Source organism: Rissa tridactyla, chromosome 1 (assembly GCF_028500815.1).
Source record: "Rissa tridactyla isolate bRisTri1 chromosome 1, bRisTri1.patW.cur.20221130, whole genome shotgun sequence".
NCBI classification, from domain to species: Eukaryota; Metazoa; Chordata; class Aves; order Charadriiformes; family Laridae; genus Rissa; species Rissa tridactyla.
Window position 1 is genome coordinate 161,500,318 of NC_071466.1, and position 140,178 is coordinate 161,640,495.

The window sequence follows — 140,178 nt, forward strand, 5'->3', positions numbered from 1 at the left end:
GTTGGCACGGGAACAAATGGATGCAAGCTAGCCATGAATACATTTAGGCTGGTAATCAGGAGGTGGTTTCTAACCATCAGAAGAAGGAGATTCTGGAACAGCCTCACAGTAAGGCTGTGGTGGGGATGAGACTTAATTGCTTTTAAGACAAAGATCAATCAGTTTACAATAGGGATTGAATGACAGTGGGCCTGCAACAGCAGGGAACAGCACTTCATGACCCAGACCACCTTATATAGTCCCGTGGCTCTGAAAGCATTGCAAATTACCTGCTGTGTAAATGGCTGCAACGTATAAAATGTCCTGCAACACCAATTTCCCTGAACACACACCACTCTGCAGCGCATGCAAGTGTAAAAGGCACATTTTGTTATTCCTCACCCAGTGCTAACACCAGTGCATATTCTTATTGCCTTTGCCATGCCTCCAAACTTTGGGAGTCTGGAGCCCTTTCCACTCGTCACCTCTTGCCCATATTTTTGCAGCACACCATAATCATGAGGCTGGCATTAGCCTAGCTGGCACCCCAGGAGTTTTGGAGGCAGCACTGTCCAGTTGCCAGCCTCTGCAAACTCCACTGCTGCTTTGCGGCTATTCAGGGAACAGTGAAGTCTTCTGCTCTTCACAAAAGTTCTGATCTCCACCTTCTACATCTGTAGCCAGAAGCAGAAGCAATATGCAGTCTTGGTCCACAGAAACAGCCATGACCCATCTACATTATTTAAAGAGAAATTTTAGCAATATAATAATTTCTGCTACCCAGTGCAGGACAGATGCTGAAGCAGTGGTTCTGTCATAAACACAAAACTGCAGGAATGAAGCAGCCCAGAGTTACAAGCATTTTTGTACAGGTGAAGGATCATGCCACCCTGTTTAAAAAGAGAGGAGCATGTCAGCCTGGCCTGTACAGAAGAGGGCTATAATGGAGAGGGTCAAGGTATGAAAGGAGGAAATAAAATAAGTTACCATATCCAAGGAAAATGTAAAATGAGAATACAGATAGGGCTGAGTGCCTGATGTTTTATGGGACGAGGGTTGTGAGGAATTATGGTCAGCAGAGACCAGCAAGGTCCCCAGAGAGCAAGCACGGAGGGAGAGCTCAGCACTGAAAGCAGTGGCATAGACCTAGTATGGCTCTATGAAACTCAGATTAAATCAATTCTGCCTCCCTGGCAGGTGGTGAGGAAGAGGTGATCAAAATCAGTGAAGAGACGTAAATCTTACGCTGACTGATTGTCTGCACTTAGCCTTTCTTCTATGCATATCACCCTGGTACCATCCCTTTCCCTTTGCCTAACCACATCCAGCAGCACCGTCTTCCTCTCTGGACCCCACTAATCCTGCTGTAACGTGTGGTACTGCCTCCCCACCGGACAGATGAAGACATTGTCCTCCCACCTCACCTTACCTCTCTCAGCATGCAAATACAGAGGGTGCAGCGCCAGGAGCAGGGGGAGAAGGTGTGTCCCCACTGTGACAGACACTGTGGCTCTGGGGAACATTCAGGCTGTTGTACTGACAATACAGATGAATGCGCACACCCTTGCGGCTTCATTAATGGCTATATTCCCAGATGAAGAGGCAAGAAAATGAACACATCCTAAAAAAAAAAAAAAAAAAACCCAAACAAAGACAAATGGGAAGTAATTTAAGTAAATCCCCAGCACTGAAACAATGCACATAACAAATCTTGTGAAGTTTTGCTTATCTAAGGAAGCAAGTCCTTGTATTCAAAAAGGACTCACTAGCCTCGTTTACAAATAAGACTAAGGAAATTCTGTGGCTGAGGTAATTGGCATGCAAGGTCCATTTCACCTAAAGTCCACTGTAACATCGTGGTCACTTCCTCCATATTCATAGCCTTTTGAAATATATTTATTTTTCATAGAACCTACCTAAATGTAAAAAGCCATACTTCCTTTTTAAGGGCAGCTTGGTATCTAGTAACGTACAAGTGTTGCAGTGTGCACAGAGGAGAGTAGCACTGCGTGTGCAAAACGAAGCAGGCTTTCCATGGATAGGGGGGGATCAGAGGTTTTCACCCAGGTCCCATTCTCGTTAATGCCAAATTATCTTGGCATCTAGGAAAAAATTATGGGAAAGTGGGGCAGGAGTGAAAAGAGATCTGTGAATTGCAAACTATGACAGGGAGAACTGATAATTGTTCATACAGCTCTGAGTGCTGTGTTTAATTCTGTACATGACTTGTCTGTGGGCTCATGCTCATGCCACTATTCATTCCTCTTACCCTCTTTGCACTTGAGACCCCACTGAACTAAAAAACAATGTAACAAGTAAAAAAAGTATTAAAAAACAATGAAGCAAAAAGAGGGCTACTAAATCTAGAAACTTGCACCTTAGTGCAGGCCAGAGAAAACAGGCAGACAAGGATGGGTAGTGGATATAATGTGGGGAAAGCAAGACCGTATTGGATGGCTTCATGGGCGGTAAGCCTTTAGCACGCAACTAATCTTGCATTAAGCATAAGAAAGTATACACGCGTCCTAAAACATTCTGCACTGGAAAAGCATTTCTTACAATACTTATCTCACTGTCAAGAAGACACCTGAGGCAACATATCATGCACCCTTTTGCAGTTTCTACCCCTGGCATGTAGGCAAAAGAATGCAAGAAAGTCGGAATAAGCAATATTCTCACAATAGTCTGAGACGGACTGAAGCTACAATTCAGGTCTTAAAAACTATGGGGACAGTTTGATTTTCTGATTCCCCTGCTACGACCTCGTATATTCAAGAGTATGCAAAGAAACAATTCTGTCAGGTGTTAAGGATTTGAAGGGGTTGTGACTCTTAAATTTACTATCAGTATCCTGACATTTTCCCCACCTGACCTGTATAATCTAGGTGTACACTCTAAAGGGAGCCCTGGATTTTCTAGAAAAGGGAAAGGCGAAGCTGCTTGAAAGCACCCAATAAATGCCAGGGATTTGTGCTGGCTGATTCCCTTTATTAGCTCTGAAGAATGGGAATGACTGAAATGAGCTTTTCTGAGCATTTCTGCACTGATGAAAAGTGCGGTAGGAGAGACTACATGTTGTTGTTACTATTACAATTATTATTATTATTATTATTATGATTGTCCTGTGGGAGGAAAGGAACATGAATAGATATCACCAGGGGAAGTCTGAATGATTGGTGCTTCAGTGGCTTTATGTGCAAGTACCATGCTACAGCTCATTTTTGCAAATTCACCTGCAAATTCATTCTCTCGCCTCCACACCCAATCACTGACACAATCTAATACCTACGAACCATCCAGCACTAAAACATTAAACTGCAGGGGAGCTTGAATCCTTTCTCATTCTAGGGTGCAGAATATTAAACATACCATCCCTCCACATTTACTAGCTATCATTATCAAATTCTTGCCATCATCAAATACCAGGCTAATTTAGGCTTTCAATTTTCAAAGCAATCTGTATCCCTGTTCCTTCAGGCTGCACCTAGCCTCTCCCAACCATGCAAATGGCTTATTCTGACTGGCTCGCATTCTGCCTCCACCTGACCCATAGGCCAAGTGCTCCCAGGAGTTAATTGGTGTTTCTATAGTCTCTAACACAAGCAAGAAAGCTGAAGACTATAAAATCCTTGTGACAGGAGCCGTGTTTTTGTTGTACTGTGCAATGCCAAATGGGGTATGGATCCATCACTGAGACCCCTAGAAACATCATCAATAATTGGAGGTGAGGAGCAAGTCGCAGTGGGTTCAACTCCAGCAAGGTGCTGGTCATAAATTTGCAGAGGCACTTGTCCACCTGGGTAACTCCTCCCTGGGTTATGGGTTGGAGGGCAGAGTGATTTTAGAGAGAGTTTCACCAGCTGCAGACATGCATGTGTACATGCGTGACAACATCTTCACAGGCCTTGTGCTCAGCCTAAGGGCTGGTGGGTTTTTACTCTGATGCATTACAACTGCTGCACTTGCAGACATTGATCTGTGCATAGAGGCTGTACCCCTTCACTTTGGATCATACTGTACTTTCACACAGCATAACCAGCATAGGCCTCTATCCTCTTCTAATTCCTCTAAGCCCTACTGTATCACAAATAATTATTGTCACCATTATGTACTTGTTAGGACACAAAAGCATCAGCAGGACCAGAAGGCAGATGTGTATGTGCTGGGGAACCAGGATGTCAGTGATGGGCCAGGTTTCACCTCAGGCATGGCTGGGAACTGTAGTCTGCAGACAGCATGTGACTCTGAGCAGCCTCTGACAAAGAGTCATGTGAGTGTCTGCCGGCATCTAAATAAAAAGAAGACTCCTTCATCAGTGGAGATGATGGGATTTAAGGTAAGAGTTAAATGAGGTTTGTTGAACAGGGACCTCCTGAGTGGTCGGAGTGAAGGCAGGCTAATCTGGTGGGAAAAAGACTTGTCTTTTCTGACTAGGCTGTTTCTTGAGCTTTTTTACCTCTCTCTTGAATCCTCTGCAGTAATGAATGAGCCCTTTAGAAGATGCTGGGAGTAATTTGCCTTTCTCTTGCCTGCCACCTTGGGACAGTTGATTGGAAAGGGTGTGAGGGTTGCACGATGCATTCACAGCCGGTAGCCGAGTGTGCTGCTCAGATATGCTTGTCGGTTCTGGCTGGTCCTGACTCCACCTGTGTGCAGTACATCTACTCAATTCTTCCAGCAATCAGATGGGCTTACAGGAGATCTGCCTGTTCATGTGCACGCACAACTAATCTCATGAAAGTGCTGGCTCTGTAACTGCTTAATAACAGGATTCCACCCTTTCCCATTGACCCGTCGTGACAGGCACAAGCAGCCAACAACTACAAGCCCAGCCAGCTCAGAAATTAGTCTCTTAAAGAAAGGGACAATGACAGAGAGGAAGCTGTGCCGCGACAGTGCAGCACTCGCAGGCTCAGAGGGGCGGTTGTGCTGAAGGCAGGGGGAAGGTGGGCACACACTCTACGCCAGGTGCTGAGGGGCAGAGCCGGGGCCAAGCGCAGGCCCGCTGCCTGCAGCCCACTCGTGTCTCCCACACCTCTGAGGGGGCACACGGCACCCAGGGAACCACGCTGGGCTTCCTGGGGGCTCGGTGGGCGGCCCAGCCCCCAGTGCAAGCAGTAGCGCGTTACAGCCCCTCGCTGGCCCCGGTCCTGCCCCGGGCACTTGCACCAGCGGGGCACCGGGTGGGCGACGGCGGGTAGGCCCCAGACCAGGCCCCGGGGCCGAGCTGCTGGGCAGGCCCCGGCGCATGATATTCCCAACTCCACGCGGGATAGCAGTGGCGTGCTGTGGCGGGGAAGGCTAAATGCGTGGCGGCTGCCGCCCCAAGGCCCTGCCGCCCGGTGCGGGGTGGCGGCTCTGCTCAGTCCCCGGGCAACGGTGCTGCCCGCCCGCCCAGGCCATCGATGCGCTCGGCAATCCCGCACCCCGCCTTCTCCCCCGCCCCGCGGGTGCCACGTTGGATGCGCTCGGCGCTCGTCTAGCTGCCCCTGCTCGCGGCGCCGGGCGGGTGTCCCTTGTCCCCCTCTCCAAGATGGCGGCCGCGGGCTTCGGCGGCGCGGCGGGAAGCGGCGGCGCGGAGTGAGGCGGCCGCGGCACCTCCCCGTTCTGCGGCTGCGGCTCGGTGGGCCCTGTCGCCGCTGGGTGGCCCCGCCACCGGGGGTACGCTCGAGCCTGCAGCAGGGGCGGAGCCGCGGGCTTGGAGTGAGGCCGGAGCCCGCTCGGGTGAGAGGGCACGCGGGCGGCAGCGGGGCGGCCGAAGGCGCTTCAAACGGAGGTGGCGGGCGGGCGGTGGTGGGGCCCCAAGTCCTGAGGGTGTTGACGCGCATGCGCGGGGCTGGGCCGCGGGGTGCCCTGGGGGGCGCGAGAGGGGCCCGACCTGACCTGACCTCGGGTCCGTGTCTGAGGAGGAGCCGGTGCCGACGTTTGGCCCCTCCGCCGCGCTCGGAAGGCCCTCCCGCCCCCTCCGGTCCCGCCAGGTCGCTGGAAATGGGGCAAGGGAGCCTGGCTTGAGCCGCCGCCGCCCCTCGGCTTTCACCCGCCGCGGTCTGTCGCCAGTGGGGTGTGCAGCCTCCCGTGGGGGACCGGAGAACCACGGAGGTCCCTGTGGAGGCCGGGGTGGGGGCTGCAGAAGAGCAGCGCTTGGGCTTGGTCCCGCAAGCGTGTGCGTTAAGGAACGGGAGGCGCGGAGGGAGAGCTTCTCCCCTGAACTTGTGCGATTACTGCTGAAACCGAAGAATTTGAAGCAGGGGAACCTAATTAGGATTTACAGGATGAGACCAGTTAAGGATGTGTTTTGTATCTGCAGGGTTAGAGGTCTAGGTTTTAAGCCCCTTTGGGTGTTATCTACCAACCTTTATACCTGCTAAGCACATAAAATTAAATAAGAGACTAAAAGGTATATGTATAGCTATAAAGAAATCTTAGTTTCTCCAAGTCATCTGTTCATGAATGACTGTCTTCAGCTTTGTTTTGCTGAGCAGTGTCTAGCTTAGGCCCTTGTCCTCTTGAGCACAGTGCTTTAGTATCATGTGTGTTCCCACTGAAGTCCATATGACAGCTCAATATCATGAAATGTTGACAAGATCTGGTTCAAGATTGTGAGCCCACAAGTGGCAAGATGCTCTTTTCTCTTGCAAAGTGCAGCGCTCTATTGCCTATACATATGCAGTGGTCTTGTGTGTATACATAAATTCTGCCTACAAATTGCTGTGCCTGCTATCAACAGTGTATAGTAGTCAGAATACTGGCTTAAAGCATTTTGTGGCAGACAGTTTCCCAAAACCTGAAGAAATAACATGTATTCTTGTGAATTTAAACAGAAACATCTCCTGTGTACCTGCAAACTTGATTTAGTTGGACCTTTGTTGTTTCACTTAAGTTACCACTATAGGATGCATATGTTGTACATTCTCAGCCTCAGCCAATTATTTATAAAATCAAGGTATGTGCAGGGATGTACAAGCACAAGTTCCCTGCTCCCAAGGCACTCAAATGTAACTTCAGTGTGGCAAGATTACTGTGACAGCTAGAATGAACAAGCTGCATGGTCTTTGTCGTTGAATGCTTACACATGTGTGCACATACACACAAACATACAAAATCAGTTAGGTGCAATTGGTTTAGTTGCTTATGAGCAGAGGGTTGATCTTTTAATGTTAAGCTGGTTACTGACTGAAGAAGAAAAGCTGATTACTCTGAGAGAACCAGAATGCAGCTATTCCATAAGGGCTCAGTCCTGCCCTATACCAGTAACTGTGGAACAGAATGACTCAGTCAGAGGAAGCCCGAAACTGGGGGCTGGCAGGGGTTGGGGTGCTACAGAAGGCCTAGTGAAAAGGAGTTCTTTCTTGCATTCCCTCTCCCAGGCTGGGCATTCAGAATGGCTGCAGTGGTAGTGTTGGGAAACGCATCAGAAGGATGCACACCTTCACTACAAAATGTGCAATCCTTTAGTTAAAAAGATTTGAAATTATTCTTTTGTAGTGCAATGATTTCTGCCTGATTCCTTCTTTTTCCTTCACTTCATCTGAGATTCAAGGGTTTGAAATCTCTCTTTAAACATCCCGATCTTTGCTACAGTGGCTCCTGACAAAAAATGGCTTTGACACAAGCTTGGGTGCGGTTTTGTGTGTTATGAAAATCAAACTTATCTGTCTTCTCACCCGCTTTCTATTTTTGTAAATAAATTGCTTCAGCAATTTGGAGATTTTACAAGGGAAGAGGTGGTCCTTTATATCTTTAAAATAATAGAAGAACAACTTCCAATTTAATTTAAAAAAAATATTCTGTCGAGGCTGAAGAGTGAGCGTGAACCAACCAGAAGGTAGACTGCTTTCCTTTCCCACTGTCTTCCAGAGAATCTTCACTTGGTTCAGAGGAAGTATCCCATTTTACATCGTGATTCTTCTTTATGGGAGGGTTATTTTCATTCTCTGTTTCTCAGACCTTTTCCTGTAGATGGGAACGGGGGAAGGAGCCCAGACGTGGCAACACATTCTCAGGCTCCTGCAGGACCACCATGGCTTATGATGACTCCAAGAAGAAAGAAGGTATGACTGCTTCATAATCTCAGAGGGAGTTGCCAAAAAAAAAAAAAAAAAAAAAGGGTACCCTCTGCAGCCTTTGCCAGGCCATGCAGTCAGAGTGGGAAAGGAAGCTAGTGTGCTGTGGAGCCCTTAAATTTAACCTGGCCAAGTTGCTGGAGGATCCCAAGCCCTTGACTTCCATGTGTAAAGTACTGGGATTAGAATTTGAGAGAAACGGGTGGTATTTCCTAACATAAACACCTTGATTGGTAACTCTGCCACTGCAGCCTTTCTTCTCCCTGCCAGGTCAATGGAATGGGAAACCAGGGGTGAGGTTATATTTAGTCATGGTAACGTTTCTAGGCCCAGTTGTCTTTAGGAAGAAATAAATATACAAGGGTTAGAAATGAGATCTTGAGTGATTGTATTACAGCATTAGAGCACTGAGCCCCATCACTGTGATTGGAGAGTACAGATTGTTATTTTTTATGCCCCTGTGCTTGTTGGGTTTTGTGCATCACTCTGTGCCAGTGTCCACTGTTGTCTTGTTTTGTGCATAGTCCGCATTTCTGTCATTCCTTAATGAGGTATTTCATTTCTTCCTTTTTCCCATTTCACATAAATCTTAGAGTTCCTAGAGAGTGACCGAAGTGTTGATGACGTGGGGCTGGCAACTGGCAGGATACAGCGAGAGAAAAAGCGCTCTTACAAGGATCTGCTGCAAGAGGAAGACGAGATAGCAACTCAGGTCAGGAAGCCCTCAGAGAAAAGGTGGAAGGTATAAGGATATGTGTAAAGCTAGTGATGGAATTGGATCAATGGGTTTCTTGCTCTTTTTTATATAGAAATGCATGTAGAAGACAGCAAGAGCAGCTAATCGTGTCCTATACTGTTCAGTAACTTTCCTGGGGAAAAGGAGGGGGTCGGTCCCAACTGCAACTGATTCTGATTTTTCTGGCCTCAGAAAATAGGGTAGTAGGATGCTGTCATAGTCTTGATGTAGAACCTTGCACGTCATAAGATAGCATGAATAACTTTTTACGCACACACTCAAAGGGAAAAAAAAGATTTTTGGAATTTATGGTTGTATAAATAGCCAGCAAAGGATGAATATAATGTTAACTGATGCACTGTTGTCTTCCTGATTCTGCAGACAGCCCGAAACGATAGCTCTTGAGAGGTATGAACTTGCCCTATTCACCTCTTTGGGGCCTTAACTCTGAAATCACATAGTGACAACTTAAGTTTCTTTAAAGCTTTCCTCTTTGAGCTAAAATTTCTGCTGTTAGCTCAAAGGTGAATCTTGTGATTATTATTTTTTTTTAATCTGGAAAAGAAGTTCTAGTTTAAAATGAAAATCTTCTATCGTGCAGATGGGATTCTGTAGAGGAGCTTCATTTTCAGACCATAAATTGGTCAAGAGACAAATAATAATTAGATGACATGACATATTAAGGACAATTTTTTCGCCCATCATTTTAATTGTCACCTCTCTGTACCTCCTTTCACTTCTTTTATCTTTTTCAGCATATTAAACATGAACTGCTCACCTTCATTTTCAAGGCTTGACAGCCTATGTATGCATGCTTAGTTATTTCTTAGCTTTATTAAGAGGTAGATGTCTGTCTTTTACAAACTCATCAGCTGATCTCCAAGTGCTGGCTTTCATTGCCCATTTCTTAACACTTTCAAATGTGCTTTTTCAAGTTTTCTTGTGTATTGCTCCTCTCACTTGGGGGGAGCTCCCTGTAGAGATCTGTCTTTCAATTTCCTTGTAGCCCTGTTGTGCTGCAGTGCCTACAGAAAGCTTGATGCCAGTTAGGTGGCTGATGTGCTGAAACCAATCCTGACTAATACCATCTTTTGTGTTATCCCACCTATCTGTACCATGCTTTTTGTCTCTTACCTTAAACCTACACTGTGGGCTCTTGGGGACAAAGTATGTTTCCTTTGCTTGTTTCAGCACCTAGAATAACTATCCTGGTTCATACCTAGAGTTCCTTGATGTTACACTAATACAAATAACTCTTGATATCTCCTACAAATTATTATCTATGTCAGTAGCCTATGTGAATCTCATATTATTTCCTTCTTGTTTGTCAGCAATGTTTTTCTTCTTATTCTAGGACAGTGAGCTTTTTCCGGGGACAGAACCTCACAAAAAGAAGAGAAAGCACTCCTCCGATGAGTTCTGCTACAGAGGTGAGATAATAATCAAGCAGGTCAGGGGCCCAGCAGATCATGACTTTGATGAAACGATGCTGTTAAACCAGTGTCATCAAGCTTTGTGGTTAGCACTTTATAGAGGGAGAGTACATCAACCTGTCTTAGGACATGTAATAACAAACCTGACACTGATCAGCACCAGACAGCAGAAGATTAGAGAATGATATTTTCAGAGTCTAGTTTAACAAGTTGCCATCGTTGAGGGTAGAGATCTTCCACCCCCTTGTCATTGACAAGTTGTAGTTTTCTAATCTATGCCTTCCCTTCTGGCATTTGCATTTCTTTTTTCCCTATTGCATTACAAACTGTAATTTTACTTGCAGATAGTATTACTTTCTCTGAAATTCTAAAAATAGAATGCATCAGGTTGAAAAATAAATGTTTTGGGGTTCAGTTTAAATATAGAAACATTATTCTCACAATTAGTAAGCAGGCCAGAAATTGACAATTCTGTTCATAAAAGCTTAACAGGTTTAAGATTTATTTCTGGCCCAATGAAAAGGGAAAGCTAAGCTGAAATTTCATCAAAATCTATTTTCAGAATGAAGAAGCTTGTGTTTTCAGTTCGTTGGTCTCACGTTGGCTAAAATTGTCACAAAAAACTTGTAATTTCAGGCTCAGTAAGATACATTTCCGTCAAAATGTGTTATTTCACAATAGGTTACAGAGTTTGACAAAACTTCAAGAGCTTTCCTACTCTGTCTTCCTGCCTTAAATTGTTTGATCAGCTCAGGTGTTACCAGTAAGGCTGTGCTGAGCTGGCTACAAGCTTCACAGATCTTCTGTCTAATCCAGGTTGTAAATCTGTTAGCTGTAATCATAAATCTTACGGGATTCCCACTTCACTTCTTTGGGCTAATGTAATTCCGTCTTTAATGGGATCACCTTGATGTACATTTATCTTGATCTTTTTCAGGTGTTTCGCCTTTGGATCTACCATCAAAGAAGAAGAAAAAAGCAGTTTCTAGCCCATCCTCAGCTGATACAACCATGGATTTACTCAAGGCTATCACCTCACCTTTGGCCACAAGCTCAAAGTCTTCAAAGAAGATGTCTGAAAAATCATCTCACTCTTCCTCAGGCCATTCCGAAAGCAAAAAGGAGCACCACAAGAAGAAGCTGAGTGGGAGCAGTGGGGAGCACTCGGTGGATGATGGCAGCTTCCACAAATCTAAAAAAATGAAACCTCTCTATGTCAACACAGAGACACTTACTCTTCGTGAACCTGATGGCTTGAAGATGAAGCTCATTCTTTCACCGAAAGAGAAAAGTAGTGCGGCAGATGATGATTCTTTCTCCTACTCTTCAGCACCAGCAGCTGCAAAGAAATCTTCAAAGAAATCAGCTCGAGATGAGCAAGGCTCATTCCTGCTGGGTCATGAACTACAGAGCTTCCTGAAGTCATCCCGGAAGAAGCACAAACCACCTTCAGACTCGCATCCACCTTCTGAGAGTTTTGGTGCTGACTCCTCCCTTTTTTCAGAGAGCCATGGGAGCGAGTATGAAATTTCAGGTATGGATGCACCACCAGAATCTGGTTCCTCTTCTGGTGGGGAGTTGGAGGCTGGAGAGCTAGTGATAGATGACTCCTACCGGGAAATCAAGAAGAAGAAGAAGTCAAAAAAAAGTAAGAAGAAGAAAGACAAGGAGAAACACAGAGAGAAGAAGCACTCTAAGTCTAAAAAGAGTTCTGGGCACGCTCCCGTGACAGTAGCGGAAGTAACAGTGTCACCACCACCTCCTCCCAGTACCCCCTATGTTCTTCCTCCACCTCCTTCTGCTGTTTTTCACTCAGATGGTCAAGGTGAGAAGAGGAGGAAAAAAGAAGACAAGGAGAAGGACAAAGCTGAGAAATGGGAAAAGGAAAGAGAAAAGGAAAAGGAAAGAGAAAGAGAAAAGGAAAAGGAAAGAGAAAGAGAAAAGGAAAGAGAAAAGGAAAGAGAAAGAGAAAAGGAAAGAGAAAGAGAAAAAGAAAAAGAAAAAGAAAAGGAAAGAGAAAGAGAAAAGGAAAGAGAAAAAGAAAAAGAAAAGGAAAGAGAAAGAGAAAAGGAAAGAGAAAGAGAAAGAGAAAAGGAAAGAGAAAGAGAAAAAGTAAGGAAAAACTGGAGGGAAAATAGAAATTGGGTGATGGGTAATGGTGAATTAGGCACTCCATTACAAAGGCATGTTAAATTGAAACAGAAAGATAACTAATACCAGGATCGATGGTTTCCCTGAAGCATGTTTGGAAAAATGTGTCAGCCACTGTGATTTCTGTTTGTAGCAGAAGGAATATATATCATTCTGGTTTTGTGGCACATGCAATCTTTAGCTGATAGAGGTTCTTTGAAAAGATTATACTTAATTTGCTTGATACAGGTTATATACCAAGCACAACTGCATCATTTTCTAAGGTAACCAGTTCTAGCTATCACCAGACGGACTTTTGGACTAGTGATCTGGTCCATCATTCCAGTGTCTGTAAAAAGGAATCAAGCTCTAACCTGAAAAGTGAAGATATTTACTCATTTACTCATTTCAAATGAAATTCTAATTCTTACAGCCAGTTTTGTCCTGTACTCATAAATTCAGTTTTCCATGGTTAATGTATAAAAATATGAATAGGAGAAATTGTTGCTAGCATATGAATGAGTTTACAGGTGATGTAACTGTTGCTGTGTAAGTATATAAATGGGGAAAAGCAGTTTCTGTGTGTTCAGATAGATAAGAGTGGGTTTGTGTTAGGAAATGGACAGACGTAGCCCAAACTTGTTCAGCCATTATTCTGTTCTATTGGGTAAGTTTTCTCCAATCATAGCACGGCAACTGTTTATGCCTCTGCTGTCAATGTATTTATACTGTCTGTTTTCCTGCCAATTTGAAGTGTTTTGTAAGGATGCAAGGAGTGGAACAAAACATTATGATGAGGACTCAATTGTTTTGACAGATCTATAATAGGTACTGTCAATGCTATGACAGATAACTTTTTAAAAAATATTTTAAGTTTTAAAACTGAAATATATAACAGAGGTGTATGTTGATCCTGGATTTAGAATAGCAGGTTGTTGTAACTTACGAATGAAATGTATTGATAGAGTTATTGCAAGATAAGCCTTATACTAAGACTGGTTCGGGCTGGTTCCTGTGTTTTCATAAACGCTAAATTCAGCCAGAACATGTAAAATACTGTTTTTTAGGTTCCTGATCTAAGCACTACATCTTTCTTTAAGTCTTCAATAAATGCCAAATTCTTATTACATTCGAGTAGGTCTCATCGTAATTACAAATCTTTGTTTCCTTTTCTTCTTCTGACTAGCCAAAGAAGAAAAACATGTCTGCCTATCAAGTGTTCTGTAAGGAATATCGTACAACTATTGTGTCTGAGCACCCTGGAATAGGTGAGAGTACTCTGACCTTCTCTTCACTTGATTATACACCAGTTGGATTAATTATCAGAACACATTGTCTCCGTTTCACACCAACCGCTTAATTTTGACAGAATGCAAAGAATCTGCCAATTTTCTTTGAGTAAGAGGTGGCAAAGGGGACAAGAGTAGATTTCACGATTTGATTTCATTGCCTTTTAACCAAGCTGTGAATCTGGATAAAGAAATTGTTAGCTCTTTCTTTCTTTACTTAAAGAGTTGCCTTCATTGTGTCACTTTCCTGTATGTACATGTGTGACTTCGTATTTCCAGTATCAGCTTTTTTCATTTTTAACAGTACTGGGAATGCATACTGGCAGTCATTTTCAGGACAGCGTGGAGAGTTCCAGTTGTGGAATGGGTTGCTTCCGAAATGTGTATGCATGGGACAGTAGATTTCCCATGTTGTCTGCATGATTTTATGGTTTCATTTGTTGTAAACATTTGTTTTAAACATTTTTCTTCTTTCCTTCTGCCAGATTTTGGAGAACTAAGTAAAAAACTGGCAGAAGTGTGGAAACAGCTACCTGAGAAGGATAAACTGGTGAGTGTGTGTGAGATTTTTTTATAAAATGATTTCTGTAAACGAGGTGCTTAGGTCAGAGCATGCTGGCAGCATTGCCACCATACCTTGAAAAATGCTACCTATGTCCCCAAAGTACGTAAAGGTGGAAAGTATGGAAGCCTTGCCCTTGCGATCATAAAAGCATCTGTTTTCTTCTCATGGTATTGCTTCACCAGTTAGCTATGTAATATCATTCTGCCTCCAGGTCCTGGCATCAGGTAACAGAATTACCTAATGTTATGAATCTCTCTTTTCATACCATGGTAACTGCAGATCTGGAAACAGAAAGCTCAGTATCTCCAACACAAGCAGAATAAAGCAGAGGCCACCACTGTGAAGAGAAAGGCATCGTCTTCAGACGGTGCACCAAAAATAAAAGGTAATTGTTGCACTTTATTTGCTCTGGTCTTTTTCTTGGTCAGGAAAGGTAGTGTTGCCTGTGGAACAAAGAACAAAGGTCCTTTCCTGCTTCACACCCTACCTGCTTTCTCACAAGGCTCAAAATCTATATCATCTTATAACTCAAAAAATTTTTTTCTGTGAGAGCAAGAATGATATCGGCATTTTTCAAGATTTCATTGTCTAATTCGTAGAATGGTATTGTTTTATCAGTTTAGGGATTGAAATGTAAAATAAGAAGAGGCAGAAGGGAAGTTCTAGTGGGATTAGTTTGCTGCCAGAGGAAAAAGGGTTAGTTTTGGCTTGGCATCTCTGTTTACCAAATCTCCCAAATTGCATTCAGCTGAGGTAGATGCTTTGGACACATAGAAGGAAACTTTTTACTCCAGAAACCACAGGACCAGGCCCACATAACTAATTAAGCATCCCATGTGTTTGAGATATGAACTTTACAAGAATGAAAGAAGAGAATATGGAGTTGTAATTTGTACGTTTCCAGCTTCTCCAACAGGAGTGATTTCCCCTCATAAGAAATCCCCTACCAGCACTGTGGTGGTGTCTTCCTCACCAGCCAAACTCCCCGAGACAGATCCTATTGATGTAGCTGCACACTTGCAGTTGCTGGGTGAATCTCTGAGCCTCATTGGACACAGACTGCAGGAAACAGAGGTGAGTCTGTAACCAGCGATGTCACAGTGATGTCATGTAATCTGCACACAGGATTGGGGGGGTTTACTTTTTTATTTTACTTAAAAGTTTAACCAATGCTTTTCTGTTAGGAGGAGAAATTAGAGACGGCATGTTGTGTTTCTTTGATGCATTGCTCTTTGTTTTCAGTGAAATAAAAAGCTTTGTTTGTCAGTAAACAGTAGGCATCAAAGAAAGACAGTTCCTTTGCAGCTCTAGGTCCTAGAAGGCGATTCTAAGTTCAGCAAACTCTTCAGTCTTTTCTTACTGTATGTTCACCTTGGATCTGGTACTTCCTTGCTGTCTTTGCCAGTATCTGGTTCAGTTTCTGTCTCAAGCCTTCTTAGAAAACCATCAGTCTTTACCAAGATGTTTTTTGCATATCCTGTTGTTTTCTGGCAGTATCATATTGCCAGTGGTTTCGATAGGGGCTACTATTGTTTCAGTTTACCCGGTAATATAGAAGATATCATATTTTAATGGTTTCCTACTGTTAAACGGTAGTGATTCTATGCATGCACACACAGGCACGCACACACAGGCATGCACTTTCAGAACTCAGCCCAGCCTGTAAGGAGAACACGTCTTTGGCTCAAATAGTATCATCAAATTTTATGGCTAGCGTGATCATCTCATCCCACTATACTTGCTTGTTTTATCAGCAGTAAAATAGATGTTCTTGCATTTTGTTTCTGGTGTGGATGATTGAGGTCATTCTTCAGAAGAACAACCAGAGTAAAATCTCCCCTTTACAGAAATGCACACAAACAGATTCCATTTCCTGAAAGTATATCAATATCTAAAGCATTTGTTACAGACTTAGCATTTCTTTAGACTTCAATAATAAAACAACTTTTGTCTTTAGGACTCTCGCAGTTAACAAAATAGATGGGACAAAATGCCAAAGAAATTACATTACAAAAAATTGTGGAATTGTTTTATGCAACTGACAACTTTCTGACCTTTTCTGTTGTTCCCTACTTTTTTCCTACACCAGTATGTTGCCTACTGAATTCTTACATTTTTTGAGTCAGCAGTCTCTTGAAAGCTCATGGCATAGTTTTGTTACTGTGTTAATAATGAAAGTCACTAGAGGAGCTCAAGAGTGAAGATACTGTATCTGCATGAGAATCAATACAGTTGTGAAAGAACCGTAATTTCTGCTACTCATCCCTATCCAATTTTTTCTTTCCTTACTTCCAGGGAATGGTGGCTGTTTCAGGAAGTTTGTCAGTACTTCTAGATTCAATCATCTGTGCTTTGGGCCCGTTAGCGTGTCTGACCACGCAACTGCCCGAGCTGAATGGCTGCCCTAAGCACGTTTTGGTGAGTTCCTTGTGGTTGTTTCCGTTCTAGCACTGTTAATTTCAGTAGAGTCCAGCTAGAGTTTTTTGGTGAATCAATCTTATGATGTGATTATAATTCCAGTGCAATAAGAAAATGGTCTTGCTCATACACTTTTATAGAGAAATATGTCTTGAAATTCTTTCAGATGCTACTGTTGTACTGTGCAACTTTTTTTTTCCCAGAGGCAACTGACCTAATATTTATAGCATTGATTGCAGTTCTAGTGACTGAATCAGTCTATCTGAATCAATGCGCCTGTACACATATCTGTATTTTTGAAAGTTCAAATTTTCCCTAAAAATAAAAAGCACCTTGTAGCTGCCCTCTATCACACAATCTGTTTTTCCTTTAGTAGCATAAAAAATAACTTGTGATCTCAGGATTCCTAATGTGATTGAGTAGAGGCTTTTACACATGCCTGTAACCTTCTTCAAGGAAAGAAAAATAGTCTCTGTTTTAAGGAACTGCATAACTACAGGTTCTTTTACAGTTTGAGCTACGCTTAATATTGAGCCCTGATTTAGCAGCAGCTTGTGGAGTCCATGTAGCACGATGTGGACATAGATGAAGATCAGGAGTCATACCTCCAACAGGAGACATGAATAAAGCAGCAGAGAGGAGCAGAAACGCAAAATAAATCTGTAGTCCACAAAAATTAAGAGATTAAAACCAAATCTGGCAGAGAGAAATGGCATGTTATATCAGGGCAGCCCAAACATTGATTCATTCTGAGAATGGGCTATTGACAACAACAACAAAGTTGACAGTTTAGGCTGTGAGCTCCCACAAACTGGCTGCCTGCACAAAAGCTGAGTCAGCGGGGTGTTCCCATCCTAAGCCATGGAAAAACATCCTATGCTTTTTTTCCTTCTTGCTTGCCAAGTGCATTCAGAGCAATGACACCACATGACTCATGGTACATCTATTGTAAACTTGATCAACTTATTGTTGTAAGGGGCAGTGGAGCTTTTGGTGGATTAAGGCACTTAGTCTTCACTTCTGAAAACTGGTATTCAGACTTGATAATAAATGAATTGTTCTGATTTTTACCATCAGATACATAACAACAGTGGTATTTTAAGACGGATAAAATTGTCAGTGATCGTGTTGCATGTAGGGTGCAATTTAGCTATTCAGTCAGTAGGTGGCATTGATAGATACTAGAATCGCAACTGGTGCAGCTCCAGCTTCTCTGTCTTCAGCAACTAAAAGGTGGTTTTCCTAAGGCCTTCTTCAGCCGTCCAGCCACAGGCTTGAGCTTACTGAAATACTGCATTTGAAGAATATACAGATATTCTGCTGGGTCTTGTTTTCTGATGTGCACGAGAAGGACTGTTACTCTCAGAATTGTATCACGTTTTGCAAGGAAAACTGGAGGGCACTTTTTCCACATCTGATACCCTGTTAGTGGGTGAATTTGGGGGTTTTTCTTTTACTTTTACATTATAGAATTTCATCAAGGACTTATGAGTGTAAAGTCAAGTAGTATTTTTTTTTTATATGCTACAACTTTGATTGCCTTGCTCAAGTCCTTCATCACTAGTGTTTCCTGTGGTTGATGTGATATGGTCGATGTGGCTTGTTTCAAATTCAGAGATAGAGTATGGGGTTTGTAAGGAGGAGGTCACTTAAGGAAAGCCTCAAGCATTTTCATTTTTTCCAGGTAATTACAAATACTGAGGCTACCTTTATGTTTAGTTAACTTACATTTCCAAAAATGTGAAAATAAGCCTAGCAGTGGTCATGATGGCTAGGCAGATTTGGTTGTCTTATCATATGATAACTTGTAAGACAAGTGAACGTGCTTAGTACGCTCGTCTGTGTCATTTTTTAAGGATTTTGAGTCGTTACCTGACACTAAAAAATACTGAATTTCTTTTCCCAGTCAAACACACTAGACAACATCGCCTACATCATGCCTGGACTTTGATGGGAAAGGATCCTGGGATGTACTCAGCCTCTGCATAACTGACTTGTGTACATACGCACTACACCGGCACTCCCAAAGGGCTCTGTGTGTAGGGTTTTAAAGTTTTGTATCTGTATAGTATATACATAGGATTGTAACTATTTGACTTCTATTTTATGAAAAGTTGTGAAGTTAAGCTGAGAAAACCCTTTTGTGTCAGTGGGTGAAATGTCCGCCAATCTGAAAGTATTTTGTATGAAGAATTCAGAAAGCTTTTGAGATACTCGCCTTAAATTCAGATCATCTAGTGGGGGAAGCAGCCAGAGAATGAACTTACTGATATAAAGAAAAAAATGTCACCATGAGAGGGGTCATTGAAACAGGTGGCCCAGAGAGGTTGTTGACTCTCTGTCCTTGATGATATTCAAAAACTGAATGAGCAGCCTGCTGTAGTTCGACTTTCTTTAAACAGGGGGATGGACCAGATGACCTCCTGATATCCCTTCTAGCCTAAAGTATTCTGATATTCTATGGGCAGGTAGAGATGATAATATATTTTGGACCAAGGAGTAGAACTGAACTTTTCACCAGCCCTGTGTCTAACTGCTTTTCAGTTTAAAATGTAGTGCTTGAGAGGGAAGCTGGAAAGCTGATCAAAGATACAGAGCTCTTCCAACCCTCCCCCACCTTCAGTCAGTAATAACTGAAAGTTGTCAGCATCGTCTGGCTGGTCTGGTAGCTGGCATTTGAAGTAAAATGGGAAATGGCAATGAATTTCATCTTTTCTTGTGGACTTGCACCCAAATTGTCATTAGCACGATATATCAACCAACTGCATTGGCTTGAGAAAATGAACCTCCTGTTGATTTTTCCAGAGCACCGTCAGGCTGTTTTGATGGAGAAGAGCGTGGAAGCAGATGGGAAAAACTGGGATTGCTTCCGCCCATCTTGGACCCATTTAGTGAACGGGTTTCTGAGATCGCTTATCCCCCATCCCTTTCAGCAGCGGTATTGAAAGAGCCATGGTGCTGCTGTGAGGCAGTGACTAATGACTGGTTGGAAGCAGTTACGGCTGAGTAAGGCACACGTGGGTTGATTGGACCGATTCCCCTTCCTTCCAGCCACGTACTTGGTGTTTGGTTTTTTGCTCCTCTGGAAGAGGAGCCGCAGGAGAGCACTTGATTCTCATATAGGCTTTTGTGTGTCTGTATGTACGTGTACGTGGTGTTCATATCATATGTATTTAACTTTTACTAGTATCTGTAACAGATTTTAATTTATCCTGTATATTTCTGTGTGTGTATATATATATATATACATAATTTAAAAGCAAAAATCCCTCCCTCCACCAACAGCGCGTGGAAAATATGAATCAAGTTTGCCTCACCCCAATTCCTGCAGGAATGCGTAGTAGTAAGCATTGGCATCGCATGGGGAAACACCAGGAAGATTTTTAACTGTTTGTAGAAACAGGCTACCTTGTGAAGGTAGGTAAAACAACTGGAATAAAATCTGACTCTAGCCTTTCCAGCCTTATAAAAGTTCTAAAACGACAGAAGAGCATTTTTATGCTTCCAGGCTGAAGCCTAGCTTCTGTTTTTCAGGGTGGTTGCAAGTGAGCTGTCCCTCATTGTGGCTGAGCCCCAAATCACATTTAAATTAAATCCTCGGGTGTACAGGAGGGTTTTTCTCCCCGTTCCTCTTTGCTGTGCATTCCCCCGCTGTGCCTGGACGAGGCAAGTCTGTCTCTTACGGAGCTTTTCTCAGCGCAGCCTTAGGTTTTTCTCGATCAGTCAGTGCAGGAGGCAGAAGGCTCTCAGACCACCACACAGGTTCTCAGCCCGAGCCTCGGCCCAAAGCCCACATATTTCAACAATGTACGATGAATCCCAGTTGAGCTTGGAACTGGGAAGGGCCCAGGAGGGCGACAGTCTGATTCTGCTTGGGATCCTGGCCCGGACTAAAGCATCTGCTGTTGGGAGCGTCACAAAATCACTGGCTCTTTCCAGCCCTTTGCAGTCGGGAGCAGCCTGGTGACAGGGTATCCGCTCTCCGAAGAACCAAAGGGGATCAGCTTCAGCTTGGGCATCCCTACAACGGAAAAACTCTTTGAAGAGTTTGACAAACACACACACAACCCTGCTGTATTGTATTTTTATTTAAAAATTTGTACACTTTGTATAATCCGTATCTTGTGGTATTTGGTACTAGAGGGAAAACTTTGGCAAGATTTAGCAGTTTTTATATTTTTGTTATTTCCTTGCTGTGTGATCCAGGTTACAGTTATACAAAAAAACGTTTTTGTACTGTACTTACAATATATTTTTTTTTTTTAACATTTGGAGTACTGTTATCATTCCTGGCATGCACCCGTGCTTTCCGCAGCGGCCGTTACTGCCGATATTTCCGTTACTGCCGGAACGTGTTCCTCGGCAAAACGCGTCCGATCCTAAATTCGTTAAAAGGCGCCGGGTATGCGGGCGAGCCCTGCCCTTCCCCGTACCGCCGCTCACACAAACCGGCGCCTCGGGAGGACGGACCGTCCCGGGGACCCAGCGGGCGGCACCGGAACCATGCGGGTTGGTGGCGGTGACAACGGCACGCGGGGGGACGTCACGCCTGGCTGTGTGACGCCGTGATCTGCGCTGGTTACGGGACGCCCGGTCACCGCGTTCCGGGTGCCAGCGCTGGTCAGCGGCAGCCGGCGGGTCCCGGCCGCGCTCCCCGCCCCAGCCCCGCGGCGGGGACGGGACGGGACGGGCGGAGACGGTTACGGGCGGTGCCGCGCGCCCCTCCCGGGCGTCGGCCGCTGGCGTCACAGCGGGGCCCGCGCGGGGGCCCGCCCCGGCCTGGCGCGCGGGTCACGTGAGCGGCGGCGGCGGCGTCAGCTGATCGCGGCGCGGCGGCGATGGACTTTCTCCTCGGGAACCCCTTCAGCACCCCCGTGGGGCAGCGCATCGGTGAGACCCGCGGCACCGCGCCCCCCTCCCCGCCCTCCCGCCCGCTCCCCCTCCCCCGCGCCGCCGGGGGTCGCCTGGCCGCCCGCTCGCTGGACCCCTTCCTCCGGGAAGCGGCGGCCCCCGCCCCCCCGGCGGGACGGAGAGGGCGTCGGCCAATGAGGGGAGGGCTCCGCTTTGATTGACGGGCGCTGTCGACCAATAGTGGACGCGCAGTCTGAGGCGGCTCCGTCGGCCGCCCCCGCCAGCCAATCCGTGCGCGAGGGGGTCTTCAGGTGGCGAGGCGAAGTTTCTTCACTTAAAGGGGCCGCAGGCCGGTGGTCCGAGCCACGCCCCCCGGCAGAGCCGAGGTCCCTGATTGGCTCGGGGCCATTCCCGCCCGCACCTCCTTGGGGGCTTCGCGGGAGGGGGTGGGGGGGGGCAGAGCGGGGGTTGCTGATTGGCTGGGCTCCAGCCGCAGTGGCCTATCACATCCTGGGCGGTAAGGCACCGCGCTCTCCCTGAGGTGAGGGGGCGGCGGCCATTGCCCCGCTGGAGGCCGGCAGGGGACAGGGGCTTCGGGCGGTCTGGCCCTGGCGTGTCCCGGCTCACCCAGTCGGGTCAGAGCTCCCTGCCGTAAAGGACGAGTATCCTGGGCATCCCCATGGGTGGTTTCCCACCCCATACTTCCCAGCAGGGCTGTCCCCTGGCCCTGTGGAGAGGACCGCCTCTGCGCCACGGGCCTTCCCACAGGACCGAGTACCAGCTGCGGCAGTGAAATCAACAGCAGGAGCGTAGCATCCACTCTGTGACCTTGCAGGCCCGAGAACACGCAGTCTCTCTTAGTCACTGTGCTCAGGTCAACTAGATGAACACAGGAGAAGGATGTCGTCTGAGAAAGGGGAGTGAAGAGATGCTACAGTTAGAAAGAACACGACTGTCAACAGCTACACTGCTCTCAATACAGAGATGCAGTTCTTAAAAGACTTAGAATAAAGATTGTTTCACCCCATGTTGAATTGTCAAAGGGCCTTCAGGTTGTGCTTGAAGGTCAATGTTGCCTGTTTAAGCTCTCCAGCTTGTGCATTGTCCATTTGTAGTTTATGCACTTGCTCAGTCTTGCATATTGTCACTTGCACAGACCTTTTTGTTCTTCACTGTGAATATCTGGTCCTTGATCAAGTTGGTTTTGGTGTGTTCGCACAGGTGAACAGGCTGCTGTGGCCAGGGTGAGAAGGGAGCAAGCAGCTGCTTTAAGTAATGCTTTTATAAGTGCTGCTTATTTTAGAGGCTGCCCAAACTAGTGTCCGAATGATGTGGGTCAGGGGCACAGCGATGTGCCACTCTCTAGTGTTGGGCGAGATAGGTGAGACGCACTACAGCAAGGTGGTGGAAGGATCACCAGGGAAGGTTTTCTGTAACAAAAACCTCCAGATGATATCTGACGTCTCCCCAGATGAATGTCACATGTTTCATCACACTTTCCAGGAGAAGCCGTGTCCGGCCCTTTACAGAATGAATGCTCTTTGATTCCTTCAGTGAGCACATCAGATATGTTTTTGTGTTTGGGTAGAGGCAATCTGAAATTATCTTTAGATGTCACAAATCACTTCTTGCCCTCCAGATCTTCTGATCAGTATAAGTAGCCAGATTGTAAGTGGGTTCTGTCTGGGCTTTGCTTCAATTAAAGAAGGGATTTTCAAGCAACAAACCAACAGCAAAGAAGAGGAAAAAAGTACTTCAAGAGTGTTGTCAAACAGGAGTTTAGAGTCCTTAGTACCAGAGGTGTGACAGTAGATCTTAATGACTGGGGTTGATTTGGGTTATGGGAGGCCAAAGGGGTGGAGGAATTACAGCGTATGAGAAAGGAACTCAGTGTGGAGGACTTGAAAGGACTGGTGGCTGAAAATATGAATGTTTTCTCCTTTTGAACATTGCCTATCAACATCCTGGGGACATGGATAAATGCTATCTTCCCTATTTAATTTGAGACGCAAACATGACTTACCCAAACTTGTTTGGTAGGTCCATGGCAGCTGCATGTTGAACCCATGAGCCTGATCACCAAACCTGCTACCGCTTTGGGCTGTCTGCAGAAAGCTAACACTGAGTCCTTGTAAATTACTTGGGCAAAGTAATGTATGCCTGATGCAGCTTATAAAGTCTAAAATAGCTTTAGATGAAGGCTATGGAATAAAAAAAAAAAAAATCCCCTGTGGCACACTGCAACAAAGTTCTCAAATTCCTTCATTAATGTTAATCTAGTAAATCCCATTTATTTTGCTGACAAGGAAACCGATGCTCAGATAATCTCAGTGATCTGTCACGGAATGAGTCAGCTGCAGAGGAGCAGGTTTTCTAGCTTCTTACTCCCAGCCCTGAGATTTAGTCACAAAAGTTGCCACTGTCCTGTTTTTGGACCCTGATGTTTCTTCCCAAGTAAGATGAATACAGGCTTGTTTGTTTGGGTTTTTTGATATTTGTTTTTGGTTTGTGGTGTTTGGGTTTTTTTTATAAACACAGTACTTCTGACCAGTGGGAAAATTTCCAAAGAGTGCTGAAGCGTCGTAGCTTGGATTCCCCCCCTCAAAAGGGAAATGCACTGTGCCTCCATCTAGGAGCTAAGATAAACTTCAAAATGGAAAATCTAATTTCAAGGTGAGAGAGGAGAGGAGGATGGAGAGGAAACCGCCAACGCTCTCTCCTGACCCTGGAAGCCTGTAATAACTAGTAATTATAGCAATACTGAAAGGGACAGAGACAGTTTATTTCAGTGAATGAGGGCAGGCAAGGGAGAGAAGTAACAGTGTAACGCAGAGATGAAAAGGATTTTTTTATGGTTGGGACCTAGGTTAAGCATGAGAACCGAGAAAAGTTGAGACCGTAAAGAGGGAGCAGGTAAGAGAGAGCAGATTTCCTCTGCACATGGGTGAGTAAGAGGGGCAGGTAGAACACAGTATGCCAGAAAAATCCCCATGGCCATTTGATCCCACCTTGCAGGTGTCCCTGCTCCCCTCTCTGAGTTGGGACCTCGGGAGCTGGTGGGAAGCAGTTACCAGCGGTTACCAGTGATGCTCTCCTCTCAGAGCCAGATGGTCCCATGCAAGGCATCGCTTCTCAGAAAGGCATTGCCTTGTCTTCTGTGCCCACTCTCTCTGGAGGAGAAGGGGCAAAGGCAGCAGTTGAAGAGTTGTTTGATCCCTGAGAGTTTGAGCTGATTCGCAGGAAAGGAGCAGGAGGAGGAGTTCAGAGACCCGAATACCCACAGCGCAATGTCAGTGTGAGTCTGCGTCCACCATCATCCTTGAATTAGGCTTGGAGCCCTATCTCTGTTCTCTCTAGAAAGTGGGTTGTCCCCTCTGTCTTTGGAGGAGCAATAAAGCAAGGCTGAACGGTGAAGTCCTGCCTGAGCTGGTGTTGGTTTCCTCGAGGGAAGCAAAAGCATGAGGCTTAGGAAGGAGACTTGAACTGGGTGCTAATTTGAGCCAGGGGGTTATGAATCGAAGAGAGGTTGGGAGAAAGGACTGTTGCGTTGCTTTCTGCTGAACCTACGCTGTCTTGTGCAATGAAATGCTGGTGACCTGTTGAAAAGGGTGAGAAGACACTCAGCGCTTCCCTGAGGAATTTAAAGCCAGTGGGACTGAGCTCTTTCAGGAATGCTGGTTAAGGGCCTGGCTTGGAGGAGGGGCGTGCAGTCCCTGACAAGCTATGGCAGAGCACGTCACGGGCAAAGGGGTTTCTGAACAGCACCTGGCTGGTTATGGGTGCTTCAGAGCTGTGATGGGGAGCAAAGGGGACAGGAGTCTGCGCAGTATCTTCTGTCCCCAGCTCCTGTACTTCCCTGCGCTATTGACTGTACTGCTGGTGCGCTGCCGCAGGGACGGCTGGGTGGGATCGCCAGCCCCACAGTGGGCTCCCCCCTGCCACCAGGGCAGGGACAATAAACTTGAAAAGAAGCAAAGCAGTGAAATCTACTCATGGCACGAAGCAAGGTACAGCTCTGTTGTGCCAGTCATGCCGAGCTCAGAGTTGTTTCTTATCTGATGATGCCGGATAACTTTTATAACCTAGCTGCAGTCAGCAGGAGCACATCAAACGCCAGGCAGGAAAAGAGTCCATGCTCTGGTTCAACCCGCACCACGGTCCTCAGCAGTTCTGGGTCGATCCGAGCAATTTGTGAGGCAGCAGCCTGGAACCAGGCAAACCCCAGTGCTGTCACACCCGGGGAGCCGGACTGGCTGCCAAAACAATGTGGCTTTGAAGCGGCCCCGTGAAGGGCCTCCTGTACATTCAACAGCCAGTTGGTTTCGGGCTTGGAGGGAGACAGTATTCATACACCCGCCGATAACATCCGCCGGGGGGAATTCTCCGTGGCAGGTCAGGCTCAGCTCATTAGCACACAGAAGCAGATGCTGCCTGATGAGCCCCGGCAGGCAGAGCGCTGGGCAGGCAGCCGTGCCCTGCCTCCCGCGCTCGCTTTTTTAGGGACTTGTCGCTGTCCCCAGCCATCCCGGGCTCAGATTTCGCGAGGGGCAGACAGCTCATGTGCTAATTACGGCTCGTGAAACGGGGCCAGCCACCCTGATCCTTCATGTGACTAATGAATAGACTTTGTTTTCTTCCCTTCTGCAGGCTTTAGTAAAAGGGTAAAGTTCAGGATTTCAGGGAAAACGCCAACGTATTTTATTAGGCTTGGACAGTCCCTTCGTGCTTGGAAGCAAGGAGGATTAAAAGGTCATTAGCTCCAGCTCTCCCAAAGCCAGCTAAGGCCAGGCCTTAGTCTGTGATGGGTAAATTCAAATGCTTTGTCCTTGGAAATGCCTCATGGTCACGTTCCTGTTTTCCATATGCCCTAGTACTGCTCGTCCAGCTTTGTATTTTTTAAGCCCATGTTGCCTTTATGTCAGGTTTGCTGCTTTCCTGCTGCTCTTTGTTGACCAGTGTGTGAATGGGGGTGACAGTATCGGGGTGACCACAGCGTCGTGGGGTAACAGCGGGGCAGGGTGCGTCACTTCTGAGGAAGCCCCGTTTTCACTTATGTGGCCAGCCAGGTGAAGGAGCTCGCACGGTTTGTTTGCATTCCTGTCTGAAAAGCAAACCTGCTGCCTGACCTTGGTGGGACTGGTGTGTTTGGAGGAAAACTAGGGGGGGTGGGGGGGAGCAGGTTACAGAGTACCACCAAACATAGTGAAGCGAGGGAACAGTGTTTGCAGACTCATTTCATGTTCTTGTAAGCGTGGCCAGCAGATCGAAAGAGGTGGTTCTCCCCCTCTACTCTGCTCTCGTGAGATCCCACCTGGAGTACTGTGTCCATCTCTGGAGTCCTCAGCACGAGAAGGACATGGACCTGTTGGAGCGGGTCCAGCAGAGGGCCACAAGGATGATCAGAGGGCTGGAGCACCTCTCCTATGAAGACAGGCTGACAGAGTTGGGGTTGTTCAGCCTGGAGAAGACAAGGCTCCGGGCAGACCTTATAGCAGCCTTCCAGTACCTGAAGGGGGCCTAGAAGAAAGCTGGGGAGGGGCTGTTTGCAAGGGCATGTAGCGATAGGACGAGGAGCAATGGCTTTAAACTAGAGCAGGGTAGGTTTAGATTAGACCTTAGGAAGAAGTTCTTTACAATGAGGGTGGTGAGACACTGGAACAGGTTGCCCAGAGAGGTGGTGGAGGCCCCATTCCTGGAGACATTCAAGGCCAGGCTTGATGAGGCTCTGAGCAATCTGATCTAGCCAAAGATGTCCCTGCTTACTGCAGGGGGGGTTGGACTAGGTGACCTTTAAAGGTCCCTTCCAACCCAACACATTCTGTGATTCTATGAGGAGGAGTGGGGAGACTTGAACAGCAAGGACTTGATGGCTAAAGGTGGTTCTCATTTCATCCTTGGTTTCTTCTGAAGCTCAGAGCTTTCCAGCCCTGTTCCTGAGTTGTGTTTTTTTTTCTTCCATGTTCAGTGTTTGTCTTCAGGGGTGAGAAGAGTGGATGTGGACTTCCTTTCATCAGAGCAACCCCTGTGTGATTGATTTGTGTGCTTCATTGCCAGAGGCAGCAAACAGTGCAGAGACACTTCTGGCTAGGCTGGGGTTCAAACCAAGGTGTGTCATGAGCAGGGGATGCTGGAGGACAGTGCAAGTGAAGGGTGGCTTTGTGACCATGCATGCCAAGTCCATCAGACCAACCTGAGCTGCAATCTGCCTGCCGGCAAGGGTGGCCATGTGGTTTCACAGAGCAGGAAGGAGCCTGGAGCTCTGCTACTGTACCGAGTCCTGATCACAAAGGAGCCCTGACGGAAAACATTTTCCCCCATGTGTTACCACAGCTTCACCCATTCACTGGTATATGCCCAGGTGCACCAGACAAGTTCCCCTGTAGCCCACTGCCCTGGATATATTCTCCACCACATCACCCAATGGAATGCTACCTCCTTTGCCTCACTGAGGAAGCTTAGATCTGCAAGAGACCGTGATTCCTATATAAAATTAATACTCAAAGTGACAAAAGTTTACCTGAATCAAGGGGCCTTCAGGATATTACGGTAGTAGCCGGACCTTCAGAAAGGTAGAAGAGCATCAAGAACATTCTGCCACTCTCCTTCCCTTGATTGCCCTTTTCCATCTGGCTGTGGCCACAGTGTAATCAGCATAATTACAGTGTAATCAATACATTCCACAGTCAACAGAAAAGGTGGTGACTGGATTGTGTTAAGATTTTAATAGGTTGCTTCATGGTGTGGTGTGTAATCTGCGGGAGGGACAATGTGTCTAAGAGGCTGCATTGCACAGTGCTGTGAATAGCTCTCTGCCTGTGCCTTAAAAACGGGACATCCCAAAACATCATGGATGTGCTTACCCAGGCAGGAGTTAAAAAATCTTCTTCTTCCTGTGTTATGGCCCTATCCCGTAACTGCGTGAATGGGCATTTCATTTCATTCCCACAGAGGGATAATTAGCTGCTGGGTCAAAAGCAGGAAAAGGCAGCTCTGCAGGGGAAGGACCTCTCCAAAGGGGTAGAGGACCCACAGCAGCAAGGGCCAGCAGTTTTGAAAATGCAGGCACTTTTTTAAGTACCTTGTTGGGTCTGAGCTCTCCTGAAGAGCTCCTGGTAGGTGCTAAACCGGTCTGGCTAGTTTTAATTCTCTTGCCCCAGTGCTAAGTCAGGCGTTGTATAGGATGGGAGAGCCAGGAAGGATGATTCTTGTCCTCTGCCATCTGCTGTGTCTATGTGTTTCCCAGTGGTCTGGAGAGTGCTGGGGTCCTGCCTGCCCCGCTGGCGGTTCTTTCCCCCAGCTGCTGGCAATGTCCCTGAAGGCATCAGTCAGCTGGCGCGGCCGGAACCAAGACAAGGCTGATTATAGGGTGGAGATGCTGGTGCTCTCAGTAATAGCTGCTCATTTCCCAAATCTCTGCCTTGAATAACATCAACGCTCACTGAGGAATTCCTAATTAAAGGGGACATAATCAAAGCTGAAACAATATTGCTTTGACTTCGGCCTGCAGTCCACTTCTGTCCATACTCCCCAGAGGCCAGAAGATCAGGAGGAGATGTAAACGTTGAACAAGAGAGAGCCCTGCTTTGGTTGTTTATGTATGCTTGTTTGTTTTTATGGGGCCCATGTAAAAAGAAGGGGGTTGATTCTTTTGTCTCCTTAATTTGGTGCAAACCAAGAGTGGTGCCATTGACATTAGATCCGAGTCAGTGTGACCAGACCAAACTCATGGTTTCTGGCCCTGCAACAACAAAGCAAAAAAGCCCCCTTTTCTCCAGCTGTGGAGCTGAAGTCATGCTGAGCCCCCTCCCTTCGTGTGCAGGACACCAGAAATCACACGGTGTGTGTTTGTGTGTTTGTGTTGTGGAGCAGGCAAAGTTGAGCAACCATCCGTCCCTGTGCTGGCCAGCCTTGTGCTTTGCAGTGGTGACACCTAGCGGGGAGCACTTGGTGGCCTGGACTTTGCAGCCGGATTCAACTCCTTGCATGTTGTGGTGGAAGCCAGGGAGAAGGTGGCTGGGCTCTGGGGTGTCCTGACAGCTGAACAGCAGCCCATGAGAGTGCCAGGGCCGCTCTTAGCCTTGCTGTGTCTTGATTTCTGTTTTCCAGAGAGAGCTACTGATGGGTCCCTGCGGAGCGAGGATTGGGCTCTCAACATGGAGATCTGCGACATCATTAACGAAACTGAAGAAGGGTAAGGGAGCTGGCAAGGGTACACATCCAGCGGCAGGTCCCAACACACCCTGTTACACTAGATCCCTAGACTGCAGTGGTAGCATGCGCTGGTGGAGCTAATAAGCTAGGCTTCCAACAGTCCCTTAGATGAGACTCTACTGGGAGACCTAGAGACACAGCAAAGATGTCAGAGCATCTGTTAGATGCTTCCCTGTAATATTTGTGAGCACTGGGAGCCATTCAAACAGGCCTTCAGAGTCCCCAGAGAAACCTCGATTCAAGCTAGGCTGCCTCCCATCTCCCAAAGGCATATTTGCAATTCTTCCACTTCATTTTATTCCTCCTTCATACCCTTCTCTTTCTGTCCTCTGGGAATGTAAAAATCTGCAGGCTGGTGACTGAGGAGAGAGGAAAATCTCAGGCTGCTATTCGGTCCTCTGACTGTGTGAGTCCTGCTGGGGTTCGCTTCTCAGGTATTTTCATGTATGGTCACTCAGACATGCGCAAAGTGGGTGGGGGAGCCCTTGTCTCCCTCTCCCTGCAGGGAGATGTTCAGAAATCTGCCAGACTTGTTAACTCTGGACCTGGGGATTTGCCAGTGAATTCAAGGGGGACTGCCCTTTCTCACAGTGGAGATGTCAAGACCAGCATGTAAAAAAGAAGGTGCTACATGGAATAAAAAGTGTAGGTTTCACTCCTGCTGTCCTACCCCACAGGATGCTGACAGAGGATTAGCAAGCTCAGTTTCCAGCTTCACAGTTGCATGAAAACAAAGTCAAACATCTCTACTCACAGAGCTGTCACCACTTCTTTTCCATGCTATCCTCACAGTGCAAATACGCCTGTCTCTGCTCACAGTTCTCAGTCCCAAGCTGTGGCCATTTGGTGTTCTGATTTCTCCTGCAGGCCCAAAGATGCCTTCCGAGCCATTAAGAAGCGAATTGTAGGGAATAAGAACTTCCATGAAGTTATGCTGGCTTTGACGGTGAGTGGTCAGGGCTCTTTCTCAGCTCTGTGATATCCTGCTGTAAAGCTGACTCCCTGGCTGAAAAGACATGGGTACCTAAAGCCAACAAGGGGAACACATGTAGGTAGAGAAGGCTATAATGTTTCATTGCTTTTGAAGGTCCTGGAGACATGTGTCAAAAATTGCGGCCATCGCTTCCATGTCCTTGTGTCCAGCCAGGACTTTGTAGAAGGTGTCCTGGTGAGAACAATCCTGCCGAAGAACAATCCACCTGCCATAGTGCATGACAAGGTGCTGACCCTCATCCAGGTGAGCCAAGAAGCATGAGCATCTGTGCCAGTTCAGAGAGTGTTTGTCTTTAGGTGTTTGTACTAAAGACTACTGCAAATGGTGATGAGCTGTACTGTCTCTTTCTCACCAGTCCTGGGCAGATGCCTTCCGCAGCTCACCGGACTTGACTGGTGTTGTTGCTGTCTATGAAGACCTGAGACGGAAGGGCCTGGAGTTCCCCATGACTGATCTGGACATGCTGTCACCCATCCACACACCACAGAGGGTATGGGACCATTGCTGAAGAGAAGGGTATTGGGCAGCTGCCATTCTGGAGCTATGAGGGGACTTCTGGAACTCTAGCTTCCGTTTAGAGGGCTTTCGGGGAGCGAGAAGCTCCAGAACAGCCTCTTTGCTGGAAGAGATATTGAAAAGAGATGGGGAGTTGCCATCAACATTTCTCTCCTAATTGTACTGTCCTGTCAGCTGTGAGTGTCTAACATTTCCTTCTCTCTGTCACTTTTCCCATCTCTCTCTGTAGACTGTGTATAGCTCCGACTCCCAATCCGGACAGAACTCACCTGCAGTCAACTCCCCTCAGCAGATAGAGTCCATCCTCCACCCTGTCACCCTGCCCACTGGGAGAGGCACATCCAGCGATGCGCCCATCACACCCACACCAGAGCAGGTGAGTTGGACACGAGCCCCCGGGTGCTGCTGACTCTCCCTGCATTTGGGGGCTGTTTCACAAACACTGTTCTGGGACTGCTGTCTTGGTTCTTCCCCAGCCTCTGTCCTCAAGGAGCCATTCCTCTAAAGCACAGTCCCTCGAGAGCTCCCCGGAGCTCCATTGTGGTCACAGTGATAAGCTGGGATACCACAAACACAGAGTGGTTGTGTTTTCCTAAGACAGGGCTGCTTGCAGGTAGAGGAAAGATCTGGCTACAGGGAAGCGGGGAAAGGAGACACAGAGGTTTTGAGCAAGGTTTTGTAGTGCAGTACAGCAAAAGCTTGCTCAGTAGATGCCTCCTTATCCTCTTTGTTTATCTCGCCTCACTGCTGGCTTTATAAGAACCAACACTGTCTGGCTATGTGGTTTCCAAAGGCCAGTGCTTTCTCACTTGTTTCCCCATCCTCTTTTCTCCTTCTTCACCCTGACTTCATATAACACCATGTTTAGCACCAAACCTCCAGCTGTCAGTAGGTTGCATCCCCGTGCAGAAGAGAGGGTAGAAACTGTTCTCAAGAGGCTCATTAGCAGCTTGTGAAACCAAAGGGATAAAGCTTTAACTGCACGCTTAGCCGAGGCTCGCTTTTTGAATGGCAATTCTTTTTTTTCCCCCCTCTTGCGCCACTTTGGAAATGAAACAATTCGAGTGGCTGCCACACAGGAGCCGCTAGCTGGATTTGAATAATAAGAGCAGCCTGTGCTGGCTATTAAAAATCAAGGCTAGGCTAGTGGCCAGATATCCCGGGTGAGGGCCTGGCATCTGTTATCAGCCAAATGAATCTGATGGTAAGTAATGGAGCTCCCTTCTGCTGGGAGCTCCTTAGAGCTAAACTGAGTGGTGACAAGTGAGCTCCCCGGTGGCTTTTCCCTTCGGCTTTGTGAACGAGCACACACAAGCAGTGCACTGCCTTTCAGAGCTGCCTCAGCTATCTCCTGAGTCTTCCCAGGCGGAGCTCTTACTTCCCCTCCCTTTTGCAGATCGGGAAGCTGCGCAGTGAGCTGGAAGTGGTGAATGGGAACATGAAGGTCATGTCGGAGATGTTGACGGAGCTGGTGCCGTCCCAGGCTGAGTCTTCTGACCTGGAGCTGTTGCAAGTAAGGAATGCTGGCGGGGCGGAAGGCTGGCACAAGCAGCTTGATTTAGCAATGATTTGATGGACTGGGGCATGACGCATGCCAGGTGTGGGGAACAATTGGACAGTTTAGTGTGGGACTTATCAGGAAGTGATGGGATAACGGAGACACAGGGAAGGTGGTTTCAACGGCCAAGGGAAGTTGGACTAGTGAGGTTGGAATCATCTCACATGGCGACTTGTAGCCTGCGAGGACCTTTCTGGGGGATGTGTTACATAAGAGGCATACAATTATTGCCTATAAAGCACCGATTCAGTTTATCTCTCACAACAATATCTGTTGCCCATCAACCCTTAAAGACAGACCCCAGTAGCCTCTGGGTTTGTCTGTCCCAGTCAGACTTCCAAATCTGTGAGTGCTCAGCCTTAGCCTGACGTTTGTGGTAACTTCATCTTTCTGTGAGCAGGAGCTGAATCGGACATGCAGAGCCATGCAGCAGCGTGTGCTGGAGCTCATTCCCCGTATCCTCCATGAGCAACTCACTGAGGAACTGCTCCTCATCAATGACAACCTCAACAATGTGTTTCTGCGCCACGAAAGGTACCTCTCTCCTCCCTTCTCTGCCCTGCTCTTCTACAAGAGTTTACTGCCCCTTGAAGGCCTTCTATCCCACCCTTTTGATCTGCCGATGAGTATAATGCTCAAGATGCATTAGCCTGTATCATCTATCTTTGACAAGAAAGCCAGTTCTCAGTTTTTGCTGATTTATTCCTGTCCCTTCAAAACTGCTGTGTAAGTTACTGATGGAATATAAAGATATCCCTGTGACATAACCCAGAAAAAGGAGAGAACTGCATGGAAAGGTCTGGTTTTCTAGCCCGAGACAGACAGGGACAGAAAGGACTTGCCCAGGTGGGATCAGCACCCCTTTCTTTTTTCTTCTATTTCATCAAACCCTCTCTTAAGCTAGGATGAAGTCTGGAGAATTTAGTCCCTGTGTCTGTATGGAGAGCTGGGTTTGAACCATTTTTGTTACAAGTAGCTCTGGAGGATCACACGAGGCTTCCTCACACCACCTCTCAGGAGACATCAACTCTGTGAGCCTTGTTGTGGTGTCTTCAGTCTTGAGGGGGAATTGGGCCCTGAGCCATGGTCCCCCTTTCCTAGTATGTAGGAAAGGGCAGTCTGTGCCAAGCTTTATAAGAAATCTCTTGGGCTGAAGCTACTAAGCACACGCTACTGAAATGCATCCTGTCGTCTTTCTTGCAGGTTCGAGCGGCTTCGGACAGGGCAGCCTGTTAAGGTAACTTGGAGCAACAGTCCTCCTGTGCAGCTTGGTTTGCATCCTGCAGGTCCGTCAGCGTCCTGCTGAATTGGAGAGAGGTTCGGTCTGCCCCACTTACAAGCTATAGGCTTTGCTCTCCCAGCCCGGCTGCACCAGGCCACGCTAGTGTGCTGGACACTCCAGTTCCCACTGCCTTCTCCTTCCCTGCCACTGGGAGCCTCCCTCTCACCCAAAGAGCAAGAGCAGAGCAGCAGCACTTAAGGTTTTCTGGTATTGAACATCGAGAGGACCAATTCCCATATGAGCCCCTGTTGTCCTCTGAGCACTGCCCTGTCCTCCGAGCCAGCACCTCCTGTGCTTACAGACATCCAGCAGAGCTGGGAGGCTGGCTACAGAGGTGTGTTCTGCCCTGGGACGCTATTCCCAGCCAGTTCTCTGGTCACTGTTCCCCTTCTCACAAGGAGAAGCTTCACAGCTGATATCTTTCGATGGGTACAGAAGGGATTCCGTCTCCAGTGTTAATAAGCTAGGATTGCAGGGTCAGGGTGTCTGAGCTGCAGAAAGTCTCCACCATCTTCCTTTTTTTTTTTTTTCTCTTCAAAGGCACCAAATGAGGCAGAGAACAGCTTGATTGACCTGGGACCCAGTACTCCTTCTGCAGTGAGACAGCCTGAAGTCACCAACAACCTTTCCTCTCAGCTGGCTGGAATGAGTATGTTGCTATGCAGTTTTCCCCTCAGTCCTTCTCCTGTACTTCTCTGGGAATCCTTTCTTTCATGCCCTTGAATCACATCCCAAAATTATTAAGTCACGTTCATAAAGCAACCTAGAGAAATAGGGTGTATTGTCAACTAATAAACTCATGAAGAAACTTGTATTTGCACCAAGGCACAGAAGCACATGTCTCAGCATCCACACCTCATGTTGTGCAGGAGGTGGACGTGACTTAAGAAGGACCTCAGCATTAGGCTGAAGCTCAGGACTGGGCTTTCCAGCAAGGTAGGGGAGTAAGTCACTCCATCTCCAATGCCTAGCGGCAGTGCAGTTGGCTCTTGCTGTGTGGTGTCAGGCTGATCACTGGGGTCTGGGAGAAGGAAAGCAGCAGAGCAAAGGCAGCCATGAGCATCTTGGGCTCACGACCCAGGATTTGACAGGTTGTTTACTCAAAAAGCCTGAGGGGTCCTGAGGGTTCTTCAAGACATACCAACATCCTACATAGCACTGCCTGAAGCTCTCACTAGCTGTGAGCACATGTAGAACAGCTTGGATGCAGCTACAGAAAATTGGCAAGACTGTTTTTAGAGACAAGCCAGTTGAGATATTTTTCAAGTCAGGTTTTTTTCAGATGATGCCTGAGTCATGAAAATCCACTCATCTGTCTCAGAGGTGCTTGCCCAGAAGCACAGGTTATCCTCTTCCACAGGTTAAAGAGCAACTCCTTCTGAGTTGTCTTAAATGGTCAGGAACATCTAGCCTTCAGCATCAGCACAGTAAATTGATGCTGCTGTTGCTGCCTGAGACTGAGCTAAAAATATCTGCTGAGCAGGCGAAGAAACTGCTTCTGTTACTTCACCCACGACACTGCACACATGCACAGACTGTGCTGCAGCTGAGGGGCAGGATAGAGGAGTGGGCCTTGGGCAGTTTAGCCTGTTCTGATGCTAGATTTCCATCTAGCACCCTCCAAGCCCACAGCCCTCCATTTACTGCTATGTGCAGTCTGCTCACCCTGCTCTCTCTTTCCCACAGACCTGGGCTCGAGCAGCGTAAGTGCGGGGCTGCACTCCCTCGACACCTCTGGCAAGCTGGAAGAAGAGTTTGACATGTTTGCCCTGACCCGTGGCAGCTCGCTGGCTGAGCAGCGCAGAGAGTGAGTGTAGCAGCCCACTCTGCCCTGTCCTGCCTCCTTGCAAAGGGGGAGGGCTCAGGGCAACCGGGGCTGTGACCCCAACCAGCAGCAGTTCCTGGGAGACAGTAGGATGCGATAGAAATGCACTCATCTGACGCAGTGTCTGTAGGATGACCTGTGTGTTCCCAGTCATTCTTCCTGCTGCCGTCATCTCCTCTTCACAGTGTCCTCCTGGGCATGGGAAGAAGGAAGCAGCCTCTACATGCTCATGTCCCTCACCGCTGTGTCAGTGGACTGTGGCACCACATATGCTGGGGAGGCTTAGCGTCTGGAGATGAAAGTGTGGAGTGGGAGTAGCTAAGTCTTCTTGTCTGTCTCTGAACTCATGTGCCCTGACTTGGGGTGACGTTGAATTTGGGAATTGCTGAATATCGATGCGGCCTAATGGCAGAGTATTGAACTGGAGTGCAGGAAGTATGCAGTCAGTTGCGGTTTGCCAGGCAGGGCACTGCTCTGTGCCTCAGCTTCCCTGTTGGTAAGTGGGACTGATGTTTCTTCCTCCATACTGTGTTTGAGACCTCCTGGTGTAAAGCACTAAGAGTTGAGTCTCCATAGTACTGGCTGAAATGAAGAGGCCTCTTCTGCAAAGAGTGGATTTCTGAATCCTTGTTCTGGGAGGAGCCGCAAGAGCTGTGCTGACCGGATCCCTTTGGCTTGAGAGACTGCAGCTGATCTCACTCTGTTTTGCCTGTCAGAATCACCTACTGCTCTCCGTCGGTTACCAAGCAGTAGAGCCCATAGGCACATGGCTGCATGGCTGCCTCCAGCCCTTAAAGACCTGTGCTCCTGATCTCCATTCACTGGAGTGCCTTGTTCTGCAGCTAGGCAGTAGCAATTAGGGTCTCTTAAGGATGTCTGCTTGCGTTCCTCTGCCTCAGACTGCTTCTGGTAAAGGTGGTGGGGAAATCCGTGGCTTACACACAACTTCATGTGTTTTGCCCATGGGTTTCCCCACCACTTTTAATGTGGGGTGTGCTGCCTGAGGACAGAGGCAGCCCAGGACAAAAACAGTAATGCCAACAGCACCCAATCTGGGTCTGAAATCTGAGCCACTGGTATGTGCTCCACGCTGGAGGCTGAGGGAGATCTGGGCAGGGGTGGAATCATATCCTCTCTGCTGTGGCGCAGTCCTTAACAGACTGAGGCTTGTGATCTCAGCACAAGTAACGAGACATCTTCTATTTATTCCTCACTGCCCTCCATCTGCCTGTTCTTGCACTTCTGCCAGGTAGCTTCTACTCTCGCTGGCTCAGGCATCCCATTTCACTCAACCAGCCTCTGCTCTGTGTCTCCCTCCGTCTGAACAGACCCGTTGCTCTGTTGCTCCTGGACGGGACGTGCTGGCAGGAGAAACAAGCAGGGCCGCTGGGGTTTGTTCCTGACCCCCCCATGCTTCATGTGTGTTTCGGCGAAGCAGTGCTTGAAACACCTCAAGCCTTTCCTGCCATTCTTCCTCATCAGTGGCATGATAGCAGCGTTGTACTTCATCCTTGATGCCATTGTTCACAGCGGCCCCTTCACTGATGAGCACTTCTTTGAGAAGTTTGAGCGCCGGTGGCCCAAGCCTTTGGCCCCCAACAAAAACAGCTCCACTTGATAGTCTGTTGGATCTGCAAAAAGGGGCCCAGGAGCAGCTGGAGAGGAGACTTGCGGAGAGTGTCTGGGAGAGGCTGCATTGTCCCAGCATGGATGGACTGTTTTTCCCACTCTGCGTGGATCAAATGGTGACGTGTGCATTAGCATGTGTGGTAGCAGCCCAGAGGGGACATAGAAATGGGTTGAGGGAGACTATGGGTGAGACATGTCTGTGTGTGGAAAGAGGTTGCTGTAATGGTGCATTTGGAGACCTTGAAGCAACATTAGGCTCTTCTGATCATCCGGTCTCACCTCCTCTGTAGTATAGACCGGTGAGACTCCACCACCATCAGTTCTTGAGTGGTATTGGTTAAGAGATGTTTTTGAGCTGTGTTTGTGTCTGTGAAGGTAGGTGAGTATGAGGGGCTTGTTGCTCAAATCCTTTCTAAAGTAGCTGTAATCTTCTGGTTAGTTATCTCTCTTTCAATCCCACATCAAATGCATGTCATGGTTGATGCACCTAGCTCTGTAAGTCTGTATCTTAGGCTGTTGGATGGTTGTTTTCATATGATGCCTTGTTATCCTCCTGTCATGTGCCAGGGCTGTCCTGTGGTATCCCACCGTGATGTTGCAGTGAGTAAATTAGTCTGTTTTGTGGTGGGCTACACCTTTAGTAGGGGTTTTGCAGACCTTTCTAGAAGCTCTTGCGAACAGAATAATGAGAGATGAAAAGCTGTGCAGTCAAAAGCCCTGAACATATGTTTAGGAGTTCCTGCTCTTCACTTTCAGGCATCTCATCAGCCTGTGTGTTATCTAACTTTATGCTTTCAGGGTAAAGTACGAAGATCCCCAAGCCTCCAAAGGACTCGCTGGTGCCCTGGATGCCCGGCAGCAGAACACAGGAACGGTAAGTGGCCACAGAGCTTTTACTGCATCACCAGGAATGAGAGTATCCTCCTTACTCAACAACACAGTAAATGTGCTGTCTGTTTGGAAGAAATCAAGTATTTAACATAACTGATGATAACTCACAGTCTCCACAACCCACATTTCCTACCTGGGCTCTATACCTCATTCTTTAAAACCCAGAGGTGGGGAACTATGGGAAGTCTGGGGTTGACCAGTCAGTAACAGGATGGCCTCCTTATATCTGCAGGGAAATTTCCGCCTGGAAATGTATGGTTTATTCCACTTCAGCAGGTTTCCAAGTCCAGTTGCCTTCTCTCTGCAATCAAAGAAGTAGACCACCTGTACTAGTGTGTTCTTTCCCCCACCCTAAACCCACTCCCTCCCTTCTCCCTCACCCTCTGTGGTAGCAGCTTTCAGTGCAGACTTTCTCTCGACCAGGGGGACTCTGGTGCCTCTAGTGATGGAGCCCAGCTGACTAAGTGGATGATGCGGCAAGGAATGGTGAGATCATGGAGTGCCAGCGGGGAGGAAGGAGGCTGGGGCTGCTGAACTAGAGGTGGTGCTGGCACAGCACATGAGGATGCACAGCATCAGCACAGACATCAGCAGAGGCTGCAAACTGAAATGTAGTAACCCTGGTCTGGGCCAGTAGTGGAGACCAGGGTTGGGAAGGAAGGAGGCAGAGTGTCAGTCCTTCCTCAAGTAAACATGTCTGTTGTAAAAAATCCTAGGAGCTCTGAGGCCAAGAGAGCATGTGCCACTCTTTGAGATAGCGGGTGGCCTGTTTTGGGGTGGGTGTCTGGGGCAGAGGCCCTAGCTGGTGGCATCATGAGGAAAGCTGCTGCCATTCATTCCCCCTGCAGCCTCTCCTGCTCATCATGAGCTGCCCCATCTGGAGGAAAACACATTCCAGCTTTTACCCTGTTCAAGGCCTCCTCTAACTAAAGTGTTTGAGCCTTCAGGCTGTTGAATTTGGTCTTTTGGCAGCAAGAATTCCTGCAATTACATCCCCTCAGACACACTGAGGCGTTGACACACTCCCAGGTCTGAAACTCATTAGCCTGTCTTCCTGAAATGGGCACTGCCCAGATTGATGTCTGCTCTAGGAAGTTTCCCCACATGCTGTCCAGTTGGCTTGAATGCACTTCTACCTCAAAGAGTTCCTCTTTGGGTAGACAAAGCCAGTTTGCTTCAAAACTTCCCTAATCTCACACATCCTCTTCCATCCCCATTCATCCATCTGCCAGCTGTGGTAACTATCTGCACTTGCTCCCTGGCTTGGGGAAATCTGCCAGTCCTTGGTAAGAATGCGTTGATCTTTTTCTTGGTCTTGCTGTTTTCCTGAAAGCAAGGGAGCTATACATATTAGGAGACTAATAAATAAGTTCCCACAAATACTCTCTCATGCTTCTGCTTGTGGAGCCTCCTAGCAAGGGCTGCTCCTTGCTCAGCTTTGTTCAGGAACTCGTGACTGGAGAAAAGGATCTGGGGTTTTGAATCAGACTTGGTTTATCTCTGTCCAAGGTTATCTCTGTCCACTAGAAAGGTGTCTCCTTGCTACTTAAATTGGCCAGGGACATGAAGTCTTCTGAGCTAGCATTGTCCCTGCTGGAGATAGATAAAATTACTTTAATTTTAGAGGACTTACTTTCCCTTTGATGGGTTTCTGTAGTTTGGTGTGATGTCAAATCCTGCTGTGCTCCGTGATCCTACCAGGGAATCACTTCTTGGCAGGTGTCTTTCCCCCTTAATGTGGTGCCAAACCTGGCACACCCAGTATCTTCAGCACTGCAGATTTTGATATCAGACTGTCACTGGTTTGTACAAGGGAGGAGGTGTGGAGAAAAGCACATCTCTGGTTCTCTGGCTGCCTAACACAAGCAGCCAGCTTTCACCTAGCGAGTCCTCACCAAAATGGAAAGCCTGGTCCAGTCCTAATACCTCAAAGCCAACCACCAAACCCCAGATGCTTTTAGTGGCACGTATCCTGGAAACTGCACTTGTCTGGGTGTGGATGGGGCAGAAGAAGCAGGTGAGCGGTGGCATCGGTAGCTGGGAGAGCTTTGCAGTGGCACCGGCTAGGTTTGGAAGGGCCTGAGCTGACTGAACAGTGGGGTGAGAGAGTTAGCTTTTGAATTGGGCTTTCTTTTTGCAGAGTGGGTTTCCTGAAACATCCTCTGTTTTCTTGGCCTCATCACACTCTTTCCTTCTGTCCCAGGTGCCGGTTCCCCAGGCCAATTTCATGGAAGACATAGAAAAGTGGCTCTCCACTGATGTGGTAAGTGAGGGGCTGCTTTCCTGGAGCCAGCAGTCCTACCAGAATTGTCTGTGGGGCTGGTACAACAGCACTGGTACTGCTGAATGCATGGCACAGGCTGCTCGGAGGGAGCAGGGGAGGAAAAGCCAAGGACACATGGATACCGCAGCGGTATAATTAGCCTTCTGGGAGGCACAGCTAATGAACTGAGGCTCAGGGCCACTCTAACATGCCTGTACTGCAGAAGTGGGGGGAGCACTATCCTGTCTCTCTCCATGCAGACAAAGAATCACATCTGTGCAGATGCCTTTGTCTACCTTGCTTCTAACCATGCCTCTCTCCTCCTACCTCAGGGAGAGTCAGAGGATGCAAAAGGCGTCACCAGTGAAGGTAAGACTTGCCAGCCAACCCCAGGTTTTTCTCCAGCTTTTTCTGGCAGCACCTTGGCTTTTCCACAAACCTCCCTCCTTGTTAATGCTCTGCCCTTCTCTTGCCCCAGAGTTTGACAAATTTCTGGAAGAGCGAGCAAAAGTTGCGGACCGGCTACCCACTTTGTCCAGTTCCTCAGCAGGGATGTCCGTCTCCCCTCCTGCTGCCAGCAATCATCGTAAGCAAGCAAAGGAAGATGATGCTATGTTTGCCTTGTGAATGCTATGGACTGGTATGCTGTGGAGCAAGAGGCTGTGTGTGCTGTTCTGCTTGCCTCCAACCAGGGGCCAGCAGGGGAAGGATTCTGTCCCCTTCCTCCACTCTCTTCCTGTTTTCCCTTTGAGTTGTTTTTATTTTTAAGCTGCTTTCAGATTTCAGATAATCTTTGTTGTGTTTAGGGATGTCACACAATAGACTTGTGAAGGGGGTTTTCAAAGCTGCTAGAGAACGTGGGAGTTTGGTGGGCTTTTTTTTTTTTTTGGTACAGTATGGGCAAAGCGGAAGAAGCTTCCCATCCTCCTCTCCAGTGAGGTAGTCAAGATCTTGCCCTAGACACAGGAAAGGCTGCAGTCTGCTGCTAAAATCATTCCTGCCTGCCTGTTCCCTCACCCCATCCCTAGAATGGATCTCCAGCCCTCTGCCTGCGACCGTTAGACTGGAAAGCATGGAGATGTGAAGCGTTACTGGTGGCAGAGGAGGAACACTAATGGCAGAGGGACCCTGTTGCTCTAGTCTCTCTTGCACAAGTGCTTGTGGTATGCAACACCTTCCCACTCACAACCCCTTCTCTTCCTCTTCCTTTCCTCCCCCTCCCCGTCAGTTTGTCCAGAATCCTACCCACAACCCAAATGTTTCCGTTGCATGACAGCCAGTTACCAAAGCCCTTGGCTGCACACAGGGCTTGAGCTGCGAGCGGTACCCGGGGCTGAAGGGGCTGTCTGCTATGGGGTAGGATGTGCCTTCAGCAAACTCTTTGCAGTTAATTTAATTCTCCTATTATTATACTTCCCTCCCCTCTCTCCCTGATGCCATCCCACCTCCCTCTCTCACTTCCACTGATGCTTTCCACCACGTCGTGCCGCGGTGTGGGGAGCCTCCCCAAGACTCTGCTCAGGCCAACGCTGTAGACTCCTCAGTGTAGCTGTGTGTGCTGGGGACAAAAAGAGCTGCGTTCCCTAAAGCAGAAGGCCCTTACATCGACACTGATATACCAGCGAGAACATGCTGTTGCTGGGGTAGCTTGTTCAGCTGGTGAGCACAGAGGTGAAGCGAGACATCAGTCATCTCGTGCCAGCAAAGCAGCCCTGCAGCAGCCAGGAGCTCCTCTGCACCTGGGGAGAAAAAACTTCTGAGCAAACTGCACACGCTTCCTAATTGTGAAAAGGCAGCCGGGGAGGAGGGTGCCAAGCCTGGGGCTCCTGCTCGTGGGATTTCTTGTTGAGCGTGGGAGAGTTGCCTTTTTTTATTGCACATTAAAGGAGCAAAGTCTCGAGCTTCCCTTGAAGATACGCGTGTGCTGTCAGTGCGGGCGTGGGGAGGGGAGGACCCTGCGGAGGAGACAAGATGAGGGGTGCGACCATGCAGCCGCATTTGCTCTCCACGGAAAGGCAAGGGCACTGTGGTGCTGAGAGGAGGCACGGCGCTGGGGCTGAGGGTGCTGTGAGCCAAGGCAGGTGCTCACTGCTTTTTAGCACAGTCTCCTGGGGAGGTGACTACAGCACATCTCAAAATAGCAAGCGGGCGAGCTACCTCCTCACCTTTCCCTCTCTGCCTTGTGACCAGATCCAAATACCCACCTCGCAGCCCATAAATCACTTGGAGACATGCAAGAAATACAGTTCCTACGAAAGGGCTCTCTGATATCCACAGGGTGTCCTCAGTTGTCCCCATGCCATCCCCTGGTGTCCAGCTGAGTGGGAGCTGGGGGAAGAATTCTTAAAAGGAGTTGAACAGGTTGAAAGTGTCATCTGAGCGCCAGATGTGTAGGAAGGAGTTAAATTAGCTGAAGTTGTCCAAACCTCAGCACCTCCCTCTCCCGGTGCCTGCACTGCAGTCTCAGCTGTACCAAGCTCAGGCGGAGGCCTGAGGATAAGGGCTGTGAGCAAAGCTGGTCCGCAGCTGGTGGCAGCAGGACTGCACAAAGCAGGGTGCTGGGTTTCCTCCTCTGTCAGCACTTGTGGGACAGGAGGAGGCTTTGTGTCTTTTTCAGCTTTCCAAGTCAGACAGCACATACTATCCTTGGACAGTTTGTCCCTTGGAAAAATAATAGAATCACAGAATGGTTTGAGTTGGAAGGGACCTTAAAGATCATCTAGTTCCAACCCCCCTGCCATGGGCAGGGACACCTCCCACTAGACCAGGCTGCTCAAAGCCCCATCCAGCCTGGCCTTGAACACCTCCAGTGATGGGGCCTCCACAGCTTCTCTGGGCAACCTGTTCCAGTGCCTCACCACCCTCACAGTAAAGAATTTCTTCCTGATATCTAATCTAAATCTCCCCTCTTTCAGTTTAAAACCATTACCCCTCGTCCTGTCACTCCACTCCCTGATAAAGAGTCCATCCCCATCTTTCCTGTAGGCCCCCTTTAAGTACTGGAAGGCCGCTATAAGGTCTCCCTGGAGCCTTCTCTTCTCCAGGCTGAACAACCCCAACTTTCTCAGCCTGTTCTCATAGCAGAGGTGCTCCAGCCCTCGGATCATCTTCGTGGCCTCCCAATGCCTCTGGGAGGAACCAGAGGAGAACCTCCCATTTCTCCAACAGATGTTATTATATATATGTAATATAGCCCTCTTCGAGCAGCAGTCCTCAAACCAGGGTGTGCATGCTATCTGCTGGAGGTGGCGGGGAGGGGAAAGCCCAGCCTAATGAGCCTAAGAGCTGTCCGTCCTGCCCCGTCTTGCTGATGAGTCCACGAGTGGCTCTGCTGAAGGTTGCCTGAAGCTAAACGGTCATGGCTTCATCTCTGAGCTACTCCCCCTCTCGCAGCCAATTCTGCAGCAGGACTTCACCATGCCACAGGACCCCATGCTCCTCAAGTAGAAGAGCTTACATGGAACGAAGGGTGCAAAGCACTTTCTCTCTGAAGAATGCAGCCTAAGAGCCGTGGGTTTTTGCCTTACCAACTGCATGAGGGTTTCATGTGGCAAACATGGATAAATGCAGGGGAGCAGCATGGCCACACGCCTCTGTCACAAGTGCATTTTTATCACACACAGCTTTCTGAAATATTCTTGTTAAAAAGAACAAAAAAATCTCCAAAGCATCCTTGTCTCAGCAGATGCTAGAAGTGAAACCTGGGGGGGAGAGGCTGGATTTGCCCACACAGCGCTGGCTCTGGCCTCTGCTGTCACCCCTGTGGAAAACCCAGATCCAAGCTCAGCTCCCTGGAGAGCACCTCCCCCACCCCCGCGAGAACACATGGAGCTTGCACCAAAGGCTCCGTGCTGGGAGTGTGGCCCGCAGGAGGACACTCAAAGCCAAGGGACCATGAGGGTCCACAAGCGACAGGCCAGCGCAGCATCCCCCCAGTGCTGCAACCTGCGAGGGCAGGTCCCTCCCACAGGACAGGACTCTGAGCTGAGATGGGAGGCTCCGAGAGCTCCTGCAGCCTCCCTCCTGCGAGCCTCAGCAGAAAAACAGAGAACAAGAGGGAAGGGCAAAAGAGTTAATTGCTGAACTTCCCCTCCTGGGGCACCTGCAGGAGAGGAAGCAAGAGCAGAGGCATGATGGAGCCCAGGGTGGTGAGGTTTGCAATCGTGGGGCCAAAAGGGCCTCCGGAGCAAGGGGCCTGATGCCCAAACCCTCTTGCCAGTGCCTGGACCTGGGCCGCCTGGGTCCACTGGGGAGGGAGGGCTTCTGGTCCCCAGTCAGCATTTGCAAAGGACAGCAGCCTGTTCACACGAGCCTGTTCACACGGGTGATGTTTTGAACGGCAGATCATGCCTCAGCGAGCGCTTACAGCTCTCGGTGCCTCCAGCTCCCTCCACACATTGCCTGTGGCTTCCCCTGGAAGAGAAACGAAGCCATCCCCGAATGTATACCCCCAGCATGGGGAGCTCAGGCTCCTCCCTGCTGCCCCTGGGATGCCCTGAGCCCACCTCAGGGTAAGGACCCCTTCTCATCTCACCTTCCTCCTCCCCGGACAGCCAGCCCAGGAGCTGGCAAAGCTGAGAGGGGACCGTCCCCAGGGAAGGCCTGAGGGCAGGGGAATTGGCTCACCGCTATTTTTGTCATGGGGCGAACAGTTGGGACAGGTTTTTGGTGGCTGCCAAGTAGGGTCAGTTTGAAGCGATGACCAACAGGTGAAAATTCAGAGAGCTGCTCGTGGCCACCCGGGCGAGCCTGTCCCCTCCCCACCAGGCAGCCAGCCATGGTCACCGTGCTCTTCACTGTGGGCCACCCAGCACACAGACTTGTCTGACAGGGATGACGTCTCTTTTTCTCAAGCAACTGAAAATATGAAGAACAGGGATGAGGGTGTGGAATCTTTCCATGCCCAAATTAGTACTGTTGTACTTGTTATAGATTTTGCCAGTAATAGCTTGAATAATTTTGCAAGGTTTCTATTGAGGACAAACTTGTGAAAAAAACCTGCCAGATCTGGATCTGCAAGGGATCACTTTAAGTAGAGGCCGGGTGTTTTGCATTGTCAAAAATTGCTTTATGATCGCGAAAAAATAAAATGACACCACTATAAAGAATCCCTTTAAATGCTTTTCCCTTTTTAAAAGCGTTTTCTGGTGTTGCTATTTTAAAAAGAAATAACGCTGCCTGATCACTTGTGACCACCAGATGGCTGTGGTCCCTCGCACACTCAGACCAAGCTCCACCAACTGCGGAGGAGAACCCCTTGCTTCGCGGTGACCTGCTTTGCCGGCTCTTGCAACCACTGGAAACAAAACAAATCAAAGTTTTTCCTTATTCTAAGTAGCAACCATTAGCCCGGTGTGGACTCACACAGCGACCGCTCTGCAGCACCTAGTCAGGCGTTACGACTGCACAGGGGCCAGGAAGGAGCGCTTGCACTGGGTCTAAGCATCCATTAACAGTTGCACTGGGAACAGGATCCTGACCTGGATGGATATTTTGCATGACCCAGAGCAGTTTTTATTTCTATGTAAGCCGAAGAAAGGCATAACTTCTTTGTACTGGGTCAGAGTTGTTCCACATCTCTAAAAATCAAATATATGCTAAAAGTTAATGCGAATTTCCATGATGTATGGGGTGTGTGGTTCTTGGCATACCAGCAACACATTCGTAGAGGCAAAAAAATACATGCTTCTCTTTTACCAACCTCTAAATAGCATATGATTTTCTTTTTTTTTTGAGGAGTGGTTAACGAAAACATCTGATTTCCCACAACATTGTCTCACAAATCAGCACAGAAGTGTCCTGTGCTAGTACACTGGGAAGGCTGCTCTCCATCCCACAGGACTTTCATGTTCCTCTGTGATGCTAAAACTTCCTGAAAGCTTAACTTTGGATAACAAAATTCCCCCTTCCTTCAACAAAATGTGAATAAAGCCACTTCCCCTTCCCTTCAGATTGCTGTTACTGGCGCTGCTTAGGGCCCGTGGAGATGCTGGGAAGTGATGTACAGTGGGGACCCGGTGGGCAGCAGAGAGGGGGGTTGTGAGGAAGGAAAACATTTCTGTAAGTAACTTGTTTTTATCCGTGTGGGGGCATAAGCAAATTGAAGCACGATGAGAGGAAAGAGACAAAAAAAAAAGGAAGGAGGTCAGGAAAATGTGCAAAAACACAAGCAGAAAAGTAGGTGTCTCAATGCTCCGGAGCTAGGACATGGAGGTGGCCGGTGGTGACGGAGAGGAGGTGCAACACAAGGAACTGTACTGGCAGCCAGTCTGTTTATTTTCTGTCTCTCCTGAAAACCTTTCACAAACCACGAGGTCAGAGGTGACTTCTTGCACCAGGGTGGTGCCAAGGTGCTTGGTAGCCCTCAGGAGATTTCTCTTTTGTTGACTTGTCGGCTCTCTCCTGGCTTTTCAGGCACCCCGAGCATCCCGCCCGGCAGCTCTGCTGCGTGTTGGGTGAACAAGGGGCCCTGTTGCTTTCTGTCAGTGACCGGTGAAACCCAAGTGAGGGAACGGGGACTGAGGGGCATGGGCTCACAAGCAAAAGCTTCCTCTTCCCTCTCTGCCGTCACCCTTGCAAAATCTCGTGTGCGTGGGAGGGTGCACGCGAATCACAGCGGTTGGGACTGCACCAGCGGGCAGATTCGCTTCCCCCTCCCAGCGGGGTCGCCAGCGGTCAGAGGGACGGAGATGGGTGAGGGGGGACAGGATTGCTCCACATGAGCGGGAGAAGATCGTGGCGGTGCTGTCTCCAGCAGCGTTCCTATGGGGCTGGACCTTGGTCCTTGCCGAAAGCCCCTGGCTGGGGGACGTGGGAGTGTTTTGCTCTGCAACAGCAAGGCTGGGGGCTCAGCCCTGGCAAGGAGACCCCCGGGGAGATGGGCTCTGCAAAACGGTTCTTCTCCGGCGGGGATCAGTAATTCCCTCCCGGCACAGAAAAGCCACATCTGCTGGTCTCCAGGTGCTGTGTTTTCCTGGCCAGTCTCAGCAGAAAAGCACGGATCAGGCACAAGATGAATTTGACAGCGGGGTGAGGTGAGGATACTGCTTTCCTGCGGCTTTAGGGGAGGCTCTTTCTTGAGCGCAGAGCATCAGGAAAATCTGTGTTTAGAAAAATTGCTGCAAGGCAATTCAGTGGTATTTTTAGCTCCTTGACCAAAAAAAAAAAAAAGGACCTGAAATACCAGGCCAATCTCAGTGGGAGATAGGTGCCAGTTTCTCTGAGCTCCTTTGCACAATTTAATTCCAAATAGGAAAAAAAGAAAAAAAAAAAGAAAAAAAAAAGCCAGGGTGCAGGTGATCCATTGCCCTCAGTGCCCCTCTGCCCATCCCTGCTGCCTCCGGGCAGGGACGTGTTTTGTGCAGCGTTTTACACCATCAATCACCAGCTCCGGCAGAGCGATAAGGGGGTGGCCCGTCCCATGCCAAGCACCTTTGGTCCCTTTTGCCTCTGCCAGACCGCACCCGGCAGCTGAACACTTCCAATTCAATTCCCACATTGCCCAGGAGCTCTTGTTAATGATTATTTAGCTTAAGAACGGCAGCCACGGTCCCGAGGTCCTGCTGTGCTGGGCACCGCGCCGGTGAAGGGATCTCTGACACACAGAGCTGACACCCCCGGCTCCTCCAGTGCCCGGGATGCTGGGGAAGACCTCCCCAGAAAAGATGTTCTTGCTCTTTTGCACTAGCCGCTGTGGTCCATAAGCACCGCGGTACGCACGGCTCTCCAACATTGAGCCCACCCTGCCCCTAAATGAAGGGCTTTGAAGAAATATTTGCCCTTGCCAACTCCTCTTTGTCTTATTCCTTCTCGTCAGCATGTAGCGTCATACTTTGAAAACAAAGTCCTTCCAAAGAGCAGCTGGGTCAGGTAAAGTCAGTTTTACCTGCCTGCCTTGGGGTGATCTTTTGTAATGAGGGAAGAAAAAGGGAGGGGGAAAGGGGGGGACACAGCCTATGCCACAGACACCCCGAATAGCCTTAAGTAAGTTGCTTAAATCAGGAACACTGTGCATGCCAGCCTCTAAACTCCTTCCCACACCTTGTGTCTCCTGGGTTTGGTGTTTTCCACCAGCACAGGCGAAGCCGGCTGCCCATCCAGCATTCCCAGAAAGCAGTGTTCCCCTGCCTCGATTCCCCGCCGTATGGAGCGGGGACTGTCCCGGTCCCAGGACAGACAGACACAGTGTCCTCCATGTCCCCACGTCAGCGAGGTATGCAGTTTTCCCGACCTGGGTGGGACACCAGCTTTTCCAGCCTTTCCTGCCTGCCCCACCACCGGTGCAGCTGGTCAGCACAGCTGGATGGGGAGCACAGCTGGATGGGGAGCATTTTGATGCCGCACGTCCCGCCAGGACCACCCCCACTTTTGCGTGAGCCCCAAAACCCCCCCTTCCTGGCCCCAGCTAATGCGGGCGTGGGCATCCTGCTGAGTCAGGGTCAGGCTGGGCCACCCCATATTTGCTGAGTCAAGGTCAGGCCGGGCCACCCCATATTTGCTGAGTCAAGGTTCGGGGGAAGGGGGTGGTGAGGCTTTTGCTGAGTCAAGGCTTGGGGCTCTTTTGCTGAGTCACGGCGGAGCAGTCTCAGCCTGAGGCCGTGTATGGAGGGGGCGGATGCCTGAGCGCCGCCCTGAGATTGCAGCTGCTGCTCTTGGCCCCGCTCCCGCATCTTGGGACAATCGGAGAAATCTCCAGAAACAGCCCCAGCCGCTGGCAGCCCATCAGCTGCCGTGGAGGAGGAAGGAGGACACGCGTCTCCCATAACCCAGGGGCAGGGAATCATGCAGAGGTGGTCTGGAAACTTTGTGGGGGGAGAGGTGGGGGTGTCTGGGTCCCACTCTCTTTGCAAAACTTGGTTTCCAGCTCCATCTCCTCCCCTACCCTGAGAAAGGGAGGTGAGCTGTGGCACAAGGTCCTCCTTGTTGCATCTGTGCAATTTTCAAATCCAGATTTTCACGGTTTGTCCTGTCTCGCACACTTCGTTTCACACGGCTGTAGCACTGAAACAAAGGAGGCAGCACAGACCGAAACTGCTGTACAAATGGGATTTTTATTTGCTAACTCTGCACTGCTCCCTTCCGCGCCTCCCTTCTGCTCCCAAAGCAGAGCCCCAGCAGATCACGGGGTCTGTCCCCACCAGCACCGAGACGCTGAGGACCGTGGTGGGCTCTACATACTCTCCCCCAAAATTTCAGCCCACTTGTACCCGTAACCCAGAGACCTGCTTCACACCTGAGGTCTCTGGTCGCAAAGCAGGCGCCTGCCTTGCAGGGTGCTTCCTCCGTTCTCCTCCCTGCTCTCTTCCCAGAGCTCTCTCCTTGCTCGTAGCTGTGCGCTGGAGACGTGTATCTCCATACATCTATAGAAATACGTGTTGGGATCTGCGCTTCCTATTTTTGTGATGGTGGTTCATTTATGCCTGAGAAATCTGCTTGCACCTCCCTCTCCCACCGTATCGGTCCCTGGGGTTCCCGTGTGTGGGGTTTGCCCATCTCCGTCTATAGGACCCTATAGGACCCAGCAACCCCGGTCCGGAGGACGCCGGCAGCGCCTGTGCTCCTCATGGCGGTTTCCAGCGCGTTTCGCTCCCGACCTTCCTTTTTCCACCTGTATCTTTGACCTAAACTGGGATTGTTCAATGCTGACAGCAGCGAGCACAGTCAGTTCTGCCAGGGCTGAGCTGGGTCAGGCAATCTCCCTTTGCTTAACCGGAATTAACCCATAGCACATCCCCCTCCGCTCCAGCACTGACTGCCGCCTTCAGCAAATCACTTTAAGCAGTTATCGCAATTTCTTTGTGGTTTGGTTGGTTCCCCACCCCCCCCCCCCCGCCATTACACAGCAATTCCTGGTTACTGAGTCAGCTTTCTGGGTGCAAACCAGGGCGGCTGAGTTTTGCTGTGTCACGGTCGGAGAGGTCCCATTCGTTAACCCCTGCGAGCCGGTGACGGCTGCCTTTCACCGGCTGGTGCCTTCTCCACCAAGCCCAGCCCAGCCGAGCCGCCGGGAGCTGCCTGCCGGAGCCCAGCGTGGAACAGCACTTCCCACAGGGGCTCAGGAGAGCTGACTTGTCACTCTGCCTGCCTCTGTAACTAGACATTTCTGACTATAAATCTATTGGCAGAACGAGCCATTAAGTCTATGAAGAGGAGAAAATTCCCCACTTGCCCACCCCTGATGAAACCGCCGACCCCTCAATAACTTTCTGTTGTTAACCATTCATCTACACCATCTCTTGATTCAGCATTTTCTCAGGGAGGCTTTTAAGCCCATCAGGACCTATTTTGCCTGAGGCTACTTGATTCTTCTTTGCTAGAAATCTCCTGGGCAGTTTCACTGGTGCCCACGCACACCGCCCTCGCGGCGAGCAGCACTGGCACCACCCAGCCGCTGCGCGAGTAGGAGACAGCAGGACTTCTGGCAGGCAGGGTGGAGACCACAGGTCTGACACTTTGATGAGGTCCAAGAAAAATCTCCTAGTGACCTGGATGCGCGCTGGCCTCTGCTTTCCAGTGGCCCACTATGCCCGGACGGAGTTGCTCTGGGGGCCAATTTGTTCCTTCTGCTAAAAGCAAGCACCACCTTCCCTGGGCATCATTCTCAAGTGTTTCTTCCCAAGTTCTCCTCTAGAACTCTTCAAGAGTTCAAGAACTCTTCTAGTTCTCTCTTCAAGAGAACTTCCCAAGTTCTCTTGTAGGAATAGATACAGATCTCTGCCAGCACACTGGCACACCTCGTGTCATTAACCTCCCCACACCACATAGCAACAGCGCAGCAGAAGCAATACAAGTCCTTGGTGCAGAGCACTGGATGGAGCCAGAAATGCACCAGGCCAGCAAGTGCAAAGATGATGACACCTCACTTTCAGTTCCCCTTCTGTCTTGCTGCAGGGCATTTGGGCCTTTCCAGAGAGCCGGGCCCGGTCTCACAGCTGCTCCATCCCAAGTAACCCTGACCAGCATAAATCAGTTCTGGGGCATGGTTTCTTTGCCTGCACCTATGGAAAAGCTCACAGTGGAGGTGGACTGCAGTAGGGACCTTATTTCTTGTGACCAGCACAGGAGAAGGTCAAGCCCCAAGATCCAGAAGAAGGTACATTAGCTCCATTTCCTGGAGCAGTGGGGCTACGAGCCCGGACTTCTGGGAAGAAGTATCCTACCTGCAATTGCAGCAAAATAACTAGACACCCTCTCTCTCTTCCCCCCAGTCTCACATTCACATCTACCACAACCCTGGGTGAAAATGAAGGAGGAGGACCTTTTGGATACATCCTTTAGAATGTCTCCAAGCATGCAACCTCTTAGAAGGCAGCAGGCAGGCAGGGGACAAAAGCACTTGCCTGAAAGCAACAGAAAGTCCTTGGGTAGGAACTGGGTGTATTACCAAAGCTGCAAGAACAGAGGCGAAAGGAGGGGCAGGGTTTGAGGGTTGGATTTTTTTCATATTATTATTTTTTTCACATTATTTCGTAAAATGAATCATATTACTCATTTTCATATTCTCATCTATGTCCTACTTCCCTCCACCAGAACTACAGGCTCAATCTGCGCTCCAGCTTCCCGTGTCAGAATAGGACTCACCGAAAAGGACAGAAAACGTGAGCTTTAAGGAGCGATGCCAGAGGGAAACGCTCATTTTGGGGCCATCCCAGTGGCAAAATGTTTTCGGGAGGGACTGGCTATGTAGCCCTATGCTCCCATGGGCGGCACACAGGAGCTCCCCCTCAGGGGATCTCTGGGGCCTTGTCACGCTTGCTTGAAAGATTCACACATCCCAAGATATGTTTATTTTACCTTATAGAAAAACAAACAAGCAAGCAAGCAAGCAGCAAGTTGTCTGAAATGGCAATGGGGATAAGAGAGGAACGTGATGGCTTTTGGTAGCGTGCACTGTTGCTTTAAAAGACAAAAGCAAGACAGGAAAAGTCTGGCTGAGTCAGGGTGGAAGCGCTGAGTAATCCTTCCTGAGCGCTGCACCACAGGCCAGATGTCTGCCCGAGCTGAAAAACAAGCGTGGAAGCATATTTCCTCCAGGACAGCTTTCTAACCTACAGCACCAAGTCCAGCTGTGGCCAGGTGTAGGTGCAGCGACAGGGAGACACGTGAGGTGTGTGGCCTGGACTGCAGCATCCACCAGCAAAGCCGCAGAATGGACTTTCTGGAGGGGACAGACAGAGAAAAGATGCCACAGTCCCTCTCCCTCCTCCCCAGGCTCTGCCTTCCCTACCGCCCCCTGCACGACTGCCGCACGGGGCTTTCTCACACCCACACCCACAGGGGAATGGGGGCTCTAAGTGCCCTGCTCTTTGGGTTGAGCACAAAATGTGGGCTTTTCCGAAGTACAGCTGGCCAATGCATCATCTGTCCTGGCTAGCCCTGCTCCCAGCTTTCAGCTACAGGTTGGAAAAGAAGGGCCCCGCTTCATCTGTTGGCTGCCTCATCGACCACTTCACCAGACAAAACAGCAGAGCAGCCAGCTACTGGCAGAAGCACCTTGTTCAACTCTCTTTTCCCAAATCAGAGAAATTATTTGCCCTAGAAAGTCTCTGCAGACTTCCTCAGTTTCCCCCAAGGCGTGTATTCCATCTTTTCAGTCCAACAGCTACCCCAGCCTTCTGGGTGCCTAGGAGATGGAGTGCTATGTTCCTAAATTGCCTTGCACACAACGGTAGTAACAGCAGGGGCCAGCTGCCACACAAATCAGACGGTATTTTTCCCATGCGCAAGAGAGCATGGAAAGGATTTCGCTGTGCATCAGTGCTGGCACACCTGTGCTGGCCCTGGGCAAAGTGACAGGGTTTATCCCCCAGTGCCCAGGCATTGCGCAAGGGCAGTGCTGGCGCTGGCAGACCAGAGCTGGTGGATGCATGTGCTGCAGCAGCCAGATTACCCCGGGTGCCCACGACTGGAACATACCCCAGGGTCCCTGCTGTCCTCCCCGCCGTGACGGGCACAGCACTGAGCTCCCCATCCCATGGCCCACAAGTACCGTGTCACCTGAAAGACTCTTGGAAGATGTGCACAATCGCAGGAAATAAGACGTTTATACCTGAGTCGTGCCAGAGCAGATGAGGGCGGGTGCTGTATTAGCTCCCCAGGCAGGCTGCAGCCCAGACACAGACTGGGGTGTAGGGAGGAGAGAAGGCTGCCCACCCTGCCCCAGGGTCTAGCTCTGTAAATGCACCCCTCCTTGTCCAACCTCAGCACAAGGAGCACCTCTTGCAGCACCTGGGCTCTGCCTGCCACGGGCACTGCGCTGAAAGGGTTACGGAGCCAGGCACCCTTGAAGGAGAAGTTGCTGGACATCCTCTTGTTTGTGCTTAGTTTTCAAGAAGCATCAGGTGACTTCCTTCTGGTCCCTCGGGGCTGCAGGGGAGGAGAGGGTGACAGCCAGGCTGGGAAGGGAAGTGCAGTTGTGTTGCAAGAAGTTTGTACTCACACTGAGGTCAGCGGTTTGGCTGCTCACGTGGCCTGGCAATATAAAGCTGGATGCGGGAGACGGGCTTCCCAGCTCAGAGGCTTCACTGTCCTGGGAGCAGAAGGGAAGGAGGAAAAGCACGAGCAAGAAAAAACAACAGGGAAGCGGAGGAGCGAAACAAAGCGGTGAAACATGGAAACCTCCCAGACACACAGCTCCGAAAGGTAAGAGCGGGACAGGAACGAGAGGGAAGCTTTTTGCCAGAAGAGTATTGTGTTTCTCCCCTTGCTTTTAGGCATGCTGTTCCTGTTTCTGCTCTGCAGGGAATGGCATGCTCCTGCTTTCACCTCTGGATGGAGCCTGTCAGTCTTCCTCGCTCGGGACAGCATCTGGGATGCTGGTGCTCCCTGGTTCCCATCTGTGGCTCTCGGGAATGCTCTGCTCCTTTTCCTGCCATCCCAGGCTCCCCCTTTTTTCCTAGGGAGCTAAGATCCGTTTTGCCAGGGGAGAGTGACAACACTGACATCTGTTTTGCTGCTCTTCCCCAGCACGTCCAAGGACCTGTCAGAACTGATGAAGGAAGCTACCAAGGAGGTGCACGAGCAGGCAGAGAACACGCCGTTCATGAAGAATTTCCAGAAGGGGCAGGTGTCACTTCACGAATTTAAGGTACTTCATAGCAGCATTGCCTGGGGATGGGATTTCCTTGCCAGGAAATACACTGTTAGATCAGACGGGCTGCGCGGAGACTAAAGGGGGGAGGACGGGGATGGCACAAGGAAGGAGGTCCTTTGCACTACAGCTGTGTGGTATCAGCACCTCCCGTGCAAAACACGCTCTTCATCAAAATACAGCACCTTAAGATCTTGCTGGCTCCTCTTGAGGAAGGCAGGGCAGGATTGCGCATTATCAGGATGGGCAGTCAAGCTGAAACAGGATAAAAAGACAAGCAGGTTGAAGGGATTAATGTAGTTGTTTTTCTCGTTCATCATAAATGCCTGCATGCTAATTACTGGCAATGATAGTTAATGGAGGTACGGCTATGCAGATACACGAGTGCCTGAAATGCCAAAAAGATAGAGAATACTAAGTTTAGAACCCTCTAAGCAGCTACAGCTAGTAACAATGATGGAACAGTGAGAAAACGAGGCTGTGGGATCATCTCTGGCACTGAACTTTGCAATGTTTCAGTTGTCGCTTGGGTTATACCAGAGCTGAAATTGTGAACAATAACTCAAAGGCAGACTAGAGTGTGAGCAAGCCATGTCTGCCGCTAACAGGTAGGAGCCTGTTGCTTTTCTTAAGATAAAAGAGAAAAAATTGCAGTTATCAGTTTGCACCTAACCTGGGTAGATACACGATTCCTGGGATCTGAGCCACATAACAAAGCCATGAGCAAAAACAGCACACACCTGGGCCAGAAATTCCTGGGAGGCTATAGGATGTGACGCACGGGCTTGCAAATAACAGCTAGCGATCCAACCTGTGGTTTAATTACTTTGTTGTTGAATTGTTCCTCGGCAAATAAATCCACAAGAGTAGGGAAAAGACTACTTATTTCTGACAGGTCGCCTTCAGGATACTTAGTCAAGCATAAATGTAATCTCAGGTGCTGACTTCCTGCTGTTAGTAATGCGGCACTGGTTAGGCAGTGACCTTTGAGACAGGCTGGCAATAACGTAAAAAAGTCAGGCCTTCAGGAACAAAGCCCTGTTTCTTAGAAGATATTTGCAACCCAAGTGAGATGTGGAGTGAGGTGTGACGTGGATTTTAAAAAGTAACATCAGTTTTCAAAAGCTACATTTCCCATTAAACCACTACCTGCCTCTGAAAACAACCAGTCAAGTTATATTTTCTTAATTTGTTAGGCAACGTTCCTGTATTTTGTTTCTCTTCCGGTAAGATAGATAACAGGTTATTGTTTAAAAACCTCTATTTTTGTTTACTCTCTTGGCAAACCTATATATCTGCCCTGACCTGTGATTCCCCAGAATTTGAATATTTGTTTCCACAACCAAGCCACTGCCCGTGTGCTTATCAAAGTCCTATTTGCTGGCACAGTGGGGAAAAGCTGAAGCAGCAACTCTTTTACTGCAGAACTGATTGCTTTGTGGGAGAGTGAAGTGATTTCTCTCCTGTCATCAGCGTGATATCCTTCCCCCCCGAATGCGATTCACCTGTCCTGCAACGCCTTCGTGTTTTACCCTTTGCTGCTGCTAAGGGATTCCAGCGTAAGGAAGGGGTGGTGCAGGTGTAAATATGTATACAGCCTCTGAAAACAGCTAGATTGTCTTACGCCACGTGGAAAAGCTGGCAGATAGAAGAAAGTATCGTGTAAGCTGGGAAAAATGACAATAACAATGGTTTCAAAATAGAGAGGAGAACACACAGCCTCACAGTACTCCTTCACAAAGGCATCTTTCAGAGGCAGGCTGTGCTTCCAGCCCCCTTTTATCTTGTCTCCTCCGGGCAACTAAGGAGGTAACCCCACTTGCAAGTCTGAAAGAGGAGAGCGGTGGTGCCCCAGTTCCCAGGATGGTGGGCTGCCAACAGGACGAGTATGTTGGAAAATAAACAGGGTGTGTCATCATCTCACAAAGGCCCCACAAAGGGAAGCCACATCTTGAAGCATTCAGATTGGAACAATGCAGCGGAAAACATATCTTTGGGAATACCCTCTCTATTGACCAAGGGAATGAGGAGAATAGACCAGGCATGATTTAATAGGGCTCCAGCTTCCATTACATCAAGCTGCAAGACCTTTAACTTGAAGGTGAAGGCAGCAGCTTTTAAGGGCAGGTAAGATCAATATCTGTGGGAAAGAAGGGCTTCGGTCTTACCTGAAGCTGCCTCAAGCAGAAGGGGAAAGGCTAAACGGTGTCTCACTGCACCTTGCAGCTCTGTTTTCCACACGGGAAACCTGCAACGTCACAGATGTGCGTGAGTCATATTGAGTGTGCCCACGAGGAACTTTTTCATTAGCAGGATTTGCCCCCAAAACCCAAAGAAGACAGACAGATGCACCTGTAGCTCATCTCCTCCCTTCTCTTTCAGCTGGTTACGGCATCCTTGTACTTCATCTACTCTGCTCTGGAGGAAGAGATTGAACGTAACAAGAACAACCCAGTTTATGCCCCTGTGTATTTTCCGGCGGAGCTGCACCGGAAAGCTGCCCTGGAGGAAGATTTGAAGTACTTCTACGGCAGCAACTGGAGGGAAGAGATCCCATGTCCTGAGGCTACTCAGAAATACGTTGAGAGGCTCCACTACGTAGGCAAGAACCACCCAGAGCTCCTAGTGGCTCATGCCTACACTCGGTATTTGGGAGACCTGTCTGGGGGGCAGGTGCTGAAGAAAATTGCCCAAAAGGCCCTCCAGCTGCCCAGCACTGGAGAAGGGCTGGCTTTCTTCACCTTTGATGGAGTCTCCAACGCCACCAAGTTCAAGCAGCTCTATCGCTCCCGCATGAACGCCCTCGAGATGGATCATGCCACTAAGAAAAGAGTCTTGGAGGAGGCCAAGAAAGCATTCCTGCTAAATATACAGGTGAGTAATAACCAGCCAGCCCTGCCTGCCCACACCCCCTCTGAAACAACAGCTACAGGGGAAAGGCAAAGCCGGGATATCTACTGTGGAGCTTATGGGAAGTTGTGGATTAGAGCAAGCTAGTCAGATTTGCATGGCTACAACTGTCCAGCCTAGTAAAAGGCCAGTGTCTGAAAAGCTCTTCTCCCTCCCCTAGGGTTTGAATTCAGTGTCTTCTGTGTTCCATTATTCAGATACGAATGAGGACTTATAATGGCAGTGGGGATCACCACCTATCTGTCCTACCTCTGTAGTACAGGTCCACAGGTCCTCTGTGGATGCCGACTAGAGGCACGGGTACCTTGGTTTCCTTCCCATCAGAACATGGGCAATAGCCTTCTCCTGAGCTGGAAGCTTCAGAGAGAACCTGTAAAGCGAACAAGGAGTTTGAAAGACATGCTCTTGACCCCACAGGCAGATTATGTTTTGTGCAGAAAGTGCTAGGAAACTTGGACTTAAGGTCTGTGTCTTCCTCTAGTTCCTAAAGTGCCTGTGGCAGGGGCAAGGGCTCCAGTGAAAGAAGAAGAGGAGGCCACATAATGAGACAATGTTCACTCTTCTCAGGTGTTTGACGCGCTCCAGGAGCTGGTGTCTAAGGGCCAGGAGAATGGTCACCCTGTGCAGCCGAAGGCAGAGCTTCGCACAAGAAATGTTAACAGATCATATGAGCACGGTAAGACGCTTCCTAAAGGCAGGTGTTTAACATTGCCCCTTGTGGTTTTGTTCTCCTCCCTTCCTCTGTTCTTCTTTGTAAAACTCACTGAGAAATGAGCATGAGGTGCTTGCCCCATCTCTTCTCCAACCATCAGTAGGCAGAGTAAGGAGAGGCACTGGTGTGTGCAAAGCTTCTTCTAGACATGACTGAGCAAGGATGACACATGGGGGCTCTCCAGAGACAGCGTCAATGAGGGAGGTTTGCAAGAAGAGACTCCCTTCTCCTCCTCTTGGGTTTTAACAAGCATAAGGTTCATCCACCACATGAGTTTAGATGACAGGGAGAACTGGCCTCGAGTTCACAGAAGCAAAGGCCGCAATTTTGGGCCCAGCAGATCAGCCATGGTGCTGTGATACTGACAGAAGGTTCTTCCAGACATACATCCCTATCAAACGGCCTCTTCTTTCGGCCTAAATCTCCCTCCCTCTGGTCATTTTCCTGCCTTCCAGAAGTATTTATTGAAAACACTCCTGAAAGTGTGCTGGGTTTACAGTGAGCATTGCTCTGGATGGTGAAATGTAACCAGCTGGCATGTGGGGATGTACAGGCTGCCCATCACTTTTCCAAAACTGAAAAAGCTCCATCTACTGGCCAGCTCCCATCCCGAACTGGGCAAAGCCCCAGCAGCAGCTGCAAGCATTGACATCGCTTTTCAGGGAGTCAGGCTTGTAACCGCGTGAGGAGCGGGCTCAGATTATTTAGAGGAGAGTGACTGCCCTGATAACGTGCGATGCAAATAAAAAAGCCCTTATGACTTACCCATTCGGAAACTAAAAGGGAGATTTTTCAGTGCATACTGGATTGAACCACAGTTTTCCTGTGGCAAAAAAATGAAAATCAAACCTCGTCATGGGCATCACTAGGCAACGAAGCTTAAAGCAACTTCTTTGGGAAAGGCAGTAAAAGTTGTCCGTGAAATTTTGCTGCTCCTTTCCCAATACACTCATAAAAGTAGGATTTTCAGAAAAGTCTGGTGTCGGATGAAAACCCCACCCTGAAGTTGTACTGGGAAAATCATTTGTCTGGAATGCTAAGGACTACCTGTTTAGGGTCATTAGATGCCTAACCAGTTAAATCAATGAGAAGTAGGAGAGGAAATGCCTTTTAAAATTCTGGCTTCAGTATTTGGCTGTCTTCTGCACACGTCAGGGGTTTGATGGAGCTGGGCGGCGCATTTATGCGCCTGCAAGGAGACAAGGGAAGAGGCCGGTACTCATGTACATGCAGAGGGGTTGTGAGCCTTTGTCATTCCCAAGTCAAGTCTGCTGCTTCCCTCCTTCACTACCCCAGGGAGCAGAACCTGCTGCCACTGTTTCCCCCAGCCCAACTGTGCTCTGGGCTCCCTCCTTCTCCCCTTGACAACTCCAGCAGGGTCTGCTCCGGCAGCGGGCAGAGCAAGCGTGGCGTATCAGCAGCTTCTTGCCCCAACCTCTTTTCATCCACCTTTTTTTTTTTTCCCCTCTCTACTTGATCTAGGTCCAGCGTCTGGGAAAGAAAGTGACAGGACAAAGAGGAAACACACAGACATAATGCCAACCACTCCCCTGGTGCGGTGGATTGTGGCGCTTGGCTTCCTAGCCACGACAGTTGCTGTGGGCTTATTTGCCATGTGAAAGAGCAGGACCTTCACCTTCTCTTCGTGCCTTCCCTCATCCTGAACTAATCCACCTTCTCCAGTCCTTGTGAGAGAAATTCCCCTCCGACTGGGTACTGTGATCTTGGCTCTGCCACTAATATTAGGAGACTCTTCTCCCCAGAAATCAAAGAGTGCGCTGTAAGGGGGTTCAGGCAAAGTCCCTCCTGTGCTTGGTGTGAGCTCTTCTCAAGAGACTAACTTTATCACCAAAAACTAAGGGTAGAGAAGGCTAAAAACAATGGCCGAGAATTGTCGTTGCTTTAGAGGGTGCCTGCAAAAATCCCACAGGACCAGAAACACAGCTTTGACACCTGTCTCTCCTCAGAAATATGAAGTTCCCCGGAGCTCCATTTGCTCAACTTTTTATCCTGCTAGATAATACTGTGATCACTTTTTCTGTGGAGCCACATGGCTCCTGTGCATTACAGACTGTTTTATATGACACTAGTAAGTCTTTGTTAATTCTTTTTCCAATCATTTTTGTTTTTTAAAAAGCAAAAGACAGTTATTGAAGATACTGTCACTCTCTTGTCTGGTTATTAATTTATACACATAATAAACTTCAATGTAAAGTCTTCAGGCCTGGTGTTTCCTATTATTAAAGCCTTACCTGGGGAGAAAGGAGGCATCTTTCTTCCTCCCAGTTTTATGTCTTTTGGAGCTGCTGCCTCCACAGACATGACAATAGACAAAAGTGGGAGCTATCATCAGAGCCAGACTCTGCTCCCACTCAGTGCTAACAATAACCTGTTACAAGCTGGGGCAGGTTTCTTCAGCTCCTACACACTGGTCTCTATTTCTAGAAATGGCATGAAATTCTGTGGGCATACAAAGTATTTTTAAGGGGTAGAAGCCGTACATAAGAGCTGGCTGCTATTGTATTAAAAGCAAAAGGTGACGGGGCCCTCAGCTACTCTAAAGCTCTCCCTGACCACTACCAGCTAAGGGCTCCACTACCAGACTGCCTCTGGGAGAACTTCAGCATGAATCCGAAAAAGCGAGTATGTTTTCACCACCCAGAAATGAAACGCACACTAGGTTTTGATCCTATGAGGCAGCTAAATGGGAGACATCAAGCATGCAACTGCATGCCCTCACCGAGGTAACAAAACAACCCAACTCACTCCCAGGACTCGGCACACACGTGGCACTGCTAAGGACGCCCCCAACACACAGCACTGCTGGAGTGGCCCATGCACACCGCTTGCTTCCCTCACCTTTTGCTGAGGCAGATCTGGAGGTCTGGCTTTGTGGCTAGTCACTGTTATGGCCATAGGCCCTATCTGCTTCGGAGGGTCTTCTGACACAGGAGTCACTGCAGGAGAGGCTGTGGCTCAGCTACGGCACAGCAGGTACCAGCAAGGCCGTTGTCTCTCACCTCAGAGTCCTTTCCTCTTTCTGTATCAGAAAGCCTCTGTGATCAACTTGCCTCCACAATGCTGCCTGTTCTGGCTGTGACCTTAATCCCAAAGACCCAAAGACAGGCTTTCCTACTGATCTCTTTTAACGACCAGCACTGAACCTGCTGCAAGAGCAAGAATCAGAAGGCACATCCTGCTGAGAATAAGCAGTGGGAAAGAGGGACTGTCATTATTCTCAGGCTCTTATCTACCCTATATCCCTTCCGAAATCCCCTTTAGTACTTCTTTATTTGGAACGATTTGACAAACCCTGGTAGAAAAAATAGTTAATAGTTAGGTGTTTGAAAAGCAGGGATATGAGGCTTGACAGCTATTCAAACAGAAGAACTTATTCATGCATTTTGATTTATAGTAAGTTCTCCCTATTCAGTCCCTCTAACCCACCCCAACTAATTATGTTCATTCAACCATACTGAGTAACTAACCATCCCAAACACGCAAACAAATGCTCATGAGCTCAGAAACGCACCCTACCACACTCAGCCCCTCTCTGCTGCCCAAAGAGATCATAACTGTGATCTAAAAGCTAAGAAATCTGGTTTTGGACTGACATCATCTCCTCCGGGCTCACGGCAGAAGAGGTGTAGCGCTCTGAGTATCTCACAGCCATTGTGCTAACGCCCGCTGAAGGACTCCAGCCTGAGCCTAAAGAAGTCTTCAGACATGAAGACGAAAGCTTTGCTTGCACTCGTCTCTGATCCTTATGAATATATCTGGTTTCTCGGCAACATACGAGTTGGCATCTCCGCGACGAGATGGTCTTTATTTTCCACCCACTACAGTTAAAACCTCCTTTGCAACGCACTAAGCTTCCCAGCTTTGTTTTCATTTAGGATGCGCACTACCACATTCTTGAAGGGCCAAAAATGCTAGCCCAGTGACCTACCAGCCTTCCCCCATAATTTACTGTTGTTAGTCAGGAGAAAAGCATCCCACAGAGCACATACCCTGAGGTGGCGGCGGCCTGTTTACAGGCAGGCCGGCTTGCTGCTCAGCCACTGCCATCCCTGTGGGGCCCCAGCCAGGCCGCCCACAGTATGTCCCACCACATCCAGTGGGTTTCTCCTGGGCCCTGCCCTCCATGGCCATGGGCACACTGCCCCACAGCCGGCCCAGGCCTAGGCCCCTCCAGCTCACAGGAACACCCCACTCAGGCCCGGCCACCCCACAAAGCCCCGCAGCAACAAGCCCCAGCTGCCTCCAAGAAGCCTACGGCAGTAACTTATTTTATTCTCGATAACTAACCCCGCCTCCGCCTGCCCCCCGCCCTCGCGGCGGCCATTCTTCCTCCCGCCGCCTGAGGGCAACCAACGCGCCCCCCCCGCGCCCGCAGTGGTTTCACCCGCGCACCCCCCCTCCGCGCACCCCCCTCCGCGCACCGCAGCAATGGTCCCGCCCCGACGCCATTTCGCTCCCCCTTCCCTCCGCCCTTCTCCACCAAGATTTCGCGCCAAACTGCGCGCGGCCGGCAGGGGGCGGGGAGGAGCGCAGCGCCCCGGCCAATCGGCGGCAGAGGCGGTGTCGCGCTCTTCCCGTTGTGGGCGGGGCGGGAGGGAGGCCGGGCCAATCGGAGGGCGCGGCGGCGGCGGCGGCACGCCCCGCCCAGCGGTTTGCTCTCCGCCGCGCGCCGTTTTTGCCGCGAAAAAGTTGGTGGCGGCGGCTTCCCGCGGGCAGCGAGGTGGGGATCGGGGTCGCGCGTGGGGCCTTCGGGGTGGGGGAATCCCGTGGGGCACGGGGGGGGGACGGGGGCAGTGCGTGGGGCGCAGTGCAGCGGGAGGGTCATGCGTGGGGTATTTGGGGTGGGGGGATCTCGTGGGGTGCTAAGGAGTGAGAAGGGCGAGGGCAGTGCGTGGGGCGCGGTGCAGCGGAGGGGGGCGGGGGGGGGATCGTCATGCGTGGGTTATTTGGGGTGGAGGATCTCGTGTGGCACTGGAGGGGGAGGGCGGGGGGGTAGGGTAACATCCCGTGGGGTATTTGATGGGGGGCGGGGGGGGGGGAGGAGGAGGAGAAGGCGAAGGCCGGGGCTGACGGTGGGCTCCCGCCCCCGCAGGGCAGCCGTGGTCGCCATGTCCGGCTTCGACGACCCCGGCATCTACTACAGCGACAGCTTTGGGGGCGATGCGGCGGCGGATGAGGGGCAGGTTCGGAAGTCCCAGCTGCAGAAGCGGTTCAAGGAGTTCCTGCGGCAGTACCGGGTGGGCACGGACCGGACGGGCTTCACCTTCAAATACAGGTGCGGCTGCGACCCCCCACCCCTTCCCCCCGTGTCCTTACCCCCTCCTCTTTGCACATCCCGCCCGCTGTGCCCGCCCCAGGCCTACGATAGCACACCTCGGCGCTTCTCTTCCCGGAGGCCGTAAAGAGCTCTTTGTCACTATAAGAAATGCTGTTGTTCCCGTGTAACGTCACAGGGAAACCGAGGTCTGGTGTTCTCCCAAACTTTCAGGCAGCCGGCCAATGGCCAGGGGTAGCCACAGAGGGATCCCCGCTGCCAAAATGGCATCTAGTTCTGAAATTCAAGGTCTGTCCTCAAGTTCTGGTGCTTTCTGGTCTGGATTTTTGTCCGTATCCCTGAAAATCAGTGCAGCACTGTCCCTGTGTGCCTTCTGAGGCTGTGAAGGTCCCTTGGCCATCCCTTCGCCTGTGGAGCTTGGAGACATGACTGTGAGAGGACATACAGGCGTATCATGCAAGGGCTGGGACAGCCTTTCACCTTTCATCTCTGTATTTCACGCACCCTGGCTTTTTTTATGGAGAACATTGCCTGCCGTACTATTATTTTCTTTTTCTAAATTATATTTTATGTATAATAGGTATTATGCTGCATAGGATTTTTCTAATTGCCTGTCTGGTCCCGTTACTCTAGTAGACAATTAGTGTTGTACTTTACGTTGTCACTGTAAGCGCTGGTGTCCCTGGTCTTAAAGGGGATAGCGTTTTAAAGTGGTTTTGGGTGAAAGATTTTGCCCAGGTCCACCTGTGCTTCTCTTGTCACTCTCCTGATTTGCTCCGTTTGCTTTCCAAACCAAGGACTCCCTGCTTGTCACCAGGTCCCTGTGGGCTGACTGGTGGTTTCTGCCCTGCAAACCTTTACCGCTTGCTGCCTTCCAGGGATGAGCTTAAACGGCACTATAACCTGAGCCAGTACTGGGTGGAGGTGGAGATGGAAGACTTGGCCAGCTTTGATGAAGATCTTGCTGACTATCTGTACAAGCAACCAGCGGAGCACCTGCAGCTGGTGAGGACGGAGTGGGTGGGCGACCTGGCACGCTGACGTTGTCACATCGTGAGAGCAGCCCTGGGGACGCACTGTAATATACCCCTAGTAGCCTAGTTGTTCCCTTTCTAGTTGGAAGAAGCAGCGAAAGAAGTGGCAGATGAGGTCACCCGTCCTCGTCCTTCAGGGGAGGAAGCTCTCCAAGATGTCCAGGTCATGCTGAGATCGGATGCCAACGCAGCCAACATCCGCAGCCTGAAGGTGAGGTGAATCCGCTGCCGTGCCGAGCGGCCGGTGGCAGGGCTTGCTCGTGTGGGTGTGATGGTGGAGAAGCTTTCGGGACTTGATCCTGTCGTTCAGGACAGGGGTTGTACACTAATTTTCAAGCAGGGATACCCTCGACTTAAATCTGACCGCAAAGGACTGTTGTTACTGGTTCATGCCATGGGAACCTTACTGCTATTAGTGATGTTCTACACATAGCGTTTTGTCCTTTTCTCTTCTGTTTTGAAATCAGCATGGCTTAAGTCACGCAACCTTCCCCTAGTAATCTAGAGCAAGAGAGTGACACTGTCAAAAAGTGCAGGCTTTTTTTGTTCTGATACCTTAGTCCCATGAGTGTGGGAAGTGTAGCTCAGAAAGAACTGTGGTTTCTTTAATGTCTTGAGTCCCCCATCCATCCTCCAGTGACGACTTTCTCACCTTCCCTTCATCTTTTCCCTTTCAGTCCGACCAGATGTCCCACCTCGTGAAGATCCCTGGGATCGTAATCGCAGCAACCCCCGTGAGAGCCAAAGCCACCAAAATAGCCATCCAGTGCCGCAGCTGCCGTAACACCATCAACAACATCACGGTGCGCCCGGGCCTGGAGGGTTACGCTCTCCCCAGGAAATGCAACACGTAAGGACCGATACGGGGATGCTGGTGGAGAAAAAAAAAAAAGGCTGCGTCCCCTCCTCCTCCTGCTCCCCCTCCGTCCCATGCCTGCTGCACAGGCAGCTCCCTGTCACACAAGGCAGAAGCATCTGCCTCCTCCCTTCGTGTTGCCCCTGTGCCTGTCCGCACCCGTGGCTGGCAGGTTTTAGCTCCATCCATCTGCAGCCACACTGGCTGTGGTGCAGTGCTGCAAGCCGTGTTGGTTGGACATGTCCGCCGAGTTCTTTATATCTGCAGGGCTGTCTGTTGTACCTAAAGGTTCATTCCTGCCTCTGGCCGTCCCGTCGTGCTGCGTTAAGCTACTGTCTTAACTTCCTATTAAGTGCTTATCTTTTTCAAACAAACTCCTTGCTTTTATGCTCCCCCTCCCCAGGGACACTCTTCTGTGTTACCTTCTGTAGGGACGGGTTGCTACTAACTTGGAAATCCCACTTTGCGGCTCTCGATGCCCACGTGAACCGTGAGCGTTTGGAGCTGTGCTGCACCCCTTGTGCTGACTGATCCCGGTGGGTTGTGTCTCTGAGCTCATGCCTGCCAGTATTTACGTTTCCTGCGCTTTATCTCTTAACGCCGTTTGAGAAGCCTTTGGGGTAGGGATCGTTCTCGCGTGTGGTCTGTACAGCGCCTGGCTCCTGATCCGCGACTGCACGAGTGCCCCGGCGCTCTCGTGTTACCCCTGCCTCCCCGAAAACCCTGTCCCCGCCTGCGTGGAGTCAGGCGTCGGTAGTGATGTGCTGAGATGGCAGCGGGACGCGGAGGTGCTCCTCGTTTTGGAGAGCTTGTAGCCTAGCAAGGCAGATACATCTCGAGAGACTGGGGGGTTGATGGCAGCCTTGTCACATTGCTAATTGCTTTCTCGCCAGAAACCACTTAACATTTGCTTCGTGCACGAGGTTGTAAAGAAAAAATGCCCTGCCATGTTGCTGAGTCTGTACTGTTACCTTCTGTGTAATTAATGAATTACCTTCCTCCCTGCTTTTAGCTGGCAGGGAAGCGGGGGGAGGCAGGGCGAGTAGTCAGGCAAGTATCACCCTGTCTTTGGCTTGTTGTGCCTGCTTTTGGCAGCTGTTGAAAACAAGACAAAGGGCTTGGTGAGCCTTTGGTTTGGCCCTGTGTGACTGCCCTTCTCGTCTGCTGGGCACCACTTGGAGGGGCGGCTGCCCAGGGGTGGCCCTGTCACCACTGTCCCCTTTACAGGGTGCTCCCAGGGGTGGCTCTTGAGTGCCAGCAGCCTTCCCTGATCGATCTCTCTGCACAGAGAACAAGCCGGCCGCCCAAAGTGCCCGCTGGACCCCTATTTCATCATGCCGGATAAGTGCAAGTGTGTGGACTTCCAGGTCCTGAAGCTGCAGGAGTCCCCAGACGCGGTGCCACACGGGGAGATGCCCCGGCACTTGCAGCTGTACTGCGACAGGTACCAGCACCGTCTCCCCACCTCACCCTTCAGAGCTAGCGGGTGTTGCTGGTGCCATCCTTTCCTTTGATTTCTCTTTCCTCCTCTTAGGTACCTGTGTGACAAAGTTGTCCCGGGGAACAGAGTCACTATCATGGGCATCTACTCCATCAAGAAGTCTGCCCAGAGCAAGAACAAAAGCCGTGACAACGTGGGCGTGGGCATCCGAAGCGCTTACATCCGCGTGGTGGGCATCCAGGTGGATGTGGAGGGCTCAGGTGAGGGCTGCTTTTGGTGCCTGTCAGGTCTGTGTTGGGAGAATCCACTTCCTGAACAAAGTGGTCCCTCAGCAAGGACCGTGTGAAATTACAGCCTGGGTCTTTCTCTGTTGCTTATATAGCAGAAGGTTCGAGCCAGTCCAGGGGTCTGACTTGCCCTAGATGCTCTATAGTCATGTCCTGTGTGTCTTTTTCTCAGTGATATTAAATGAGGAGGCTTCAGCCTAAGTCCTCCAGGGTATTTAAGTGCTTTTATCTTGTTGATCTTAGTGGGAGTCCACTAAGCCATCCCTGAGGATGTAGGCTGAAGTTGATGGTTAAAATTGAGCTATCTATTTAAAACATGGTCCTGACTGTAATTCTCCCTCTGGTTCCTCCAGAGCTGCTTTGCCCAGGATCCTTGCTTTTTCCTACCAGCCTCTAAGGACACAGCCTGCCTTGCTGGGGTAGCAAACGCCCGCCCTCTCCATCCTTCCCACTTGGTGGCACTTGGCATGACTTTTAAGAAGGGATTTTGGTGGTAGCAGGTGTGGGGAGAGTGGTGTCATTTGCTTTAAAACATCCGTTTGTTCACTGTTGCTTCGTTCTCCTCATCCCTGTACAGGACACAGCTTTGCTGGCTCAGTGACTCCTCAAGAAGAGGAGGAACTTCGTCGCCTTGCTGCCATGCCCAACATCTACGAGACGATCGCCAAGAGCATCGCGCCCTCCATCTACGGCAGCACCGACATCAAGAAGGCCATTGCCTGCCTCTTATTTGGAGGTTCTCGCAAGAGGTGGGGAGAAGTGAGCCTGATGGAAAAGAGAGTGGTGGCAGGGGTGTCACTCATGGCACAAAGCCCTCATACAGTTTCTGGTGCTGCTGCCAACCACCTGCCACTTGTCAGCAATGCTTGGTTATCAAAATGAAGGCTCACCATCCCTCCTCCCTCTCTTTTTCCCCACCCTGTTGTGCCAGGCTCCCGGATGGACTGACCCGCAGAGGAGACATCAACTTATTGATGCTGGGTGACCCCGGCACGGCCAAATCCCAGCTGTTGAAGTTCGTTGAGAAGTGTTCACCCATTGGGGTAGGTGGTGTAGCAAGGCTTGTTTCTTCCTCCTGCTCCTTGTGTACCACCAAAGACCAGGCCATGATAGCAGATGGCAGATACCTGCCCGTGCATCCACAGCTAGACGGGCTGGCAGAGGCGTGAACTGCCCTTTCTGGTGCCAGCCTGGAAGAGATGGGGTGGCAGGACCAGAGGGGGGAAGCAAGTAATGCCTTTCATTATGATACGAGCAAGGCTATTTGCAGACGTCCAAAGATGTGGCTGGCGCTGTTGCTTATTGTTGAGACTTGATCAGTGGAGAGGCTGGCTGGTCAGGACAAATGAATTTGACTGCGTCTCAGGCACGGACCTCCAGGCTGAGCCCAGGCATGAAATTATATTTTCAGCTCTGTTTTCTTGTAGTCTCCATTAAACTCAGCCTCTGACTGTGTTGTTCCCTTGGGGAGAAAACAAAGCTAATGCAGCAGCCCACCAAACAATGAATCACTCTCTGTTCTGTACTTAATACCTGTATTTGTGTGTCTGCAAGCCTTCCGGTGCGTCACAGCTGCTTAGTCCCAGGCCTGGGACTAGGCAGTAGTCTTGCTCTGTACTCAGCAGGTCTGCTTTTGGCGTGTGCTGAGGAGTTTTCCTGGAGGTCCTTGTGTTTCCTCCAGCAGCTCTGGATTTTGCGGTGCCAGGCATGCTTTGTCCTCCAGCTGGCACAGTGGGTGGGCTCCTGGGTCCCATGGCAGCTGACGTGCTGTCCCCTTCCTTGTCCCACGTGCCGCTAGGTGTACACCTCGGGGAAAGGCAGCAGCGCTGCCGGCTTGACGGCCTCGGTGATCCGCGACCCTTCCTCCAGGAGTTTCTTCATGGAAGGAGGAGCCATGGTGCTGGCGGACGGGGGAGTGGTGTGCATCGATGAGTTTGACAAGGTAAGTGGGATCGGGGAGGAGAGCCCTTGGGCTGCCAGCTGCTGCCAGGAGAGCCCGGAGCTGCGGGAGAAAGGGTGACTCCTGAGGCTGCCTCACTTTCTTTCGGGGAAGGTCAAGGGATGGGGCTACAGGAAGATTGTGGTTACATCTGTGCTCTTGGGCAGAGGTCCTCAAAGAGCTTTACCTCGGGGCACAGCGTTGGTGGGTGTGTAGCTGAAGTCTGGTGGAGGTGACTGATGGGTGACTTTTTTTTTTCTCTCCACCTCATTTCTCCTACCTCGGATGAGAAGATGCGGGAGGATGACCGTGTGGCCATCCATGAGGCCATGGAGCAGCAGACCATCTCCATCGCTAAGGTGAGCTGTGGGTGTGTGTCACCCCGGTGCGGGAGCCTGACTTGCCACTGGGTTTCTGAGAGCCCAGCAACCAGCGGTCACGCATCTTTTGCCAGAATTGCCCATTTTAGAGTCCAGGCAGTGGTTTTGATGGTTACTGGTTTCTCTCATCTGAGACCAGTCAGCCCTGCCAGACAGCCTGAGCTTCAGCAGGACTGAAACGAACTCCCTCTGCTCTGTCTGTCTTCTGCTCCTCTAGATTTAGTAGCTCTGCTGATGTCCCTGTGTCACAGCCTGATGTCACTTCTTTTTCTGCATTCTCACTGCTCTCCTTCCCCTCAGAAGATCTACAGAAACTGCCTGGCATCGTGGTGCCAGGTCTTCTCTCAAATCAGAGTTTCTCTTCATTTCCACTGCTCAACCTTTTTTGTTTGGTTTAGATTTTTTTTTTTTGTAGCACTCCGCTCCCTCCCAGTCGCTCTGGCTCACCCCTTCGCTGTTCAGTCCCTGGTAGCCGAGCACCCACCACGGCTTTTCCTTGCTGGTCCTTCTTGCCCTGCTACCTGCTTTGCCCCCAGGGATGCCCAGGGAGAGTCAGCCCTGTCCGCCTGGTTTCTGGCTCGGATCTAAAACTTGGTGTTGGGTCTTGTGTGTTCTTGTGCTTGACATGAGGTTTTAAGTGAAGTTCCTTGGTGCTCAAATCTGAGCTGAAGCCAGTCTTCCTCCAGAAGGACACGTGGGTCTGGCCCCGTGTAGCTCCTGTGCTGACCCCTCTCCAATATGAACCATTACAGAGCAATTGGGTGCTACTTAAGGGGTTTTATTTAAACGCAAGTGACTGAGCATGAGTCCTTGCAAACTGCTTTGGACCTTTCACTACGAGTTAATAGTCTTCTAGCCCTGCTGTGACATGGACGTGGTCTTAACCCCATCCGTTTTCCCTTCCCCCCACAGGCAGGAATCACAACCACTCTCAACTCCCGCTGCTCAGTGCTGGCAGCTGCCAACTCTGTCTTCGGGCGCTGGGACGAGACCAAGGGCGAGGAGAACATTGATTTTATGCCCACCATCCTGTCCCGATTTGACATGATCTTCATCGTCAAGGATGAGCACAATGAGGAGCGAGACATGGTGGGCTGGGGCGCGTGGGTGCAGCTGGAACTCGTGGTGCCCCATTTTTCAGGAGGGGAAGCAAGTGGGGTTTCCAGATGCCTGACTGCCTTCTGCTCTCCTAGACGCTGGCCAAGCACGTGATGTCCTTACATGTGAGCGCCTTGACACAGACCCAGGCTGTGGAGGGCGAGATTGAGCTGAACAAGCTGAAGAAGCTCATCTCCTTCTGTCGGACGTGAGTGAGAGGCATGACTTTTTGGCAGCGCCTGGGCTGCAGGATGGAGGTGGTGGGGAGGAGGGAACCGCGCAGCCGATATTTGCGAGTGCCCTATCCATTTTGCTTTTTTTAACTCGTGCCTGTAAAAAAGGGAAGCAAAAGCAGCTTACAATGGTGCTGCAGCATCGTCTGAGGAAGTAAGGGTTGCCTGGGGAACCCCCTGCCCAGGGGACCCTCCCTGGCAGCCACCACCTCCAGCTCCTGTCCCCCCCTTGCAGGAAGTGTGGCCCTCGGCTGTCGGCAGTGGCGGCGGAGAAGCTGAAGAACCGCTACATCCTGATGCGGAGCGGCACTCGCCAGCACGAGCAGGAGAGCGACCGCCGCTCCAGCATCCCCATCACCATCCGGTGAGCAGCCCTGCCCTCCTCCCCCCGCCGAAACCCTCGGGGTTGGGGTTGCATCTCTGAATGTCACCTGGGGTAGCCCAGGAGTTAGTGGGGTGCTGGAGTTCAAGGGAGCCCTCTGTGAACGGGACAACACTGGAGGTGGTGCAGGGGCGGGCAGGAGGTGCCTGCAGTGGGGTTGATGGGGTTGTCGGGTCGGGGGGAAAGGAGAAAACCCCTTGGAGCCACAGTAGAAAGCAGGGAACATCTCCTTTGGCCACAGGCAGCTGGAGGCTATCGTGCGCATTGCCGAGTCCCTGGCGAAGATGAAGCTTCAGCCCTTTGCCACCGAGGCGGACGTTGAGGAGGCCTTGCGGCTCTTCCACGTGTCCACGCTTGATGCAGCCATGTCGGGCAGCCTGTCAGGTGAGGGGGAGACACTCTGTGCTGGGGGCAGGAGGGACATGCTTGACCTGGCTGCTCAGGTCAAGGAGGGCCAAGCTCCTCTCTGGGGACCAGGCTGGCAGGGGCAGGGGCTGCTACCAGGCACCCCCCGGGCAGGTGCTGGACCTGCTTTCTGAGCAAAAGCAAAGCGATGCCTGTGGCAGCAAGGGGCCATCATGGTCGCAGGGCTGTGGCTGACAGGGAGAGCAATGACAAATGACACTGAGGGTCTCCAACCATGGTGGGCAAGGGAGGGATGGTCTGGCCCCTTGTGGTCCAAAGGGAAAAGTTCGGTGATGTAGGTGGTTTCACACCTTGAGGACAATGCCTCCTTGGGAGGCAGTGCAGCACAAAGGGTTTCAAGGAAGCTCCAGCAGTCAGGTCCACATTCAGCTGTGTCTTTGAAGCTCCACAGCCTTTGATAGTGGATTTGCTCATGGGTTCCCTAAAGTCTTTGAGACATGCAAGTGTGGTGGGAGGCACGGAAAACAGGCACTCCAGCTCTGAAAGTGACATCTGGGTGATGCAGAGGGCTCACGCAGCGTTTCCCTCCAGGGGCAGAAGGCTTCACGACACAGGAGGACCAAGAGATGCTGTCCCGCATTGAGAAGCAGCTCAAGCGCCGCTTTGCCATTGGCTCTCAGGTGTCGGAGCACAGCATCGTCCAGGACTTCATGCGGCAGGTGGGCCTGGGACCCTGTGGAGGGTTGGGCTGTGAAACCAGGCAGCCCAGGCTGCCTCTCAGGGGGTGAAACTTCATTCCCCAGGAAGTGGCTGGAGAGCCTTTTGGTCATAGCTGCTTTTGAAGTTGTTTTTAGGGAGTGATGGGCAATGTGAGTGCAGAGTTTTAAAGGGAGTGAGGCGAGAACTCAATTTTCTGTGAAAGCACTGAGGTTTGGGGATGTTTGGGTCCTACCCTTGAGACCAGAACTGTTTGATTTTTGAGACTGGCTACAGTCAGAACTAAAATAGTGGAAGGGGAAAGGAGCGTCAGGGCCTGGTGCTACCGTGCTCCCTCCCTCTGGAGAGGCACAGTCAGGCTTTAGCGGTGGTTGCAGGTTCCCGCTGGGCTGCGGTGAGCTTTTCCCTGCTGGCTCATGTCCCCCTGTTCTCCTCTTTTCCAGAAATACCCAGAACATGCCATCTACAAGGTGCTGCAGCTGATGATGCGGCGGGGAGAGATCCAGCACCGCATGCAACGCAAAGTCCTCTACCGCATCAAGTGACCTCCCTGTCCCACCTCTGGGGAGGGAACCGCTGCTGCCTGTGGGCAGAGAGCCCTGTGGGCTCAGTGCCTGCTCCTGAAAGAAGCTTTTCCTTGGGGAGCCAAACAGCCCGGAGCTTCTCTCTTGAACCAGGGTTTGGGGCAGTCAGGCTTCCCCTTGGATACTGTTGCCTGTGTGTCACATCAATGTTTCTTTTAACTCTAAAAGCTTTTAGTTTGTATTAAAATAAAAACCGATAGTGGTAGCCCAGGGTCTTTGGCTGCCTGGAGCAACAGAGGGGATGCATTCCCTTCCCACATTGGAGGCAGTGCAGGATTTTGGTGGGAAAAGTTTGCCCTGTGTTGCCCAGTGCCCACCCTGGGGACTCGCCTCGAGGCGGGATGCAGACCTGTGGGCAGCACCAGCAGCCCTGAAGGCAGAAACTCATTTCTCCCTTGGAGTTTGATATTTCTCTTAAGGCATAAATCCTGTTTGTGCCGCCTGCCCTGTTGGGCTCAGCCGTGCGGGAGGCATCCTACACTACGGGCAGGCTGCTGCCATCTTCCCTGTCTGCCAGCAGCAGCGAAGTAAATGACCTGCTGTTCCCTGCTTCAAAGCTGCTCTTTGCTTATCCTTCCTTCCCCTCTCCAAGGACCACGGTGGGCAAATGCTTTGCCCTGCAGTGTAAAGGGCTGCATGAAAGCCTTGCAGCAGGCGCAGACGGAGCCTTCCCCTTGCCTCAGTGGGGTAAAGCAGTGACAATTGAGGATGGGAATGCAGGGTGATGTCCAAGAACTGTGTTCCCTCGTCCCCATACCTCTACTGCCTTTTTTGTGTGCTGGCAGCCATGGGGAGGGATGTCCCACTCACCAGGAGCCTCCCCTGGGCTTTCTGCCTCGATGTGCTTGTGCAGCCGCTCGTCCTTCTGTGTTTACTGCATGACCTTGCACTTGTCAAACACTGCGGGTTTTTGTCACTTCTAGCAAAGTCGTATTGGTTCTCTTAAGTGTCCTCCTGAAGACGTGAGGTGTGGGTAGGTCAATGCCTTGGCAGCTCGGATGTGCGAGAGTGCTGCACTCTAAAGACAGTGCAGCGTGGGGCATTGCAGGCGAGCAAAGCCGCTCAGACCTTCACGCTGAAAAACACACCCCAGGAGAGGCTTCATTAGTAAAAGAAATGTTCAGGGCCAGCAGAGGGTACCAGAGCCTTGAGGATGCTGGGCTGCGGCGCTGCACACAGTGCTGCTGTCTCCTCCTCCTCCAAGAGGGGAAACCGAGGGGTCCTTTTGGGCTGGTGGGGTGCAGAGTGCAGCCAGCCTGGCAGCTGTCGCACAAGGGCTGGGCTCCCCTGCAACCCATGGGGGCTGAGCAGTATCCCTGTTTGCTTCTGTTTGGGTGTTTTGAGAGGTGCACAGTGCCCTCCGGGCATGGCTGGAGCTGGTTATGGGGTCAGGGGTCCATGTGCAGGGAATGGGGCGATGGTGGCCCTGACTAGATGGGCTGCACTTGGGAGAAATCACCTCCTGCTCTTCATCCTCCAGTTTTTCAGATGGGCCTGACCTTTATGGAGGGCTGGAGGGGAGAGGAGGCTGGCCCACAGGCTGCAAGGATGAGTCTCCAGAAAGCTCTCCCCAGTGATTTTATTGCCCTGTATTTTTGCAGGTGCCAGGCACCTCACGGGGCTTCTTGGAACAAGCAACTCTGGGTCAAAAGCAGGCACCCTTCTTTTCCCTTTAAAAAAAAAAGAGATGCCTTCTCTCCTCCCTGGCTTGGGTTGAAGCTGCCCTGGGCTGCTGCTCCAGGGAGAGGATCAGCTCTGTGGAGGAGGAATAAGTGGAAATGAGAATAACAGGGCCAGATCCTCACCTGGAGACTGAAGTTCCCAAAAATGCCAGTGTCTGTTTGAAAACATCCCACCCCCTTCACAAACTCCTGCCCACCTGATCAAGCACTTGATATTGCGGTGTCAGAAGGTGGCCTGTTAGAGCAGGGTCAACAGCACAGCGTGGTGTTGTGGCTGTTTCCCTGCCAATGCAGTGCTGCAGTAACGAGTCCTACAGGTCTCAGCCCCTGCCATCCTTCCCCAGTACCTCTGTCCTTGCTTCGGAGCTGCTGGCAGTACCCATCTATCAACAACAGCACATGTAGGGTTCTGCACTTAGGGAGGAGTAACCCCATGCACCAGTACAGGTTAGGGGTTGACCTGCTGGAAAGCGGCTCTGTGGAGAAGGACCTGGGAGTCCTAGTGGACAACAAGTTGACCATGAGCCAGCAATGTGCCCTTGTGGCCAAGAAAGTCAGTGGTCTCCTGGGATGCATTAAAAAGAGCGTGGCCAGCAGGTCAAGGCAGGTCATCCTCCCCCTGTATTCTGTTCTGGTGAGGCCATATCTGGAGCACTGTGTCCAGTTCTGGGCTCCCCACTTCAAGAAAGACAAGGAACTACTGGAGAGTGTCCAGTGGAGGACTATGAAGATGATCAAGGGACTGGAGCATCTCTCTTATGAAGAAAGGCTGAGGGACCTGCATCTGTTTATCCTGGAGAAGACTGAGAGGGGATCTCATCAACACTTATAAATATCTAAAGGGCGAGTGACAAGAGGATGGGGCCAGACTCTTTTCAGTGGTGCCCAGTGACAGGACAAAGGGCAACGAGCACAAACTGGAACACAGGAAACTCCATCTGAACATGAGGAAAATCTTTATTTTGAGGGTGGCAGAGCACTGGAACAGGCTGCCCAGAGAGGCTGTGGAGTCTCCTTCTCTGGAGATATTCAAAACCCAACTGGACGCGTTCCTGTCCAGTCTGCTGTAGGTAAACCTGTTTAGCAGGGGGGTTGGACTAGATGATCTCTAGAGGATCCTTCCAACCCCTGCCATTCTGTGATTCTGTGATTGAGAGGGAATGGGTGGGGAGAGAGTGTCCTGGGAAGGGGACTGGGGAGGGGAACACAGTGCAATAGCTCCGTTTCCATCACTCTTCTTGTTTTCTTCCTTTCCTCCACCTGCAGACCTCTCCCCAGCCTTTCCCTGTGATTTTTGCTCTGTGCTGGAGCAGTAGCTCATGGCTGGATTTCGGCTGCTGACTGCCAGTGGTGGTTATGTGGTGCTCACGGGTTTTAAAAGAGCCAACATCTCAAGGTACATCAAGCTCTGCTTGGTGTTGGCAGGTGCGGAGGTTGGAAATTCTTTTTGTTGTTTTTTTTGTTGTTTTCATGACATGATAGGGAGCAGAGGTATATTTCTGTGACGGGGATCAGAATGATTGATCTCTTCGTGCTATGAAATGTGTTGATTATATGGTACGAGGTTATGTAAGTGTACGTACGGCTTAAAACAACATTGTTTAGCAACTAATGTATGCAGCTCTATCACAAGAAGCGGAGCTGGGATGTGCGCAACTCTGGCATTATCTCGGAATTTGAGATCATTGATTAGTAACGGCTTGTTTTGATCATCACACTGCAGATGATGGAAATTTTTGGGAGGAAAAGCAGTTCTCATTTGGGTAGAGTGGTAGTGCTTGGTGGTATCTACTTGATAAGGGATTGGTAGTCCTCCTGGTGAAGATGACCAGATTTTTGCTCAAATGCTACTTGATAAAGGAGTCATCATCCTCCTGGTGAAGGTATCTCTTCTTGGTCATCCCTGATGTTTTGGTGTGCTGAGACTTGGGACAGAGTCTCTGCTTAGGTGTCCTTAGATGGCCAAAGATACTGTTCTCAAATCCAAGGCCAACAAGGAGAGTAAAACCAGACAGACACGACCACTTCACATCTGAGCAGTGCGGCATTCCCTTACCTAGTCTACAGTGCTGACCTTGTCCCTTCCTTAACTCAGTGCAACGTCACTGGCACAGGAGGCCTCTTCCCCACCCTTGGCTTGTCTCCTTGGGAAGTACAGTGGGGTGACTGTAACCACCTCAAACCAAGCAGCCACCAGGGACACTCAGGTGCTTTTAGTTCAAAGCTTGGGCCTGTGTAGGAGCCACCCACCTCTTGCCACGATGAATTAGCCCCTGAAGAACTTGCAGGTTACATGTAATTCTGTATGAGATGTGTTAATCTGTGTGAGCAGAGGGGATTTTCGCACTCCCAAAAGATGCAGTGCATTGGGTTCTTGCCATCCTTTTTGGGTCTCCATGGGAGGGCTGGGTTGGGATTCATCTGACCAGGCATCAAGCGCAGTGTCTGAGCAAGGCTTTCTCTGTGTCAGTGCAGGGGAGCGAGCGCTTCCAGACAGCAAGTTGTTTTATCCAAAGCGAATGTTTAGAAGAAACCAGAGAAGCTGTGCCCTAATTGCATTTGTTTTCTCTCTGTTGACTACAAAAGGAGGTCAGGGCAACTAGATCGAGTAGTTATTTTTGTGTCATAGGCGTCTCAAACTGGGGAGATGTTCGTGTCCTTCCTCCCTGTGTGCTGCACTGCTGTATTGGAGGAGAAGGGCTTTGGTGAAGGCTTGCTTTGGGTGGCTAACTTTGGGGCAGCTTCACTAGGTTTGATTCTCTTTCCTCTAACACCAAGCTCGATAAGAGTATCCCTGTGGAAATGTCAGTGGAGCTCCACTACTGTAAAATCCAGCAAAGCTGAGTCATCACATCTGCACCACTAGGATCTCTTCCATCTCCGTGTAGGATGGGAGCTGTTGCAATGTAGCAACATAACCTCTGAGCGTGTTGTGAGTGTCACTTCCTCCGTAAAATAAAACAAAGCCCAACTGCAGAGTCCTGAGGGCTATTGCTCAAGGATGTGAGATAAACACTGGCAAGTGGAATATGCTGATACGGGCAATGTGAGAAATGATCTGAGCTGGTCCACCAGACACCGACCTCTGACGAAGGAAATCAGGGCTCCTCCCCCCTTTCTGCTGCTGACTTACTGGGCCAGCTGAGCAAGCAACTTCATCTCCTTGTCTGTCTTGGATAATAGCCTTTTTGGAGCACAGACCACTTTTTACCATGATTTTGTGTAGCGCCTGGCACAACGGTACCTCAATCTCAGTGGCAGAGTCTACCTGCTGACATAAATAATATTAACACGAACTAGGGCCTCTCCAGGCCTTGCCAGGCTGAGAACTGATCTCCTGGAGGCAGGGAAATCCCTGTGCTTCGCTCTGGGCAGTGCCAGAAAAAAACAAGAGACAAGGGGAGAAGTTTCTGGGAGGGAGACCGCGGTGCAGCCATGCCACACTGCCCCAACATCACCATGTGGAACGGCACATATGTGTCATGGCTCTGGGTGCTTGTGATGTGATCTGCTGGGAGCGTGTCTCACATGGAGTTTCAAGTCCTTTAGGAGGTTTGGCTAACGCCCTGTATCCCCTAATTCTGGGCTAGGTTCCTTCAAAATCCCAAACCACTCATTCTCCCACAGCTGTGTAGTACAAATGCCCACTACTGCTCTTCGTCCAATTTTGCCCGTCCCTTTGCAACACCCTTTGCTCCTTCCTGTGCACCTCTGCGCTAGGTCTCTCCCAGCAATCAGTCCATTTTCTCCTCCTCCATCTCACTGCGTGCTTCATGCCTGCTCTCTTTTCTCCTCTGCACGGTCATCCCCTCCTGTTCCCCTTCCTGGCCATTGCAGTCAGTCCCTGGCCACCTTGAAGACCACCCAGCACAAGTCGCCCACTTCTGTTTTCAAGCCTGCTGGCTTCACAGGCAGGCAGAACATCAGGGGTACAAGATGCTAGATCAGCTCTCAGAGCTGCCTGCTAGGAATGCAGTCCTCCACTAAGGGACACGCATCAGAGAATGTCCCCTGGACCATCTGCTGCTTCTTCGCCATTCCTCTCCTCCCTGCCCTTCAGCTTTCATCCAGCTAAGATGCTCCACCTCCCCTCCCTGTCCTTGATCTTTGCCTCATCTCACCACTGTTTTTTATTTCTAATGGTTTGGGTTTTGTTTTGTGTGGTTTTTTCCCCTCAGACTCCTATGGGGGCAATTTGGCCTGAAAGCACACAGACCTCTGTCCAGAAAAGCAGGCCAATACTGGTTTATATGCTCTTTGCACCACACAATTTTAGGCCCTCAGAATGAAAGCAGGAGCATTATCCTGCCTGCCTTGATCAAAGTCCCCATGCTTGCTGAATGGAAAGCAGGTGTATCCACAGCTGGCCACATGCTGTGTGCTCATCAGCATCCAGCACCTTTGCAGTATAAACAGGCATCTATAAATACATATGTAGGCTTCTTTCCTTTCTGGAAATCCTTCACTTGATGGAATCTGTCAGGTCTCAAACTGCATCTGGTACTTTGTGGACTCTGTCACAAGTGATCATAAAGATGATCTTCAGTATAATCTCTAGAACTATGGAGTTAGACACACACTGCTCAAAATACTTATAAGGTTTTTAGAGCAAAGGTTGACAGGTCATCTAGCATACAGGTAATATCACCATTCTAGTGGCACCAAAATAAGGTGTGCATTCAACACTATCAGTTATCGTCTGTATGTCCTTTATAATGAGGAGGTGTTTGGTGGTCTGACCAGGGGTGCAGAGACTGTCACCAGCCTGGGACATCCATATGGGTCTGACAGGTGAAGGGTGAGGGCTCGGGTTAGGGAGAAGGAAAGGACATGAAGAGGGGAAGAGTTTTCCCAGTGCCACATGGCTTTCACAAACTGGTCAGGGTCAAAGCCCTACGTACATGATGTTCAGTCAAGATCTTTCGGCACCAGACTTGCTGCAACAGGGGAACTACAATGTCTGATTTACCTGGCTTCTCCTGAGTCAGACAGTTAAAATATCATGGTTTCCACAGCAACATCACTCCTGCCACACTGCACCAACGTCACTTTACTATACCGTACTCAGGTGCAGATGCAAGTTACAGTAATAGATACATCGTGTGGAAAGAGGGTGAAGCTTCCCCAGTCTTGAGTTGAACTGCAACTTGAGCTGTTGAGGTCAGAAGGGCCCTTTTGGCCCAGCTCGCCTGATCTCCCGCATGACATAAGCCCTAGAGGTCCAGCCAAGGAGCCTAGCAATTGAAGCGCTCCATTGGGCAAATGTAAATTCTTGCTGACTGCCTTCCTTTGATGCTTTGATTTGCTATGATGCTTTGGTTTGCTTTCCAAGAGGAAAAATGAAGTGGTAAGAGGGTGAAAAAGTAAAGTCTCTAAAAAAAAAAAAAAGTAAAGTGAAAAAGTAACATTCTAAAATGGCCAAGAAAAGTTGATGCCAAAGGGACTCGAAGTTTTCCCTGATAAACATCACCAACTGGTAGGAAGGCAAAGTGCAGAAACGTGTATTCCCTCCTGGGACCACACAAAAATCCCTCGTGGCCATGCAGAATCAGACAAGACAGATCCACACCTGTATTTCACGTGACTTGACAGGCGTATTGCCACAATACCTCCCCATGCTGTGCTATTTGACCACTTTCCAAAATCTCAGTGGAGAAACCAGGACTTCTGCTCTTTTGTCTCTTGCTCTGGAGAAAAGGGTAACATTAGGTCAGAGAACCAGCTCAGAAGGAGAAGCCCAGCATTTGAGTCCCTGCTCTATGAGAAAAAACAGAAGACCTATTTGTTTGTGGCTCATGCTGCATGCCCCAAACCCAGAGACACACAATTCACAGTCATGACCCCTTCACCTTTCTTGCTCCTCAGAGGATAAAATGATTTCCTGTTTATTCCAATGGGCAGCTGTCGTATCCACAGGGGAGAGCAGCACTCATGGTTAATATGGCTGATGTCCAGATACGTTTTGCAGAAGCTGCTTGTTTGTTCGCTGGGCTGTCCAGCAGCTGCTGAATGTCCTGCCTTTGGGAGTAGGAGACTCCCAGGCAACTCTCAGATGCTCGAGCATGAGAGAGGACTTGTTCCATCCCCACTGGGATTGGCAGGCAGGAAAGAGGTCCTGAGGGCTTCCTTAACCTCAGTGGTGTGCTGGAGTATATCAGGAGCTATAGAACCCCTTCACCTTCTCCACCTGGTTCATCTGTGCCCCAGGGATGTTCTGCGTCACCCATGGGAAAGCGGAGGCGGTGCACTGCCTTGGTGTCTCATAACCTCAGCAAATGCTGCTAGACATGAGTTGTGGTTGCCAAAGCTGTGAGACATCCAGGACCGGTGAAGAAAACTCCCTGTAGTCAAAGCCCAGGCAAGAGAATTCTGGGGATGTGGGCATTCCCTGGAAATTACCAGAGAAATATTATCACCATGGGAGGCACTCCTCGGGCTGCTTTTGTGGTCACTTGGACAGTGGACAGAAGAAAGCGTCCCAGGACGCAGAGGATGCAGCCCCCAGGGAGTTCCCTGCCAGACATGCAATCACCATTGGCCATTTTTGGTCTCCTCCATCAACAGGGAAGAGGTAGTTAAAATTCAGTGCCCTTGGGAAGGAAGCATCAAAGACAATTATATGCAGGAGAAAGACAGCACGCTGCCTCCTGTGTCTGTATGTTTCTCTTTTGACATCAAGAACACTTCTCATGTTTGCTTTCCTTCTTTGCTTCTGCCTGGCAGGGCTGTGTTGGCTGTTCATGTTTTTAAATGCCACAGTGACCCAGATTTGGAACAGGCAGATGGTGATCCAGGCGGTGGGTTTGTATCCGACTCTGCTTATGCAGTCAGCTATGAATTGCTGAAATGGAAAGAAACCAAAGCCTAATCTCCAGTGACCCATACATGGGTGTCAGAGTCACCATCAGTCTGGAACTGGGGCACTTCAGTCTGGAAGTGGAGACATGGCAAGCCAGCCTAATGAATCAGTTGTGCCCTCTGGTCAAGCCATAGCCGATACCAGCCCTGTATCTACTCAATGGCTTTGCTTTTCAGCAGCACCTACTGCGCGCATCTCCAGGCTGGGAAAGATGCTGGCTTGCAGGCAGTGCAATAGCCAAGGGCTTTGGAGGACCTCCGTTGAGGTGGTAATTTGTTTTAAGCATGTAAACCACCTGCTTATTAAATAAGAAAGATGTAAATGGTTCTCTTCTGGGTCCCACAGTGAGCAGAAAGAGGTAGGTGAAAACTGTACAGCCCAAATTGCTCTAAATGAGCCAGCTTCTCTGATTATTCTGGACACTTTTGTGGGCTCCCTCATGTGAAGGTGACAGCAGAGCAAAGGGCGGTTGGTGCAGTTGAAGGCTGCCCCGACAGCGTATATGAGAAGATTGATGGGTGCTGGTGGAGGCAAGGGAAATAGAAGCTAATTTGTATTAGCAGCAGGGGGCTGCTGAGCAAAGCTGTGCAACCTCGCTCCGCAGTCCTAAACTGGTTCCTTGCAAGGTGAGTTGGCATCTTGCAATCAGTGACATATCTACCCTTTCAAACCTTTTGGTGGCAGAGAAGCCCAGTCATCCCTCCTGCAGAGCAGGGAATTGGGGCACAGGAAGACAGCACGTCTTAGCCCAAAGTGCACAAGAGTTAACAGCAAAGAAGAATGGATGAAATCCAGCTTCTTCAGTCCCAGGCTCTGCTTGTAGGGATTTCCTTCATCCTCCAGATGCCACATCCACAGTAGTTTTTAATCCTCCTGAAGTCTCCCCTGCACTTTAAAAGGCAGAGAAAGGTGTGCCATGACTTCTCACCTCCATAATGTCCCCCTTCTTCTGTTGTTAGCTCTTTTTTGTCTTTACACCTTTCTTCCATCTCAAGCCTTCCTCTCTTTGTGGGCTGAATCACAGCCCTCTGTGTGGAACACCTCTGCTCCACAAGAGGCCAGTGACACGGTGAATAAATCCCCTCTGAAGAGTTTTGCCTGGCTGATCTATATTTGCTGCTGCTTCAGTTATGTCTCCTCTGCGACTTTAATGAAATGAAAGCTAATTTTCCTGCTGATGCCATCCAGACTGATTTGTGGCAGGATGGTCTTCCCACTACTGATGTCCCAGGTTTCATTCTCAGTCCCTGCATTAGCAGCAGCGGTGTGCCATGCTCACCTCCATCCTATCATCCTCTCGCCGTCCCTTGCCTGTTCTTACCCTGTCTGGTTCTCCTTGCCCTCTGCCCGTTCCTGTGGCCTCATCCTGTGCATTTCCTCAGAGCCACCAGCTTCTGCTCAGTGCTCACCCGGCCACCCCCTCTGGGACCTTCTCCACAGCTCGTTTGCTCTTTCTGCTGGATGCAGGACGCTGCCACCTCCCGAAGCCACTCGCTGTGTTTGGGAGTTGGCTAGAGCCCGTAGGCAGCCAAGCGATAGTTGTGCTGTGCCCTTTCCTGCTTCCAGCCAAGAGGAAGGTGGGAATGACCCCAATTAAAGAGCTGTTATGATTGTTGGTTGCGATCACGTTGATTGCAGTGGGATTTCAGGAAGAGTGCAGATCTGGGCCTCACTGTCTGGAAAGAAAGGAGTCCCTGCTCTGGTGCGTTTCAGCCAAATGCATTGACAAATAGCAGAGGTGAGGACTGTAATATGTTAGCGAGGGAAAAAGTGATTGCGGTGCTTCTCTGCAGAAGGTAAATGGGTTTCTGTTTAAGCGTAAGTTAAATATCAGAGGAATGATGGTCTGACGAATGAAACACAACACCTTTAGGGGCTTATTCCTATATCAGCCACTAATTTACTGTGTGACCTTCAGTAGTTCATTCAAGCCCTCCCTGCCTTGGTCACTTCTTGTGTCAAACAAGCCCAGTGACAAATTCCTTTCTTGTAGAGGTCTTGTGAGGACTATGCATCTCCATGAGATCCTGACAGCATACATCGAAGGCAAAGCGTGTTTTTTTTTTCACTAAGACCACATTTAATATCCCCAGTGATGTAACGTGGCACATCAGCTAGCCTGTGCTAAGCCTGGAGCTTCCCACTCGGTGCCTGCCCCACCTGCCTCACGCGAAGGTGTGTGTTGCCCCTCTGCAGCCACATCTCAGCACAGTTCTCTCCTCTCCCCCTGCTTCCCTGGGCATCTTTTTAGCCTCCCTAACACCTCCTCCTTTGCTGTACCACGCCGGTCTTCAAAGAAGAGCCCTTGCCTCAGCACAGATGGGCACAAGCCAATCACTTCCCTTCAAAGGGAGATGTTGCCTCAGCAACCAAAGTTTTGAAGTCAGGCAAAGTTCTGAAAAAAACCCAACCAATTGTGATGGGGAATGACACTTGGGAACAAATGTACCATGTTGCCATGGCAGCCTGAATACTTACACGGAACTTGGTGTTTTGAAAATATAAAAAGACTGTGCTTTAAGCGAGTCCAACTAACTTAATGCCTTTTTCAGGTACCTGCACAACACCAAGTGTCTGGTGTTTATATTTTATACCTGGCGTGCAAATGACTCCATCACTTCTGAAATGGAAGTAGCTTCTGCTCTCAATCCAACAGAGGACTATTTGAGACTGCAGGTTTTTCTGGGTTGCCTGGTCTGGTATTGATCTGTTGGGGTTATTTCTGTCATTTGAAGTCCATCAGGTCTTGGTTGTCTTGGTTTCCACATCTGAGTTTCATCTATTAGTTTACTTGGTGCACTTTTATGCCACAGTGTCTGGGCTAAAAAGTGCAGGTGATTTGTTAAAAAATATGGATCTTCTTCCTAGTCCCACAATAATCCATGCCTTTCCTTTGAACCATGAGGCACATGAGCTGCTTTCAGGGGCCATAGTCAGCTTCATTCAGCTCTGTGACCTGAACCAGATGTGGTTTTTCACCATCACATAAGTCCCTTCTAATTACTTAATTAATTACTTAATTAAGGGTTGTGAGAAACAAAAGGAAAACAGCCGCTGGTCCAATCCGGGGAAGTGCCTCACAGGAGGAGGGGAATCCTCTGTATTTAACTGAGAAGTAATCTGGGACCCTGACACCATGTTTCATTCCTTGTCCATGAACTGTTCCTGAGAGCTGAACATGGGGACATCTCTCCCAACTGTGCAGCAAGGCCAGGGATGGATCCTGTGTGCCAGCCAAGGCTGGGCACGTCCATATAGAGGATTTCCTATTCAAGGCTGGACCACGGCTCAGAGGTGACGTGCCACTATTGTTGGTGAGGACCTTTTGTTTTCCCTTGTTCACTGGAGTGTGTGTTTCTATTGCCCAATCCACCCTTGCATTGTGTCATCTGTAGTTCTGCTTCGTCTTCGTTAGCCTCCTCCCCATTGCCCTGGGTGGTCCAGTGTTGGCTGCTGTTACTCATAGGCTGTGTGGGAGTGACCTAATTTGGAGAGACTGTAGAAGGAGCATCGGGAAGCCTGTAGGAGAACAGGGATTTCTGTGCTTCTTGGCAGGAGCTCAAGCCATGTACCCAACCCCTGCAGCTTCTGGTCTCTCATCCCCAGGTCACCTCCTCCCCTGGTCCACATGTACATCTCACCCCAAACCGCTCCTCTCCAATTAAAGTATTAAGGAGACGGTTTATCTCAAGTGCTTTGGAGAGGGCGTCAGTGTTCTTAATTACTTGGCATTACGAAGGTTTCTAGTCTCTCATTTCCCCTTGACAGTTTTATTATGGAAATATTTTTTACTCTGGGCTCTCTCCTTTGTGTTTTTGTGTGGCGTTTACAACAGGGGCTCCTCAGTGCTTGCTCTCAAGCAGCTCAAATGAGAGATTGGCTTTAGACAAGACACGCAGCTGGCTCTGAGGAGGCCAGCAGAGAAATGCCGACAGTTCCATAAGGATGCACTCTGCTCAGCCTCAGCTCCCCAGCCTCCAGTCCCCACCCCCGCCTTTTCTTCTCTTGGCCTTGAGGTCTGCAGCAGACTCAAGGGAGAGGACCAGTCCTGTGCCCATGCCAGGTTCCTCTTTGCAGCAGTGCCCTCCCCATGCTGTTGGGGACTGCAAGGCTATGAGCTGCATCGCTTACAGGAGTGACCTCTGCCACTCTGCCTAATTTCTGCTTCTTATCTACTGTTTGTACAGAGCCATGCCAATGGGTGGAAAGGTATGGTACTAAAAGGGCAGATGAAGACAGGATCTGGGGAAGGGTGTGAGAAGAAGTGGGAAGGACATGAGGTGACTCCAAATGTTTACTTGAAATAGAGCCCTTGATCTGAGCTCATTTGATGTCTGTGGCAATTCACCTGGAGACTAATTCCACATTACACAATAAAAAACTGTTTAAAATCCATAATCATCAGTACATTTGGGATTGTTTCAGTTTACCGGCAGAGATCTCGGTACTACTCAAGCCTACAGCAATCCTGTTCAAGAGGGTTATTTTGTGCCCTGAGAGCTATATATGTTTCTGAGACCCATACTTTATAGACTTAGAGGGACAGAAACCTCTTCTTGGTCTACAGAAGACAAAAAGAAAAAGCCTATTTCTGGCAAGCATCATTTACTGACTCTAAAGTATCATCCTGCCCATGATTCTGACGGCTGCCTTTTGCTATTTTATATGGAATGGATCTGTCTTCTGACTGCGTATGCGATATAAGAGTATCACAGTAACTGTATGACTAACAGGGCATCAAAAGTAGATGGTGTGTACCCCAGCCTGAGCCGGTTGTCCTGCCCCAGCAGCAGAGCCTTTCAGGGAGTGGGATCCCTGTAGGGTTTTCAGATAAGGAGTGAAGGTCAGTTCCATGTTATATTAGTATTTTCCCTGGGGTTGTAGTTTGTCTCTGTATTAGTAGGGATGAGTAAAGCTGGATTGGTGGGAATGAAGCAGAAATGGTTTCCTAGAGAAGTCCCAGTGGATCCGTGGTGGTGTCTCTGCTAATACTTTATTGCTCAGAATTGACTCACTCTGTCCAGAGCGGACCTGATTGGCAGGGGCAGAGTCTGCCTCACAGGACGGAGCATGGTGACCTGGCTTTTTCCAGGATGGTGAAGATGGCCACGTGCCGTTACCTCTGGCAGTTCCTCACAGGGCCTCTAAGTAAGATTTCTGCAGGTAGGAAGTGTTGTGTGACTATGCAGTGGTCTGCAGTTTTGGTGCATTGCTTAGGTTTTGCTGCTTTTGATACGTGCAAGAGTTTGTGTCTGCGTGTGCATGCGTGCACTCACCTGTGAGTTGTAAATCACCATGCCCCTCAGCCAAAGGAAACTGTAGCACCTTGTTGCCAAAAAAACCCTAAGAAATACCAGCTGAAAACACTACCGGCATAAATAACGAGGGACACTTGCAATTTCCCACATCCCCAAATAGGAAAATGGCTGCAATTTCTTAACATCCTTTTTCTTTTAAAAAAAAAAAAGGTCCCATGGCTGAGTGAATCCTTGCTTTCTGGTGTCAGCAGCCAGCACAAACCTCTGTTTATAGTGTGTGTACATATGCGTAGAACCAGCCCCTGTCCTGGGGCCGGATCAGTCCACAGGCTCTTGCCATCCCTGGACTGCTCCTGAGCTGAAATTATGGGGATTAATTACAAAGTCAGGGAAGGAGGAGAGGGAAGAAGGAGCTGAAGGTCACACTGTGTTTTGGCAGGGTAGTAGAGTAGGGAGGGTGGCATCACTGACAGCGCCAGAAAGAAGGAGGAAGGGCAGATGAGGGAGGAGGGATTAGGTGTTTGGTGTTAGTGGTTGCCACAGGTTATGCAGAAGGAAATACGAGAAAGGTCATGGGGAACCTATGTCAAGGAGGAAGATCAGGGAAGGGACATTGCAGAGATGCCAGAGGAAAAGGCAGTAGCTAAGGGGACAAGAGTAGTGTTGCTGTGGGCAGAAGCAGAGGAGACCCCAGTGAGGCTGGAGAAAGGGGGTCAGAAAGGAGGTGTTTAGGGGGCGACCAGGGACTCTGCAGCCGGTGCAGGCTCTCGATGGAGGCTGAGGCAGGTCCAGCAGACCATGGCCGGGGTCATTAGCGTGTGCCACTGGGCTACCTACGCCTATGCTGGTGCAAGGTTGTCGCAGCAGTGGACAGTCCGGCAGTCCTAGGAGTGACAGCAGCGCACAGGGCCAGTGCAGGTGGCCAGCTTTGGAGCTATGGGTCACAGATCACCTTGGCGCAGCAGGAGGTACCTGGTGGGGCTCGGTGCCCTGTCTGGGAAGGAAAACCCAGGAGACATGAGCAGTGACAGAGCAGTAGCAGGGAGTGGGGTTGGTCTGGGCCCAAACACAGCTTGCAACCACTACAGAAAATGTAGCTCATGCTCACGGTAAGCAAATGCCAACTGTTGGCCAGCCATACACTTGGCCAAGTTGGAAAAGGGCGAGCATACACCAAGATAAGCACACCCTACCATTGAACAACATGCTTTCTCCCTGGCCTCCTCTACACCAAAGGGACTCCTAGTCCTTAAACACAAGGACATTGGTTTCCACAAAATACAGGCTCCTCCTGGACATTTGATCTCCACCTAAAAGCCATCTGTCTTCCAGCAAGGCATGGTGCAGTATCCTTGAGGCAGTAGGGCTAGATACAGCCCAGCTCCTTGCAACTATGGCATAGCCTTTTGTGGGCCTCAAGACAGCCAGGGCTGCACTCCTGCTTCTTGTGTGCATCCCTGAGGTCCTCTAGTTTGGCCCTGCACTGATCTGGGCTTCATGTGTGACCAGTTGCTAACAGCCAGTGTGACATGCAATGGTAAAACTGAGTTTCCAGCAACTGTTTCCTCTACAGAGCTCTCATCCTCAGAGTGAGGAGGGACAGCATCTCCTCTTGGGACCGGTTTGCAGCCAGCTCCAAGCCCAAATGCACTATTGCTGTGCAGAGGTGGTGGCGGCATAGCTCCCGTGTCCAGGGGAATGTGCAGAACACAGCAGAAAGAGACGTAAATGTGTTGATTAACTTAAACACCCAGGAACACCTGAAATCAGAAAGGAGGAGGGAAGCATTATCTCTAAGTACTGAGGCCATCAGGATGGACCTGGAGTACAGCAGAGTGGAACACGCGGCAACAGGTATACTAAAATAAATGACTCGGAAAAAGGTCGGTCATACTTGATTTGCCAGAGCCAATTTGTGGTGAGCATGTAGGCTGTGACATGCAGCAGTGGCCACTTTCAGATGATTTGTTTTGAGGCAATGTATCGTCTTGGGAACCATTGTCCTGAGAGCCTTTGGGCAGTGACGTCTAACCCTTAAGAGGGTGGATTTCAGCAGAAATGGGATGGAGGGAGGCACAGGCAAGGGTCTTTGCAATGTTGGTAGGCAAAGCTGATCAGCAAATGAAATATTCTAGTGAAATTAAAAAAATAGACTTTTTTTCAAACCTTCATGTTCCTAATGTTTGCTGTGTCATAGAGGAAAAAAATATGTTGGGATTTCAGAAGAAAAAAAACCTACCTTTAATTTCCAATACTACATTTTCCATCAAAGCCAGGAATGAAAATTGGTGAAGATGGCATTCATCTTAGTAGGAAGAAAACACCTCTAAACAGATAGCTTTTTCACAACAGTGTTTTGCCATGCCATGTCCCATGTCTCTCTCAGTTTGCACAGAGGGTCATTCCATGAGTACCCACTTAGGACACCCTTTGGTAACAACATCCTCTCAGCAGGGTCTTCCTGGGACAGCCCAGACAACAGAACAAAACATTTCTTCTTCTAAAAACAGCTCCCAGACAGTCTCTGGGCACTCTTAGTCTGGTTATGTAAGTGGCTTTGAGCACAAGATGTGGTTTGGTCATTACTAACTCCCATCCTTAAATAAATTTACATCGGTGCTTCACGGGGAATGTTTACTTCTGCTTCCCTGAGTTCCAGCCGTCAAACAAGTGGGTTTTGCTTAATGAAAAGTACGCTGCAGGAGTGCTCCCTTAGCTGGGAGATGGAGGGGTGGTTAGGAAAGGAAATAAATGCGGAAAAAAAGAGATCTATTTCTCCTTCTCTTTGAACTGCAGATTTGTGGCAGGATTGCCCATTCCACAAATTCATTATACATGGGGTAGTTTGACTTCAGAGTTAAAAATCCATAAAGTAAACTAATTCATTTTAAGCTTCCCACATGGATCTCAGAAAGAACAAGATATTCCTTTGCACTGCAGCACAAAATTTCATTATTTCTCTTTTTTTGTTGTTTTTTTTTTTTTTTCTTTTCCTACCCTAGCAGGGTGGGATGTGTTTCTGAAGGATATTATGCCTCTTTCTTCCCTGAGCAGGGCTCCCTGTTTCGTGTTAGAGAACAAGTCCAGTTGAGAGGGGTCAGGACCTTTAGGGAAAAGCGTGGTGTTACCGCATTGCAGAAAACACAGATTTAGCAGATGGATGATTACCTTCACAACTGACCCTGTAAATGAATGTTCTCAAGCATAAATCTCGAAGACTTAAAAAAATGCTGGTATTGACTATTAAATGGAGTCAAACTGTTTAAAAAACATCCAGAAGATTAATGCTGGTGTTGTAGCAGCCCCCAGACAGCGGTTCTCAGCCCTTTTCCCTAGTGCGTTGCGTTTGCTCTGGCTCTAGGAAAAGCGCTGCGCCGAGTCTCAGCGCGGCCGTAGTCACAGAAGAGTTCTCTCTGGGATCCTGGGTCCTGAAGGCATGAGAGCAATTACAACGACATGAGCTGTTAAAGAGCGGTGGCATTCACAGCGGTGAGCTGCAAGCTGAAAAGGACACCTGTTAGCAGACCCATGCTTCTCCCTCTGCGTATCCAACGCGGCGACAGAAACGAGAGTCAGGATTTCCAAAGTAGGTTCACGTGATTCGTGCCAGCGGAGCTGATGCGATTGTAAGGTAAAAACAGCTGTGGTGGTACAAACCCATGATCCAGCTTTCCTTTACCTCTTCCAGCAGACAGTTTTGCGTGCATAAGGAAGAGTACAGCATGCAGGGTAAATCTTGAGTGATCTTGCCTCAGGAGAACCTTTCCACAAATTAATGGTTATGGGAATTTCTGAGCTGGGAGGTGCTTCTGGGTGGCCATGTTCAACAACCACTGGAGAACCCAGTTAAAGCTACCGCAACACCTTGGGAAGAAGTTCCACTGTAAAATAATGCGCATTTTTTGCCAAGATTCAGAGAGTGCTTACTGCATTTTTCTATTTGACAGTCTTCAAAACATCATAAAATTATAGGAAAGTGAACTGGATGCAGTTCTGCATATGTTGGCCTGTAACTTAAATTTGGCATTTCACCTCAGACTCTTTATTGCTAGAGAGACAAATACTCCCAGCAGCCTGGTGATGAGCGAAAAAGCCTCCCAGCCATCAAGGAAAGAGAGAAAACAAGAAACTCTGAACTCTGTTATTATTTATAAGATGAGAATATTTCTCATTCCTAAGAAATAATGCGCAAAGTTATATTCGTAGAACAGTTTTACAAAGCATCTCAGTGCTAAATTCATTGACCAAAAAAGGGTTTCTTGGTGTTTCTGAGCTGCTCTTCCCAAATCCAGGTAGCATACAGGATTTTCCAGTGATCTTAAACTCTTATTTGGCCAGTGAATAGATGGATTGTCACAGTGTTCTGGAGCCAAACAATGTTCCTACACCCTCGCCTGGTACTGAGCTTACCCCTTCACGCAAGCAAAGGCTACTGTGGAGCTTTCACCTTGTGAAAATGTTTCTAGAGGAAGAAGTTTAAACAACTGTTGAGAAAAGAGGGTTATGCAGGATTGAAATGTTTCACATAACAACCAAAATTAAAAAAGCAAACCAAACATTAGAAATGAACAAAACAACAGAAAGCAAAGCAGAAATATTTTGAAGCACTTCAGTGCGTCCTCATGGAGATGCCCTTTATACAACCTAGTGCCATTGGGTTTGCCCTCTACTCACCATTTAAGGAGCTCTTCGCATTCTGTGTATCATTGCAACACTGATCCTAGTATACAATGAGTAATTGTGTTTTCTTTCAGTGAAAAGCTCCAGTCCCCTAGCTTGGTTTCTATAGCCATGTTCTTGTAACCATTCTTGAGATGGTGCCTGATATTGTTCCACTTATTCATTAATAACATGTGTTGTGGCTTCTTCTGATGTAAACATTAGCCAGGCTTTCATGAAGTTTTTAATAAACTTCTCCACCACCACGTACATTAAAATGAAAAATTATCAATGACCCCTCTTGCAAGCCATTAATGATGACACACAATTTGGCTGATGAATCACAAGGTTGCTGTAGATTTAGGCTATGTTTGTGTCCGTCTCAGTGGAGTCTATCCCCTTCTTCTCCATGGTAACTGCTCTGCTTCTGACATCACTAGCCAAAAAAGATCACGGAGGTTACAAAATCCTGAGGGGGTGTGGGATGGGGAATGGTAGAGACAGGATGAAAATATAATTCAATAAAGGAAACTTTCTTAATGCTTAAGTCACTGGACAGTGTCCGGTGCATCAATCAGGCAAAGGACACCTGAGAAATGGGGATATCAGCATTGGAGCTGAAAATTTGGGTAAGGTTATCGAGACGACTTGGAAAGCAAAACAATCTGTGTCTCCTTTTTGGACTGAGTCATGATACACTCCATCCATGTGATTTTCTTTCTTGGCATCAGAAACCATCTTCTTCACAATGAGGGTACAGAGCCCCATGTTGGGAGTCAAGAAATCTCTTTGGCAACTGGGGAAGACAAGACAAGGGCAGAAATCTCAGAGTAAGTGCGCTAAAGCAGATGCCAGTACTACTCAGTCTTTATCACAATCATTATCTGTGATATGGGATGCTGCTTTTCTACAGCCCAGGCTCCAGAAACGATAAGCTAGATGACCATCTTAACTTCAATTAAAAAAAAAAAAAAAAAAGCAGACTTTTTGTTTTAGGAGAGACAAATCTGACAAAAAAGACCAACATACCTTGGAAGTTCAAAATCAGAAGGGAAAGACAATGAACCCGAAGCTTTTCAGCCACTAACATTTCACAGTCAAGTATAATTGGGAATTTCCTAGACCCCAGGCTCTGAAGCCACCAGTACTCCAGTACTGCAGTTTGGATGCCACTGCAGGACAGGAGAGATTAGAAGTTGTAATGTGGGGTAGGGGGAGACTGTGGGCACCAGGAAAGGTTGTGAGGATGGGAGGATGGTTAGGCTCATATCTGTTCGTTAGACCAAGGCTGTCAGTCTTGGGAGGGTTAAAAGTTTCCAGGGGAATGGAAACTCCGCTCCAGCCTTGTCAGAGCTCTGACGTGACAACACGTATAAAATAAACAGAAGTGGAGCGTTAAGATAATGCACATACACCAGGTCTGGGCAATGTCAGGATCATTTTGGTTCACTTCACAAAGCTATTATCCCTTTTTGACTTGCATGGTCAGCCAATTTTAAACGTCCTGTGCACTGCTTTTTTTAGGACAAAAAAGCTAATAATGGAGCCCTGTGTTTCCTTACTGCAGCCTTGCTTTATTTACAAAGAAGGTACACAAAACCCTCTTTTCTTGCACAAAATAGGAATGAAACAGCAGGAAACAGTTTCTTTGTTCACAATTCTGAGCCAAGACTTAGTCCCAAAATCTTTTCCTGTATGTTCTTTCATTCCTGTGTTTTCCCTTTCTCGGCACTAGCTTTTTTTTTTTTTTCTCCCAATAAACCAGATGTATGTAGGGGTCTTGTTTATTTTTACTTCAATAAAATGCCTTCTAGGAAAATGGAAAAAGCAAGCTGTCCAGTGAACAGCAGAAAGAATGCAATGTGAGTTCCTATAAATTCGTACCCACTGTCCCTGTCTCTATTTCCACTCAGAGCCCAAACAACACAGGCAGTGATCATCTGGCTAATAACCCGTCGCAGTTTGCCTTGATAGCGTACCAAACTGGAAAAATAACTGTTAAATCTACACTCTGGCCTTTCCCTCAGCCAGTTCCTAGCTTAGCTATTGATTTTCATGCAACTTGCAAGAAGTTGTTATCTTTGTGACTTTCAATGTAGAAGGTAGGGAGACTGATGGCCAGACAGTGTTGTCTCCTTAGGACACCCAGATGAAAACAAAATCATCCACCTTTCTTTCTTTTTATTTTTATTTCAATGAACTAAAGAAAGAAACAAACAAAAAAAAAAGAGGAAGGAAGAGAGGGAGGGAAGGAGGGAGAAATATGGGGAACAAAGGAAAAGTGCATTTTAAACCAGCATGAGAGGAGAACAAAAGAAGGGAACAAGCAATTGAGGAGAAACAGAGATAAAGAATCAAAAATAATCTACACATATAATTTAGGTAAAGGAATTTTACTCTGCTTATTTTATAAAATTAATTAAAGCTGCCTTGCAAATACTGGTGCAATTAAATCATATTTCTCTATTGAAGTCAAAGATGAAAGAATAATAAAATTTAGTTATGCCATCTGCAGAAACAGCTGTCAAATGTCGACTGTCTCCGTTTATTTTGGTGAATCTGAATGAGTTTGGGCCCTTGCATGTATGCACAGCATATATATAATTCTATTAAGAACTGGTGACATGATGCGGTCCTTTCAGGAGCTGGTTTTAGCCAGGTGCTTCAACATACCCGTTCCAAAACGGTTTTGGCTGAAAGAATGGATATTACACTGTGGTCAAAAACAGTGTTGAAGTCTAGACTGGTGTTCAGCAGGCTGAGGGCAGTGGCGGGGAGCTGTCAAAGAGATGCAGCAGGTTCCAGCCAGGGTCCCCAGCTCAGCCCCAGCTGCATGGGATGCAGGACCAAGGGACCTTCAACCACCTCCTTGGCCCCTCTTGTCTCTTCAAGACCAGGGTCTCCCAGGTCATGCAGAGTATTTGCTGCCACATGGCTTCAAACTCAAAAGAGGTGTGGTGTGGTCCACCACCCCCCAAGTCTCCTGCCCTACTCCATGCAGTGAGGAGCTTCCTTTCCCACCTCTCCGTCACCTCTCCTCCCTCTGGCTGGCCCCAGTGAGCAGAGAGAGCATGCCACCATCTGATGGACACACTCTGCCTCCAGCCCTCACGGTAAAGCGCCCATGAGATGAAGGCTGCACCGGCGTTAGCAACGATGCTGCAGCGGCAGAGGTGCCATATGGGGTCACTGGTGTGCAACGACTCAGGATGATACCTTCACTTGCTCCCGTGACCAGATGAGACACTGGCACAGAGCAGGAAGGGCAAGCAATCATCACGGGGTGATTCAGACATGAGCAAGGTGAGCCCGGAGGCACAGACATTAGCTGAAGGGTGATGAAGAACTCTCGCCATCCCTTTCCAGGTCACTGTGTTTCACAGGCGGGCACCTGCACGTTAGCCTCCCACCTCACCTTCTCCTCCACCTCGTGCTTTCGCCACACCATGATGTGTGGCCTGAGCTGTGCAATTCATCACCATGCCGCAACCGCTCCGTGGTGTCACAGAAAGCTGCACCTAGCAAAGGGTAACGGGGCGTACAGATATTTTAAAATCAGTGGGGAGACAAGGCACAGATGACAAGAATCAGCCTGAGAGCCTAAACCCCAGCTGATGCTGCAGCTGGCATCCAGCTAAAGGAGCGGATGAGGTTTAAGTATACACTTCCAGGGGTCAGCAGGCAGGCTGGCTACTCTTTTAAGGTAAAGATGGAGCTCCTTTTTCTAGACTGATCAGAGAGCATTGCTGCCCATGATGGAAAGGCTTCAAAGGTGGAAAAAAGGCATTTTGCTCTTTGAGGTCAACTGTCCTGTTCCTCTTCTGTGTGGGCTTGAGATAAGGATTTTTTGAGGACGTTTGGTTTCATGCTGCCGTGGACAGTGCACTCGTTGGTACAGAGCTGCCTGGAGGCCTGATCAGCTCCTTCAGGTCCCCATGTCCCATGAGAGCCTCAGAAGGAGCTTCCAGCTGCTGCCTAACATGGCGGTCTCTGCCTCTTGCCGGTTAAGCTGCAGATGTACCAAGTGACAAGCGTGGGTTTGCTCCAGCCATGTGACAATGAATAAACCCCGACTGTATGATTCAGATCATGCAGATGCTGTGTGATATGAGCGAGGATGCAGGGGCTGATGCGTAGGTCGGAAGAAAGTGGAAGAACCTGTGAACTGGTGTCCTCCTTTACCAGACAGGGAGGCAGGTGCTGATTAAAACACAATGTTTGGTTTCTCCAGCAGTGGCTTCTCTGCTTCATGCTGCCTGTGTCCTCAAGATTGTGATCTGCTTCAGGAGACATACACTGATCCAGGTGTCACAGCGTTCGCATTTGTTTTGAGCAGTGTGTACCAGGCATGTGTCGGTGAGAGAGATGGGTTGGGTCTCGATTAAGTCCTACAAGAACAGCAGATTTAGATATAAAAAGAAAATGACAAGAAAGGCGGTGGAATGATTTTTAACTGTGGAGTTTATGGATTCCCTGGTGATTTTTGGCAGCTGTACTCAATAGTCCCCCATAGCAAAGGACGCGTGGGGTGGAAAACGCCGCTGCTGCCTGGTTGGGATGAGCTCTCTTTTGCTGCTGAGGCCCCAGTGCTGCAGCCTGGTTGTGGAGAAGGCGCTTTGGGAGGCAGAGGACGTCTGCCTGCTCATAGGCAGAGGATGTGATACGATAGCGTGGCTCGCTGCCATTGGACCCAAGTTGTAGCTATTGCTGCAGATAATTACAGGTGTTGCAATTTTATCAGCCTGCTTTTTCCAGAACTGTGTGCCTTAGCACATTTCAAAAGAAGCAAGCAACCCACAATAAGCATGCTAATTAGCAAGCGGGGCTGATGAGAGAGACCAAAGAGACGCTGGATGAAAAAATGCCACAAATAGTTCACAGGATGGGACGTTGTGGCTCTCCGCTGAACGCAACACCCTGCGGTCAGCCTGCTGGCTTTGTGGGGTGACATTTCTAGCCTTTGAAGTCACATTTTCTTTTGAACACCTTTGCATGCTGAAGACGAGCCCGCGCTGCAATCCCTCATGTAGCAGAAACAGATGCAGATGGGGTAGCACCAATCACACCTGCGGCAGAGCCGAGCCCAGCCGAGCCGAGGACAGCATGGCCAGGCTTGTTCTGAGCAAGGATGTCCTTGGGCAAGCCGGGCCAGTCATATGCTCTACACAGCAGGTCCCGGTTGGAAACCTGACTCCTGGGAATGCCAGGAGGCTGCCAGGGCTGCTCCTGCCTGAAGGAAATGGCACCTCACTTGAGAAACAGATCACAAAGTCTTCTCATTCACATTCCCATAAACCACATAAAATTTGTCCTTTTTCTCCTCCTTCTTTTTTCTGGGTTCTCTCCTAAGTGCTTTCTCAGAATTTCCATGAAAACTAACTCACAGCATAATGGAAATAGAATTAAAAAATACATTATAGCTTTTTTCTTGCTGTTCTCAGCCTTTTTAAGGTGTCATGATGGATGAATGGGGAAGTTAATTTCCATTTTAATTTTAAACTGCAATGGAGTAGGTCACCCACTTCGTTCCCTGAATGAGGCAGCATGTGCTGAAAGCTGTTATCTCTAGCTTGGCTGTATTAAGAAGTGCATTACGTTAACTTCAAATCTCTTCATGTTATAATTACATTGCTACAAAACTCTGTGTGCCTACTGGGTGGATTTGCAAAGGCTACTGATAGCCTAGCAAAGCAAATCTCCCTTGAGGAGCTGCCCCTATAGCCAAAGGCGAAAGAGGCTGGTCCAAAATTCTGTTTAAAATGGTGGAAATCAAGGCTCCGACTGGGACTGAGTGAAAGAGGGTCAGTCTTAGTGTGTGTTTTCAGTGGAGAAAATACTGACTTTTTACAGCATTAGGGAGAAGAGGTAGAAGGGATTGTTTGGGTCAAAATAAAGGAGAAAGTTTTACATGTATTTTTCTCAACACAAAAAAATAAAAACATGAAAAACGGTGCTTCAGATCATCATGAAGCCTTTTTCTTCAGGCCAGGAGAAAACACTTCACTGTTGTCTTGTGTATCTTCTGCAAATCTTATTTTTTCTTTTTTTTTTAAACAAAAATGCTAGTCAGCTATTCAATCAAAAGCCACTGTTTTGAAATTCTATGGCTGGAGTGCTGTTTGAAAGCCTGAAGTCACTCTGAAAAATGTTGATGCAATTCAGGCTTTTCCAAAATGGAACATCTCATTTTTCACTTGTCTAAGTGACATCGCGTGGCATTTTCAAAATTCCTCCTTCTCTTCACAGTTTTTCTTTTTCCAGCCAAAATTATTTGCTGATTTTGACCCAATTTTGCAAGTAGTTCCATTCAGTGTTTGTCAAAAATTTTCCAGGTGATCTAGTTGTGCTGGGGCGAGAGGCCAGAAGAAGACACAGGCTGCAGCAGCAAGAAGGGCTGTGAGGAAGGGGTGGAGGAGCAGCGACGTGAATGGTGGAGCAGGGGCACAGCTGCTAAGAGTCCTGGCCACCATCCTCACTGGGAATGCTTAAATTCAGCAAAAGGGGTGTCACAACAAGGACACTGCTCAGGGAACAAGAAGTGAGAGGGAAACCTGGAGTGCAGAAGATGCTTGGAGAAGAACTGAGGAGAAACCGAGACAGAGTTAACTGGAACAACCAAAACAAACGTCGAGTGTATTCTCTAGTGACAGTAAAGCCACACTAATTCATTCCAGCTCACTGAGGACGGAATGCAACAAAACTGATTTAAAGCAGACCCGGAGTCTATTAAGACGGTGGCACCGAGGGTTAAGCTCAGCCAGCTGAGCAGTGTATCTTTGCCTCAGCTGGCCCAAGTGGGAATGGGGAGAGGGCGAAGTCCCAGTTGTGGGATGCTTTGCAGGTCGGGTGCAAAGCTGCCAGACAAATCTGTTGCCCATTAGCCTGCCAGTCTTAAGACTGTGAGCTCTCATCTGTGCTTGCAATAATCTGGGCTCTGTTCACATCCCTATCCTTACGTCGGGTGGGGGGGACCGACCCCCCCACTGCCCAGACGTGTCCTGGAGCGGGTGATGAGAAATGCCGAAAGCACAGATGATGCTTTCCCAAATCCGCCCCTCCTCGGATAGCGCCGTGCTTCTCGAAGGCAAAGCCTCTGTGTTCAGACACCTGCTGGGTTTATTCACAGCCCAGGGCCCGAGCTGGCTCCCTGCGGTGAGGTGGCAGTGCCAGACCCCCGTCACGCAGCAGAGCAGACGCACGGAGGACAGCAGGGGCTGCCTCCGCAGGCAGCAAAGAAAAGCAGGGGCAGGAACACGCTAACACATAAAGATCAGAAAATCTAGGAAAGAGTTCTAGGAAATGGCATCTTGAAAAACTGGCAGTCGGTTTTCCCCTCTTCCCTTTTTCTGGCTGCCCATCCCTCTACACTGGCCAGGGACAAGAGCGTCTGGTGGGACTATGCAGTGCTGGGATGTCGCAGCAGTTAGAGCCAAGCGGACCCTCCGGGCCCGTGGGGACCTGTCCTCCCTCCTATTATTTACGCACTGGGCTGGCTTCCATGGTAAATGACTGTAGATCTGTTTCTCTTTATGTCTGTGTTGTTCTGTGATATTTAGGCAGAAGAGACTTATCCATGGGAAAGAGGACTCGCCCACGGCTCTGGGGGAAGCCCACATATTTTAAGTATTCCTCAAGGACACAGAAGATATCCAGGGATAAAGAAAGCCTGGCAGCTTCAGACTTGTGCAAGCAGCGGTGGAGGGAGGCAGGACAAGAGAGCCTGGTGATTAAAATGTGAAACATACAATTGCCTCACTTTTACTTGCTGCAGGCCAGGTATCCCATGCATTATCCTCAAGCATACACAGGAGAGATTAGGAGATCTGGGCAAGCAAGATAGGACCTTTTACAGAAAGGAGGGGAAAATATTGTACTTGTCTCTCTAGGGTTAATTGGAGAGAACTATTGCAAGCTATAGTTTCTTCTCTGCATAGAGCAATGATGGGGTAGATCCTCAGCTAGAGTAAATCAGCATTTCTGCACAGCCAAATGAGCATCCCTCACCACCTACGGCAAATTGTTTTCATGCAGTCTCCTCTGCCAGTAAATCCACATCATCCTTCTCAGTTCAGCATGAGATCAAAATCTTTAAATCCCTGATGGTGCCATTGTTCTAGCAGCTCTCCCTAGCTTCGGCTCATATGGCATCCCCTTGTCCTATATATTCCATGCTTAGTTCCCTGTTTCTCACAGGTCACTTTTCATTATATGGATGCTTTTCCAGTGAAAACAAAACAAAACAAAACAAAAAGGTAAACAGAGAGCTCTTGGGTATGCTAAGAAAGGAAGAATGACTCCACAGTGAGGGCCATAGCTTGGACACACCATGGTCAATGCTCTGCTCTAAAGTCCCCAGGCAAGTCCCCTAGCTTTTAATCCATGAAAATAATCTCCTCTAAAAATAGCAGCTGGAAGCACAAAAGCCCAGTGCCTGGTATGTTGGAGAGTCTCAACACCTTCGCTCTGTTGCCACATCACCCTACAAGTATTTAAGTGCAGTTCTGCCCTGCTTGCATGGTGCCTCATGCGCAGGTAGGGAAAGGACTTTTAGGAGCCTCTTACGAGCACCAGCTGGAACAAGGAGCCAGGCTGTGCAGAGGTTGGTGTTGTACAAGGCTGATCTCCGAAGGAGGAGGAAGCAGCACTCGGCTAGATTGCTTGGTTTAGGATGATCAGAGAACACAGTCGTCTCCGTAGGAGAAGGGGACAGTATTGACCCCAACCTGAGTTACAATTGCTTGGAAATGTAGAGCTGAAGAAGGATTAAATAGCACTGCATTCTGTATTTACAGGAAGGGGATGCCACGCACACCAAAAAAAAAAAAAGCTGATACAAACATGTCAAGGTTAAAATTAAATATCTGAGCAATGTATTTATATACAAAGTACAAAGATTTGGTGAAAAAGGAAGAAGAGTTTTAATTGTAAAAAAAACCCAAACACTGCAATCTAGGCTAGCTGATTCCCTGGTCTTAAACTTAGCTGATTACCCTTAGCTTAAATTCACAAAAGCGCTTTCTGTCATTACAGCAGCTGCAGGCACACAAGCCCATGCTGCGATGTGGTGGATCCAGGGAATGCCTTTCACTGAAGGGGGAAAGTCATACCCCGCTGTAGCCTGTCCTGCATACTCCTGGCACTCATTGGACTCCTAGGTTTGCTGATTCGACTCGCTGAGATGGCAGAAAATTAGCTCAGCCACAAAATAAAAATTGTTGTCTGCTGCTAAACTGCTGAGCTGAACTGAGCTCTAACATAGGAAGGACAAGGGCTTGTGGATGGGCTGGGGTTTGGTTCAGAAGAGGATGGGACAAGGGTTGCTAATGAGCACAGGGGCCTCTGGGACTTATGCCTTTGGGGGACGATTACTGATCAGTGGTCTAATGTACAAAAGTGCACTGTACAAGGGGTTTGACTCCACCGAAACACCTCTGTCCAGGACCTTCATGTGTATGAAGGACATACATTCAAGACCTCTTTTGCATCTTCACACAAGACTTCTGCTGTCCTTCACACATGCCTTCTCCCTCAGGCTACAGTACATGGCTTCAAGCTGTTCTGCCTAACTTGCTCATATACCCTTCCTGCTATCCCAGAATACTTCTGTCAATTCTATCATCAGTGGGCATTAAGCCCTACTTTCACCGTCAGCCTGAGGGATTTTTTCTGTCAGCCCCAGACTGACTGTCTGCCGTTCACACAAGACCTTGACGTGGTGCCTTCCATTCCTCCTGCCCATGCATCTCCTTGACAGTCTCACTTCCCCCAGAGTAACAGAGACGCCTCTCCCCTGCTTATTGTGTGGAGCCATTAGAGCTAAACTTCTCAAACAGAAACGCCTTTAGAGCAGTTTCGCAAGCTTTTAAAATCCAAGGACCACCTTTCCTTTCTGAAAGGGCTCCAAGGACATCTTATGCTGTGTGACCAAGGAGGTTTTTATTCACAATTCAGTAACAATGAATCCATTAGAAATGCATCTATTAGTTCGGTTTATTCCATCTGTGTGTGTATTTTCCATCTCCTACAGCAGGAGAATGGTGAGTGGCAGGAGGTTAGGAAAGAAAGGGGTTTGCAGTCATTTCCCTGGTCACAAACTGATGTTTCTCAAGTACCATTGGAGGATACCATGCTGCAAGGGATCTTTCTGTTTTCTCTCCACTGACAGCTACCATCTCCCCTCTCCCTCTTTCTGATGGGACTGTGGCTCATTTGATCCTTCAGTACGCTGATTTAGAGACGAAAAGCAGTGGAGAATTAGGAAGTTATTTTTTTTCTGTGATCTGGCCCTGTGCTTTGGGCCACTCTGGGGACAATGGATCACCCGTGTCAGGGCAAGGGAAGGAGCGAGAGCACCTAGCTGGGGACAGGGTGCAGGACAACCTTTCCAGAGACAGGTGGCCACTGGATTTGAAAACACAACACGTCAGATCATACTGGTCCAATGGATGGGGAACACAGCTCAAGGACCTTGATGCTGGCCTCGATGCTGACCTGCTGGTGTCTTCCATTTGCCTAAAACTGCTGAGCCTCCCTGACACATTTCTTCACTCACTATAGATATTCACTGAAAACAGCCATGTTAAAACTGAAGTTTTGTCTTTAGAAAAGAGCAATAATCAGACCCTTAGCAATGCAAAAGATTACAGGTTTAAGAGAGTGCTTACCAAAAGGACTGAAATCAAGGAGTGCTAATACTTTCCTCTGCCAGCCACTCATTCAAACCCAGTTTTGGTCATTAGTAACTAGAAGTGGTTCCTGCCTGCTGGATTTTTCATTGAGCTACATAAAAAGAGGTGAAATGGAGAGGCTCCTTAACTCAGTGGCCAGATGCCAACACCACAGCCCCCCGATACTGTTTTCAATGGAATTGAATGGATCAAATGGATTATGAACAGCACCTTTTTCACTTGGTCTAAGTATTTTCCTCCAGAGTTCTCTCCTGGTGGTGAGTAGCTTGCCTTACTGCTATCACAGCTGTAGCTTTTTTGTGGATAAGTGGGAGATTTCACTCTGCCAATTAGGTGGCTTTCATTACCAGCTAGAGCCAGAGGGACAATTAAAATCAAGTGCAGCCTTTTGTCCTGCCCTTTGCAAAAGGAACTATCAGACATTTCAGACAAGAATAGAGACTTCTCCCACCTCTTGCAGTCCAAAAAATGGAACAGAATAACTTTCAAAATGTTAGAAATACGTATTGATTTATCACAATTCTTGTTTCCCATTTAAAGAAACAACTTGTCCTTTTTGTGTGACCCCTGGCATTTTATTTTAGTGTTTTGGCTTTTTCCTGGACCTCCGCTCAGAGTATTAGCTCAAGTTAGGAACTAGTTTTAGCCTAGCTCTTACTCACAAAATAGACATTTCTTTTCCTGCTACTTGGCGTAACTGTACAATTTTCTGTTCTCAGAAATGTAATATTGTCTTTAATAGGAGACTGACATCCAGGTATCAAAAGACCCTCTGAATTCTGATCATACAAAAACCCAGGCTAGTCGCCATTTATGGTTACTTGCAAACAAAAAGCACCTTCTCAAAGAGCAGCAGTCGGACCGCTCATGTCCTGGCCGGATCCTAGTCTGGCAAACTTTAATTGCAGTTTGGGCTGGAATGTTTTTTTTCACTCTCAACCCTAAAGCTTTCTGCAGGCTGTTAAACAGATGCCACATTTCATACCAGATGTGAATTTCCTGAAGTAATTCCTGCTGTATATAGAGAGGACTAATCTAAAGCCTTTGAAGTAAGTAGTAAGACCTGCTGTTGACTTTGGATCACATATGTAAGGGCTGTAAAGATATTTGCAAGGTCTTTGGGATAAGACCACATAGATGCAGAATGTCACTACAGGCCAGTAGAACAGTCTGCGATTCATTTAAGATGGAAATCTGCCCTCTGTCCTCAACGGGAGATATATTTCAGGTTAAATCTGGTTAGTGAATGTATTTTTCCATCCTTAAAAGTTTTTGGAATGGCGAATATTCTTCTGTTCCTGCACCGATATGAATCTACTGGGGGGGTCTCTCTCTTCAGTTTCAACAATTGCAAAAAATACCCAGTGAGGTGCTGAATGATGACTAACTTCACCCAGGGACAGTTTCATCCCAAATGGTATGTCCCTGAAAAAAATCCTGAGTTTCAGTGGACGGGCGTAACAACATTTAAAAAAAAATGCTTCTTTGGAAAGTTCCTGACCAGGAATTTTGTTACAGACAGTTCTAAGCAGAAGCTGCTACTGAGAAGGAGACTCGGAGGTATTTGGCTCCTGCCAGGCATTGTTTCTCAGTTTGATTAAGCTCTTAATCTTGTGTTTCCTCTGTGGGTATCAAGCTCCAGGAAACTGCCTTATTCAGATGCCTAAAGGGAAATAAGATTCAACTTCAAACAAACAACAATCACCATTCCATTTTTGACCGTAATCTGGGGGGGAAATGTATCATGAAGCACTGTGGCTCGATACCTCCAAAAATCAACTTTGGGAGTCAGAATTTAAGAATCTGTCAGAGCTAATCATTTCAAGTAATGCTGCAATAGAAGATTGGACTCGCCACAAGAAGCAATTGCAGGAGGAGATAAAAAGATTACATGCTGAATGATCTGATGTGAATAGGAAAGATGCTATTCTTAAAGCCCTGAGTTCCCATGATGCAGTATTTCAGCTTTGGGCTGAAATGGTAAAGCTAAACTAGAATTGTGCACTGATAACGTCAGAGCAATCAGCCGCTGGGATGGGAGGAGAATTCCTACATCAAAAACCTTTTTGTGTTGAATGGCGGTTATTAGTATTTAAAACAGCAGCAACTGGAGTCAGTGAATCCGAGCTGCACCATGCTAGGTTTTATTCCATACATTATAATACACAGCAATTGCCCCAAGGGCCGTAAATGTGTAAACAGACAAAACAGGCATATGGATGGAGGGGAAATGGAGAAGAAATGATCTGCCTGACGCTTAATATCAAATCATCATCAGAGCCAAAAATACAATACAATATAATACAATACAATACAGTAGGGTCCTAGTGTGCTACCTGCTACAGCCACACATCCCCCAAAGCTGTCTCCCCTCCCGAGGTTTCACATTTTGCATTAAAGGAATCTCATCTTGATGAGACTTTACCCTGGTGGAAATGGGGGAGGGAAATGGCAGCAGCTGTGATAAAGTAAATCCCACAGGTTAATTGCCTGTTCCGCTTTTCACCTCTGAAATGAAAAGCCTTTTGGAATGAAGCATGGGAAGAGACTTTACTAAGGGAACAGGGATTGAGTCCAGGTCTTCCTGGGATACACGCGGGCACCTTTTCAGGGAACTAAAATCTGCTCCGCAGATGCTCAAACATCTGAAGAACAGTGGGTATCGGCTGTGCTGAAACCTGGGCTGGCAGGCTGCATTCAACCCTAGTCGAGCCGTGTTCAGGAAAGGTGAATTCAACAGACAGAGAGGAAAGTTTCTTGGGAATATTGAGGAAATGCTGTCATATGAGGAGAGACTAGAAGAGCCTATCTCTTGACTCTATCTGCAGCTAAACACAGCAGTAGGAAAATATAAGGTTGGGAGAGAAGCTGTTAAAAACACAGGATGATGTTAAAAAAGCAGCAAATGAGCAAAAGTTTTCTATAAAAGCATTAACCCTACAGCAACCCCTGCTGATAGGAGTAGTGAGGCAAAAACTAGCGATGCTTTTAAAACGGAGCTAGGACAGCTTGTGAACTGGATATTGCAATGTGCTTCTGTATGGAAAAGGGAATGGAGTTAATTGGTCTACCCAGGCGTTGGTTCCTAAGAAGAAGATGCTGTTCTTCAAAAGGCACTTTTCTAGAAAAAGAAAATATTAAAAAGCTCAGAAACCTTGTGAAGTCTCTTTCCTATTGCAACATCATGAAATGGTTTATAAATCTAGGAATATCTGATAACATCTTGGAGAGGCTCTAGTGATCATTGAGTCATTTTGTCTTTTTTTTTTTTTTTTTCAGCTGGACCTCTCACATTTTTAAGAGTTTTAAGAATTGCACTTCTAAAACCTGAATCCTTTTGGCCAAAAAAAACCCACACAACTCCCCCCATAATGTAGAAAACTGAAAGAATAACTACCCCCATCTGAAAAGCAAGCCAGTGAACTGCAGTTATCCTAAAGTTCATGACAGACATATTTATAGCGATCTTTTGACCCCCCTCAAGATGATTCATTCTTCAAGAAAGTTTGCAGCCTGCCTTTAAAGGATATTTTCACTACCACATATACCCATATCTGTTGCCTCCAGGAAAAAAATAAATTATAATACAGTGCGTTGGTATTGGTATATTAATCACACATATGTGATAATTATTCTTGATAATGCAGCATAACAATACAATACAGCATTAAGGTAGAGGTCTGATTACATGTCATTCAGCAAGGGTTGAGCCACTATATTTAGATGCTGACTAATTTGGGAGAGCACTTATCCATCTTCCTGAGGGATTTCTGCAGCTCCCCTTCTTGAGATATCTGAAGACTTCACAGCCACCTGGGCATTTCGCTGCTAGTGCTCCTGCAAGGTTGGAAAGTCCTCTTCTGACCCACACCTGCCTCCTGGTGCTCCCTGCCTCTGCCTGGGGAGGATCCCTTCTCCTGGCTCTCCCTGGGGCAGCAAAGCCCTGGATGCTTTGCCCTCGCTCGCTGGTGTCACCTGGACAGGGCTGAACTGAAGGATGTGTCCTAAGAAAACTGCACCTGTGATCATGCGGATCTGATTTCTCTGGTACAACATCACCCAGATGTACGCTTGCACCATATGTGCCAAAATACTGGTTTGACTTAACTGAGCCCGATTCTTATTTAAAATATGGGCACGTTACTTTTCTCCCACAGTGTATGTAGGAGGGGAGGAGTAGGGAGTTCTTCGAGTAGGTGTAAATGCTCCCCTTCAAATTCCCCTTAACAGTGCCCCAGAGCATGTGTCTCTCCAGACCAGGGCACTGTGTCCGTCTGCAAGGTAGCTCTAAGGAAGCATCCTTACTGAGGGGACATGGGGTCCCCAAATCCACACTGCTGCTGACACACGTTTGGTGGGAGCTAGAAAAAAATCACTGCTTTCATCGAAGATGAGGAGCCACACTTACAAAGCCTGCAGGGACAGCAGAAATCAACTCAGCACTGGCTTTCTCAGATTGAGAAAGCTCCACGTCTGGCAGCCTTTTTAGGGGCCTGTGAACTGACTGTGCAGGCAGACCCATCAGTGGCAAAAGATGGAGGAGGCAGCAAAAGGTTGGCAGAGAGGTTGGCAAAGGAGAGGCTGCGAGAATGAAGCTAGCCCAGGAGAGCCAGGAATCGTCCATCACTCAGCCCAGAGCCATAGCAACGTGAAAAGACAAGACAATCAATCTTTCTAACTTACTTGGCGACTTGATCGAGGAACATTAAGCACTGCATCATAAGGTTACTGTACTTGGAAAGGTATTTCGAGTCCACAGTGTACTGAACCAGAGCGTACTGAGCAAGGCTGGATGGGATTGATTCTTACAGAGACAACTAACTCCTCGGCGTATGCAGAAAGGACCACACATAAAGATCGTGCGCACTCCTTTAATCGGGCCCCAAGATGCAGGCGATGAAGAACATCTGAATGTCTCTGGCAGGAGCGCAATCCCACGGCGCAGAAAGACAGCATGGTGTGCACAAGGTTAGAGATGGCTGAGCCAGAGGACATGGGAACTCAATCTCGCTTCGGCACAGGGACCTGTCTATCCCTGCTTTGTAACAGGTGGACGACCAAGTAACAAGATCATATTTGATTGCTCCCCTCAGAAATGTCAGATCACCACTTGCAAGGGCAGCTGGGTGAAACGAATTTGATTTTAAAATCACCACATTTAGCTGTGATGAAAGCTATCAAACAAGAAACTTTATTTATTATTGTTATTCATGGGGGTTTTTTTGCATTTTTGCTTTTAAGTTTCTTCTCTAGAAAAAAAAAAGAAGTCGTTTCTTTTTGGCTACTTGACAGTCAGATTTGCAACTAGTTACAATAAGCACAAATAAATAAGAATAAATAAGGTATTTCTTTTTGCTAATCAAGAGAATAATTAGGGCACATGTTTAAACTTCTTAGTATGTTGGAACTGCCATGCACAATTCTCTAAATGGCTACATTTTCTTTTTACTCCTAACCTATGTAAAAATCATTTTGGACAAAGATTAGGAAACAGCTGAGAATCCAGAAAACTAACATTTAAACCGATATTATTAGCTAAGTGAAAAGACATTACATGTGCTGGATAGAAGTCACTTATCACAATATTTTACATTAAAGCATATGGTTTGTTCTGAAAAGAAAATGTGCTATTGGAAATTATTTTCCTCTTGGAGTTCACCAGGATTGTAGAACTAGTAGATCTCAGGATAATTGCTAGTCCTGACTTCGAAGAGAAAAAAAAACGTCCCTTTACAATGTCTATTCTGCTTCTTAGCTTTGGGTGGGTTAACAGTGGGGCTGATGTAAACTGGAAACAAAAGCAGAGAAAATGTCATTCAGCTGGAAAAGGGATCTCAGTTGTCAAAGTGATCCACCACTTCGGTAAACTCGCACTCCTGGCTATCATCCAGTTCAGCCAGTTTTTAAAATTTAAAGCAGTCCATCTCTCTTGACAACTGTTATTTTTAAACCTCGGTCCTTCACCTTTCTTATCCCCCAGAGGAAAGAGCCCAGATCTCTAAGACCTGCTAACAGCAGCCTCTGCAGCCCATCCCACCTGTGTCCCCCGGCTCCCCTAAAGCTGCGAAGGCAGTGGGACGGGATACAGCCGGGCACAGCTGGCACGTCTTGCGCAGGGAGAGGGAAGGGAAAGAGGCAGAAGACGCTCCAGGCAGACGCTGCAGGAAATGAGGAGATAACTGCCCAGCTGGCCCACCCCGAGTGAGATGCCTAGGGCATTCGTGGGGAGAATTGGGGTTTGCAATTGGTTTCCTCGTAGACTAAAACAGTGCCTAAACTGGCCAATATGTGCCTGACAAGAAAGTTGTGGCTAAATCCCATCCCGCTCAGGTGCTTTGCTGACTGAGTAGCTGGGTAAATACTGCAAAAGATCAAGGTGCTCAAATACCGCTGCAAGAAGCAGATAGGGACTGTCTGCATTTTAAAGCATGTACGTAACCATGACTTATTTTCGTTCTGAAAGCAACTTATGTTCTTCACATATGGGTGTTTTTGAATGCAGCCCCAAAATAACAACCTCCAGTTGGTCGGGAGTGAGAGTACAGAAGAATGAGCAAAGCTGTAAACAGACAAAATCTCCAGGGAAATAACTCACAGTTAGGAGGTCCTAAACAAAGGCTATTTCATATCTTTACAGGCATTATTAAACTCCTAAAGGAGGAAGTTTGACTTGGGAACTCCCCATCTCTGTGATTTCCTCTGGCAAATAAGTCTTAGATGAAAGTTACGTGTTGTTTCACCACCAAGTTTCAGATGCTGGGAGAGCACTGGTTAGCAGTTGCTGAGGACACCATCCTACAAGCAGTTCCCACAGATTTAGAAGCTGCATAAAACCACTGCAGGAGCTGGGGAGAGTGCCCAGGGATCACCCCAAGGCTCATATCAGACAATCTGTGCTCTAGGCTAGAGAAAGAGACAGAAAAGTGCCCTTGGCAGAAGGTGGCTATGGCTGCAATGTGAAGTTATCCACTCCAGAGAGAGCTCTCCATCCCCTGGCCATGCAGAACAGTGTCATATCTGTCTTGCTGAGAGCTACCTGCATGAGAATGTCCTGGCTGTATCTACATTGCACAGTGCTTGGCCTTGAGCCTCCTCAGGCACTCATATGCACCAAAGACACATTTACTACTCCTCTTTTGTTTACTCTTCCCTCACACCCCTGAGCCTTGGAGTTTGAAATTATGAGGGCTGTGTTGCAGCCCACCAGAATGCTTTTTATAGCTCCACACTGGGTGCCTATGTTGCATGCTTTGGGAAGTAGTATAAGGGACATGAGAGCATGCAGTGGCCAGGGGGACAATACTGGAGGGCTGTATAGGGCTGAGGACACCAAGTCTAGTGCAGATTCCACTATGCTGCCTGAGGAGAGAGCTGAATGTCCCTAGAAGGACACCCAGCTTTTGCCTCAGAAGCAGCTGGTTTATCCATTCCAAAAGAGAAGCCAGGAGTGAGCTAACATATGTGCAGTGTGGATGATCCCATGACCAGTACTCAAGAGAAAAGCTGGGAGCTAAGTTATTGGCAGTATAGACATGCTCTCAAACGTCCTGTCCTGTGGGGTGGGGAGAGCTGACCCAGAATGACACCAGCCCTGTCACACATGCACAGAATCACAGAATGGTTTGGGTTGGAATGGACCTTAAAGTTCTACCTCCCCTGCCATGGGCAGGGACACCTCCCACTAGTGTGTAGGACACACAGAGTTCACAGCCAAAGCAGCAGACTATTCCCCTGTTCAGGTCTTGCAGTCTCTTGAAATGCCTTTTAATACTAAAAACTGATTTTTTTCCTGCCACTGCCTCTGATGTCGCCTTGGGTGCTGTTAGGGCAGGGCCTCAGTCTGTTCCCAGCACAGGATGGCTTGTACCAGCGCAGACTGGTTGAGTGAGCATCATTCCACCATCCAGGCGGTAATCACAACATAATGCTGCCCTAGCCCATGAATTCCCCACTGTACTCTTCTCCCAAGTCAGCTGTACGCTAAAGCATGCTCTGTGCAAAACCGACGTGCTGCGCAGCGTTTGGGAGATATTGAGTCCCATCTCCCCACACACACATACGCAGCTCTCAGACCTACGCCAGCGCTGAACAGAGCCGTTCCATCCATCAGCCCCTGGTATTTATTTTCATCTGTCAAAAAACGAATCTGAGCCTGAAGGCTCCCAGGAAGATCCTGGAGTCTTGATCCAGGCTTCAGTCAGAAGGAGTAAAAGTCACAGGTATTTATATTAACATGTACAGTTTCGTGCATGTGGAAAACATTTTAAGGAAGCCAGAATTATCAAACATACAGCAGATTTTTACTGTATCTTTAATGTTTAACTCTACATCCATGTTCCTGTTCAGGCTGGCTAATGTCTTTTGCAACCATATGGAGATGCCGTATTTTGGTCCTGGGGTAAAAAATATGGCATCAGTAAAATGCCATATTTCAGTAAAAAAAGTCTTGAAATAATAGTCTGATCTACCAGTAAGGAATACAGAGAGGTGAAATTACACCTAACAGGCTTTATCAGTAGGGAAGAGATGGAAACTGGGGAGCACTGCCTGATCTCCATGTCCCATTTAGGACTGGGCTCATAGTGGCAGGTTTGAATCCCCTCCAAATTCTTCCTGAGCAAGTGTAAAAGGCACCCTCTGAAATGGACTCAAACCAGTTTCTCCGATGGTTCCATATATCCATGATATGCCTCTTCCCAGAAGTTTTTATGCTTAAACCCTCCCTTTTGAAGAATAGGGCATAGTATTTTTCTGTACTGATGGTTGTAGCGATGCACAGACCGTTCATGAGTCGGGCTCTGACAGTGATGCCAGGCTGCCATACAAGGCTTAGACCATGGACATGGGTTATCCCAATGGAAACCACAGCAATCTTTCACCATGGAGCAGCTAATTACCCACAATGTGTTGGGAGGCTTCACAGGTACAGCTCGGGGAAGAACTGGCTTCTATAAGTAAATTGCGTTAGTCTGTCTGTAAGTCCCACATCCTGACTCTAAGGGTAGAAAGACAACTCTTAGTCTCTTGCAGTAAAGGTCTAGTGTAAACTGTGAATTACAAGATTGAATATCTCTTCCATGGTGGATTAACAGGCTCTGACTTTACCCTCTTCTTTTAACTCAGATGGGGATTTGCAGCTGTGTAAACGAAATGAGAATTGCATCTATATCTGTGCCAAGAAAATGTGCTAAATATACAAATAGGCTGAACTGATTACGATTTAATCTTCAAAGCAGACACGTTTTGAAGGATTTGATTTCCTTTGCCTTCTAAAAGTCAAGCTCTTGCTGTGAGCCTGTATGTACAGAAAGATATTGTTTGCGGGAACCCACTAGCCCTTCCTTTGGCTTAGGGAGTACCGTGACCCACACCAGCTAAGGCAAAGAGCAGCCTCTGTCTCAAGACTCTAATAAGGAGTGGGGAAAGCTCAGAAGAGTTTGCTGGCCAATTTTATCCCCTATCTCTCCGAATATGTACCCAGGACTAGGAGCAGAGTCATAAACCAGATCGACCTCCAGTTGAGGAAAGACACTTATCTGCAGGTTGTAAAGAAGTTCACTCTTGCTGGTCATTATGACAAAAAATGTGGAAGAGGTACGAGCCTACACAGTGTTCACGAGGAGGTGCGTACCCAGTGGTAAGCTGGTAGCTTCCTGCTACCAAACACTTATCTGTGGCTTGCCAGCAAAATGAAAATACACCTGGGCAGGGTGAGAGGAGGAAACCCTTTCAGTGGGTGGCAGAGTGCGAAGGGATGTTGCCATTTTGGAACCGGACCCATAATCAAAATGTTTGCAAGCTGGTATTTCTCAGACGAATCACACAGAGGCAGGCTAAGGACAAGGTGTCGCCCGCCCGGCCTGGATTGTCTCTGTGACGAGGATGCCCATTTCTCTGCACCACGGCGCTTTGCTTTCAAGAAGCCAGAGAGGCCGTGGCTCGGTCAGCCATGAGCTCGTGGCCTTTGCAGCGACATATCAGAGCTGGGCTTGGGGCCATTCTGGCAGCGTTGGTGGCTTCGGTTAAATCCGCCTGTTTATTAAGGTGACATCTGTCCAAACGCCCTCCTGAGCTCCACCGTCCCTGTCTACACGGATGGTGTCTTTCAGCCACTGCAGCTCCCGCAGGCGGCTCTGCAGCTCTCCTGCTACATAACTTACCCCAACAAACTTTGCCTGACAGTGATTCTCCAGTCTGCGGCGCTGAGGCTCCAGTCAGCATCACAGCTGTCAATCAATCACCTCCATCCGCTCCGAGGTGGAGGTGTTTCTGACAAGCTTAGAAGGATTTTGGAGCACAGCACTGCTTTTCAGAGAGCGGAGGGGAGCCAACTGGGTTCTGGGAAACGTTGCTGCATTTTTGCTGTCTAACGAAGATTTTCATTCGGGAATGTCCCTGGTCTGTTTTACCGTTGCTAAAAATGCACAAGGAATTGCGGCTGACAGACCCATCCGGGGCCCACCAAAGTTGCTCCCTGAGCTGAGAGTTTCCTGGAAGTGTGCACAGAGATGCATATGTAGGTGCAGTAGGAGGAGAGGTGAGTAAGACTGAGAGGAGAGAGACAGAGAAGGTTATATCCATACGTGGCAACGCGCACTCTGGGGAGGTGGGATGAGCAGGCAGGAGAGGGCTGTCACCCTCCTACTAAAGCAAAAGGGAGCCCCAGCCCACCTGGGACATGGCATTTTGGGGAGTTTCTGCCACGTGTGTGTTTGCACAGGCACTGTTTCGCATCAGGTGTGTGGTTTAATGAGGGGGATCTGCTTTCACTTGCAATAGGCTGGGGCACTCGGCAGCTGAGGTGGGAAGACTGGGCTGCAAAGCCATGGGAAGGCAGTCATTTATCGTGGGCTGCCCAGACCCTGGCATGAGCAAGGGGTCCAGCTGCAGAGAGAAAATGTCTATCTCTTATGTTAAAGGGAAAAAAAAGGAAACAAGAGAAGAGGTTAATGCTGCTTACTCTTGATAAAGATTTTAGCTGCAAAATGTCACATTCTTCAAAACCCAATCAGCCAGTCATGCTCTAGGCTTTAGCAGCTGTAACTCTAATTGGACCAAGACAATTAGTTGATTTGCAGCATGAAAACACAAAACACAGCAAAAAACCTAATTGAGTTTGCATGGTGGGAGGGTCTGCACTACAGGGGTGTTGACTGTCCCCACATCATTGCCAGTGTGGCTTTTCCAGCCTCCACCAGATGACAGAGCCCACTCCAAACTCTGCCTCCAAAATGCTTGAGCTCCTAAGATGCAGCAACCACACCAAGTTGCCCCATAAATAAATGCAGCTTTAATTACTGCTATCAATCAGCTTGCGAGCAGCGGAATAACCATCTCACCCCCATGATTAGCATTCAGTGAGTCCAGCCTCGCCGAGGGAGGCAAATGTTGATTGACATCTTCCCACCCTCACCACACTGCTGTCTCCTTCCCTGGGAGAAGGGCATGCTCCCCTTTGTCCATGTCTGACAGCATCATACATCACCTCACAGCCTCCTACAATATTCATCCAGTGACACCAACAAGAATAGCTCCAGACCTCAGGAAGAGAGGGAGCTGCCCAGGGTCAGATTTTAGAAGCAAAGAAAATTCTTCCGAGAGACTGTCAGATGGGCAGCTTCCATTTTAAGCTGTGCATTCCTTATTTATTTATGCACACTGCCTCTCAACCGTCTTCGTAACAGCAGACTAGACCTGGATTTCTGCTTCTGAGAGTTCCCTGCAGTCCTGGGTCTGAAGGCTGAGATGTGCTGCAGCCTGCCCTGGGAGGACTCCTGGGACTCTTGTCACAGGGTTGTTCATGAAAGGCGGGGCTGTGAGTGCTGCTTGGTTTATTTAGGGGTAAGAAAGGCTGGTGTTCATTGCAATGGTGTCTTCTTGCAGACTTCTAGAGACGGAAGAGGATCTGAGATGGTAAATCCTTGCCAGAAGAGGACTGCTCCCTACAGGGCACTTCCCAGCGTCTGAGTCAGTTGAGTTATACAAGCGACAAAAAGCAACACAGCTTTCACCACTTCCCCTGGAGACTAGTCCAAAGCCAGCCAGATCCCAGTATTCAGAGACTGTCATGACATCAGACTAAACGTTCTGCTCCTCAACTCGTGCCAAACAGTTTTCTCTTTTCCTTGATGTCTGCATCCTTGGGGTATTTGTGGACTATGGTTATATCCTCCATTAATCTCCCTGCTTAAGGCATCTCCCGTGTACAAAGGTCTTACAACTTATGGAGGGATAGATATACAGCTGCTATCTCTTTCAACCAAAGGGTAATATTCATCAGGCAAATAAATTGTTAACACAGGTGCTAATTTTTGACATGGTCCTGTATGTTTGCCAAGGACGTATGAAATCCTGCTTCTGTGCACACAGCAGGCATCAAATGGGTGGGGAGAGCTTCTTTCCTCTTGGGTCCTAAAATCTTTTAAAGAACGTATAGCACAGAGGCTTCTTTCTCCAGGCTCTCATCAGGGCCATTGTCTCATGCATTTCCTTTTCCAAATGTTGCTGCCTGTTTTTCACAGGCACCCAGACCTTCACTGAACAGTACTAGGCGAAAGCCTTTAATCTGCCTTTAATTTGGGCAGAAAAAACTATCTATATTTGAGGTAGCAGATGCTCTTGTTTCAGTTACTCACTTCACAAAGGAGCTTATCTACTATAAAGTCTATAAAGGCTTTATGGGTATCTCATACATAAAGCTGCATAATTCCTTGATTTGCTGAGGTATCACAAAGATCATCATTGGACCAACAAGAGCATTTCAAGAGGCCAGAGAGCAGAAGTGAAAGACGTTTTTCCAAGGTCCATGGGAGAGTGTCATGGCCATCCTCGCTTTCAGCAGTTCCAATTTTTTTCAAAGAGGAGTAGCTCCAGCAGAACCTGGGGTTCTCAACTCTTGAATCATCAGGGATGTGATGGTCAGGTCACGCTCCCAAAGGTTTGGGTTTAGCCCCTGCTCTAAATAAGGCAAAATAGGGATGTCAAAAGCAGGTTTCTCCCTTTACAGATTTCTGTGGCGGATTTCGGCAGGGTGTGACTGAGAGGACAGGGAGATGTGGTCCTCTGGGAGAAGAGGGTGATCTAAGGTGGACTCCAGGCAAGGAGTCACAGGACGCTCCACCATTCCCCAGGATCTTTCTGGTAAAGGACCACACTAAAGCTCATTATTCCAGAAGACGGCTGGCCAGAGTCACATAAATAGTAGGTATTGCCTTTCAAGGCTGTGACAGAAACCAACAGAGGCCAAACTGCTTGTGTTTAGTCTTCTGGCTGACATACATGGCCTGCATAGCCAAGATCAATTTGCTGCTGGCTATTTCTCTCAACTGTCTTTTTAGCCCCTGTTGCTTTACATTTCTCCCTCCCAGGGAGCATCTGTGCTTTTTGCTGTTTTCAACAGTTAGCATTTTACACAACTTGATCTTACTGTCTTCTCTACATGTACCTCCTCTCTTTAAGCTTCTGGTGCAACCACGGTTGATGCTTTTGAACCTGGACTGGTGTGCATATCTCAGGGTTACTTGTGACTGCAGGCTGGGTTTCAGAAATTAAGTGCTTTGTTGGGGTCCTTTCTGAGAACTGGAGAAGGACCAAGTGTGTCCACTTCACTATTCAGCCATCCATCTCCCTGGAGTTTCATAATAATATCCATCTGTTCTTTAGCTTGCTTACGAGAAAGGATCGTGGGGTTACAGTGGTACCAATTAGCACATCTTGTTGAGACTGTGTTTAAAAATATTCACTGCCCATCTGTGTGGAGAGAAAAATCCATTTCTGTTAACGAGGTTGTTTTCCTTCTGACGCTTGCTGTCTGCAGTACACAACTTGGTACAATGAGCGTTGGGAGGAGAGAGGTTTAAAGCAAGGGGACCAGTGCCTAATTTTGCATGGGACTGGCCAGAGTCAACGCTGGAAAGTGAGAGCAAAGTTTTGGATGCAGGAAAGTGGCAGAAGAGCACAAATCAGGGAAAGTATTTATAATGTTCCCCCCCTTCCCCACCCCTAAATCCCACTGGAGACAAAGCCTACAATGGTAGGCTTGGGGTGCACTATCTAACAGGACTAATCGCATGCTCACTTGCATCTTTCTGTCCAAAGAGGGACCACAAAGGGTGGTTTTGCAGAGCACAGGTACAGCACTGACTGCAAATTGGGATCTGCTTGTCTTACAGAGCTCCTTAAAGGTCTCATGGCAAGCGTGCCAACCGTTCCCCACAGCCACTGACTCCAACTCCATCGTGCTTGGGCGCTGTATCCATGATTGTCTTTTACCCTCCCTGACAATGGAAGACAACAGAAGGCAGCAGAGATGTGAAAGAATTTGGCTGTCCTCTCGTTTGAGAGTTGCTTTGGTCATCGGGCCAAATTCAATAAAATGGCTGGCACGGAGTGCTTGTAAATCCCTTGCGTGAGCAGAGAGATTGAGGGGGGCAGCTGCCGGAGAGGAGAACAATGAGCAGCTCTGCGCCATCCCTCTGACATCCCCAGGAATGAGGCCCCTCCGAGAGCCACTCGGCCCGTTTTTAAATTTATCCCCTGTCGACTTCCTTCTCAGAGCTGGCACTTCCCTCCAGCAGCAATGAAGCGTTTTGAAAGGCCCTTGCTGTGTCTCCCACAACTCCCTTGAACACCTGGGATTTGGCTTCCTAACCATGTCTGTACGCTGGGTTAGGCTTGCTGCCGGTGCCACAGCAAGGAGAAATGCAAAGCTGTCATGGCTATAGAGACATGGCTATATATTATGCTTGGCTGTGCGGTCCACGTACGCCATCCAGAAAAATAAATGTAATCTTGGCCTATGTTATGGATAGGTCTCCGTCATAGCATCAAGAGGCAATACCCCCTCTACATAACTCTGGCCTGCTGTGTCAGACTGTCTCTCAGGACAGATAGTGGCCCGTGAAGAAGGTGGATGCTGTCTGTGTGTGGTAGCAAGGTCTTCCAGTGTGAATAGAGCCGAGGGACATCTCCATCACCGCACGCAGATGCAGGTGATATTCCAGGACCTCTCTGTACTGCAGCTACGGGACAGTTAAGGAATGCAAAGCCTTTAGCTTAAGCAAGAGTTAAAAAATGTGCTGTGACATATTTCTTGGCTATTTATGACTTTGTGTGATCTCAGTGGACTCAGGACTGACACGCTGCAGTCTTACGTCTGCTTAGCTTCCTTTGGCAATAACCAGAGGGGAGGTGACAGTACCTGACATTTCATTCTCACAGGTACCCACATTTTCATCCTAGTGTCATAACCTGGGGCTGATCAAAAAGGTAACCTGAAGGGAGTTTACAGGCCCAAGCCACCAAATGTGAGAACCTTTCAGTGCAGGCTGGTTTGCACGCAAGGGTTAGCTCGCCCAGGTGCTGGTGAACAGACCATAACCTTCTTCCTAATTGTGAGCCCAGCAAGTCTGGGCTTGCTCTGGGCAAGCTCAAGCAAGAGCAGCATTCCCCTCTGGCACAAGGTGTGACCACCCCTCTTTCCCTTCACTTTGCAGTTTCATTTTCACGAGTCCTGTGGGCTACACACAGGACAGCTGTGAGACTGGAGTTGGGGCAAGAGGCTGGAAGAGCTGTTAAAGGACATTCAAGGCAGCTTGTGTACCTGTTCCCTTTCCACAAGTACATCCACCTTCAGAGCTGGGAGGAGCTCGCCAACTCCCTCTGTCACCTTCCCCTGCTCTCTCCTGTCCAGAGGTGAGAAATGCCTGAAAGTACCCCAAAAGAATGTGCACGCATTCGCCTTGCTCCAGCAACCCATATAATAAACGCCCTGAAGCTCAGGGTCTGGAATGCTGGAAAACCGCACCCTGGCTAGAGACGACTTCTGTAAAGAAAAAAGCTGTCCAGCCACAGAGCAGGCAGTGAACTGGCTGAGCTGTGCCCAGCCAAACGCTCCTCATCCCATCTGATGATCCATCCTTAAAGAAGCTTGGCCAGGTTCGCTGAGAAACATAGCAGGGCATGTTTGGCAGGCCAAGGCACTGAGGGATATCGAAACGTTAATATCTGGGCAGCCAAGGCTTTTTACTTATGTGGCAGCTCTGTAGGAAGTCATCGCACCTCCGACCAGGTGCTAATGGGACACTGAAGGTGTTCGTAGCTATATCAATACTGCCTCGCCAAGCATTTTGAAGTATGAGTCACCTCTTCCCAAATCATGAGGCTGGCTTACAAGTTATTAATATTTATTTTCTGACTGAAAATAGGAATAACCTGCCTTTACTTCCAAGCCTTTGAATATGTAGGGTTAATTCAAATGATGCTTACCGAATTTCCTCTGCAAACTTTGGTTTGTTGTCTTTATGTTGCTTTCACTGCTTTGAAATAAAAAAACTGAGATTTTTTTTGTCTCATCACACAGATCCAAATCCAGGAGGACTTGATTCTCTTCAGCAGTTAGATTTACTGTAAAATCACGAGGATTTGCACTCATTATTGAGCAGCCATATGCTCGGCTCCGTGCAGTGCCCTTTTTGCACCCCTGACCAAGCTGCCTATCTGTCCACTTTAAAGCTCTCCCTGCTGGCAAGAGTTTACATTAGCTCAGATAGAGCAAGGACATTAGATTTATTCTCTATTTGCCCTTTTCAGTATTCTCAAATAAAATTTGTCTAGCATGATGGCTACAGTTGCTCGTGGTGTCTAAAAACCTCATAACGGAGGATTCAATGAGCCAAGATGAAAGCAGATCTCCAATGAACCCTATTAACATATACTGGAAGACCCTCTTGGAGGTTCATTCTGCAAACAAAACCTTTGGCTTCTCTTCACCTTTCCCCTTTGCTTATAGGGGAAGGACGGAAGAGTTGCTTAACTGTTCACCTGAAAATGCTTAGTGCCTAAAATCTCCATACTTCCTATCAGCAAAATGCTGTTCTACACCCTATTCATCTTGTCCCTGGAGCTGCACGATTGCATTTTTGTCGTGCAGGCCTAGAGCACAGGGTTTTGTAAGGCTGGGCTACAGCATAGCAGCCAGAGGGTCATACATCCTATTTTTTGTAGTGCACTGTGTACCTGATGCACCCTTGGTTGGCTGCTGGTGGTGGGAAAAAGCACTGAGCCAGTAACCTCTCTCAGGGCATGCTCTGGTGGGTGATAGATGGGATGAGGGGTGCTTTGGAGGCTCCCGCTGCTGCTCAAAAACTTGTGAAGCCTCCAGAAGGAAACGTAAAGCAAGGGGGAGGCTTTGGGGAAAGCACAAAGCACTGGCAGATTGCTGATTTCTGCTTAACTACCAAGGATGCGAAGTGTTGGTTGAGGAGGCTTTGCATGCGAGAGGAGGGAAGTGCCCTTTCGCGCCTTCCCAACCTGCTCGTGGTTGCATAAGCCTGAAAGCGCAGAGCCTGAGGTTGCTATGCCAACTTGTGTCCCTAATTCCTCCCATCCATCTCCACGTCTGAACAACGCCGTGGGCCTGAAGGAGTGAGAGCCCACCCTGGAACGATCCACTGGCTCACAAGGCTTTGCTCCATCAGTGGAGCAGGCTGAAGGAGGTGTGTGTACCCGGGGCCCTTGTGCTACCGGCGAGGGACTGCACCAGAGCGACTGGTTTGTGGCACTTCTGCTTCGTTATCCCGAGTGCTTTACCTTCACTGCTGAATTTGGTTTCCAGTCCTCACTGGCAGCACTGAGCCTGTGCTGTCACTCATCAAAGGAATCACAAGTGCGGCATGAGTCTATATGCCTGGTTTCCTTTCTCTAGCATTAAAATAGCGTAAAGTGCCTTTCAAAGACACGGAGAAGGAGGAATCGCTATTTCCGGGTGCTTACATAAACTGTCTTCAAGTGCAAAAGTGAAAAACATTCAACTCCTTATGTTCTTCCCCTTCCCCCTCCCCTAAGAAGGGCACTATATAGAATTATGCTGTATGGCAAAAGGGTCAAATCCTTGAAGGAGAACAAAAATGCAAGGTGGCTTAGGACTGTACCGCATGGAAGAGGCTCGCAGAAGAAGCAGCTGTGAGATTTTGCATCTTTTCCTAATTAGTAGTAATTTCCAGCAATGAACAAAATCTTATGGTTATCCCCTTCCCTTTCTTTGTTCAACCCTCCACATAAATCACAGACCCTTTTCTCTACACTCCAGCACTACCAGGAGTGGGAATCCTGATGGGTTAGTTTGCCAGTAATTAAATTTGTCCCTTCTGTTCATTTCACAGATGCAGTTGCCCTCTGCTTCGAAGCAAAGTGCAGGTCAGAGCCAATGGGAGCCTTTAATAATCTCATAGTCTCATCCGGCGCTGAAGGCGGAAAGTTTTCTTGCTAATTGGACTGTTGTAAAAAAATCTGAAGAGGAACAAGCTCCTCTGGTCAGAGGGAGGCTGGGATCACACAGAGCCATAGAGAAGGTAATAGATAAATTTATACTCCTGTACACGTCCTCCAAGCCTTCGGCCAGAACAAACACGTAGAAAACGCCTCAGGTCTGATTTCCTTTGACTCAGCAGCTTGCTTTGTCATTTACACCAGAGTAAAAGCCACTTTGATAGGCTTTCATGTCAGAACGATAGCTTTTTACACCACTAAAACTAGGGTGCCAGGCTCGCACAGCCTGAGCAGAGGAAACAGGCTTGTGGCAAGGAAAAGCTGCCGTTGCCCTACGGCTTCTGCTGGGCAGGGCATCGGGGCGCAGGCCCAGGGTGGATCTCCCCAGCCTTGAAATCCTGCCCCTGAGGAAGCAGGCAGCAGCTCTGCTGGCTCCATACACACAAGAACTGCTTGTAGCTGTCACTGGAAAAAATCTGAATCTTCTCAATTCCAGATCATCAGAGAGATTCGCAGGCAGCGAAACCAGGCTGGTTCAGGAAAATTCTCCAGTTTCACATTAAATAAAGGGACCCATTCAAATTTGGTCCCTGTCAGTACATATGTGCAAATACAGAAGCTTTAGTCAGAGCTCCGATTTTTTAGTTAAATAATAACATGCTAGTCGTTTCTGCCGCAGAGAAAGACCTGACCCTGCAACACCCTGAGGGCTTCTTTCCTCTTATCTAGTTTGTTTTAATCTTGCAGTTTTTCAGTCTGTTTCATGACTTTGAGGATCTGACGTATATTTGTGGAGAGATTGTAGCAGGCGACACTGTCCTCTAAAAACTGGGCCAAAGGGGTTTTGTGCTCTGGTTCCTTTCAAGGATGCAGATAAGGTTATTGACATGTCCATCAACTATACTTCCCTGGAAGGTTTTGGTACTCTGCAGCGAGCGTTTGTTATACTGTGTCACCTTCTGGCCATACAGCTGATGCCCAGGACTGGGGGCGAGGAGATGAGGACTCTATTTCCAGTCCTGCAGCCTGCAGGCTATTATTTTCGTGACCCTTAGCAGACAGATACAACTCATTCTGGTCATGCTCCAAACTGGCCAAAAGCTATACAGTCCCTCAACAGCGCCGATTAACTCATGCTCAACAGCTCATTAGCGATGGCTGCTCAGTTTCCAGATAGTTTGGAGAGTGGGAAGAGGGAGCTTATGTCTGGAGAGGCTCACCCTGAGTCACCTGTATGCACATTCAGTTTTTCCATTTGTAAACTGATAAAATATTTATGTTCCTGCTCCACAGGAGGGACTGAGCCTAGCTTCCTAGGTATTTGCAGAATGTGTGAAGGTATTAGCAAAAAAGTTACACTAAGAGTACAGAGTATTACCGTTATTATTGTAATGGTTTTCACTTTGGATCCTGAGTAGACGATTGCAGTCCTCTGAGAGGGGGAACAAGAACAAGAACAAAAAGAAATCTTAAAGATCAATCTGTCGTTCTCACCTGATCTTCCTTCTGGAATAATTACCATTCACTAGCTTGCTTTGATTATAAATAAAGGTGTATAATATCTCACAAATCAAAGGAATGAAGCATTTTTCAGTCCCCCAAATTTCCTTATTTTCTTAATGAAAGGAACAGTAAAAAAAGAACAAGTGCTGTAATTGCCCAGGGTCTGGCATAGGACTGGTCCTTTAGATAGAGGAGAGCAGAGAGGCAACTAACCCAGTAGGAGGACACAGTGCCCTAATTCACACTGATCATCACCATGCTGCTGTTGTTCCTGTAAGCAACCATAGTGAAACCAAGTGCCAAATAAAACCCACACAGAATCATGCAGATGTAGAGCCAGAGACACCATGAATCTTCAGAGTGGCAACCCAAGAAGATCACTTCGTCGCAGACAGCGTTGGTGCTTAGGATCTGGCTCCAGGAAGACAACCAAGGGAACCATTTGAGCGATGATCTTGAGGTTGTGCAGTCCACTCACACGGCTTCAGGGAGCAGCAGTGGATTTAGAGAAGCCTGTCTCCCAGGCATAAAAAGACAGCAGTGTTGGCAGAGTTCTGCTAGAAAGACGTACCTGTAAAGATCATCAATTTTTACTGGTGAATTTTCCTCTGTTGTCTGGAGGCACAGGTATAGATGGAAGGTGTTGGTGGAGTATGAATGAATGTGAGAAACCAGATCCCTAGAGAAGCAATTTTTTTGCACTCAACAGCTTGCAAGGCAAGGAGGGCTTCTGAATGGGAGTGTTTATATGGACCCAGCTGATCCCATATACAATGGCCAGACCCAGCCATTGTGACGGCTACTTTTTAATGGAGACCAAAATAGAACAGCTGGTCACAGGCAGGAGCATGTGTGCAGCAGAGAGCTCTGGCTTGTCAGTCTCCATTTCATGCATTTTTCATGTATCTCCACTTGTTCCTACACCATTTGTTTTGTCTTTTTTTCAGCTGTATCTAATGAGTCTTCATTGTGCTTTTGATCAGAGATTTTTCTGTGAAGACTTACAGGGCTCTCCTCCCCAGTTGTCTTCATCTTCTCCCAGCTCCTCCTTCCCCTCTGTTCTCCTTAGTTGTTCATATTCCCATCATAGCTAAAAATCTTCCAGAGACAATCATCAGCCCTGGTAAGAGGGTCAGAACGGATTGTAAAAGAGGACAAGTAAGGGTGTGTTTTGGGGAGGCAAGTAACAGCAGTGGGGACACGGTTATAGAGATGGCCCAAAAGGGATCATTTCCCTCTCTCTCTTTCGTAAGCGCTGGAGTAGTGTCATCCAGAGGAGAGCTTTGGGGGACCTTTTGAATAAACCCCTTCCTACCATCATCGTTCAGCAGGAGGGACGCGCGTTGGCTCCCTCCCAGGTGTGCAGTTATCTGCCTGGACGCAGGGTCTGGGAGCAGATAGGGAAATAAATGGGATGCTGATCAGAGACTGAAAGTCGTGATGTGGATACCTACACCCACTCCTTCCTGAAGGGCTGACACAGCACTCCGTACTCACTGTCAGGTGAGGGCATGACTTGTCCTTCCGCTCCGGCAGGATCACAGGCTACACAGGATGAATGTCATGGGGGTTGCTTTTCCTCCATTAGGGCCTGGGAGACTAAACCAACCCCCCTTGGTATTCACTGAGGGCAAAGAAATTAATTGTACACTTTGGGGTATTTTCCCCATGTTCTAACCTGAAGCTTTTTTGAATTATGGGGGGGGGGGGTTAAGCCTTAATTTTACTTCTTAGTGATTTTACAGAGACAGGAAAAGTTTTAAAAAGTTTCAACAATGGAATAAAAATGAAAGGGTGCATGCATGTCTGGTGAGGAAATCTGGACATGCTGTGTCAGTGGCAAAAGGAAAGGAGGGGGACTAGAAATGCAGTCTTTTCTCAAAAATATTTCATTAAAATGTAATTAAAAAAAATGATTCACAGCAAATGCAGGAAATAAGAGGTAATTTAGATGTTTTTCACAGCTAAGCAATGCTTTTCCACTTTGCAGGGATCTCAGTAAATATTATTAACCCATTTTCCACCCTGGGACATTGAGAAATTAGTCATACACAAATTCTGTGACAGGACCAGGAATATAAGTCAGACCACCATTTTCTCAAATGTATGCCTTCTTTAGCTGTATTCTCCCAAGTACGACTATTCTCGCTTGCAACTGATGATCATTACTTATTTTCCCTGTCACTCTAACACCCTTGGAGAGCCCTCCACTAAGTTTAAATGCCTGGGGAGCACAGGTAATGCAGGGGCAGTCATACTTGTGGCTGCTCATCTACTTGGTGTTTAGAATGTGATTTGGTACCAGCACTTTACCGACTCCTGAACACTAGCTTTTCAGGATTGCTTGAAAGGGGGGGCACCAAGCAGGAGGAATGAATGTGGGAGTGAGGGAGGGAAGGTGAGGGGGTGGAAAATGAGCTTGCTTTTCTGAATAATGAGGGAAGTGAAAATGAATGGGAAAATTGAGAGAAAAGCTGGTTTAAATATTTAATCTCTGTTGCATTTGCTTTTGAAGAGGAGACAAAAGCCTTGGAACATCTTTTGTCTTGAACTAATTCTGACCAGAGCTGAACAGCGTGTGATTGTCACTTCTGTCATTTGCCTTAAGGTGGAGAGAAACAGATTGGTCCTGCTGCATCAGCCCATCACATGAGTCTTCATCTCCAGCCACGGCCAGTACCTGGAGCTGCAGAAGGTACTTGTGACAGTGATACCCCACGAGGGTATGTGACAGGGCCCCACGAGCCCATGCTGACCAAGATCCTGGTGCCAGGGTGGTCAGTGTGCATACCGCCTGCGAGCTGCATGTTTCTTTGGAGAAGAGGAAGCTCCTCTGATGGGTCTGCGGCGCAGTTGCTCACTCGTGTGTTCCACAATATAGCAAGTCACTTCACTTTAGACCTTCACCGCCGTTTGGAGCTAGGTGGTTCGTGCAACACAACAGCAGTATTTTCCTCTTCTCTCTCTCCATTCCTCTATATAAGTTTCTACCCAGCCTCTCCCTGCAACATTTCTCTTCCCCTTCCTTTGACTTGCCCTCTCAAGTCCTTCCTCTATGCTCACTCACAGTCTAGTCAGCACCAAAATAAGCACAGCGTGTGTCATTACTGTGGTGGACTGTCTTGAACACCATCCACAGCTGCACCATCAGCAGCACCTTCCGCAGATGGGGCAGCCCCACGGATGAGCCGACATGACCCATACGCCAGTCTCAGAGATAACAGCTATATGTGCTGATGAGCCGCTGCATCATGGAGGTCCTTTGCTTTCAGTCAGTCCTGCATAAACCGTGTTGCTCAGTTGATGTAACTCATCTGCTGCACATTCAGTTTCTCTTGTCTCTCACACTGGACACAGAGACTTGAGGACTGCACCACAAGCCTTGGCCAGTGTCAGCCAGCAAAGCAAGCGCAGCCCTTCATAGCGGTGGTGCTTCTCTGCAGCCGCAGCCTGACATCCTCTGAGACAGCCTTAGCCAGATAAAAACCTCATTTAGGCTTTCTTTATAGACTGGAAGAGTAGGAGGGGAAAATGCCTCCAGAGAGTCATTCATTGTAAGCCTGGCTTTTAAATTGGTAAATATCTGTAAGCTTTAAGAAAGGCTGATGGTCTCTGACTAACCAGAGGAAACTGCTGAGACTGGGAACTTTTTCTCTTGTTTTGGCAGGGGCCTTGTCTCTCTGATCCACTTTTTCCCTTAATAAGCCTAAAAGCAAAGAGGTGCTGCCATCCCTACTTCTCAGATGGGGGCAAATAAAACGTGGCTTCTCCACCAGAGCCCCTCAGGACGTTATTGGAAAAGCAGGGAATTTTGAGCTCTGGTCTCCTGAGCCCTGACGGAAGGCATGAAAGCTCAGCTTTTTGTCAAATCCTAAACTGGGAGCACACCAGAAAAATTGTAGCAAAAAAAAAAAACCAGCCCCAAAAACTACAGCAGCATCTCTCGAGCCTCTGAAGACTCATAGCTAGCAATTATCTTTCAAAGGCTTACTTCAAAAGTAATTTATTATTTTATTAGCTGTTTGCTGAAAGATCAAATAAATCCAAGGTGCCTAGTCAAGTATGCTCCTAATTAATTTTGATAGGGATTCTACTGGCTAGTTTCAATGCTGTAGAAGACAGTTGAGTGGGAGTTTGGGCTTGGTGAAGCCAGCTAGGCAAGAGTTTTACATTTGGTTTACAAAAGAACTTGAGTAGGCTGAGATTCCAGGCTGATGAGATGCTCTCCACCATGACTACACTCCCTCTTTTTTGGCAGAGAACTCGTACTCTCGATGTGTGAGCTATAGGGATGAAATACGAGTTTATTCTCTGTAGTAATACAGGACTTGACTTCTTCGCTGATTTTTGCAGCAGTTCCTCCCATGGAAATAATACCAGGGTGCTGGTCACTCTGTTTGGATCTAAGCTACACAAATTGTTGACTAGATGCCAAAGATGGTAGCTTTTGGTCCAAGTTTGATCTGACCCAATGACTTGGGAAAGGAAAGCATCACATCTTATTTCAAAAATTTGTCTGAGCCATAAAAATACTCCTTTACTTTTTGCCAAAGAGAAGACTCAGGAGCTGACAAAGGAGTCCTGGTACTGTGGTCTAAAAACAGCTGAGTTCAGGTCATGATCCATTACCAATTCACTACCCTGGAGGAAGCCAGCAGGGTTCCAATGGTGCTGTGCAAGCAGCGCTCTTCCTTCCCAAATTTAAAGTTGTCTGCATTAGGAGGAAGCTTCCCAAATTCGATCAATGGTGGTTTGCCTTTGTGTTAGCCTGGAAGCCCCAAATCCAACTCCTGCTCAGGCCTGACCTTAGTGGCAGCCTCTCGCAGACAGTTAGAGCAGGGCCCAGCTCATAGCCTGTGTGGTGGCCTTCAAAGTTCATCAGCACAGAGATGTAAAAGCTTGTCAGACCGTGTGCCTGCAACAGCTACGACACCCTCCTCAAGGGCTGCTGATGGCTGCTGTGCAGCCCCAGGAGCACAGGCGTTATTCTGAGGGTGAAAACAGAAACCTCGTCATACTCAGAGGAGAAGGAGGAGAAAAAGCAAAGCATTTCAGGAATTCCTCAAAAGCTGCAGGAATTGTTGGGGAGTTCTGGAGATGAAACACACAAGGTAGTTGGAGGAATCTTTGTGTTCAACAAAGAGTAAACTTGCTCAAAGAAAAAAAGAGAAACTGTGAGAGACCTGAAACTATATTTGTACTTGGAAGATTGTGCCTCCCTTCCATTTTCTTACTGTCAAAATATCTAGAAAATCTCAAAGTATTTTTCTTCCTCTTTTTTTTCCCCCTTTGTTTAGGAGTTTTAAGTGGGAAATGCTGAAATATTAATTTCAAATCCTTCAAAATCCATCTTTTTGACAGCTTTTAAAATAGACTTGTAGAACTAAATTATTACTTCAGCTCAAAAAGGAGAAAAAATACAGTCAATAAACAGTGAAATAAACTGCAAACAAGATTTTTCACTCAGGGTTGAACAAACTCCTTGAAGGCACTCTGATTTTTCTTTGTTTCTCTTCCGCTTCTGACCCTCGGTCCCCAACACTTTCAGTTTGTTTGATCTTTTTTTAACATTTTTATTACTCGGCTCTAGTTCAGTTTTTCATTTATTTAAATATTAATGAAAGAACAGCAGTTACACATTATTCTTATTTCTTAATCAAACCAACCAATAATCCTAATGTAACGTCTTCGAGGTTGAGGGAATAGGAGAAAGTATGACATACAGCAAAAGAATTACAGGAATTACAGACAGAAAGCCCCTACTTGGAAAATGAATCAGTCCACTTCTGTCTAGAGGAAAAGATCAGCATGGAAGTATAGAGCCTATAGAAACAGCTTATGAATTTACAGCATGCAAAGTAAGTGAAGTCTCTCTGTGTCTCATTCACATACGCTAACTCATTCCCCACACATGCATACATACAGGTCTCTGGTGGAAAGAAGGGGCATGTGCAGCCTGCAATGCATATGAACTTTCTGTTTAGAAGAAAAAAGAAAAGATTTTTTTCAATAGGCACAAAATCCCACCCTCTCAGCACCCCTCCTTCCCCTGTGTCTGACACTGACTTCGAGGGAGGAGTTGAGCCAATTATCTGCGAGTCCTACAGAAGGAAAATCTGCAATTTGCCAGTAGTTGTGAGAGCGAGAGGGAGAAAGACAGGGAGGGAAGAAGAAAGACTTAATTGGCGAATGTAAAGAAAAGCCCCTTCTGCCCTGGAAAGACAATATTTTAAGGCAAATCTCAGACGAGAAGAAAAGCTTGGAGGGGGGGGTTATGCCAGGCGAGACCTGGGGAAGCATAGGTTCACCATAGACAACTTCCATGCCCCCACTGATTTTTCCCCATAGGGTCTGAGGTGGCGTCGAAGCAGGGTGGGCCAGACGGATGCACCCACGATCCTGCACGACTAGGTGTCGCTCCGGAGACCCTTTTTCCCCAGCAGAGCCTACGAAGCACAACTTGCAAGAAAAGCCAGTGGGGGTGGAAGAGACTCTGCCACTCTTTCTCTCGAACTGAGGCTGTGGGGAGAAGAGCTCATCTCACCAAAGGGAAAAGCTACCACTGGTTCCGAGACCTTTCTCCAGCCCATGTCGGTCGCCTGATCCAGTACCTACCATCCATGGGGGAACGCCCTCTGGAGCCCTGCAGTCCTTCCCCATCCTGTTAAGTTCTCGGGAAATACTGGTGAAGAACCGAGCCCAGAGCAAGCAACGTGGGATCCACAGAACAACAGCCTTTTACAGCAGCAGCCGCCTCTGATTAAAATTATCAGCTTCATCAGACTGCACCAAGACCCAGGACTGGTCCTCCAAGGAAAGAGAGGTAAGAAAGCAGCATAGAGTTTAGGTTGAAAGTAGGAAACAATCATCCCACAGGAGTGATTGTGGTGTGCATTAAAATTACGGGGATACTAGTAGTGATTAACCAGTGACAGTTCTGTTATGCATGATACAGTTTGTGTCTGCTTACGTGCTTTTTAGCTGGATGCAATGAATTACATTGGGATGGCAAAAAAGATACTCAAACAGTAGCTGAAGACCAAGGAGTGCAAGAGAGGTAGTTCAGAAGTCTGTTTGTGGATGGGGAGTGGCAGGGAGAACACCCCTGGATGGAAGGATGGAAAACTAAGGTGCAAAAGCTCTAGGCAGTTTGCATGAAGGATATCTTCTTAGATATCTCTCTCTGAGAATTCGTCAGCACTTCACTGGAATTCAGACAAGTGCTCTTCGGAACATGCAAAAGCAGGTGCATTGTCACTCACTCCAATGTCTGCCTATGAAACAAGCAGCGGTTGTTAGCAGGTAGAAGACAACACAGGGAGTCAAAAGAAAAGGGGCTTAATTTTGGACAGCTGTTTCAGCTCTCTCTGGGTGTATGAGCCTTTCCCTTTATTAAGTGGAGAAAATACTCATTGGATATGTTTCTGTGACATTTTGAAATCCCTGTGTTGTACCAATATAAAATACTTCTGTAAAGTTTCTAGCATCAAGCTAGTGCATAAAGTAGATGGTACTATTGGGAATTAATCTATGCTTAAGCATTTAATAAACTGGAAGGAAAAGATGTAGATTAAAGCCAGCTGGAGGTTGTTTGTCTCCTCTTTCTCTTCTGATTGATTTTGCTTTATTTAGTACATGAACATGTGGTCTCTTTCTGTTTCCTTTCTTCTGCCTTTAATCTTTTTCAATGTATGAGTCCCTGTGCTCCCCCTCACCCCTGGGTGTGAAGGCTGAAGTTTCATTCCTTTTCTGAGGAGGAAATAAGACAGATTGTATTGAACTGGAGAAAAAACAGAGGGGGGGATAAGAAGAGAGAGCACAAAACAGAAATATAAGCTCACAGTTCAATGGCATGCTCTGACTCAGGTTTGCAGCAGAGGTGATGAGATGAGTAGCAGCTCCATGAATCAAAGTGCTGAAAAGCATCTTTTGACTCCATGTGAAATGAAATGCAGTTAGGAAAGCACAAGAGTCCTCTTCACTGAATGCCTTGACAGGTAGAACAAGGACATCATAAAGTGACTATTTAATACATTAAAATCTGCGTGTCCTCACACCTCTTCTTCCCCTTCAGCGCATCTGCATCCTTGGGGCAAAGCATCCTGAAATGAGCACATGCCTGCATATAGGATTTTGCCTTTGACAGGGGTGGGAGGCAGTGTGATTTAATGACCAGAGATGCAGGGTGAAGAAAGGTGGAAAGGAGAAAGAGTTTGCTAGGTAGGAGTCCTGGAGGTTGCTCATGCTTCCCATTTGTTTTACCTTGGATGGTTCCTCGGCTTCCCTGTGCTTTACTCTACCCATCTGTGGGTACCTGTGGCAGCAATCCCTTCTCCAAGCTGTTCAGTGTACTGAGGTCCAAAGCAGTGGAATTCATTTCAAGGTAGAGGACAGAAGTGCCTCTTGCACTAAAAGCGCAAAAATAACCCGCCAAGCAGCTGCAGTGACACAGTCCGTTTCCTTTGCTGTGTGATGGGAGTTTCTCTAATCACCAGCAGCTCAGTGGTTACCTGTCAGTCAGCAGTATAATTTGTAGGATTTTGGATTGTAAAGCTGCTGGCCAGGATCAGGACCCCAGAGTGCATGTTCTGTACAGGACATATAAGGCATTTGCTTAAAAAGCATAACTGTGCTCGGTCCCAGATGCTGCTGCACCAAGTTGTACGAAACCGATCTCCAGCAAGTGTGAACCAACACAGTCCACTTGCCCTCATGCAGCTACACTGGTCCATCCTAGCCTGAAAACCTGACTCATTTCTAAACACTGAACCCAGGCTGTAGAGAAGTTTGCAGTTTTTCTCACAGAATTGATCTCCCTGCTTTTCTCTGCCAGCTAAACAAAGCCTAAAAGGGTAAAAGGAAGCATCACAAAGCAGCTCTGTCGTCATTTGTCTGTCCATGAATGCAAGACAGTATTGAACTGGCCATGTAGGAAAGGGAAGAGCCAGTGTATGTGGCAGTGTTGTTTCAGAGATTGAATTTGGTGTTTCTGCACTGTTGGAGATGGGTCCTTTTCTAAATGAAACCCGGAGTCCAGTCCAAGTACCAGGTGTGCTCCTTGCTGTCATTCCTGCCACAGCAATCCCAATAGTACCATAACTCTGCAAATGTGTGTCCATCCAAAGTTATGTTCTCACATTACTGTCTGGCTCTAATATTATGCTGTCCTGCCCACTGAATATAATTTGGAGTGTAAGCTACTCTGAGGAAAGCATTGCATTTTCTTCTGTGCTTTAGATAGGGCTGAATGTGCTGTTAGCGAGCAGCAAATTATAGCAGTAAAAATAAATAGTAGTGTTTTGCTGTTGCCTTGGGCTATAGCACAGCGCTTGTAATGATGCTGGATCAGAATTCCAGAGACTTCTTTATTTAGCAGTGACCGTATCTTCACTGCTGTTTTGGTGCTTAGCACATGTTAAAGAAAGTAAAAGATTTTAAGCTTTTGACTGAGATGTCAGCTACATAAAATCTTAGGAGATAAAATTCACTTGAGGGAAAGATAGGAATCCAGATCTGGACCCAGAAATGATCTTTCAGTGTACATAAAGTACTTGCGTTGTAATATTAAATAAACAACACCTAAGTTAAATAAACGTCACAGTGGGTACTTGATTATTCTTTAATAAGATAACCAAAATAAATGCTGTCAAAAATGTGCCTTCTTTGCTCTAACAGTTAGCTTTCCCCACAAAGGGGTTATATTTTTCCTTTCAGCACACAATTCATTTGAACTGGTACATGAAAAATGTCTGAGCAACACTCTTTTTTTTTTTTTTTCTATCAAAGTATCTGAGTGCCATGTCAAATGCAGTCTCCGAAGTCTCGAGACTGACTTTCATTGTCAGGAGTTGGAAATCTTGTCTAATAGTTACTTAAGATGGCTGTCCATCTTTTCTCCTGCTTGTATTTAGCACCCGCAAAGACTGTGACACCCACACCAGCTGTGTATGTATAAAGACTGAAATTCCTACGAAATCTACATTTCTGCAGCTCCATCCACTGCCAGCCATTCTGCTGCAATGCTGATAGTTTGTCAATAGGGAGTTCCCACGTTATCAGTCCAAACAGCAAGATTAAAATCTGTTTTCTTAAAGGTCACTGAAGGCACAGATTTAAGATTCATCAGCCAGTGCTATTTTGTGGCTCAAATTCCCTGTATCAGCAATGAAGGTTGTATGGACCAGGTATTTAAAGTTACTGGGATGTCTAGCTTCCACTGATGTCAGGCATGATTCTTGGTTCTGTCTGACTTTTGGTTGATCTCAGAAAATGAGTATTGGGTGCAGCTCCCATTCAGGCAACCAAGCAAAGCGGTCTGTGTCCTAAAGGCAGCTGCAAGGGATGCAGTATATTGGGAAATCTGACCTCTGTGTTTATGTATCTAAATGAGAACCAAGTTCTACTGAAAAATCTGGTAATGTCTAAGTGACGCAGATGGTGGGAAGGAACCTGGTGTCTAAGTTGAAGTACAGCTGATAAAATTAGCCCTTAATGTTTAAATGAAATAGCAAATTACAATTCAAGACCATGCTATTTTCATTGTAAATGCCCTCACTTGTATATGACTTTAAAAGAAGAAAGAAAGGGGAAAAAACCACACCAACCAACAACAACAACAAAAAAAACCCACTCTCTGGAAATGAGACTGAAAAAAATTAAGCCATTTCCAGTGAAAAGATTTCTGTATGAACCATTGATATACTAACCAGGACTGTGCTCCAGAGCACTCTTTGACAAGCTTGTGGCAAGGAGCTGACCTATTCCATCCTCCATCTAATTTCTGGTCTTTCCTCCCGCTCTGCTATTTCCTCTTTCAGGACTGAGCAATGATGAAGACCATGTCTGGTGGAAACTGCAACCTGAATGTGCCAGCCAAGAACTCGTACCGCATGGTAGTGCTGGGAGCCTCCAGGGTGGGGAAAAGTTCCATTGTCTCACGCTTTCTCAATGGCCGGTTTGAGGACCAGTACACTCCCACCATTGAGGACTTTCACCGCAAGGTCTACAACATCCGGGGAGACATGTATCAGCTGGATATCCTGGACACCTCCGGGAATCACCCTTTCCCTGCCATGAGGAGGCTTTCCATTCTGACAGGTGAGAAAGTTGGGGAAAGTTTGCAGATGGGGAATGGTGGGTGAACGATCATAATGACAGACATTGGCTTGAAAACTGTAGCCTGATATGACTGTTTCTGAGGGATAAGATGCATTTGGGAGGTAGCTAAAGAAACTGCATGATTTTGTTGCAACATGCACTTCTCTAGAGAGATATTTCCTGGACAGGACGCTCCAGGCACTATAGGGAATGCATTAGCCCCTGGGTGAAAGTCCAAAATTGAGATTTCCCCCTGGCATAATTCCCTCCTACCTTCCCCTCTTGCTCCATATTTTTTTATTGCAGCTACAAATAAATGGTATAAAAGGCAGCAAGAGGCAAAATAAGCATGCCACTATAAGACACAAGCAGTGAAAAACAAATGTAAAATGCACCGGAAGGGAATTCAAAATAAGAAAATTTCAAAAATTTATTTTCCCTAAAGTTTCCAGCCTGATTCCATTGATTTGATATTCCAGTAAAAACACAGCTCTACTTTTACTCTTTCTCCTTAGTATATGGTTAATCAATATGGTATATGGTATATGGTTGAGGTGGTGGGGTCTCCGTCTCTGGAGACATTCAAAACCTGCCTGGACGTGTTCCTGTGCAACCTGCTCTAGGTGACCCTGCTCTGGCAGGGGGGTTGGACCAGATGATCTCCAGAGGTCCCTTCCAACCCTATGATTCTGTGATTCTGTGAAATGAATTAAAGAGTAGAAATGGAAAATGGTGGGCTCATTTTGTGTTCTTATTGTTAAGCAATTCCTGTTGTGAGCTAAACTGTATTCTCTAACTGTGAAAGTGACAGTGGAGAAATATTGAGCCACAGCTTCCAACAAACCTACTTTCTGGTTTTGCTATCTGCCCTTCGTAGCTAGCCAGTGAAACATGATGTTCACATCTGACCAGGCTAGCGTCCACATTCAGTGAGGTCCTAGGGACAATTTCTGGGATGCAGATGTGAGCTTTTGTCCCCAAAAGCTCTTTCAGCGTGTTCCACATGAATGTCATTCAACAGGCAATGATTTGCATTATTTTATATTTGCAAAAGGAATCGTAAGTCAGGAAATGTCAAAAGGAAATGCCAGGGGATCTGTGTCATTTATGTATTTCTTTTTTTCCATGGTCTGTTTCTCTTGAGTAAATGAAATGACAGCAGAGGACTGCACATTGGGAAACCTCTCATTCATGACTTAGGCGTTCGGGACTAGCTGTAAATCTTCAGTTCAGGTGTTGTTTCTTGTATTGTATAATCAAAAGGTCAAGGCTGAGTGGCTACTAGCTCTCCATTCTTCCTCGTGTCAGAACAGGCTCTTTTACACAGAGATACAAACAAAAGGAAGAAAAAATATAAGCAAGGCAGCAGAGCTGAGATAGAAACATGTTTACAAAATAGAGTACAAATGGGCAATAACTTGCAAGTCCAGTGCAAGTGAGGAGCACACAATTGGATATGGCTGAAGTAACACCACAGCCAAAAGCCTTTTCCATAGCACTACAGAAAGGAATGGGGAGTTGAATTACAAGAACTGGAACTAAAGTACAGCTTAATAAACAGTTTGAAAAGGACCAAACAAACAAAAAAAAAAAGGAGGGGGGAAGATATGGCAAATAAACCTATTGCTTTTTGAAAATTAGCTCCTCTGACACAGCTTGCAACCAACAAGCCTTTACAATATGCTTTTTTAATTGCAGGGGATGTTTTCATCCTGGTATTTAGCTTGGACAACAGAGAATCTTTTGATGAGGTCAAAAGGCTCCAGAAACAGATCCTTGAGGTCAAATCCTGCCTGAAGAACAAGACCAAGGAATCAGCTGACCTCCCCATGGTGATCTGCGGCAACAAAAATGATCACAGTGAAATCTTTCGCAAGGTACGCTCAGATGAAGGTGAGGACCTTGTCTCCAGTGACGAAAACTGTGCTTACTTTGAAGTTTCAGCCAAGAAGAACACCAATGTAGATGAGATGTTCTACGTCCTCTTCAGCATGGCCAAGCTACCTCATGAGATGAGCCCTGCCCTCCACAGGAAAATCTCCATCCAGTATGGTGACACCTTCCAACAGAAATCCTTCCGGATGCGCCGAGTCAAGGACATGGATGCCTATGGCATGATCTCTCCCTTTGCTCGCCGGCCAAGTGTCAACAGTGACCTGAAGTATATCAAATCGAAAGTTCTCAGGGAAGGTCAGTCAAGGGAGAGAGAGAAATGCACAATCCAGTGAAAGGGGCTTGCACTTCCATCTGAAGTCATCATCCACATGCAGTGCCTTAAAGGAAAATGGTCTGTGGAAGCACAGAATGGGCTCATGGGTTCATCGAGAAAACCCAACATGGAGAAAGGATAACTCTTCCTACAGATTCTGCTGAGTCACGAATGTAAATAATATCTTCCTTGTAAACGACTGGGAAAAATCACAGGCCTGAGATACGAGTGCATTTCTCTGTCTTTGTAATGTAGTTCCTCTTCATTCCCCTTTTTGTTTAAAGAATACAGACCTGAGAAGTAAAGAAGTTTCAACCTCATCCTTACAAAGAAAGTAGGCAAAAAACGCACAGAAGGCTTTAACAGCTACCCAGCATGCAGCTCTTGCTAAGAGAGAGGAAGTTACGTGTGTGCGTGTGTGTATCACTGTGTGTCTGTGTGTATGTGTGCATGCATGTGTGGAGCACTCCTTTAAAAAATGGGACTTGCGTTTCAAAAGGCACCAGTCTTGCTGAGGTTTCCCAAGATTGGGAGTGGACTCTATATACAGACGCATGACTCTAACTCGCTTCTGGGGGGACCTGCAGTAAGAAGATCTTGATGTTTGCTGGGACAGTTATCATTTGACATCAACATGAATGTTGTTTTGTATTATAGATTTTATTTGGGATTTGTTTTTTTTATTGTCTGGGGGTGGGTTCTTAGCAAAATCAGGTGGCGAGTGCATTTGATATCAAAACAGTGTCTACTTTCTAGCAGTGAAAGGTGGTTTTCATCTGTAAAACTATATAATATGTACATTGATTGAAAGTGGATTTGTTCTGCAAGAAGGCAACACATTTGACTGCTTTGCAAGCTCAATGTGATATTGTTTCTCAAAGCAGCCACTCCAACTCTGAATACTGTGGTACAAATGCCACCCTTTGCCTTGCTGGCTGCCGAAGCAATGGTTCCTTCCTCTGCCTGTATCAGTCAAGACTGACCAGATTCATACGTTGGCTCAGACCACTTTGGAGGCAGGACTGGGTTTTCTTTCAAAATTAAGAACTGAACAGTTGTAGAGCCGGCTCCTTCATATTTCTTCTGAAACATGCCTCTAGTCATTTTGTTCATGGTTTTCCCTGTTGTCTGATAAAGGTTGCCTTGATGGAAACCTTTGCACTGCAGAAGTCCTTCAGAACAGAAGTTTTGAACTGGCTGTCCAAAAAGGGCTGAACTGCCTGGCCAAATAAATCAGGGGCTGTATATTCACTTCTTCCCCTTCTCAGCCCAGTCCAGGCTTCCTTGTCTTCAGCTCTCTCCCTGTTCTGCTTCTGCCTTTGTTGTTCAATGTGCTCCTATATGCCCTCAAAGCCAAATATATTCTCTCAGATGTGAGCTTGCCACTCTTGCTGACTGGAATGAGGTGTGTGCACACATAACTGTGGGCAAAGCATGGCCCCAAGACTATACCACCAGTAGAGTATATACATTATATATACCTCAGAATGACCTTTAGGTTTCTTGTCCCTCCCTCACCCTCAAATTCTGTTCTTGGCTGTATCTGCCTTGCTGCATCCTGGGCAGAGCTGTGAGCTAGTTCATGCTATAATTTGACAGGAAACCAAGAATGATGGTTGTCTGTAAAAATTAGCCTCTGGGACTCAAAATCTCATATTCATTTATCAGCTCACCCTTCATTGGTACTGTATATTGACTGGTAAAATACACTGTTCTTTTATTCCTGTTGCCAGGGCAGCACTTTTCAGACCATGCCCCCCTCCCTATCTATAAATATGTACGTTGTTTATGATTAAACCTGTTTTATTTATTAGCTGTGTCCTGATCCTTTTTCACTTTGTCCAAGAATAATGAGGAAGGTCCTATATTTTTATTGTGCCCGTGCAGCTAGGCAAGTGACCTGTGGGTTGAGAACCCTGATGACATCTCCAGTAAATTCTGGAAGAACCTTTTATGTCCTCCAGACACCAGGGGCTACATATTTGCCTGTTTGGAACAGAACTGTGTCTATAGCTACATATTTCTATCTATCTATCTGAACATTGACTTATATGCACAGATATCCTCACAAGCAGAAGCAGTCACTTACTCTTCCCCGTGCTGCCTCCAACATGAGAAGATAACCACTCTCTCCATGCACAGAGCTGGTGTGCTCATCCCTAGTGCAATTTAATGTGGTCTCTGCAGAGACATCACTGTTACTCTCAGCAGTCTCTCCATCTCACCATCTGTACCTCTCAACTCCGTGAGTCTTGGTTCCCCTGAGCACATGCCTACCTCCCTACAGATTCTCCACCCAAGTGCATGACTGCTGAGTGATCAGGCTCTGGGACTCATGTGCCACAGGGACACAGGGGGTTGAAGACAGAGTGAGAAGGGCATGCGCACTGGTCATAGGTTGGATTAAGGGGCTCCAGGAAGCTAGAGGAAAACTCCTTGCACTGTAGCACATGTGCTGCATTACTGAGCCCATGTCCACTCTCCCTCACCTGCTGGATAAAGCTGAATTTTTAAAGAGCCTCCATAGTCATCAAGTCTCTGCCTTTGTCTGACAACACTGACCTTACATTATGTTCCCTGCCGTCCTTCCACCTCCCCAAAAACACCAGCTTTCCTCACCCTTCCATGTCTTCCCATTCCTGCCTTTTCCACCATGGATATGAAGCCACAGGGCACCAAAAAACAATGTTGCAGCGACAGCAAGGGTGCAGAAGTAGAGGAGGCTGAAGACCAGGGAGCAAATGCACACAAAGATATACTGGAACGCCACGGGAAGGCCAGTGAGCCCCATCTTCAGTGTTCAGTTTGGCCTGTCTATGCCCAGAGTGAGAAGCAGCTGAGAAACTGTCCGGGAGTGAAGGTGAAGCAGCGTTAGAGTCACCCACAGAAACAAATGGCAATAAGCAGGTAATCTTATTAAAGTAATCCTAGTCTTCTCTCTGCATTTTGTTACTGATGATAATTGCTTTTGAAGTTAGATTATCATGCTCCTGAGGACATATATTTTTTTGGCTTTTATTATATTGTTATAGTCATTCTATTAATATTCATATATTATTTGGGCTCTAGAAGTGCTTACAGCCCCTAAAGCAGACAGTATGTGTATCTGTTGTTTATTCACAGTTAGCAGCCATTATGTTCTGTCAAAAGGGCTGGGACTGGAAAACAGCGAGCAAGGCTACCTGTCTGCACAGGGAGCATAAGGTAAGGCACGAAGAGGAAAAGGGAATTGTTTCTTCCCTGATAACTACTGAACGTGTCTGGCTGTAAAACAGTGCAGGGAAGGGCTATTACATGTGTGCAGAAACTGCAAGACTCTGAAAGAAGCAAAGAGCAGACCTATAGCCAGGCCTCAGAGGCAGAGAAAGAGAAATGACTTTCCCCCACACACCCTTGGGATTCAAGGGACCTACACAGCACTTACTGTAAGTAACCCAAGAAGTCATGAAAATGCACTGGACTAAGGGCAAGTCCGGAGGAAGGGATTGTCCAGCAAAGATGCTGCATGCAGCTGTACCTTTATTTGGTTTTACCTAGCATAATTAAGTTTCTTTCTTCCAGTAGCTACCTTGTCCTATATTGCAGCATAAAAAACGTAGTATTAGTGACCCAAAGCCTCACTGATGGTTTTTTGTGTACTTACTTCCAGGCCAATGAGCAAGGGCATATAGCTGACATAGGATCAATCACAGCCCCTGGAACAAGACAGGGCTGAGATTTATTTTGTACATTGCTCAAGACAGCAAGAAAGTCCTTGTCCTGAAGAAATTAGAAATCAACACATTATAGGACCTACTATAAATAATAACAAAAATCTAATTAAGCCACAGGGTCAGTACAAATCAGGAAGGAAATAGCGGTCATGGTGAATTAAGTAAAAAATAAATTGAGGGTGGGAAGGGCAGAGAGAAAGCCTGTTTTGATGTCCAGAGGACTGATTTAGGCTTCTGTTCTGAAGGATCCCCAGGAGGACTGCTGCCACCAGGCCAGCCTAACACTAGAGACAGGCTTTCATGGCGCAGCCTCACAAAAAGCGTTGTCTCCTTGAGACCCCAGGGTGCAATAGGTCTGATTGTCTAGGAGGCTGAAGGGCTTGTTATTATCATAAAGGCAAGTAGGAAATGGTGGGATAATTTTTAAAAGGGCAGCAGAAGACAAAAGAGCTTCAGAAGGGGGCTCACAATGGTAGGATGGCAATAGAAGGTTCGGTGGGTAAAGAACAGAAAAGATAGGCTAGAGTGCAAGCTTTCACCCTTATTTCATCCTTCTCTACACACAAGGCAAATCTGAACGCATTTTGTTTCGCTTTTTTGTCCTTCCTGAAATGTTAACCACCACTTACCGCTGTGTAGGACCCACCCCCCACTTCTCACACCTTTTGCTGCCTTAGATTTACCCTCCTGTCATGTACCATATTGTGGGGTGCCTTGCTAGCCCTGTCCCAGTGTCTCGGCTAGGGTAGAAGGTTACAGGCACAGGTGTTTTTGAAGTAAGTGATGGTTATTTGATTTGATTTGAAATCACTGTTACTCTTAGGGATTTTATTAGCATTACTGTTTCTGTAAAAATACACGGTGGCAAGCTCAGATTAAAGGCTTTCCTTGCAAAAATATATAAAACACGATATAATGTACATTTTCCCCACTGGTTTCTATAGCAACAGCCTTTTTTCTGCACTCAGAAAGAGCAGAGGATTTGCAGGGGGGAGATGAGTAGCGGTGGCTCTGCCCTAGATCTTTCACCTCTGAGTCCTCATGGGAAGTTTTCCTCTCTTCAGTTTCTGTTATGTGGAGAAACAAAGACCGCCAGCCAGACCCACATCACAGACCACTCAATATGTCTGGTAAAGCTGTGGGATGGCTATGCAGATAAGAAAGTAATTTCCATGATGTGGTTGTAAACTGGGGCATTGTTCCTGGCACAGTCCCTGACATGGGGAATACACAACCCAGCTTCTGTACTCAGGTCTGGTTAGAGCTATGAGCGTTGCCCAACTTCT

General features: G+C 48.2%; 5 protein-coding genes across 17 annotated transcripts; all 5 read left to right on the forward strand.

Moving 5' to 3' along the window:
- The first annotated feature begins 5,484 nt into the window (after positions 1–5,484).
- On the forward strand, positions 5,485–20,881 carry HMGXB4 (HMG-box containing 4). Of its 11 annotated transcripts, XM_054195095.1 has the most exons (12): positions 5,570–5,703; positions 7,925–8,030; positions 8,636–8,784; positions 10,133–10,208; positions 11,149–12,185; positions 12,288–12,323; positions 13,528–13,609; positions 14,116–14,180; positions 14,475–14,580; positions 15,100–15,269; positions 16,491–16,613; positions 18,520–20,881. In XM_054195095.1, exons 2-12 carry the CDS (start codon positions 8,000–8,002, stop codon positions 18,562–18,564), a joined length of 1,920 nt encoding a protein of 639 aa, XP_054051070.1. In that variant the 5' UTR covers positions 5,570–5,703; positions 7,925–7,999; the 3' UTR covers positions 18,565–20,881. The 11 variants fall into 11 exon arrangements, with proteins under 11 accessions (XP_054051123.1, XP_054051129.1, XP_054051060.1 ...); XM_054195085.1 differs by having other exon boundaries at positions 5,521–5,640; positions 11,149–12,323; XM_054195080.1 differs by having other exon boundaries at positions 11,149–12,323.
- A 463-nt stretch (positions 20,882–21,344) lies between these two features.
- On the forward strand, positions 21,345–42,545 carry TOM1 (target of myb1 membrane trafficking protein). 2 transcript variants are annotated; one of them, XM_054195174.1, is made up of 16 exons: positions 21,345–21,503; positions 29,571–29,655; positions 30,543–30,621; positions 30,763–30,912; positions 31,025–31,159; positions 31,415–31,561; positions 32,582–32,698; positions 33,144–33,277; positions 33,947–33,980; positions 34,566–34,674; positions 35,712–35,832; positions 38,278–38,353; positions 40,574–40,633; positions 40,966–41,002; positions 41,112–41,219; positions 42,145–42,545. In XM_054195174.1, exons 1-16 carry the CDS (start codon positions 21,452–21,454, stop codon positions 42,180–42,182), a joined length of 1,482 nt encoding a protein of 493 aa, XP_054051149.1. In that variant the 5' UTR covers positions 21,345–21,451; the 3' UTR covers positions 42,183–42,545. The 2 variants fall into 2 exon arrangements, with proteins under 2 accessions (XP_054051149.1, XP_054051140.1); XM_054195165.1 differs by having other exon boundaries at positions 41,112–42,545.
- An 11,569-nt stretch (positions 42,546–54,114) lies between these two features.
- On the forward strand, positions 54,115–60,565 carry HMOX1 (heme oxygenase 1). Its single transcript, XM_054188010.1, has 5 exons — positions 54,115–54,274; positions 54,599–54,719; positions 57,105–57,596; positions 58,200–58,308; positions 59,827–60,565. Exons 1-5 carry the CDS (start codon positions 54,243–54,245, stop codon positions 59,961–59,963), a joined length of 891 nt encoding a protein of 296 aa, XP_054043985.1. The 5' UTR covers positions 54,115–54,242; the 3' UTR covers positions 59,964–60,565.
- Positions 60,566–62,991: 2,426 nt separating this feature from the next.
- MCM5 (minichromosome maintenance complex component 5) lies at positions 62,992–73,637 on the forward strand. 2 transcript variants are annotated; one of them, XM_054188951.1, is made up of 17 exons: positions 62,992–63,085; positions 63,458–63,640; positions 64,519–64,645; positions 64,757–64,885; positions 65,352–65,524; positions 66,819–66,974; positions 67,065–67,231; positions 67,836–68,007; positions 68,190–68,301; positions 69,057–69,200; positions 69,491–69,556; positions 70,490–70,666; positions 70,771–70,883; positions 71,144–71,272; positions 71,532–71,674; positions 72,248–72,375; positions 72,817–73,636. In XM_054188951.1, the coding sequence occupies exons 2-17, from the start codon at positions 63,474–63,476 to the stop codon at positions 72,916–72,918; spliced, it is 2,205 nt and encodes a 734-aa protein (XP_054044926.1). In that variant the 5' UTR covers positions 62,992–63,085; positions 63,458–63,473; the 3' UTR covers positions 72,919–73,636. The 2 variants fall into 2 exon arrangements, with proteins under 2 accessions (XP_054044926.1, XP_054044927.1); XM_054188952.1 differs by having other exon boundaries at positions 63,032–63,085; positions 63,463–63,640; positions 72,817–73,637.
- Positions 73,638–128,011: 54,374 nt separating this feature from the next.
- Positions 128,012–136,976, forward strand: RASD2 (RASD family member 2). The gene is made up of 3 exons (XM_054188973.1): positions 128,012–128,696; positions 132,691–132,970; positions 134,669–136,976. The coding sequence occupies exons 2-3, from the start codon at positions 132,700–132,702 to the stop codon at positions 135,196–135,198; spliced, it is 801 nt and encodes a 266-aa protein (XP_054044948.1). The 5' UTR covers positions 128,012–128,696; positions 132,691–132,699; the 3' UTR covers positions 135,199–136,976.
- Positions 136,977–140,178: the final 3,202 nt, after the last annotated feature.

Excerpts from the sequence above, each read along its gene's own strand:
- HMGXB4 (XM_054195085.1), top strand. The coding sequence starts at position 8,000 with ATGGCTTATGATGACTCCAAGAAGAAAGAAG. Across the intron at positions 8,785-10,132 it reads CCTCAGAGAAAAGGTGGAAG|GACAGTGAGCTTTTTCCGGG; the intron begins GTATAAGGATAT and ends TTCTTATTCTAG. Across the intron at positions 13,610-14,115 it reads GTCTGAGCACCCTGGAATAG|ATTTTGGAGAACTAAGTAAA; the intron begins GTGAGAGTACTC and ends TCCTTCTGCCAG.
- TOM1 (XM_054195165.1), top strand. The coding sequence starts at position 21,452 with ATGGACTTTCTCCTCGGGAACCCCTTCAGCACCCCCGTGGGGCAGCGC. Across the intron at positions 33,278-33,946 it reads GTGTTTCTGCGCCACGAAAG|GTTCGAGCGGCTTCGGACAG; the intron begins GTACCTCTCTCC and ends TCTTTCTTGCAG. Across the intron at positions 33,981-34,565 it reads GGACAGGGCAGCCTGTTAAG|GCACCAAATGAGGCAGAGAA; the intron begins GTAACTTGGAGC and ends TTCTCTTCAAAG.
- HMOX1 (XM_054188010.1), top strand. The coding sequence starts at position 54,243 with ATGGAAACCTCCCAGACACACAGCTCCGAAAG. Across the intron at positions 54,275-54,598 it reads CAGACACACAGCTCCGAAAG|CACGTCCAAGGACCTGTCAG; the intron begins GTAAGAGCGGGA and ends GCTCTTCCCCAG. Across the intron at positions 54,720-57,104 it reads TGTCACTTCACGAATTTAAG|CTGGTTACGGCATCCTTGTA; the intron begins GTACTTCATAGC and ends CTTCTCTTTCAG.
- MCM5 (XM_054188951.1), top strand. The coding sequence starts at position 63,474 with ATGTCCGGCTTCGACGACCCCGGCATCTACTACAGCGACAGCTTTGGG. Across the intron at positions 64,646-64,756 it reads CAGCGGAGCACCTGCAGCTG|TTGGAAGAAGCAGCGAAAGA; the intron begins GTGAGGACGGAG and ends TTCCCTTTCTAG. Across the intron at positions 67,232-67,835 it reads GGTGGATGTGGAGGGCTCAG|GACACAGCTTTGCTGGCTCA; the intron begins GTGAGGGCTGCT and ends ATCCCTGTACAG.
- RASD2 (XM_054188973.1), top strand. The coding sequence starts at position 132,700 with ATGATGAAGACCATGTCTGGTGGAAACTGCAACCTGAATGTGCCAGCC. Across the intron at positions 132,971-134,668 it reads GAGGCTTTCCATTCTGACAG|GGGATGTTTTCATCCTGGTA; the intron begins GTGAGAAAGTTG and ends TTTTAATTGCAG.